The sequence below is a fragment of the Anser cygnoides genome, chromosome 1 (genome assembly GCF_040182565.1).
Source record: "Anser cygnoides isolate HZ-2024a breed goose chromosome 1, Taihu_goose_T2T_genome, whole genome shotgun sequence".
NCBI classification, from domain to species: domain Eukaryota; kingdom Metazoa; phylum Chordata; class Aves; order Anseriformes; family Anatidae; genus Anser; species Anser cygnoides.
The window spans coordinates 101,220,655-101,364,833 of NC_089873.1; the positions used below are offsets into that span (position 1 = coordinate 101,220,655).

General features: G+C 40.4%; 2 protein-coding genes and 2 long non-coding RNA genes across 13 annotated transcripts in view; 3 read left to right on the plus strand and 1 right to left on the minus strand.

Moving 5' to 3' along the window:
- Positions 1 to 7,094: 7,094 nt before the first annotated feature.
- Positions 7,095 to 48,917, minus strand: WARS2 (tryptophanyl tRNA synthetase 2, mitochondrial). Of its 6 annotated transcripts, XM_048047645.2 has the most exons (7): positions 48,785 to 48,917; positions 46,496 to 46,566; positions 26,643 to 26,900; positions 14,593 to 14,673; positions 12,784 to 12,869; positions 10,210 to 10,328; positions 7,095 to 8,251 (listed from the first exon to the last, which is right to left on the minus strand). In XM_048047645.2, exons 1-7 carry the CDS (start codon positions 48,900 to 48,902, stop codon positions 7,803 to 7,805), a joined length of 1,182 nt encoding a protein of 393 aa, XP_047903602.2. In that variant the 5' UTR covers positions 48,903 to 48,917; the 3' UTR covers positions 7,095 to 7,802. The 6 variants fall into 6 exon arrangements, with proteins under 6 accessions (XP_047903602.2, XP_047903597.2, XP_066860337.1 ...); XM_048047640.2 differs by lacking the exon at positions 46,496 to 46,566; XM_067004236.1 differs by lacking the exon at positions 26,643 to 26,900.
- Positions 48,918 to 49,023: 106 nt separating this feature from the next.
- Positions 49,024 to 99,583, plus strand: LOC136791776 (uncharacterized). 3 transcript variants are annotated; one of them, XR_010834392.1, is made up of 8 exons: positions 49,024 to 51,490; positions 55,176 to 55,253; positions 60,702 to 60,837; positions 69,857 to 70,057; positions 73,937 to 74,086; positions 92,857 to 92,991; positions 94,248 to 94,361; positions 98,471 to 99,583. It is a non-coding gene; the product is annotated as an uncharacterized lncRNA (long non-coding RNA). The 3 variants fall into 3 exon arrangements; XR_010834389.1 differs by lacking the exon at positions 49,024 to 51,490 and having other exon boundaries at positions 55,092 to 55,253; XR_010834393.1 differs by lacking the exons at positions 49,024 to 51,490; positions 69,857 to 70,057 and having other exon boundaries at positions 55,092 to 55,253.
- A 3,570-nt stretch (positions 99,584 to 103,153) lies between these two features.
- LOC136791778 (uncharacterized) lies at positions 103,154 to 106,961 on the plus strand. The gene is made up of 3 exons (XR_010834396.1): positions 103,154 to 104,517; positions 104,758 to 104,895; positions 105,661 to 106,961. It is a non-coding gene; the product is annotated as an uncharacterized lncRNA (long non-coding RNA).
- A 3,372-nt stretch (positions 106,962 to 110,333) lies between these two features.
- The window catches only part of HAO2 (hydroxyacid oxidase 2), a 48,933-nt gene continuing 15,087 nt past the window's right edge, over positions 110,334 to 144,179 (plus strand). For 2 of the 3 annotated variants that reach the window (XR_010834376.1, XM_067004246.1), the window contains exons 1-9: positions 119,948 to 120,046; positions 122,319 to 122,527; positions 135,925 to 136,250; positions 138,322 to 138,524; positions 138,765 to 138,863; positions 141,513 to 141,666; positions 142,451 to 142,602; positions 143,426 to 143,709; positions 144,062 to 144,179. The exon at positions 144,062 to 144,179 is cut by the window's right edge and continues 98 nt beyond it. Coding sequence is in view for 2 of the 3 variants with exons in the window: in XM_067004246.1 (XP_066860347.1) it covers positions 141,536 to 141,666; positions 142,451 to 142,602; positions 143,426 to 143,709; positions 144,062 to 144,179 (685 nt within the window). In the remaining variant the exon portion in view is untranslated. Of the gene's footprint in view, positions 110,872 to 119,947; positions 120,047 to 122,318; positions 122,528 to 135,924; positions 136,251 to 138,321; positions 138,525 to 138,764; positions 138,864 to 141,512; positions 141,667 to 142,450; positions 142,603 to 143,425; positions 143,710 to 144,061 lie in introns of those variants that run through there. The other variant, XM_067004249.1, reaches the window with a different exon arrangement.

Genomic DNA, 144,179 nt, shown 5'->3' on the forward strand with positions numbered 1-144,179 from the left:
GTTAGGTACAAAGCCTGCACCAACCAAAGGGCTCTTCTGAAGCTTTTCTTCCTGCTCTGCCCTAAGTGATTTTCATAAAAAAACAAAACAAAACAAAACAAAACAAACACATGATTGAGGCACTGAAACATTGTAATTATCCACAAAGTCTATAATATACTTCTGCTTATAAATAATTATATATCTATGTAATTGTGTACATACAACACAAAAAATAGTTTACCACCCAATATGTTCTTTCTAGCCTGCAAGACAAAGATTACCGATCATAGCTGAAAAGATTACCTGGATCTGGGCTCTCTTTCCAGCTGTTATATTAGATATTGTCCAGCAGGCTTCTCTTTTGATAGATTGTTTAGGGTTGCTTAGCAAATGCAGTAAGCTCTGCAGGGCAGAACAATTGAGAATTATCTGGGTCTGGGTATCAGTTATCTCTCAGATGCAATTTAGAATTATTTAATTTCATAATGATCCACAGACTGGGCGGGTGACATCGGGGGGGGGGGGGGTGCCATGCTAGAGAACGACAAAAGTAGACTAAACTCAATAAAAACTTGCTTTAAATAATTTGCTTCATGCCTTTGACAGTCATGATACAGAAATCCTCCACTAAGAAATGAGGAAGCTACAAACTTTGACAATCAAATAACTTTGGATGTTCTTTGATTTCACCACCAGATATGGAACAACTACATTGTAAATACTTTCTTTAGTCATAATTATATATTCTTATAATTACTAAAACTGGCAGTTGTGCTTAGCCAAATCTAAAATTGCTTTTTATTAAACTGAACAGTAGTAGAGGATATGTAACATGTTGCCCTCCTCCTCCAAAAAAAAAAAAAAGTATTGAAGACATACGAATACTCCTGTTTCCTCTTTACTGCAAAGGAGATGTGTTGAATGCCAGCACCAGGTGTTAGGTGAATTGAGTATCATATGTGTATAAAGACCTTAAAACTGATTTGTCTTTTGAATACATGTTCCTGTCTTTGCTACTGGAAAATGAGAGGTAAAAATTAGATATATTAATGTTAAAGATTTTCAGTATCTCCATGAATACTATGCTTGTTTCTCCTGAAGAAGCAATTGTGGGACCTTTGCTCTAATCCAATCCAAATGTCACAGCAAAAAACTTTATGACAATGCTGGCATGCCGTAGTAAGTGAACAAGGCTGTGTTGAGGAGAACTACAACTGGAAGGGGTATTTACTTTTCATAATGTTATCTGGTCTAACTTACAATGCCAGAGCTTGAGATTCTGTGTGAAAGAAAGATCATTAAAAAGTGGAAATCTACTTCAGCTGAACTGTCCTATTCTTTAGTCTATCAAGTCCCACTCACTAAATATAGCTAAACTCGTGACAGCTTGGCTAATTAGCTGTACACTGTGTACAGACAACATTTTAACAACTTCTATTCATTTGCCTTTCACATTCCCTTGTATATATTTTGTTTGGACAACACAAAAAGTAACAAAGCCAGCTCTCTGTTATTTATTTTGATTTACTTTACCATCTTCGTCCTTTTTTTTCTTTTCTTTACTTTCTCTGCTAAGATTGTACCACAGAAAAGGGATAAAAAGATTGCAGAAGTGAAGTATGTCAAGTTCTTTGGTAACTCAGGTTAGAGTTATGATACAAGCAGAAGAGTTATATGAACCCAGTAAGCCTTCATCTTGACATTAATGAATAGAAATAATTGTGAGTTGTATGTTAATTTTTTTTCTTATTTCCCATGCAGACTGATATATATATGAATCTGTTGTGAAACACTGGCCAGTCTTACAAAACTGCCTGAATATGCACAGCAATAACTGTGCATAACTGTTCCTGATGTACTACAGCTACTTCAAAACCAGAGACTAATTATGAATACACTTATTCTTTTCAGAGGACTTGTCTACATTACATTTAGTTTCCCCTCATTCTCCCCATCTTCTCTGCTCCTCTAGTCTTGACTAACTTTAGAAACTAGCATCAAGTTCTTGCCTCGTGGTTCTCTTTCTTCAGATCCTTAACAAAAAAATACAGGTCTCAGTGCAGATTCCCAAACACGCAGACCACAACTTTATGTTCTGCAAAATTAACTAATTCTTTCTGAATCACCTCACTATGATAATTAAGTAAATTAAAACTGAACATCATATTTATTTAAAAAGTCTGTATTGTATAGAAATCCCCCATTTTTCCAACTCAGTCATATAAGCCTACAGTCCCCCATGACAAATGCTACAGGCATATAATGGTTATGAGCTCAGAGTACAGAGCTCAATTTACATTACAGTACAGCAATTTCATACACAGCACTGTTAAATATGCTTGCATAGGATAAGTAAGGCTTTTATTACATTTTAGCATGTACTAGAATCACAGAATATCCTGATTTGGAAGGGACCCACCAAGACCATTGAGTTCAACTTCTGGCTCCACGCAGGACTACCTAAAAATCAAACCATATTTTCAAGTGTTGTCCAAACACTTCTTGAACTCTAGCAGGCTTGGTGATGTGACCACTTCCCTGGGGAGCCTGTTCCAGTGCCCTTTCAGTGAAGAACCTTTTCCTAACATCCAGCCTGAACCTCCCCTGATGCAACTCCATGCCATTCCCTCAGGTCCTGTTGCTGGTCACCAGATAGGAGATCAGTGCCTGCCCCCCCACCCCCCTTTGTGAGGAAGCTGTAGGCTGCCATGAGTTCTCCTCTTCTTTAGGATAAAAAAAAAACAAGTGACCTTAGCCACTCCTCTTATGTCTTGACCTCTAGACCCTTCATCATCTTTGTAGCTCTCCTTTGGACACTCTCTAATAGTTTTACGTCTTTCTTACATTGGGGCACCCAAAACCACACACAGTACTTGAGATGAGGCCACACCAGCAAATAGTAGGGGTTCCCTTCCTTCAACTGACTAGCAACGCTCTGCTTGATGCACCTCAAGGTATGGTTGGCCCTTTGGGCTGCCAGGGCACACTGTTGACTCATATTCAACTTACTGTTGACCAGAACCCTCAAAGCCCTTTCTGTGGGGCTGCTCTTCATCCTCTCATCTCATAGTCTGTATGTATATCGGGATTGCTCCATTCCAGGTGCAGAATCCAGCACTTGCTTTTTTTAAACTTCATACTGTTGGGAGTGATTGCCCAGCCTTTTAATTTGTCAAGATCTCTCTGCAAGGCCTCTCTACCCTCAAGGGAGTCAACAGCTCCTCCCAACTTAGTGCCATCTGCAAACTTGCTTAGTATACCTTCAAGTCTTGCATCCAAGACATTTATGAAATTTTTAAAGAGAACTGGACCTAAAATGGAGCCTTGGGGAACCCCACTAATGACTGGCCACCAGCCTGATGTAACCCCATTTACTATAACCCTTTGAGCTTGACCTGTCAGTCAATTGTTTACTCATCACATTATTTTTTTGTCCAGCTGTATGCTGGATGCTTTGTGTAGAAAGATACTGTGAGAAACAGTATGGAAAGCTTTGCTGAAATCAAAAAAGATCACATCTACTGGATGCCCTCAGTCAACCAGATGGATAACCTTGTTATAAAAGGATATTAAGTTAGTTAAACAGGACTTTCCCCTCATTAACCTGTGTTAGCTATTACCAGTAACTGTGTTGCCTTTCAAGTGTTTATCTATCAGTAACTCCCAGAATGTTCTTCTCTGTAATTTTACCAGGCATTGAAGTGTGACTGACCAGCCTGCAATTTCTGGCATCTTCCTTCTTGAAAATTAGGACATTAGTCAGCTTCCAGTCAGCTGGGACCTCTTCAGATTCCCAAGACTAGTGAAAACCAATTGAGAGGTCTCACAATGACATCAGCCAGCTCTTTTAGTACCATGGAATGAATCCCATTGGTCCCCATAGACTTATATGCATTTAGCTCGAGCAGCAAATCCTGAACAAGTTCAGAGTCTGCTGTGAGTTTAGTATTCCTGCAGTCAACAGTCCTCCAACTCAGGGTTCCAGGAGTCCCAGGGCCCATCATTGCTGTCAAAGACGGGCAAAGAAGACATTAAACATCTCTGCTTTGTCTATGTCCCTGTTTGTAAGGTGACCAACCTTACGAAGTAACGGACCAATGTCATCTCTGGTTCTCCTTTTGCTAATATACTTAAACAACCTTTTTTTTTGTTGTTGTCCCCCGCAGTACTGGCCAGGTTCAACTTTTACTGAGCTTTGGCTGCACAAATTTTCTCCCTACAATGGCAAACAGCATTTCTATAGTCCTCCCATGTCACCTGGCCTTGCTGCCAATGTCCACAATATTTTCTTTTCTGCATAAGCTCTAGAAAAAGATCCCTGCTCAGCCAAGCTGGCCTTGTGTCCTACTTGCTTGACTTCTGACATTTTGGAATTGCCTGATCCTGCAGTCTTAAGAGATTGCTCTTAAAAAGTGACCAGTACAGATGGACCCCAATACCTTCTGAAGCAGAATCCCATGGGACCTGACTAATAAGTTCCTTGAGCAGCCTGAAGTCTACTCTTTCCATATCCAGGGTCAAAGCTTTGCTGGAAGTTTTATCACCAAAGATTTGAAACTCAGCTACTTCATTGCCACTGTGGCCAACATGGCCACCAACCACCACTTCACTCAAGACGCTCTCTGTTCACAGGCCACCAGTCCTAGCCAGCTCCTTGGTACCTGTTCTGAGAAGTTATCATCAATGTGCCACAGGAATTTCCTGGACCTGTTTGTATCAGCTGTGTGGTATTCCCAGTTAATGCCTGGCAAGTTGAAGTTACCCATAAGGACAAGGGTAGCTGATCTAGAGTTCTCTCTTAATTCTTTATAGAATAATTAATCAGTATTGTCAACCTGGCTGAGTTGTTTATAGTAGGCTCCCACAATGACATCCACTTTATTTGCTTGTCCCTTAGTCCTTACCCAGAGGCTCTCAACTGTGGCATTGCCAAATGTAAGCTCCGTACAATTGAGTCCCTCTGTTACATACGGTGCAACCCCCTATCCCTCCTGAAGAGCCTTAAGAGTACATCATAACACACCAGTCATAGAATTCTTTCCACCAAGCCTCAGTTATGCTAACGATGTTATAGCTCTGGGACAGAGCCAAAGCTTCTAGTTTCTCTTGCTTATTCTTTATGCTATGTGCATTAGTATAGAAATATTTCAAATGTGCTCTAACGTAGCCAGCATCTTGTGGAGACTGACATAACTCACCTAGCACATTATCCCTCAAACTTTGATGTGCTGTCCCATAGTTTATCACTGGTGAGCCTCAGTTTATCCCTTACACTCTTCAAGACTAGTTTTAAGCTCTTCCAATCAGCCCTGCTAACTCTTTAGCAAAAATCCTTTTCCCCCTTTGAGAAAGGTTTATCCTGCAGGTCTGGTGTTGTATAGACCATCCTGTGATCAAAAAATCCAGAATTTTGCCAGGGACACCAGCCTCATAGCCATGTATTGATAAGCTGTGTCTGCCTGTTTCTTCCAATACCATTCCCTGCAACTAGAAGGATAGAGGAAAACACTACCTGTGCTTCTGAACTTTTAACCAACTGGCTCAGGGACCTACAGCCTCTTTTGATCATTCTTGCTGTTTCTTTTGATCTCACTGCAGCTTCATCACTGCCAACATTAAAAAAAAAAAAGATAATCTGAGAGCCATATCAGGCTAGGAAGTTTTCTGGTAACACCTTTAACCCAGGCTCCAAGGAGACAGTAGACTTCCCTATGAGTTCGGTGTAGCTGGCGTATTGTGACTCTGTTCTCCTCAGAAGCGAGTCACTAATGACAATAACCTGTCTCTTATTTGTTAATGTAGGTGGTTGTGATGCAGGGGGTAGGTTGACCTGCCCTTGGCGATCTCTCCAATGTAGACGGACCATCATAGACATCATTGTTTGAGCATCCTTCAAGTTCCATGGCCTCACACGTATTGCATAAGGGAACCCGAGAAAGTGAGGTAGGCGGGGAAGGAGTTTGCCTGCTGCCCTAAGCAGAAACCCGTTTCCTTATCTCTTAAGTTACCACCGTCTACCTACCTGGTGGCAAGAAGGTGGTGAATCCTTTGTATCTTATTTTATGACTGGCTGATGCACCTGTCCCAGGATGGTAGAGTACAATTCCACCAATTTCCTTCTCAGACTCCCTGATGCTCCTCAACCTGCCCACGTCCTCAGAGAGCTCTGCCATTAGGCTGAGCAGTTTCTCTGCCTGGCCACACCTCCAACAGTTGCACTCACTGCTGCCCTCAGACACTGACAGAAAACTTGGGCACACCCTGCAGCTTGAGACCTGGATGGCTGTGTTTCCTTGGGAGCTCTGTCTGGGTAACTGCGCCAGATCCAGTGAGTGCAGAGGCCATACGGGATGCAGAAGACATAGTTTTCTGCTTGAAGGATACCACTGCTAAAGCTCTTTGTGAGAGGATTATGACCATCAATTCAACTAACCATTTGGACTGGTAGAGTGACAATGCCCTTCCTGCATGCTCTTCCATGCAAACTGCTGTGCAAACTGCCACCCCACGCCTTGTTTGCCCTATGTTGGGGTTGCAGTGCTCCCTAGGGCTGCCTTCTGTAGATTTTGGAGGTTGCTCCTGGCCCCACCCAAGCCTCATCAGTTGCTTTCACAAGAACGATTAACCCCTTCCAGAAGGAGAATAGTATCTCCTTTTGACAGCTTGCCTTCACCACACACTCCCCAATACACAGCATGGCCCATGGGTCCCATCCTGTGGGTCTTGCGAGGCCTAGGATCAGTAGATGCTAACATCATTCTCCCATTACTGCATTTTCTTGAGGCCCAGTAGTGAGATTTCATAAAGATCTATTCAATCTCATTTTAACAAAATATTTTACCATAGTTCTGGCTCTGACCTCAGCATATTTTTTTAAATAAGTAATTTTGTAAATTACACAGGAAGTTCTCTATTTTATCAGTCTAACATCTCTTTCACACACCTCCCCCCCTTAACCTTTTCTAAAGCAATCTTAGATTTGATGCTGAACCAAAAATCCCAGAGCTCTCCGTTAAACCAAAGAGTGGGTAGAAAAGAAGCAGCTGAAGCACATGTAGTTTCCTGCTGAAGAACCTCAGAACTGAACAGTAGGATTGCACAGGCAGCAGAAATGAAATTCACATTCACTCTGTATTCTTTGGAGTGACTACAAAAGAGGCCATCTAGCCCAATAGTCAGAGTGAGTTTTACAGTATAAATATCTGTATCCATAAGACAGACTAATTTACTTCACACAAACTAAATGTAAATAAAAAAAATTACACTGGGTTTGAAGACACAACAGGGAGAGGCAGTAAGTTCACCACCAAATCCCTGAGCATTTTTATTTGGAAGTCTATGCTTTCTGGCTATTCAAGAACATGGTCTACCACAGTATCAGAGCCGAATAACCATTAACAGGATGAACTATCCATCTGTAACAAGACCACATCCGCAGCTAAGGATGTTCTTGGGAAGATTACAACTCTTTCAGCGAGATTCAAATCATTACCTATACTGTAGCTTTTTGCAGTAGTCGATATATATATATATATAAAAAAAACACACATGGGCAACCTTGTCTTCTGCTTTTGTGGGATTTCTTCATGAACTGGGATTGCCTGCACCCTCCTCCTCTGACCATCCTGATAAGATCACTGCTGGTCCCATTGGAAAGAACTGGCTTCACGCATATTTTTGATGCAAACATCTTAGATGTTCTACTTGGATTTTGCAATGGGAAAAAAAAAGTGTCTGTTTCAAACTGAAACAATTAAGATGATACAAGTAACAAAATAGCTGTCCCAGGAGCAAATGTCCACACAACTACTCAGTAGTTTCTACTGAAATCCCACCAGTCTTCTTATTTCTTGATAGATGGGGGTAGCCAGTTCTTTGGCTTTCTCTGCTCCAGCCTCTAAAACCTTTATCAGATGGGATTTGTCCTCCTGGAGTTTCTTGATTTCATTCCTGATTGGTGCAAATTTTTGAATAACTGCCTCTGCTACCACCATTTTGTAGTGAGCAGTGTCAAGACCAACAGATTGGTGCAGTACTTCTTCTGTGCTAAGTCCTGATACGGCAGCATGAATGGACACCAGATTGGAGACACCAGGGCGACTGGCTGGGTCATAGGTCACCTCAGAGGTAAAGTCAGTCACAGCCTTGCGGAATTTCAACACTATCTCATCAGGGCTGTCCACTATGTTAACAGTAGCTAACTTCTGTGGGTCTGACTTAGACATCTTCACTGTTGGATCTCTGAGGGATTTTATTTTCTTTGTTGTACCTTAAAAAAAAAAAAAAGGAACAATTATGCACATGCACAGACAATGGTTTCTTATGACAATTGCTAAGAACACTGGTAGCTGTATGGTAAAGCTCTGTTTGCCCATGCTTAAAAAGGAGTTGTGAACACTATCGCGTACCCTCCCATTTAGTCCTTGTGGTCTCCCTGTCCTTCTAAGTCAATTTCACCTCCCCTAACTAAATGAAAACTTAACTTCATTTTTGCCCTCCTGTCTAAGTGGAAACTTCTGTGGGGACACTGTCTAATATTTTCTGTGGCTACATGATGATCTTCCCCACAAACTCTCTCATTCTGTTACGTTCCTGGCACCAGGAATGAGATACCTTGATAGCACAGAATTGACATTACTGAAAGCTTCTGTAACGGTGGGGGAATGGGCTAAATCCCTTGGTAAACAGAAGCCCAGAACAGGTAATCTCCTTTAGGAAACTCTTATCACCAAGCATTTTGGTAATTATCCTAAATGTCAATAAAGACAACTAGTTCTCAAGAGTTCCCTAACCATACACTAACCAGTTCCGGTAAAGGGAAGTCACTGCTCAGACAAGCTGTGCGTATTGTACAAACTACTGAGATACATGTGTACACATGAAATAGAATAACAGCATTAGGGGAAGATTGCAAAGTATTTTGTTTAACAGAATCAACCTGAACTGTTTCAGTCTTTCACCAAGAAACATGATTCATGGTATACACAAAAGTACCTCTAATTTAGAAAGCATTCACACCAATTGTTTTTAGACATCTAATACAACCAACTAAATTCATCATGTACTCTTCATTGACTGATTATGCACTCAGTGTAAGGACAGGGTACAGTTCAGACTACCCCAGAAAGGGCTCTGTTCTGAATCACCTTTTGGAAGAGTCTGTCTCTTTCCTGCAGATTTGAAGGAGTCTGGGTAATTAAGCTTCCTACAGTTAGTGAGTCTGAGTAACTCCCTAACTGCTCCATTAATCTAGGTCATGTCATTGGTTTGTGTATACCTGTGCACTTACTAAGGTATGCTTCTCATGAGGAAAGTGAAAAGTTCGTTTTTTTACAGTTGGAGCTTTTGGCTTACTGCTAAACAGTCTCCCCCTGTGCCATAGGCTACATTCACCTCCTCATTACAGCGCTTACTATTTAGTTGTTCATTAGAAACTACAGGGCTTGCAATAATCAGTATTCTTTAAACCCCACTCTAGGTCTAACACCATTTTTGTCACTGAGGCTTGAAAACCGAGAAAGGTTTATTACTGCCTGTCTTTTTTAACGTGAGAGCTCCTTGCCCTTTTGGGGGCGAAGGTCTCTGCTGTGCATTCCTCTACATTACTTACAACAAAGATGCAATGCTTCTTCCTTGCCCAATTTTTCACGTTTCTTAACAAACATGCCATTTGCGCCATCTGACTCCCCCTCACCCCCCGGCCTATGACCTTGTAGCTCAAAATGGCTGAGAAGATTTTCCTTATAAGTCTCCCTTAGTCTAAGATCAAAAAACAGCAAGTCTAAGCTCTATAAAAGACCCTTACTGAAATATGCAAGTATAAATTAAACACACTTGAGCACTTTTTGAACACTGTAGCAATAAACCTACGAGCTATTTAGCATGCTTAATGTAAAGATTACCATTCAGAAACTACAGAATTCTACTTGCTAGGGGTCTTACCTTGTTCTTTAAACATCTCCTGAACTAGCAACATGTAGAAGAGACCCTAAATGCATACATTTCTCTACCAAGGCCTTGTAAAGACTTACGTCCGTTTTGGTAGTTCATTTTCACAGCCGCTAGTCTTTTGCTATCAGTTTTTCCCTTGTCAACCCTTTTAGCATCAGAGAATTCTCTTTTCCTGGTACCCGAAACTGTTCCCACAATATTTAAATCCATCTTCAGCCTTGAAGTGCAATTTAGGGGGTAAATAAATAAATAAATAAAACACCAAGACCAGCTCACTTAAAATGGCTTTGGGCACAGGAAAGAATTCTCCGTATTTCTTGTTGAAATGTTGTGCTATATCTTGGGCTAGTTCCAGGTGCAGGACTTGATCTTCTCCAACAGGAACATGTGTCGACCTTTTAATAAAAGACAGATACAGGAAATTCAGCAAAGCTCTGTGGTTCTGCTGAAATGTTACTCAAGACTGTCACAGCTCCTGCCATGACTGAGGACCAGACTGAGCCAAACACACAGTCCCAGCTAGATATAGGTGCTGTGTGGACAAGATTCCAAACAGACTGCATCCCAGTGTGAATCTGCTTTCTGTGCCTAAACTGAAGCACAACTCCAAGGGTAAAAATAACGTTTCACAAAAACACATATAGTAAAGAAACCAGTAAGAGCAAATAATTAAACTCAGCTCAAAGAAAGGTTTTTGTCATATCTCCTGCTGTCTCTTTAGAGATCAAAGAGCATGTGTTAGAGTGTGTGAACAAAGCAAGAAAGATCTGCAAGGCATAAAGTCCAACCTTGCCTTGTCAAGTCCCAGGAAGACATAACTGTTATTGAGAAGTTAGTACTATGAATTTACCAAGGGAAGGAAAGAAGAGAGTGGTTCTTCCTCATGGGTCATGATTTTATAAATATCACGTGGGACAGCATTTCTACTACCACAAGTGTTATCTTTCCTAGATTAGGGCTGTTAGGATCAAAGGATCATTTGATCTTCTGTACTGAGCTCCATAGCTTGAATGAAATTCTAGAGGAAAATATAATCTGCGTCTGAGGACACGACTAGGTGAAGAATCCATTACTTCCCCTGGTGATTCTTTCCCACAGTTAATCATACTCGCTAAAAATATATATGATTCTTTTAGATGAGGCTGACTTGAAATTTTGCCAGCTTTTGATTACTCTTCCCTCCTCCAAGCAGATTTTTTTCTAATGCTTGCAGGGTATTCAGCTCTGAATCCTGGATATGTTCCAGTGTAAGAAAGTTCACTACGCAACTTTCAAGTTCCCAGAAAAATTCAGTTCAACACAGTACTTCTTCCTTCCGATTCTGAATTACTGGGCAGACATCCAGGAATCAATTTGTCCACCTTTATCCACCACCAAATAGTCAGCAAAGCAACCTAAAAACAGTTACAGTAGCCAATAGGAAATCACAGTGGCCTACAACTAACAGGAAGAAAATCAGTTACCATAATCAATATACTATAAGCAGGTCAAAAGAAATGTTTCCATATGCCAAAATGGTTCCATATTCACAAAGTTTGCCACTAAACAGAAAACATATTGTTTTTATAAATGTCTCTGCATGATTCTTTGCCTTTTCCTTTGCTGCTTTTTTAATATTTCTGTCCTGTTGCTATTTTTATTCCTTTCTGTCATATATTCACCTTCTGTCCATTTTCCTTTTTCTTTGATCCTTGGTTCATCTGAATTAGTACTGTTTATCCCCTTCTCCTGTTCTTAATTCTTCTTTGTGACTGCTGTTCCCTTCCTGTGTTTCCATTTCTCCCTTATTCTTGTTCCCTATATTATGCTTTTACATTAAAACATTTCTTATTAAAGATACTATGTGAAACTTCTTCAAAGAGATATTGTTTCTCTTTCACTTCCCTGTTTTGCGCTCTGTCTGGACAACCTGCTGTTAATACACATGGTAGCAAACAAAACACAGACTTCACTAAAGAATGATGAATCACATGATCTTAATAGAGATGGAAGAGACATACATGGTTGAAATCAATCAATCCAAAAGCAAGGTAATTTCTGATAACGTTGCCTACATTTCACCCTACAGTACTGCTTGACAATCAAATGGGTCTCAATATATAAAAGATTATTTTAATGTTCAAATTCTAATTCTTCCTTTTGCTTCCTTCCCATTATTTTTAGTTAAATTTCAAATTAATTAGAAATATCATCTACTGGTCTTCCTACGTTACTGTCTTCCCCTACTAATGATTACTTAGGATTAAATTTCTCTAGATACATTTTTCTGGTTAACTACTTGCAAATCTTAGTTATTTTGTCTTTATAGTTCTGCATATAACTTCAGTATTCCAGCAAATATTCACAACTTCACTTCAAAAAATTTCAAAGTACATACACTTGAAACATAATTAATGCACAGCGCAATACCTCTGACATTTACTTATGGAGACAGTTTAAAACATATGAAATATAACCAGTCATGACAGTGTACAGCAAGCTTGAACAGCTAGGCTCTATAGGATCAGCTCTGCATGAAATAAAGCATAACTACCTGAAAAAGAAAAGTTACATACAAATGTGTGTGAATATGTAATATCTATAATTAAAATCAATGTGCTATAATTTTCTGAGAATTGTTCTGAGGTGACTGGCTTTTTTGTTTGTTTAAAGCCATGTCTTTTGCTTTCAACCTAGGCTAGATATCAACTGGCCACTGTAGAGGGAAAAAGCTGTCATCCATTTCCAATCTTCTGATCTAATCACACCCAGCTCCCCACTTAGTAAGTTAGCATGTTGACCTGATGAACATTCATTCATTCTAAAGCAGATGAACAGACATTGCCCATGGGCTCACATTCTGATTCTTACTTGTACAGCAAAATATCTGCTGCTTGAAGCACAGGGTAAGTCAACAAACCAACAGTTCCACCATTACTCTGGCTGGCACGCTTCATCTGTTTGGACAAGAAAAACAAAAAAATCACCTTTTTAGCTAACAATATCAAAAGTCCATGATTTTAATTAATTAGAGCTCCAACTGATTTGTGTGTTTCAGCCACAGTGCTCATTCACTGTGTAACTCTATAGAAAAGTGTGTCATGTAAAATCTGCTCCTTGTGAATACACACATCCCTTTTTATGTTCTATATGAATTTTCCTACACTGTTCTAATATTGTAGTAGGAAGAGAATACAGCCTTATGCATGCTTTCTAACCCACTAACCAAATGATTACAAACAAAAAATGGTCAGGTTGGTTATTACACTTATTATGATAACCCTTACTTTTTAAATAGTGTTTTCAGCTGTAAATTTTTGAAACACTTTATAGTGTAAATATAAAAAGGCATTAACCGCCTGCATTTCAATGACCACAGATCAAGATGCAGCGATCGCAGTCACCAGGAGGGTCAGTGACAACCAGGAGGAGAACCCAGAACTACAGAGGCAGGGTCCAATGTTCTCTCCATTAGTTCACATTGCCCCACACAATCCACCCTCTGTCCTGAAGTCTTTTACCACTCCAGGATATTGATCATTGAAACCAAGATATTCCAGCTAAAGATATTCAATATGTTCTAGCAACAGCATATCTACTTTTTGTTTTTTAACCATAGTTAACTACACTAAAACTCTACAACCTAAGTGATTTCACTAAGATTAAAATATCTTTAATTTTTTCCTCGCCCTATCACACAGATTCTCTCTTCATCCCCACGTGCCTAGGTTTAGGAAACCTACTCTGCAAAACCTAGCACCTGTAACACCTATCTGTAGGTTTGGAAAGTCAATCCAGTTAAAGTAGGACTTTAGAGTTTAACTTTAGAACCTCAGGTTTAAAAAGGTTGGCTTTAATCTATGCCACACATTAACGCTGGTTGCTGTATTTAAGTTTTACTGTTTTTATTTAATTAAGAAGAAAAACAGGAAAAAAGAAAACATCTGGAGGTATTTAGGACTGCTCTGAACTCTGCAAGCCAAACTGCTCTTAAGATTTTTTCCCCCTTTTTTGATACTTCTCTCTCCTGCTGTTTGGTTTTTCTGCCTACTAAATGCCAAATAAAATCCAAGGAAATTAAACGCAAGAATGCAGTTGATACAGCAATGCTGATACAGTACCAAGATTAAGATGAGCATGGAACTTGTAAAGGCAAACATTCAAGGTGCATTAACTTTATCATTCGGCACACTTTTAATATTTATAATTTCTATACTCCTCTCCCAACAAATGTTTCTTTTGCATCCTCTTCCATAAAATCTACAGAACAGCCACCTCCCTTTATGGAACTCCTTAATAAGCAAGGCTTCCACTACAAAATATTGTACTTTTCTGCATTATTAAACAAACATTGAAATAAGTCCTTTTATTTATTTATTTATTTTAAAAAAATCAGTTTAATAAAACTAATTAAATAACTCTTCCATCTGGTACAGCTTCTGCTAGTCTCTGCCAAAAATATTATCCTGTAGTTTCTAACAGGAACACATTCACTGATAGCAACAGACATGAAAACACACATTTTCCTCTTTCCACCATATGACTAGAGAATTGTTTAACCCAAAAGCAAGGATAACCACGATACAGTTAGTACTTCACAGATAACGAGTATTTCAAGGACAAAAATTCTGCTGAATTCCCACACATTTCCTTTCAACTTATTAAACAGTTCATAAATACCTTCCATTGGGGCAAGCGTAGTAAACGTGGCACATTAGTTATGCACCCAAGAATCCAGGCAAGTTCTGCATGCTCAGGAACCTGGAAGTAAAAAGTCAGAATGTATTTTATTCTTCTGCATTTATACGTACATTTCCTTGAAATAAAAATAGATAAACAATATCAAAGATTAGAAAATCATTTATTTTTGTCATTTTTTTTTCACTGAGGTCAGCAGTGACAAACTAACTTAAAGGCTGAGGCCATGTCGGAGGCCAATCCAGGAAGCCCAGTGAGAAAACCAGGGCAGCAGGTACAGCACTGAGAACACGTACACCATGACATAGCTCAGGTGAAGACCAGGGGCCACAGTCTGAGCTTAGGTGGAGACCCTGGTGCAATGGTGCATGGGTGGAGGGCCCTGGTGAGGTTTGTCAGGGCTTTGAGTGCACCAACAGGCCTTAATTGCACTGCCACTGTCTGAATAACAGGGATAACAGCAGAAGTTGTGTGTTGAACTTAGAGCATAGCCTGAATAGCACATTAATTTGCCCCTCAGTTCAGCAGTCCTATCAAAACTAATACTTATCTGGAGGTGGAAGAGAAGGATCAGGCCTCCCTTTTCTGCAAGGGTGGTTTTAAAAGATGAGAGAGAAAGAAGACCCTGTGTAATCTCATACAACAAAGTCTTCATTTAACCTTCTGGGGAAAATGTCACATCAGTGCAATTTTAATAGCTTCAGAAACATATTAGACAGAATGATATTCCCCTCTTCCTGCTAAGAGGAAGACTTTCTACAGACCAAGACAAGAAACATGCTGTGCAGCAACCTATGCTGGATGAATCCACATTTAGATTTTTGACAAACATCCCTCAGCTTTTTCATTTTCAATATTAATTTCAGGATTAGTAAAAAAACAGGCAAGCTTTGCTGATGCATACTCTGTTCTTTAATATCTCTTTAGCCATTTTGATCTGTTGCTAGTTAGCTATAAGATAAAAAAAAAACAAAAAAAACCAAGGTGATCTGTATTCTGTTCCTTTGCTTACAAATTTTATTCGCTCCTTTCAATATTGGCAGGTTTGGATATTTAAAAGCATGCTAACCATCTCAAAGGTGTTCAAAGCATTATGCTCACAATATGATACAACCTCCCAGATGGAAGGCAGTAAGAAGCGTTTGTTAACAAGTAAGAACTTGCATTGTTAATGGCAATTCCTTTGTTGTCACATTTTATATTAAGTCATTTCCTAGCTAACAGTCATTAGACTGTTTTGGTTGCCAATGTTGCATAAAGGTATCTGACCTCAAGGCAAAATCCCAGTGAGAGATATGAAATATTTCTGGTTGATTTTCTCTCTCTCTCTCTCTCTTTTAATTTCCTCATGCTTATATGACTTGCTATTTTCTGTGCACAAGACAAAGTGCATCAAGATGCACCAAATGTATCTTCTGCAAGACACAAGGAGTAAACTTAGCTGCATAGAAAATACTAAGCCCAGACTCCTATTTCATCTAGGAGGAATCACCATCTGGTTCAAAGTGGTTTCTCATTCCTTTCTTCTAGTCACGGATAGAGAGAAGATGGTGCTCTGTTGCACTTGTGTTGACAAGGACTCCCTTTAAAACTATGCAGTCATTGATCTGACTCTGTCAGACGTTGCTTCCACAGCCAAGACTGCATGTGTGTTTCATTGCATCAGTGGCTTTGACATTACATCAGTTACCAAAACACCAAGTGATCTAAACAGCATTTGTTGAGTTGATTCCACAGTTCTGTGTTCCTGCAAGCTATACTCGCTTCTAAACTTCAAAAGCAACCCTGTCCTTTCCTAAGCAAGGCTAGAAGAGTTCTGAATACTGTTAAGAAAAAGACTGAAGAAAAGGGGAGAAAATATAAAAGAATGCACAGAAGGGTAGAGATTTCAGCTGGAAAAAAAAATTGGTACTGGAGCCTAATGCGTTAACAGTCATCACCCAAATTGCAGTAACTGACTGTATGTTGGTCTGTGAATCAAGAGGTACTAGGCCTAAACCACAAATCATTTGTCAGACTAAATCACAGTTTAAGCTACTGTGTTTTACTTGGCAAGAGGGACAGGTAATTGGTGCACTGGTCGGTCACTGTGCACCAGTTGAAATGTGATTACTCAAGCTACAGTGCTCTACCACTTTGATTTGTACAACTGCGAAGTTGTATACAAATACAAAGAAACTTGAAGACATGACATGTATATGATACCAGTAAAATAAAGGCCCAGTCACCTCTTCCTTTCTGGTGCTGATAAATAGCAATAGATCGTCTCTTGGACAAGCTCTGTTAGCCTCCTGGCTCCCCTCTCTCGCCACCACCATTCTGTTTAAAAACCTGAGTGAAGGTCTGCTAAGCAATGAAAACATAAGAACATATGAAACATCATACTGGATCACAGCAGAGGTACCTGTAGCCAAGCACCTGTTTCCAAGAGTGGCAAAAAGAGATGCAATTTAGAGAGCACACATGAGCCCATTTCTTCCTGCAGTACCTTTCCCCTCATACTTCACCAGCATTCATAATAGCTGTATTAGGGAAAATCAGAAGCTATTACCTCTGGCCCAGTCTCATTAGTATCCATGTTCCCCATGAATGTGTCTAATCCCTTCTTGAACCTGCTCATACTACTCACTCCACAACCTCACACAGCAACAAGTTCCAGAGGTTCAAACCTGGTGGGTAAAATACTTTCATTTATCCACTAAATTCTCATTACTAGTTGTAAATGCCACCTACGTCTTGTATTGCACAATTCAACAATTCCACAAGACTTCTTTACTGAGTTGTGACTAAGTTCCATACTGTGTAAAGGTTTACACTACTTTTAGCTAGATGCTTTACTTTGCATTTCAAGCTCTTCTGCAACCAATGTGCCTACCTAATCTTGTTTTATGAGGCCATTGGGTGTTCTTTTCCCCTGCCATAGCATTTAACAACCCAAAAAGTGCTCAGCATTGCCCACAAACTTGGGCAATCCCTTTTCTTTGGGAAAGGGATTTTCTAGACTACTGTGGAGTTTCTGAGTGGTGCTTCATATTTTATATTTTTAAAAATATACCTATATACGTTTGTTTTTTAAAATACTACCTCCAAGATGGTTGTAGCTTTCATGCCTTTAAAAAAAAAATGTATTTTTGACAATTGGACTTCACTTTCAGCTAGCTCTCTTTCCTGAAATTGAGCATTCATGTACTTTATTTCACCTGATCTCTCCAACTACAATGCTAAACACAGCTGTAATTAGGTGGCTAGTACTGATAGGACTCCACTAAAACATCCTGATCTAGGTAGGTCCTCTGCATCAAACAAAAACAAACCAAGAATGGCATTATTTCTCATGGATTTTAAAACTAGGAAGCATCATTTATTGCATCCAAAAATGTTATCAGTATGCCTTTGATAAAGCCTTTACATGGACAGTTAAAATGTAATAATACTGCTCCGTCCTAAATGTGCAGCTTCTCTAATCAATAATTGGAGGACTAATTACCTAGTAAATCCTCTATTTATTGTTTCCCTGACAGTGACAACTATTTTGCATTTTGTAGCTTTCACAAACAAGCTTAAGCAGATCCATATAGTGAATGCTGCTTTTTAGACAGCCCAAATCTCACCCTTTGCTTCTCTCAGTAAATACATTGTTTCTACCCATTTTCTGTTCTTCCCTCTTGCCCATTTTAATGCAGCTTTCCTTCCTAATCCTTTACAAGTCTGTAAAACCCATCAACATTTCTCAAAGGGTCAAGATGGTCATCTCTCTGCTATTACCAGCAACACATTTCCTCCTTCAATTTCCACTGCATTACGCATCCCCCACGACTGGCTTGCTAATCACTACTCAAAGAGTTATTTCCAGAACAAACTACTGGCATTCCTTCCTCATGGCCCAACACACTCCATTCTGCAGACAGGTTTTATTATTATTATTGTTAATTATTATTTTAAAACCACACTTTTAACAAAGGTTACCACTTACAAGAGATAATGCACAGTTAGCTAGAAGGTACAGACATCTCTGTTTCTGCGTTTGGCTAAGTACCTTGCTTCTTCCTCTTACAAATAGCTTCTTAATTGTTCACTTGTGCAGCCACTCAACATTACTAAACTCAGATCACAATTTACACTTGGAACATCTCTGGAGTGTTATATGCTGAAGTACAACCTCAGGGCTTCTCCCTGCAGATGTACTACTTAGCTCTTGACCCCAGCTATTCCCGACCAAGTTATTACTGCTATCCCCTGGCCACAGCCAGAGTTGATGACATGGAAAACCAATAGCTACTTTGAGTCCAAGTAATTCTAGATAGTTTTTCATGCTGAGACATACAGCTGAGGAGAACAGCAAGCTACCAGATTCAGGAACAGAGGGAAAGGCATGGATCCTGCAAGCAGATATGAAAGTAGGCAGCTTGGTAACAATGGCACTGGGCTTTCTGATGCTTACTACACAAAGTTTTGCGTCAGCAGCTGAAGAGGCTTCCTGCAAACAGAGATTCACTGTTTCATTTTGAAGATAGATTTCCTCAAGTTGCAACCTATGCCCTTCTTTATAAGGGACTTCAGACTTGCTGCATGTCTGTTATGTGGAAGCAGCTTCCCATCAGCAATGTAACCTCATTAAGATCTACATTTTAGATGGGCAGAAAGTTTCAAAGATTTGTTTTTGACAGTGCAGGAGACAAATAAACAAGTCTGGAGAGATATTTTGTATATTTGTGTACTAAAAAAGTGGGGACAGAAGACAGAACACGTCCTAAACTACAAAAGAGAGAAAACATTTTTGAGCATTTTTGTCTCATCTAGACATACCAGTTAGTGCTTCTAATTCAAGATTCTAAATTCAAGAGGCCTTTTATAACAAAGTTCTCTCCACATTTGTTTTTCTACAACTAGAAATAAGATTTTATTAATGCCTAAGACTGCAAGCACTATGTTCAAGATGCTTGGTAATGCATGTTTATATTATACAGTTAGAGAGAATAATGGAGCCATGAACAAGACAAATTAGACTGTTCTTGAATCAAATGCACATAGCAACTGAAGCACCCAGTGAGAAACTTTTATGATAGAAAATTTAACATGACATCCCAAATTCCCATTCAAAGAAATAGTTGTAGCAAGGGTGAAATAAGTTCATGGTTACAAAGGCAGCGCCTCACTTAAAGAACATAAGTCAAGCAATATAGCAAATTGTGGGGGGAGGGATGGTTAGCTATTGTTGGTAAATCCATCAGTATTTACAGCTTTCATTACCACCTTTGACCAATTTAATAACTTACCCTCATTTATATTTGATTAAAACTTACAGAAATAAGATCTGGCTCTTTTTTCCCCCAAAATCTGTTCAAGAATAACCCTGCCAGAGTCCAACAATTATAAACCCGGATAAAGCAGAGTCATTTGGTCCAGACAACCTCCATTTATTCAATTTATTCAATACCAAATGAACTTCTTTTCAGAAAGATTTTTCCAGTTGAACCCACAATACTGTCTGGGTAATCAGTTTGGTGTGTCCAGAAGACTGGTGGAGAGGAATGTACAGACAGCTACATCATAGTATGAAATAAACCAGGTAAATTACGGAAGAGGAAAAAAAAAGAAAAAAATACTACTGAACCATAACTTTTCTTCCCACTGAGCACTAGTTATGTCTAGCTCAGTCCTATGGGGGAGAAAACACAGGGATGAGAGAAGCAGAATAATTTGCTAAATTAGTTACATACTTCCTCTTACAACAGGAAGTTTTCAATGGACTATGATAAACTAATGGACTTTAATGAATTTATAAGCCGTGATGCAATGGAAGCTTTTAAGGCCCTCTGAAAATTGGACAAGAAGTAGCTTGAATCTATTCAAATTCTGCTCACAAAACAAAGCAGCTGGATATTTCTGGAATATAATAGCAGTGCAACAGTTAGTGCACACATTTAAATTGTCTTTTTTTGGCTTTTGGAGTTAAAGCTAAGACAAACTGGCAAATTCCCACCTCCAAGAGTTACTGCTTCAATTTGCTTGCACATTGCAAGAATACTGCAGCTGATTATACTTAAAAAATAAATCACCCCATCCAGAAGGCTGAAAACTGCAATTTTCCACCCAGAAACTGAAAGTTAAGTTGTCCAGAAACTCACAGGACTTCTCAGAGAAGTGTTAGTGCAGCATATCAACCTTTGCCTGCTGAATTTTGCATGTGTCGATGAGGATAGGTAGGTGGACAGGAAGAACAGCCTGAGACCACATAAAAGCAACAGCAGTTTCTAAAATCGTTTTGACTGTGAAGCAGATGAGATACAAGATGGTTATGGGTAAGAACTGAAATGTGCATTGTATCTACCAGGAATCAGAGAAAATGGGTTATACCCTGTAAGCTTACCATGTGTGCAGATTGCTTACTGTCTTCTTTTCTTCCCTGTAGTGCTTTTTGGTTTTAGTAAAAAATTCTCTGTTTTATGAAAGATGACTGTTACAGCTTTTTATCAGTTATGGTACTATTTAAGAAATATATATATATTTTTATAGTATTCTTAGGATACGTTGTATATGTCATTATTCTGTTAACTTCCATTTTATGCCTGATAGGCAAAGACGGACACTGAAAGGGTATCCTGATATTGTTTTCTCTACGAGCAAAGACAGTTTCATACATCTTGCAGCTGTACTCCAAATGAAAATTAATAATTCTGAAATATGCATTTATTTTTGTTTTTACAGATATTGTCACTCTTCTATGACTTGTCTTCCTACCTAAGAAAATGTAATTAAAAGAACTGTAATGAAAAATCTTCACTCACTAGGAGGCCATTAGAGAATCCAACATATTCCACAGTTGTCTCTTCCTAGGTAATTTAACTAGGTGTGCTTGTTTATAACCCTTCACAGACAGCGTGGTTCCAAACATTACCCTAAATCTTCGTCATCGTCTAAGTACTTTCAAGTTATCATCATTTATTCTTTCCAGTCACTATTTACCTAAGCTAGAGATCAAATTTGTATAAGGTAACATAGGTGTGGGAGGTATTTGGAGAACAGCTATATATATAGACCAAATATTCAGACACACATTCAGTTTCTGTTTACGTATATTATGGAAAACTGTAATTTACAAATGGTAGATTCTGAAGCATACACGTCTAATTTTCATCAAACTAGCAATTCGCATATGTAGATAACTGAGCTATACATGTGACAATTAAGAACAGATGCCATATGACCTCAAAGTAACACAACAGAAATCAGCCTATACAAAATTCCACTTACTTTTATTTCATTTTCCTTGCAAGGCACATCAAAGTTTGGGGACTCAAAGGCAACCTGTATCCTTATCACAACAGCACCTTTTGGATCTAGTGTAAATCCGAGAGCTATCTGTTCTCGCAACACTATTTTCCCAGCAGTCAATTCGTGTTTAATATTATTCAGCCTTTTGTCTCTTTCTTGCATTGGAATGGATGATAAAATGTGGGAAAACTCTGGAGGTATTTCAGATAGTTCTGGATTAGAGATTTGATCTGCATAAACCCTGCTGTAAATAAAAGACTACCGACAGTGAAACCCTTACAAAATGCACATGCCTTTGGAGAAACAAAGTAATCAATATTTTTCTTCACATATGGCAAACATATTCCAGAGAAGCTACACAAACAGCAGAAAGAAAGAATAGAAAGAGTAGCTAAAATAAAACAAACCAAAAACTTCTTCAGGGATTCTAGACCATTCTTCCCCATGTTGATCCAGAGAAAGTAAAAGGACACAGGAACATTTTCAATAGCAACTGCATGATCAATTCCCTTAGTGGGAGCTTGCCATTATCAGATTAGTTTTAAAGTACAAGAATTTCATCATTATTACTGCTACAGGACCAGGGTGTTTCCAGTCATTACTTGTAGCTGTTTTTAGTAATTAAACACAGAAGTTCATATTTCATAATCACGTAATTGTGTAGTGTTTACTGAAAAATGAACAGAAGTGTTAATCAGAAGTAACTGCAGTAACACTTCTGTGATCTACATATTTTGTAATTTTCAAGATAGAACAGAAAATACAAGAATAATTGTGGTGTGCTAATCTACTGAGTACTCTGTCTTTTAAATAGCAATCTGAACCAATAAAACAGAAAGCCACTTTGTCAATCACCAAACACAAAAAACATTTCTCTATTTGCAGATGGATTTTGTTTTTCTGCTGTCCTCTGAAAATACAGCCTACATTAGTATCCATCCAGTTTTGGTTACTTTGCTTTACGCTTCAGCCAAATCTTTGTAAACAAAAATAGTCTTTTTTAAACTATCCTTGGGGGCTGCTACAGTTGCTGAAAAGGAGAGGCTATCTCCTTTTCATCTCTCTTTTTTAAAAAACAAAAAACAAAAAGAAACAAAAACTAAGCAATTAGAAATCTAAAAAAGAAAATAAAATCAGGCAATAAGCTTTCTTAATTAGCAATAACTGCAATCCATCTTACACCTTTGTTCTGAGGAACAATCATCTTAATATTATATCATTCCTTAACTTACTATTTCTTTATCATACTAATGCAATTATCACATTAGCAAGGTTCCTGTCTCCTTTCCTCGCATCAACAGCTACACGCAGATATTTCTTTTAATTGCTTCCAGAGAAATGTCTGGTCCTGCCAATGTAATTGTAACAGATGAAGAGTGCATTGCTGTGTATACCTGACCACCACATACAGCTTGAATAGACTTATTTTGGGGAAGTCAACAAACCACTTCAGCCTGAACCATTACTGAAACGGTCTGGATTCACAAACTACTATCATAGTCCTTCTGCTGTTTGCAGTGTGACAACAAGCTTACAAAAACCTGCTAAAATCAGCCACTTCTGAAAGCTGTATTGATACATGTGGTAAGTACTACTAAGACAACAGTTCAAGGCATTAGACACCACTCATAGAAAGCAAGTATTTAATGCTTTAGATTAAATAACAAGAAAAAACATGCTATCTGGACTGATAAGGGCACCCAGAAAAGTTAAGATAGATAAAAGCTATTAAGTATATTTAACAAAGGCCAGACAACCCATCATAACATAAAACAGAATCATCTTTGGTGTCAACTTCTGTTTGATAAAGCTGAACATTTTTCAAGTCTAGCTAGCCAAAATTTTCATTGGTTGTTGAGTGCATTGGTTCTACAGAAGCATCACTTACAGTCCTGTCTTCCATTTTCTGAGTCTGATACTTTCTCTCTGGGGACACAAAGATTCTATCTCGGTATAATTACATTGTGAAAGATACAACATGTTTTCTATGGCTAACTGCAATGCAAGATCCTCATTGATAATCTGGTAGGTTCAAGGGAATTCTGCATGTTGGCTTTAGCAAGACCTGCAATAGCAATAGTTCAGCTTTAAAAGTCGCAAGAATGTAAGAACAGCAACACTGGATCAGACCAAATATTCACCTCTGACAGCAAACAGCAGAAGAGAGTTTAGGTACAGAGGAAAGCAGAGATACTTTCCTAACATGGGCTAAGGGTGGTGGCAGCAATTTCTGCAAAGGTGGCACCTCAGGTTTGCAACAGACCTCAAGAGAATTTGCAGAATATTTTGTCCAGTCCTTTTTGAATCCACCTTCTGTTTTAGAAACCTGTATTTCCTTCCCCTCTAACCATAACCTGCAAATCATCTGTATTCCACACTGAAAAGTCTTTGTCTGTGTTTCTAGTTGCTGATCTTGTAACTAACTGAATTGTTCAGTTGCTTGGAGAAAAAAAGAAAAAAAAAGAAAAACAAACCAAACTGTTTTTTACTGCACTGATGGCTTGTAACTCATCTTGAGAATATTCCAGTTAATGTCAGCCTCAACCTGAATGAAGCTAAGTCAGGCTACAGCCAAGTTAAAAGCCAAGCTTTTTATTCAAAAAGATGAACAGATTTGAACAAAGGTTAAATTAATTTAAGCATATCTTAATTAGAATTCGGTGGTAATCTACTTAGATTAGTTTTCTAATATAGAAGAAAAAAAGATGCAGACAGTGAATCTGTCTTCATTGTTTCAATATCCATCAAGGACACGGAGCTGTGATTATCATTTGCAGTTTGACAATGACAGGAAACTGCCTGTAAAGAACCATGTTCAAAAGAAAAAAGTAATAGCTGGGTTTCATCTCTCACTGGTAAAATCCAGACCTTGTGTATATCACCTTTGCAGTTCTATTGCAAGTTGGACATCTGTTTAAAGATGTCTTCACAACAGCATAAGCTATGATGTATCTGCCTCTGTTGGAAATAACAGAAGTTTGCCAATTTAAAGTCTGTTATAGAAAGTTATTAGGGCAAGAAAATAAGTTATGCTTCAGGAAAATGCAGCGTGTGCTAGATCAGGCTTACACATACCAAGTAGGAAGGTAAACCCAGTATCATTTGGCACAATCAGAAGAAGCAATCACATATGAACTACTAGATCAGGTGGGAAAAGGTGTGTATGAAAAGGAGCTTGTATTGAAAGAGGAGAAAAAAAATTCCAGAGAAGACAGAACTCACTGGTGATTTTAATGCAACTAACAAAAAACATACCATGCCAATCACCTGCAGGAGATACTGTGCAGCTGGCAGACTGAGTAGTAAATGCCAAAACCAAAGCATAGAGACATGTTTTACTTGCCCTTATGGTTGCACAGACTATGTTTATGTATTTATGAATTACTATTCTGTGACCAAAATAAGATTTACTGAGCTAAATTAACGATTAATGGGTATTTCCACTGTGTTACTCATAACACACTCTATTGGTTTTACATGGCAAGGTTTTGGTTGCAAGGGGGCTGCAGGGGTGGCCTCCGTGAGAAGAACCCAGAAGCTGTCCCATGTTAGAGAAAAGCCAGCTCCAGCTGGCTCCAAAAGGGACCCACTGCTGGCCAGAGCTGAGCCACCGAACAACGGTGGTGCTCCTATCTCACATCTGTGAGAGCATGTTTAAGAAAGGGAAAAATTGTTGCACAACAGAAGCTAGGAAAGAGTAGTGAGAAAATGTAGAAAGAAACAGCCCTGCAGCCCCCAAAGTCAGTGCAGGAGGAGGGCAGGAGGTGCTCCAGGCACACAGCAGCAGTCCCCTGCGGCCTGTGGAGAGGCCCCTGATGGAGCAGGCTGTCCCCCTGCAGCCCATGGGTCCCACATGGAGCAGATCTCCACGCTGCCACCTGTGGAAGAGCCCACAGTGGAGCAGGTGGAGGTGTCCTGAAGCGGGCTGTGGCCCCCACCAGAGCAGACCCTGGGCTTGAGCTGCAGCCAGGGGAGAGGAACCCACACAGGAGAAGGTGATCTAGAGAGAGCTGCTGCCCACAGTGGATGTGTGCTGGCGCAGTCCAGTTCCTGAAGGATGAACAGCGTGGTATGGAGCCATACTGAAGCAGTTCTTGAAGAACTGCAGCCTGTTGGAAGCCCATGTTGGATGAGTTCAGGAAGGACTGCATCCCATGGTATGGACCTCACACCGGAGCAGAGAAAGAAAGTGAGGATGAAGGAGACACAGAGATGAAATGCTATGGACTGACAATAACACTCCCTCTCCATTTTCCTGTGCCACTTGCGGGGAGGAGGTAGAAGGTGGATCGGGGGAAGGTGCTTTTAGTTCTCACTGCTCTCTACTGTTATTAATTGGCAGTAAATTAAATGAACCTTCATCAAGCCAGGTCTGCTTTGCCCATGATGGTAACTGGTGAGAGATCTCCCTGTTCTTATCTCAGCCCACAAGTTGTTTCATCGTATCCCCATGTCCTGTTGAGGCAGGAGAGTGAGAGAATGGCATGGTGGATACCTGGTGTCCATCACACATGCATAAGCTGCTAGCTCTGCTTGGAAAATTTATAATGTATTTATCTCTAAATGGACTTTCTGATCATGGTTTCAGCTTCTTCAGAACAGCAGTAAGGGGTGAATTTGAAATCCAACACTGCTAACATTTTCTAGGACCACAAGCATGAAGAAGATACAAAAATTCAGTAATGCTATACTCCTTCATTAACAGGACTGGAAAGCCACTTAACTAGAAATGCTTCTAATATAACAGGGGCACTAACCAGCGACTGTCGGAACAGGAAGCACTTCTTGGGGTCGATCCCACAGGCAAGGACGGCAGCAGTGGTGTCCAGTATGTTTTGACGCAGGACAGCTGGTTCCTTTGGCATGGTGAGAGAGTGCATGTCCATAATGCTGTATAACACTGAGCTGTACTCTTCCTGCAGATTCACCCAGTTCTGAATGGCTCCAAGGTAGTTACCCAGATGAGGTGTCCCAGTTGGCTGTATGCCAGAGAAAATCCGATCCATGACCATATTCTGTTACAAAGCATTGGTAAAATTAACATAAGCATTTTTGCCAAATTCTTTTATATTTTAGGTTATTAATAAAGCCTTACTTATGCTTGTCTCTTCTTTCCACTTGTCAATGCATTAAAAAGCCCTACCTAGAGATGCCTAAAAATAAATGCAATAAGTCAGTCAAAATACTCTATCTTGCTGCAGAGACTGACAATTAGCATGATCTTAAATAGCCAGATCAAATATGCAAACAAATATAGCTGTAAACAAGATCAATGAATGCTAGGTTTCAGAAACCAAGTGGTAGATTCTTTCATCTTCTTTTTGCTCTGACACTATGTTTCTCTTTAGTACGTTATCTTTCTGATGCCAATACTTACGATCACAACACAGAGAAATCAAAACATTTTTATTATAAATGTATACAATATCCAAGCAGATTGCCATCTTAACTCCCATGAGCGCTACACTCTTATTCCAGTTGCAGAGAACATTCTGAGTGTTCCTAGTCCTTGATCCAAAGATCAACACTATCAAAGTTCTGAAGCTATCCACCTTGGCAGCAGGAGAGTTTCTAAAGGACTCTATAAAGAAATATTGCCATAGCTCAGGATCACACCTGGAATACCATCAACACAACAGCACCAGTGAAAAGTCAACATCTGAAGGAAGTTCAGAGAAACGGCAAAAAAATGATTAAGAAGCTGAGGTTGTGAGCAAAGATTAAAAAGCTTAAGATGTATAGCTTGGCTAGATGACAGTTACCATCTTGGAAAGTTTGTTTTCCTGCATCTCAGCGCTCCATCTGACCGTTTCTCAGAGGCTCAAGCTGTCAGCATATGATCAATTACGTCCCTACTTTTCCAAAGAATTCCACCATATTCAGAAAGTAATTCAGCAATGCTTTACGTGAAAATGCTTGTTACATGCCAAGTCGTAAGAGCATGCAAGACTGCTCAACTTATAAACAAGGGTCTCAGCAACCTCAACAGGGAGTCCCAGTCACAGAGATGCACAATACAAACCATTAGACTCTGATGCACAACAGGAACATCAACTTCATTATACCTCTGGCTGCATGATTTCTTTCCTGCTAAGTTTTACAAGCAACATTTATAAAAAGTTATAGATTATTTATTTAGTGATATAATGTTACCATTCCTGTGACTCTGTTATAAATGTAGGAGGGGTGGGAGGAGAAAAAAAAAGTCACACAACTATGAAACCACGCAAAATGGCAGCAAGAGTCAGACAAGTACCAGTAATTTTAACTATTAAAAATAGGACTTCAAATTGACTGCATTCCCTTTATTCTCTTCAACTCAGACTCAAGAAAAATTATTGAGAAAGTATTTCCAAGCAGAGTTTTTTTTTTTTGAAGAAAAAAAATAAAAAAAAAAAATCATCATCTGTAGTTCAGAAAAGCCTAGCCCATTTACTTCAAAATTCGCTGAAAAATTCTTGCTTTCAAAGCAAGCTAATTTTTCAGGTCAAGATAGTTTTCTTATCCAATGCATTAGCATTTGTGCCGACAGGTAAGAGCAAGTTTGGGCTAGCAGCCACACTAATTTCTCTCCTAAGTGCCTACACACTTAAGTCCATGCGGTAACCCTCCCCCTCCACCCCAAATATCTGCTTGATTTCGTGGTATATTCCTGAGTCAGTTTCTAAATGCTCTTGGGGAACCTCCAGCACAGTAGCTAGAATGCAGCTATTGCTGTGAAAAGCACACCATTTCCTCCAACAGTAATTCTAACTCCCAGTTCTCATTCTCCAGTCCTTGACCACCCATACCCTTTTTCTCCATTACAAAAAATGTGATCATGCTATACAATTCCTTGCTTGCCATGTGACCCCCTGTTTTCCTAGGAACCTACATCAGAGCATTTATTGCCACCTGCAGAACCCCTGAATTCCTGCTAAGCTACTACCTGGCCCAAGGACTGCAGCCAACTTGCTGTTAACTGAGCAAGTCCAGGTGCTCACCTAGAGAAGGAGGCATGAAGAATCCCAAAATATATAAATAAAATGAAGTTTTGCAGACACTTGAACTGAAAATTCACTAGGGTTCAGAGCTGTGCTGTTATTATTAACGACATAGAGTGGTGGCAAAGCAATGCAAAAGTTATTTAGCAGGCATAACATTTGTCTTTTGCTTCCAGTGTTGCTCAGGAAAGGAAACAAGACTATAAATAGATGATCACTAAGATGGCGTTCTGTACCCAGGGATCCCAGAACAGCTGGTTGTTTCTCAGAGCACATTTCCTCTTCTCATCTCTCTGTCTCCTTCACTCACTTCAAATCCTGATGCTCCTTCCCACCTTCATGTCTTTTCACAGCGCTGATAGTTTCCAGCACCCATTTATACGCCTGTTTAACCACACTATTCTACACAGGCTATGGCTGCTTACAGCTCCACTCTTCGTTTTCTTCTCCACATAGTTTCACCCCTCCCATGTTCTTGTCGTATTTTCTTCCTCTACTTGTTTTCTCCCATCCCCTGCTTCCCAGATGACCTCTTGCATGGCGTATCAAGACAGTAAGGAAGCAGAGAGAATGCCATACGGTAAGGAGGCTGTTACTGCCTTGACTCCAGTGGCTTTATAGAGAATGTTTCCTAGCTGCACTGCCAGAATAGTTGAGAAACTTTACAATGTTTTAGAAAGGCACTACGGACATACATAAAGTATGTTAAGATGACCATGTTAAAGCATGATGCAGAAGATTGCACATCTTTCGACTGCCATCTAGACAAAGACAGCATCACATGAAATATCCTGTTACTGTTTCATTTCCCTGATACTCTGAAGCTCATAGTACTTTAGGACAGAAACAGCTCTGCCCCCTTGGGGTAAACATCTGTTGTACCAGAAAGCTGGAATCTCTGCAGTTCACACAGGTCAGCTCACGTGCCAATGCCTTGACCCAAACACAGCTGGCACCCTGAGCCTGTGGAGAACAACTCTATCTACAAACCTCAGCCCCAAAGTCACACTGATTCCAGTCTCTTGCAGCCTCGGTCCCTGCTTCATATGCTTTCCATGACATGTTCTTTATCTTTCTTCTTCACTTCCAAGATCACTGCCAACTCTGTAGATTAAGTCACTATGAACGTATCAGACATATTAACAAAATTGTCCCTGATTTTAATATACTCAAATAGATGGCACAGATGTAACAGAGACATTTTAACAGGTAGTTTGAAAACATTTTTCACCAAGAAAATACAAAATATTGGTGTCTCAACATGCACGTTCAAATTCTGTACTTACACCAAATACCTGAAGGGTAATGATGAGCTAATTAAAGATGGGTTTATTGTAATACTACATAAGTTAACATTTGGTGACACAATTTAAGTTGGAAAGAAAACACCCAAATACAATGCAAAATGGACATGGTTTTATATAAACAGAGAACAAAGTTCTCCATCTACCCAGAAAAGAGTGTACCTGTGAAAGCAAGCATGGCATCTTTAAAGGTGCTTGTGTGTTCAAATGGTAAACAACTACTTATAAAAAGGTTGTTCAGTATATGGGCAATAAATAACAAGTTAAACACAAGAAACAAACAGTAGCAGCATTATACTGAGTCAAAGCTCAGCAATTACTTAAAGTATGGAATTTGCAGAAACAAGTAAATCCAATAATGAAAACCGAGCTAGGCTTGACTAGCAAGTACATTACAAAGAACAAACCCACACTGGCTCCCAGCTGAGGGACCAGTTGACTAGAAGTCTTTCATCTTTAACTCCTTTGATTCTATTTAACAACATAAAGCATGAGATGTTACAGCAAATAGGGTGGTATGAAATATTTCATTGTGTTAGCAGAAGTCTATATTAAAACAAAAAACAACAGAAGAAACACCCTTAAATGAATCTTGAATTTCTAGCACTAAAAATATACAGAGAACATTGCTCCTTTGGAGAGAGTTTATGTTCCCTGTTTGTTCACTCCGTGAGAAGCAGCGGGCAGCATAGCAGCATGGCAGGGGAGTTCTGCCTGGTACCATGAAATCATAGGGCTGGAATGCGCTTCAGTGGAGCTGCTAGGTCAGGGGATGGGAGCTGTGTGCTCCGAAGTACCGAAGTTGGAAAAGGATGAAAACAAAAGGAGTGAAGACTTCCCAATGGAGCAGAGTGAAAGCCACAAGACATGCAGCTCCAGCCCACAGGCACTCACTCATTCAGACATCTGTAGTAAGCACAGTGTGAGCCTGCTGTTCGTATGTTTAACTCTGTATGGTGTGTGCACCTACACCACTAGTGCTGCATGTTAATCTACACTCCTGTTAAGAGCATGGGATCCAACAGACATTTTAACATCCATTACTTGTTTTCTCTCAATAAGACATCTGCATGGCGATTCCAGACACCACAGTGCATTTCCCGGCTGCACTTCTAAACAAGTTTGGTCTGAAACCTGTTAAGGATCAGGTGTCTTCTTACCTACCTTCTTTTTCAGTAGTGAATGAGCAACTGCTGCTCCTCAAACTAGAACAGCAGCTGACAAGTAAATGCTCTTGAACTGTTAGGAATAAGCATTACCTTCTTGTCGCAGAGTGTGATGATCCCAATACCCTGCATCTATTCTGAATGCCAAAGGCTATACAGGAAAAGACGACATCTTCCCAAACCCAGTGCTGCTGTTTTGGACCAATGCTGAGCTTTTCTCAACAGGTCACACGTGCAGTAAGGAGGGCTACAATTGTCAAGGCATCAATTTGGCAGTCAAAACCACACTCATTCCCTGTACATATGAGACAAGTGTGCTAGAACTGGAGAACACAGCCAAGTTGCTAGAGTTCAGGAGACATACCAATGGTGTCTCCTTAAGTCTATCACACAGTTTTATTTTGAACGCTACGGTGTTTATAGCATGCTTGTCTAGCCAAAATAATTCTTGAAAGAATATTAATAAAATCAACAAAATACTGTTCAGATACATAGGGAAATGTCTGCATGATACACAACTTTCTCATGTTAGTTATGACATGGGCAGACTGCCTCGAACAGTACTGAACCTTATTATCTTTGAAAGAAACTTGCAGACTGCACAAAATATATACTTATAACAATCTACCAAAGCAAGAAATTGTTTGAAGAAGAGAAGGGAGAATTCAAAAATACAGCTACCTTTGATTAAGTTCCCCTTAGTTTTTGGTCCTTGGTGGGCCAAACTGTTTTCACATATTAAGCAGTCATGCTACATCAAGAAACAGTCCCTTTCACAAGTTATAGGAACCCTACAGGAGGAGGATTTTAGGGGTTAAGGTGTACACCGCAGAAAACAGACACATGATTCTCTCATCTGCTAAAGAGCACACTGAGAAGCTTCCAAGCTCTTCAGCAACCCAGCAGCATGTTAGAGCAGCTATGCAGTCCTTTCGATGCTGGTAGCTGTACATATTGCATTTCCAATTGCCTTTAAAAGGTTTTTGCAACCTCCAGAGCAGGATGCCATATGCTCCTTAAACTATTTGCAGCTGTAGAAGAAGTTTCACAATAAAGTTTCTCTTTTTCATTCCATGACTTTCAGCTGACTCAAATTCACTTTGTTAATACCCTCTAATTTAGACATCTGTACAATTTGAGTACATATTACTCAGATATAGGTATAATTGATATCCAAACAAAACAACAGCTACAAGACATCTTTAAAAAAAAGCCCATGTAAAACAATTACATACCTAAAAATTAAATTAAAATACATAGTAGTTTCTTTAGAGAAATCTGGAAAAAATGTCTTTCTTTAAAATTAAAGATTACAGACTCTGGAAAGTAAAGAGTTTAAGAGTCTTTTAGAAACAAGCATGGAAATGTACAACTAGCAATAATCTAGAATTGCTTCACCAAACTAAAAATCAAGTGGAAAGCAAAACATGCCCATTGCTAAAAGCATTTCATTCTATCACTGACCATGAACTTATAGTGCTCTTTCCATGAGCTCAGCACCACATCTGCAACTTTTAAAAGGGCAAGTCTTCTTTTGTTTATTAGTATAAGAAGCCACCTCTCTCTCCTTTAAAATTATAGGAAGTTGCTATTTTTTTTTAAAAAAGATTTTTAAGATTCTTCACCAGGAAGAATTTATTTTTTTAATTGGTCAGGATAAGACCCAGGCAAGCTCAAGTATGAACTGTCTTCATACTGCAAGACACAGCATGGACAGAAATATAGCTATTTAGTGAAGGAACCTGTGATTTGGGAAGCCTCAGACTGTACCCACTCAAAAGAAGAAAACAATCCAAGTCTCTGAAAGTACCGAGAATCCACACTGAAAAGATTCAAACAGATCAAAAAACCTCTGTGTCACTCTAAGCAATTCTTTGTATCCTGACTATGCCCATCACGTTTAGCTTTATGAATTCTGGGAGAGCTGAATCTAAGTTAGATGTATTTATCTGGCATGGTCAACAGAAATCTGCCTCTCAAACATGCAGCACAATCAGTCACAATGCAGTTAATTTGATTCTCAAAAGAAGTTACACAAATAAAACGACGTAAAAGCATTCACAGGAATTAAGCTCCTCTTCTTTATAACTTCTTTATAACTTTATTTATAACATAAATATTGACATCATACACTTGAAAAGATGTCAGATGAAGACAAACTTACAAGTATAAAGAAATCTTATACCAATAATTGAATCTCTTCCCTGTTCTAAAAAGAGAAAAAGCTAGCATCTGTTCAAGGAGGTAAGAGAAAACTGCCAATTTGCAATTCTCAGGACTGCTTTCTCCTTTTCATTTGGCATAGGAAATATTTAGATAATTTCATAAGAATTCAGCTGATAGGAGTCTGTTACAGAGCTACGGTTTAACATGACAGACCATAAGACTATGGCATTAATCCTGGCCTAGAAGCACAGAGGCAGTACATCTCCGCTTTTCAATCTACTGGTACCCAGGGAAGGGGGAGATGGACGCTTATATTTTCAAGACCCCCTCTGCCTCCAGCCAGATATACAGATATAAAAATAATCTACTGGAGAATCTGCTAATTGTATCGCCTGAGTAACAGAGTATAAAGATGAGGTTTCTGAATAATTCCTTCGGCCTGTTCATAAATCTAACCCAGCAAGCTAACTGATGGGAGACAGACTCCTGCATCTACATAATGTATCTAATTAATATTTTCATTTTTAAATTAATTAAAAGAAAAACAACTCGCTCACAAGCTCACCTTTGGGCTGAAACACTAGCAAAAGTTTTCAGAGCTAAAAACCTCATCGTTACAGAAGGTTGCAGCAGTATTACAATAGCTGTAACACAACAACAGCTGCAACAGAAATCACCCTGCAACCCACAGTGATGGTTGCTATTCACATGCTATAACATTTAGCCCCTCTGCTTTATTTTGATAGCCATGTAGTCAGGGCAGAACAGGTGAAGAGGTGAGCGAAGACTGCAGCATCCGAGCTAATTCTAAACACAGGTGGTGGGCAAGACGGAGAGTACAGGAAGTCGACAGGAGAATCGCTGCTGACACATACGACAGGCAAGATTGATGGCTTCCCTCTCTAGTTTTCCCCACTGTGTAGGCACGCAGGGGGTGGGGGAAAGGGACGGAGAAGCTGCTGTGCTGGCGACATAACACACCGCACAGCCGCCTCAGCACTAGCACTGATTAATGAGACTGGAACGACTCAGGAAACAGCAAAGGATCATTCACAGACATTGCTCTTCTTGTTATAATTTTATCCGTGGCAGTTCATTTAGTCCTAGCTGTCCCAAACTGAAGCAAGTTCAAAGTTGCCAGAAAAAAAGCAAATGTGAAAGTCAGGGGAAGAAGTATTAAGTAAACACAGACACGAGTAAAACACACAAATTAGAAATTTTCAAATTTCAAACGTGAAGATCCTCCCAACAGGGATCAAAAAGAGAGGGAAAAAAAAAAAAAAGAAAAACTTGCCTCAACCTCAGAGACAAAAGAAATTCTTTGGCTGACAAAAGTTCCCAACTACTGCATTTTTTGCATCTGTCTATGATTTTTTATTTCCCTCATTAATACTTTGCAACTTCAAAGCTCTCGTTTCTAAAACGATAAAACGATACGCTGGCTTAGCAGAAAACTGTCTTCAACTAGCTATTAAGCAGCAAAATTCAGGGGAACCAGAAGTCAGATTTTACTAGCCAAAGCATATATTTTAAAGCCTAATTGGGACAATTTAAGTGTTAATGCCACTAGAAATAGAAAAAAAAATGTAAGAGAGAACCTTAGAAGCAGTCTATGTACTACAGGCTTTTCTTCATTTATTGCCTCTTAAGCAATTACTTCTCCACAAAGTTACTGTAGAAGCCTTTAAAACATGTTTATCTCAATCTCTTAACTCAATACATCAAATTCATCTGGTACAAATGCTATTTCATCATACTTAATTCTTAAATTTAGGGATTAAAGAACTAACATTAAATTAGAAAGAAAACATATTTATACCAGAGCAAGATTTCAGATTAATAGCTTCTCAGAAGGGCTTAACTCACTGCTCAGAAACCAAACTAAATTAAGATTTAAAGAGCACTGCCTGGTACCCCTTTCTTGAATGTCAAATACATTTATATTTAAACTTAAGATTTTAATATTTGTATTTAAAATGAGAAACACATTTAAAGGAGAAACATTTACAGCATACACTAACCCCACTCTATAAATTTAATTCTGCCCTCTAGGGCTAGCAATAGACTGCAGTGTAACTGCGTTTGGGTTAGGCTGCCCTCTCATGCTGCCTCCTTGAAGATGACTAAGCAAATGGATCCTTTCATGTGGTGTGCTGTGTCCCACAAACGTATTCTCCCACTTGCCTTTATGAGCTCCACGTGCCATTTGATGTGCTAGTGACAGCTGTACTGACAGGCGCAAGGATTATCTGTGGCAGGTTGCTGCAGTTCACACCACCACACCGCAGAGTTACCTCCGAGACCAAGGCATCGCAGACCTGTCCCTCTTGCGCAGCATTAAACAAGTGACACAAACTCCAGCTAAGGGACTGCAAAGCAGCCGGCAGCCTACAAAACAGAAGAGCTGGCTCAAATACTCCACAGAGATCTTAGCACAAGAGGCAGTGTTAATCTTTGACAGAGTGTGAAGGGTTTGCGCGCAGTGGGTGAAGTAAGCAAGCACAGGTCCTGCACACAGCCAGCTGTTGTGACCGGTCCTACTCTAAAACACAAAGCCTCCCTGAGCAAGGCCACAGACTGATAGCCTGAGTTTTGCGTGCTGTGCTCCCCACAGCCCTCCATATCAAGTGGACAGACAGCATGCCGTGGCACCTGTCCAAAGCTGAGGCATAGCCCAGAGGGGCACAGCTCCTGAGCAATGCACATGGATGCAGGCGCTGCTGCTGCACCGCCTGGTTCCAAAGCCACACGCTGAACTGCAGCCGATGGTCTCAAACAGTACAAGACAGGCAGCACCCTACCAGCCTTAACTCCTCATGAGCTGTTCTCAGACCATTTGCTCTCCCTTTTTTAAAGTGATAAAGCTTCTTCAAGCAAACTGCCTATTCACGCACATTAACTGCAGGCTCCGTTAGCCCATTTCACAGAAACCCAGTGAAATGCTCAATTAGTGCCTCTCCAGCAGGAGGCTGCAGGGGGAGCTAAGCCTGCTGGACAACCAGCAGGAGCCTTCTGGCCAGCTGGGCAAGGCACCAAGGTCAGGCCAGCCCCATACACGCCACCTCCACATCCCTTAGGTGACACACACACAACGCTCAAAGCTGAAAATATGATAGTTACACAATACTGTGGGCACTGCTTACAAGGCAAAGGGAAAAGAAGAGGGAGTTACACAGGCTTATTTCATTGTGGAGAACACACCTAAGACACACACCCATAGAAAAGCTTACTGAACTTTGCTGAATAAGCAGCAATCAAATAATAAACACTTGAGGGCACAGATGCTCGGAGACTGGAGACAATTCTCCGATGCATCCACCAGGTCTGCCTTCCTCCTGATCCAGCTGCAGCCCCAGGGGCCGTACAAAGCACACTCGCACAGCAGCAGTGGGCCAGGAGAGAGCAGAGAGGCTTCTACTCCACTCTGGGACCTCACCCAAGAGTTACTCTGCATTAGTCAGAGTAACTGCAATTTTTGGAAAATACAGGAAGTAATTTTAAGAACCTAGAAGAAATTACAGCTATAAACAGCAAACAGCAGTACTTCTCAAGACTTAGCAATGCCAGACTTTTCTAATAACCTTCTACAGCAGAAGAGATGCTAGCATGGAGAAGTATTAAAGGTTATATCCTGATTTTTAGGGTCTCAGTTTCCCATAAGCTACGGAAATAGCACCTAGACAAAATACTACATGCTAGGAGGTTGAACTGGACAGCAAACTAACAAACAAAACAGCATTTATTGATGGCTTACAGTGGGTGTGGAAAGATAAACCAATTGTAGATTTGCAGGGTTTCATCCTGGGTCCAGTATTATTCATTACTTTAGTATCTTCATTAGTGATCTTGACGATGAAATAAAGAGTATTCATTAAATCTGCAGATGACACAAAGCTGGATGGGTGATAAGGGCTCAAAGAGATCTTGACAGAGAGGCAAAATGGTCTGAAAAAATGGGATGCTCTTTACTGGGAAAAAAGACATGGATATATACAGTGAGAAATACTGAACTGCAAAAATACAGGAAGGAGAACAGCTGTTTAGGCAACAACTGTAGAAAAGGAACTGAAGTTTGTAACACTTTAGAAAGTGAAGACTTAATGTCATGCTTATGCAAAAACACAGATTAATAAACTATAGCAAAAATTGCACAGGAATGCATTAATAGAATCAAAATCGAAAGGCACAAAACAAATCTCTCACCCTACTCATGATGACAACGGCCTCAAGCTGTAGCAGTGGGCCAAGATCTGGGTCTGCATTTCAAAACAGTGGTAGAAAAAGGCCACAGAAGTATAACCAAGTCTAATGAGAGACCTCAGAAATAAGACTATGGAGGAAAGCCTAAAAGAACTGAGGTTTAGTCCAATGGAAGGAAAATTGAGGAGAGACAAGATTTTAAACATGCCTTAGATACATAGTCCTCTACATATGACTTTTGAGACCACAGTTAATAGGGTAAGAAAAAATGAGCTTAAGTTGCAGTAAGAAAGATTCAGAACAGATGAAAAGAAAACTTTTCAACAGTAAGAAAAAGAAAACATTTCATAAGAGTGCTTACAGAGGTTCTGATTGTCTAACAGTAATGAAATAGTTATAAGAAAATATTATATGAGATGTGTTGATAAAGACATAGCGGCAGCTCACTTCTATTTTGGGACAGCGGAAGCACCAGCTCACCTCTAGGTGGGTCTCTTCCAGTTCTCTGAGCCTATGATTTTATGTAACTGACTAAGGTCGAAGTGAGATGAACAAAGAAGATAGAAGACAGCTCTACTTAGACTGGCTAGGATCTCGCTGTAGCTCAAGATGCAAGTCTTTCTACCAGCATTTAACAAAATTTGAGATTTGAGGCCTTTTCACAGGTAGCAGCTATACACTGACATGCTTTGAAAGACCATTCTGTGTTGCTGAAAGATGTGAAATACTGGTTAACATTAACTGCTTGTAATCTGGTAAATACCCATATTCAGAAACACACACCGCTTTAATAGAATAAAACTGATAGCAACCATTGAAGAATTAGCACTCATTTTGCTACAAGAGATCAGCATTAAGAAAGTCATAAATTATTTATAAATTATAATTATAGCTTATTTGAACAAACACATTTTAAGTATTGAAAACATTGCAATCTTAAAACAAACAAAAAAGCTAAAGAATGCCCCCATAACTAAATACTTCCCTCCCAGAGAAATCGGAGAAATTTTATATTTTTGATCACAGTAGTATCCAAATGTCTTAAAACATCTGCTGACTGTTGATTCTCCTCTGACCTCTAGCTGAAAGAGAGTTCATTATATTTCTTATATATTTTTTCGAATGAGGAGGCTGCATGCTACCAAGATTGCCCTATGGGATATAAACAAAGACTATCAACTTACATCTAGAGGGATGTTTTTTAAAAAAATAACTTTTCTTCGGAATTTTTATGTTTCTTCAGAATATCATCCTAGAAACTCAAAGAGTAGTTCATTTCCCCTCCATTATTTTATTTGGCAATTACCTGTAGCTGGGAAAAGTTGTCTTCATTTCACATGGGGCCAAAATTAACACAGCTGTTTAAAAATTTTCACCTTGTGGTCACTGTCTGAAAAGGAAAATTTTAAAACCACCTGACGACTGTTGGGAGAACTTACAAAGTGGAACTCTGAGTAAATTCTCTAATGGTGTACTCATGCACAAAGAAAATGCCACAACTGGTCCACCTTGTCTATGCTTAGGAGAACTATCAAGTTAAATACTTTAGACATAATAATCACTTCTATCAAGGACTTCTACAGCATTAAGGAAAAAAAAAACTTTTTCTGAAGTGAGAAAGGTAATACTTGGAACTTCATTTAAACTGTTTTTAATAAGTTGGTCCAAAAAATCACCAAATTGGGCTGTTTCCACAGAAAGGACAAACAAGGAACAAGGAATGGATGAGAGGGACAAAAACAGGGAGGTTCATTTATGCTCAGGTCTTGCCCACAAAGGCTGATGTAGCCAAGGCATGTTTCTGAGTCCAGGAGCACAGAAACTCATCTGGAAGCTTCAGCTTAGATACAAGCACTGACCACAAAGACAATGGTCAATATGGTCAATAAAAAAATGGTCAAATTGGTCAATAAAAGCTATATTCTCTCCCTAAGGAATTGTATCTATGGTTGGCTTGAAGATGAGTGTAGTACCTAGATTTCCACTGCATGTGTTTGAAAGAATAGGCAAGCAACTACTGAAATTACAACTGTTGAAATGTTCAGTATGCAGAGCAAATCCTTTGCTTAGAAAAGAAGCTCTTGTAGGTCTGATATCTAATGTGCACCAGCACCCCCAGTCACTAGCACAATAAAATGCTGTTTAAAGAAGACTGCCCCTTGTTTACTACCATTTAAATATAAAGATTTGTAGCAGTACAATTACGGCTTATCATGATTGAGGCCTATTGCACATAAAAGTATGCAGAACATTATGTGTGAGATTAGAATAGCTGCAGCACACTCGATCCATGTCACATCATACCATCACAGTCCCAACCGTGATGCACTTTGAGCCCAGAAATGTCAAATGAAAAGTTCCCTAGTTCCTGGGTGACATTGCTTTATTTTAAAGATGGAATCTCCCTCACTAACTTACCTGTATTACCCAATCTGGCCCACAGGAAACCAGAAAAATTGCCGACTCTCAATTTGGATATACAATTTGTACATTGGTGTAAAAGAAGCAGACTGTACTACAGTAATTCCAGAGATGTATAACATTCCATTCTTTTTTGAATGTATTCTGCTAGAGACTCACAATCCATTTAGCATGGCTGTGAACTGTAAAAATGTCACTCTGAAGTGAGGAACACCACCTTTCGCTGTTCTGACCTTGCTTAATGCTCGATGAACATGGAAAGTGCTGACACTGCTTTAACTCTGCAAAGATGTCAAATGTGAATATATTCTAAAACAACAAAAAGCATTAGAAATACATGGAGACCAGAAGTGTACTCATTCTTGGTGGTAGCAATTACATAGGTTAATTTGTTGCCAGCAGAGATGCAAAATGAGATTTGGTTAGGAATTCAGAGGGCTGGACCCTTCATTCCCTTTACATAAGCAACAAAGAGGCTTTGAAATGTTTGAAACCATTTTGTTCTTCTGTGCAAAAGGAAAGCACCCTATGGATGCCTATTAAGTAAAGTCTTTCCACATCTTGGCAAGTATGTGATTTCAAGAAAAATATTTGCAAATGGATAACCCAATTCAAGTAGGAGTCAAAGACCACCTTTGAAAGAATCTTTGATGTGGCTATAAAAAGATTATATTTAGGAAGGATAGAATAATGTGGTTCTGTCATCAAAAGTTTGTAGCTGCCCATAATTCTTTGCTGATGTTAATCTAAAAAGCAACGCTGGTAAGCAGAAAACGGAATGCCCATGAGACCTTCTAGGATTAAGGAAGAATCCCTGAAAAGAACTGTTTCTGCTGTTGGATAAGCTCAAAACAGGCTATTTAGCAATCTCGCTGCCAAAGGACAGTGATATTAGAGTATCTGTGAGCATGAAAGCAAATGACAGAAATAGTTGCTATGTAAATCTTTGGTCATTTGGACCAAATCATCACTCCTGAGATCATTTAGAAGCCTGAAATCTTATTAACAAGGAAATGTTGAAATATCTTTTCCAAGGCAGAGCTACACAGCAGATGTCAAAGTCAAAACTGCACACCTGGCAAAAAGAAATAGATGATGGTGAGCTTAGAAGCTGTGAAGATGCTAGAAACTCAAGTTTTCTGAATGCTGGCCAGTAACTTCCCAAATGAGATCAACAGTTTAACATCCAGATTGTCGGGAGAACACTATGAAGACCACGGTATAATGATATTTGATTGTCAGTGAGAGTATGTGACCAGAAACAACTGTAAGAAGATTGTACTGATTGGATTCAGAACCACATATTAATACTCAATTTGTCAGTGTGGGAGTACATACACAATCTCATCTCACTTTAGCTTCTGAATACTTCTGCGAATTAGAAGAGTTATATAGGAGCTCTGAGCCTCGAAAATGGAAACATTTCACTACTTACCCTTGGGATCTTTCTGCACAGGAACTGAAATATTGACACACACCTAGGTGGGATTACCCCCCTCTGAAAGCTCAATAAGAAGCACTTACATTACCTTCTAATGTGTACTGTAAGGCTCCAAACCCCTCATCTATAAACTAGTTAATGTAAACAAAACGGTTCTACTCTGTACAGTTATGAAAGTGCTATCTAAATACAAATGGAGCATTACAGGGTTTTATCTGCCTGGTTATGAAAAAAACATCAATATCCTGGGTAGTGGTTTGTAACGTGACCTACACACAACACCATGAAAACTGAGGAAACCCGTATCAGTGGTCCCTGCACACAACACTAACTCTTTATTTAGACATTGTACAGATATCACTGAAACTATTGGATCAACTTCACCTTTGCAATGCTTGTGACAGCTTCAGGCAGTGGAAGCAAGCCCTAGCATAATTCAAAAAAACCTTGAGGTTAAAAGTTAAAAACAGACATTTGATTTCTGGTAGCAACCATATATATGGTTCCCCTTCTTTCTTCCCCTTGTAGTAAGAAGTTCAATATACTCTCAAGGTAGACAATACTCTACAGTCCAGTAGATGAAATAGATTTGCTTGATACAACACAAAATGATAAAATTTCCTACATGAATTGTCTGAGCAAGGGACTCCAAGAATGGTATTGTTGCAGTTACTAACAGTTAACGGCTCAAATAACCAGAAGGAAAACAATTTCAAATCACTACTTACAAACTCAGCAGAGCTCAAAAAATAAATGATCTAAGGTGACATAACTGACTTAAAGTTTAGGGGTTTTCTTCACTTCAGCTTCTGATTCTACTGTAATTTGAGTCAACTCCATAAAATGCTTGTTCATCTAACCCTAGAGTCCCAGGATAAACCACAACTTGTGTCATGGAAAAAGTAATTGTTGAAGGTCTAGAATAGCACTTGCCGTACTAGTAAATGGAAATTCTATCTGCTAAAGAAACAGCATTAAAACAAGACCCCCCTCTGCAGTCTAGAGACAGAGGTGATCCACTACAGACTGCACAATTCATGATGTTTGTCCAATATATGCACCAGAGAAACATACACAGAAATTCAACATCCAGGATTGCCAGTGTAGCATCTTTCATTAAACTCACTCTACAAAAACAAGTTAATAAAAACAGAAGTCTCTCAAGAGAAAAAACAGGCTCAGCCAAGAGACTCAAAGCAAGGGCCAGAGGGGGAAAGAATGGTGGGACTCTACCCAAGCCCTGCCAAGATGCCAGAATAAAGGGCTGTTTCCTGCTAAAACAGTCTACATTTGCCAGACTTTATTGTTAGAATTCCATTATGGAAATGAATAGGGCCAGTTCACGCCTCAAAGATGCTTCATTTCTGTCTACAATGGGGGGCTCTCTCTTCTGTAGCTACAACAGTGGCCAAAATTCGCTACAGACGAAGCATTAAGCAAGGCAGATTAGGGAAGTCTCTCTCCAACTGGAAATTCTAATAACTCTGTGTAGAAATTTGAGTTCTCCCAAACTCAATGAAGACTCGAGAAATATATATTCTCACTGCATACTAATTTCCTTTCACCTTTGAAAATGGTACACAAGATAATGGTTTCATTCTGGCATACAGAACACCTTCAATACTATCTAAAAGATACGGTAGTTTTCCTAAATGCAAATTACTTAGCGATTAAAAATAAAACAAATGACTGATTAGGAAAGAATTCATTAATTTCCAACCTGGATAAAATATGCTAAAGGTTTAATCCAGAGGCTGAAACACACTGCTAAACCCAATTGATTTCAAGGGCAGTTGGGTAACCAAACCATGAGCATCTGCGCCCATCAGCAATAGTCAAAAAGTTAACATTTAAGAAAATGAGAAATTAAAATAAATAAATTCAGTATCAATTTCTGTGCTGGAATCCACATAGAATCCACTCCTATTTGCAAGGTACTTCTCATGTCTCTTAGATCTCTTCTAAAGGTCCTGTAGATTACAACATATTGAACAACCTCATACTGGACACCAGGCCATGGCACAGGTTTTTGCTATCAAATAGACATTTGTATTTCCAGCTTTTTTCTCAGTTAAAAGCACTTCGCTGCCTCCAACCTTCATGCACTCTAGAAGAAAGACATGCTACACCAGGGACTGCCACAATCATAAATCCAAGGCAGGCACTTAAACTCTCTGCTCATCCATCAATCTCAGTACACGAGTGCCTGGATGGTCGTTCTGAAGTTGACCTGCTGCAGTAACCTGTGTACAACCACAGCTTGTTATGTGTATCTGGGGACTAATTTCATTAATGATTAACAAAGTGATCCCTATGTAACAGCAACAAATTCAAGTTGGGAACATGGTCTCCTTTAAAGAGTTTGCATTTCGTTTAAAACAAAGCTGAATGATACTAAACATCGAGCTCTAGCTTCCACTACAGTTTTAACTTCAGTCTTCGATATCCGTAAGGACTGGGGCCTCGTGCTTTCAGTTACTGCCTTTCTCCCTAACTCATACAGAAACTATAGCTAAAAATATTCAAGATTAAATCTGCAATTTGGGAAAAGACATTTTAGCGGTTCTCTCTAAAATAACCCTTCAATTTTTATCTTTAATGCCTTTTTCACAGCAATCTTCATTAAAAAAATATGAAACATGACCAATCAGTAACATAACCAGCACACTAACAATGGAGTGATCAGGTGGCCTGAATACAGAAAGAACAATACTTCATCAAAAAATGAATCATATTTCATCAACACCAACTAGTTTGAAGATCTTCTAAAGTACTAAGAATGCTGGCATTCACAGAGGCCTAACAAAGTATCAAGAGACCAGAGAAGGACAAATGCCATTCCTGTCTCCAAAAATACAAGAGATGAGAAAAGAAGCAGCCTGGAAGGTAGTCTGCTTAGCATAAATTCTCAGTGAACAAACCCCATTTTTTGTAATTCCCTGGAACATAACTAGAGGGGAAAAAAACAATAGCAAACACAGACTTCTTAGGAGCAAAGCATGCCAGACTGAGGAGTCTAACCTTGGCCTCAGGAAGCTGCCACAGCAGAGGAAGAAACAGTAAGTGCACCTTGATTTTAGCACCATCTTTGGTCACAAACTGTGACCAAAAAGCAAGCTAAGGAAACGGATTTATCCTGTGGCATTTTTCTGGCTGTTAACTCACGTAAAGGTACAGGCACACTCCTAACTGAGCTGCTAAGTTTACCAACATGTTGGCTAAGATTGCTTGGATTTGAAGATCTTGTTTTTGCAATGGTCCTGACTAAACATTCACCAGGGATGTTTTCTGTGCAGCACTCTAAAAGAGGCAGAAGCAGTATCCTTGGGATTGCTGGACTCAAATCAATCTTTTCTCTGTATGACCTGAACAGTGCCTGACAGACTCACTGTCCTGAGTTTCGTTATAGCTAATCCAAATTTGAGTGCAAGCAAAAAAATAAAAAAGGGCTGAATTCTAATACCAAAGATGAAAGTATTTTGTATTAAAATAAGACATCCCTTGTGGCTAGAAGAAGCAGTTCTGTATCACTGAGAGCTAAAAGAAAATCCACTTTCCAGTGAAGAAGAATGCTGCTAAAGTTGGTACGAGATGGAGGTTGTAGGCTATCAAAGCACACAGCTTTAGCAGAGACAATACCACCTCTGTAACAGATCATATGTGAAGGCCAGGGAAGGCTTACGCATAGAAGAGGGAAGATCAGGGTAGGAGAAAAAGAAGCAAAATGGAAAGTTCGTATTTTCTTTAAAAGATGCTCTCAGAAAGAAAAACCATAGAGGTATTACAGTATTCTTATAATAACAGTGATAACTGCCTGGCTATTAGAACAAAAAAATGGTGCTAAAGGCTCCTGATATCTTCAGGAAGGCCAATAACACGTAAAAGTAGGCTTTTAGGCAAAAGGATGAAATTCTTTAATGTGAGGGTGGTGAGGCACTGGAACAGGTTGCCCAGAGGATCTGTGGATACCCCCTCCCTGAAAGTATTCAAGGCCAGGCTGGATGGGACTTTGAGCAACATGGTCTAGCGGGAAGTGTCCCTGCCTATGGCAGGGGAGTTATAATTAGGCAATCTTAAAGGTCCCTTCCAACCCAAACCATTGTATGGATTCCATCTGGGTGCCTGGAAAACCAGCTAGCGGTGCATGAGAACCTATAATCAAAAGCAAGACCTCATATTTCTTCTACTTCACTGAGACAACATAAAGTATGTGTCTGAAACATGCTATGTAGCAATAGTGATGTAGATCTGAACAAAGCAGAGTCTGAAGGGGATACATACAATACTGTCTAGGTTTTTCTTTGACCAAATCATAAGTCCATTTTGAGGTGTAAAGGAGGAAAGAAATATCCTGTCCAAGAGCTTAAGTTCACACCAGTACAAAAATGCTTGGCAGTTACTCACAGACATTGGTAGTACTGCTGACAGGTAAGATTTTCTTCCCCAATCACCTAACTACATACAGTTCGTAAGTTCACCTCACTCACATACTGAGATTTTTTCATCAGTAGCTGTTGTGGTTAAGAATGTCCTATTGTGGTTAAGAATGTCCTTTGCTGACAGGACTAAAACTCTGCTAATTCATATTTTATCAAGTCAGACACCGACACCAACTGACTTACCTTAGATTATATTTTCCTACTGATAGTTTAGGCTATAGTTGGACTTCTGAGAATATTATTATTAATTCCCTGACGTACCTCCTAGTTGCCATCTTTAAGACTGTCTTATCAAAGAAAAAAACTTGATGAAATGATTTCCCATAACCCTGTCTTACAGGCCACTGATGAACAGTAAGTCAAGGAGTATGAAAGTAAGGTCTTAAAAGTCAGGATACTCACAATATAATTAATCTCTCCAACAAAATATTTTTTTCTTAACCATGTATATTGTGTTTACATATTCCAGTTGTGTAGTAAAAATACTTACAAAACCAGGAACTTTTCCACAGCAGGATAAATCCAGCCTAATGATGAACTGTGCACTCCAGTGAAACACAGCTGAAATCACAGAAATTGCATCTTCTAATAACTATGACTACATTATCAAATGCTTAAAATATCAAATATTTTAGGGTGCCAATAAGTACATATGACCGAAGCTTGAAGACAAACACATTTTGAGCTTGAAATTTGAATCTTCTGCATTAGCACACAGCAAATACTTGATCCATTCCAAGCTGTCTGCCGTAATAGTTGAACTACACCAAAGTGCAGTCTGGCAATAGGAACAGCATAAATTAGGAAGCCAGGTTTTATTCTTCATATTAGAGTGCAATTCTTTCCAGATAGCCATAAGAGGGCACTTAAAGTGAAAGTGACAAAAGCCCACAATATACTGGACTTGCAAATTTGAAAACAAAAAAAAAATTTAAATTACTACTACTGTTTGTGGGAGTGTGGGAATACAGTAAGTAAGAAGTAGTAAGAAGTTACATAATACTAACTTTGAGCTTCTTGGTTTTTAAATTAAAAACATTTATAGAATAGTAGGAAGGAATTACATTCTCACATACACAGCACATCTAAAGGACATCAGGTAAGAATAAAGACATGACAAAGCACCTGAAAAATAATCTTGATTTAATGGGTGACTTTAAGCTGGCAAAGATGTTCAAGTCAGAGAGAATATTAAGACGTAACAAAGCCAAGTCTACTTAGAGTAGATTTGTCTACTATGCAAAACAGAACAGCAACCTTTTCAAGAGACATGAAGGCAGGGGAAATTACCTGTTTGGATACTGATTGGATCCCAAAGAACTACAGTGAGTAGCTGAAAATACAGGCATATACAATCCTTTTTACTAGTTTTGATAAATTTTGCAGTTCTTGTTCTAAAAATGAAAAGTTGTTTGTGGCATATTTGCAAGATCTGCATGTTGCTTGCTTTGGCAAATGTATTACAGGGATAATGTAATTGTTCAAAACTTCAAGTGTTATAAACCTAGGAAGACTCAGGTACACATCGATGAAATGAAATCAAAGCACCTAAAGGAATGGAAATACCTAACAAGCTTATTCAGTATGACATGTCAAGACTCTTCAGGTCTTCCATATGGTTAACATTCAGAGTAGTCTTATACACAAAATTAATTCCAAAACAAACAAAAAAACCTAAAATATAAGTGGACACCTTACCTCTGCCCCATAGTAACATCTAGTAGGAAGCCTACAATTACTAAGTGAAATATCACTTATGAAAGTTTTCTTTGGGATAACAGATTCTTCCTCTTTCCCGCCCACTCCCCCTCCTCAACAGAGTGCTCCTTTCAAAACAGAGCAGAATCAAGGTCATTTGCATGCTATTAGCTGTGTTGATAAGAAACTGAAATGTGCCCTCATTTCTTAAATTTAATCTTAAAAAACCTAGTTCTGAAATAAACCAAACATCCCTGCAACTTGTAATTTACCAAAACTTACCAATATGTAAAGAATTTTTTTTTGCATGTTAGTGTATTTTTTTGGCCTGAAGTTTTCAGAACAACTTTGTGGTTGAGGGGGATACAGTAGCTGCAAGGTCAGAGACAGCATGGACAGTTAGAAATCAAACAGTAGTATTTGATCTTTCACTTTTCCCCTTTCTCCTCACAGGCAACTCGAGATGCAGGTTGTCTACGCTGACACCCATTCTAGATGAACTGCTCCACTATAGAAACATTGAGTATCATTCCAGATTTAGACGATAGATAAATGTGAACATGGTTTTCATGAAAAAGCCAACTGCACAGCTATGGGGGAAAAAAAAAAATCACTATGATAGATTCACAGCATTACAGAATGGTTTGGGTTGGAAGAGACTTTAAGGATTATCCAGTCCCACGCCCCCTGCCACAGGCAGGGACACCCCCCACCAGACCAGGTTAACCAAAGCCCCATCCAGCCTGGCCTTGAACACCTCCAAGGATGGGGCATCCACAGCTTCTCTGGGCAGCCTGTGCCAGCGCCCCGTGAGCGGCGCTCAGGCAGTCCCACGTTTACACACGTTAATTCGCCTTCTGCCAGAGGACAGGGGAGCTCGCAGCCCCCCCCGGAACCCAGCGCTCGGGGCCACGAGTGACGCCCGGAGCCGCCCGGGTGAGCACCCGCCGCCCCGCCTCTGCGCATGCGCGGAGCTGGCCGCGGCCGTTGTGGGTGGGAAGGCGCGGCCTGGCGGTTGGGCAAGCCCGGGAGCGAGCCCGAGAGGCCCGAGAGGGCCCCGCGTCCGTCCCGGTGCCGTTACCTGGGCCAGGGTCCCGCGGCGCGCGGCCCGGATCAGGCCCCCCGGTGTCGCCATGGCGGGGGCGGGGGGGGCGGGGGGAGGAGGGAACGAGGGTACAAGCCCGGAAGCGCCGGCGCATGCGCGCAGCGCCCCACAGTGGAGCTTGGGGGGGGTGGTGCTCGGGCGGTCACGTGGTGGCCGGGCACCGCCTACCGGGGTGGGGGCAGCGGCCATAGCAACGGTTGGCCTAGGGAGGTTTAACGGGCCGCTGAGGTTGGGTTATAGCAGTCCCAGCTCCAGGCTGGGAAGCTGTCGGGTACCCGTGTGCATCTGCAGTGACACCCCTCAGCACACAGGTGGTTATTCCCAACAGCCAGCACGGTACTGGGCAAGATCAGTCCAAACCCTACCACAGAATCACAGAATCATCTAGATTGGAAGAGACCTCCCAGATCACCCAGTCCAACCTCTGACTTAACACGAACAAGTCCTCCCTTAAACCATATCACTAAGCTCTACATCTAAACGTCTTTTAAAGACCTCCAGGGATCGTGACATGACCACTTCCCTGGGCAGCCTATTCCAATGCCTAACAACCGTTTCAGTAAAGAAGTTCTTCCTAATATCCAACCTAAACCTCCCCTGGCGCAACTTTAGCCCATTCAGACAACATTCCCAACTGTTTTACAGTTCCTAACTGTAAAATCCTGAAGTATTCTTAATAGTTAAAAGCACCGTAAGTTTATATAACCATTTTCACTTGGATGCGTTGACTAATAACAATTTTTACATTTTAAAACTATGTTTACAGTGCTTACAATATTGGACCCTAATCTATATTTAGCTCCCCAGACTCTAAAACAAACTGTAAAAAAATTGCTGTTCAAGGTCAATGAGAAATTTGAGTCCAAAAACCGTACATGTAATTCTTTTTCATTGTTTGTATCATCGCTGTGAATATTGGTCATAATTTGAGCTGAAAACTTCCATGTACAATGTCCATCTTGCTCTGACATTTTATTTAGCTTTATGTTTCAGCAAAAATGTCAGCCTGTTTTTGAGAAAATTACATGAAACTGCTTGAATTGTAGGAGACAGCAGAGAAGAAGCTGAAAAATAGAAAAGACCAGATGATATTTTTTTGAGATTTTCCTGTCCTAAGGCCAAAACAAGCAAAAAAAATATTAGACGAGCTTGTGGCTGCACCACTGAAGTGAGACTGAAGACATGCTTTGAGTGAAGCATTAGGCAACAATCCAGGCGGTGGGAGGGATGTATGGATGCTTTAGCATCTGTCTCCTGACTAGAACTTCTTTCCATTGGAGAGTAATCAAAGCAGGTAGGGCTGTCTCAAAATAACAAGGTGAAGAGAGGGCTGCTAAAGAGGGAAGTGGAATATAAACCTAGCTTCAAAAGATGGAAAGAAAGTTGAGATGATGTGACAAGGAAATGTAGGCTGTTCCTCACTTGTGACGAGTTTTAAAACAAACCCTTTTCCAGTATGGAATTACCAAGGAGAAAGCTTTGCAGCACCTACTAAATATGAATTTTTTGATGCTATTATAAACCATTAAGTCAGACCTTGATTTCAGGCAAAATGATGAAGCAAAAAGCTATGTGTGTTTCAGTGATTGCAAACTTAAGAATGAAGGTATTGATGTTATGTAAAAAGTATTAGTGTTCATTTTCAATGTTATTAGAATTTGAATTAGTAAGTGTAACAGTATAAAAGCAATACTTCCTAGACTTGTTAAATATTTTCGACTTAGTACTGCAGAGGATTCTAATTAAACTTATTGGAGAAACACACATTAAACAGGACTAAGGGCTGATTACCTGACAGCTCTGAAAAAGTACTTATCAAATTTGAATTGAGAGACTTTCTAGTAGACTTCTACAGTAACCTGTGCTTTGCCCTACTCAGTACTGTCACCAGTAATCTAGAATATAGATGGTGAATAATTGATACTTGAAATATGCTCTTAACACAAATACTGACAGATGTGTAAATAAGGCCAAAAACACAGCTATCATTCTGATAATCAGAGTGTATTAAATCAAAACATGTTTTAAAATCAAAGTGAAACTGGAGTAAAAACTTGAATTCACATTGTTTTTTTTTTCCCCTCCAACCATAAGAGTCTGAATTACTACTTCGAAGTCTTTGTTGAACCCAAACTCAAGCGGAACAAAATGAAAAATTTCCACTTACTCGGTTACAATAGCACTTTAAAAAAACAAGAGCTCACTACTACAACAGAAATCTAGCAGGCACAGAAGCAGCATGGGATATTCTTGGTGCAGAGAGGGAGAGTGATGTGAATATATGGGAAGGGTGAGAAGAGAAGGAGGTTGGCTTGAAAATCCCAGAGAAGACAAGAGACAGCTTGCATCCAGAGAGAGGGCCAAATTAGGGGAGGAGAAAGATTCACTGATCATATTTATTGCCCTCTGAAATCTCCCACTGCAGCCAAAACTCTTCCAGCCTTTCTCAGTGATGATTCCTAGCCACTTTTCCCTGCTAATATTACCCCAATACGCATTGTGAATCCATTCAAGGCTGTTTAGATGTGAAGAATCTGTTACAGAGCCCAGATTAGTAAATTCCAGTAGCAGGTGCACATGAACCAGACCTCAGTCAAAATACAACTACATCTGTTCCCTGTTTTTAATATCTCCAACCTGACTATTGACTTAAAAACAAAAGTTCAAGACCATACATTTCAGGTGAGTGGATGTCTCCTGAGACACAGCAATTTTGTGGAAGATCTGGAATTTGTGTTTGACAAACAACTCTATTTCTAGTGCAATCCTCTTGCTGAAATGTTGAATTAAGTAATTTTTTAGTACTGGAGTACCCATCAGTAAATCTAAGTCCACTTTGGGTGTTCATGCTTAGAAAAAAATACTGAAAAATCACGGAAAAACCTGCAGACAATAGCCATAAAATGATTCAGGAGAAGACTTAGACATATGCTCAAATAAGTGATTAGTGAAAATGCATGATAGTGCTAGGAGCAGAACACAAACTCTTTTTTTTTTTTTTTCTGGGCAGAAGGACTTCCGTAGCTGGGCTATAGTACACAAAACTTATATTTGTATAAAGCCTTTAAGAGGCACTGCTTTGCGCAGGATCCAGCCTTGGTTGTTTTACAATGTCAGGGTCCAGGGAATATTAGGGATGTATAACAGTCCCTCTAGGAATTTTGTCGACAGCCTCCGTGTCTTATTTAAAGTAAAAATTAGAAATAGTTTGGTGGCTGTGGCAACAGACTGTAAAAAGGACAAATGGTTAAAGAAATTGAATACATTTTGAAAACATGGCTTTATTCCTTGCCACTTGTCCTAAAGTTCTTATATGATGCTAGGCAAATCATTGTTCGCTATAGTATTTGCTCAGGTACTGTCTAAAATGTAGCCCCTTTGTGCCATTCATAGCTTAAGCACACAAAAGGAGGTAGCCCATGCTCCAAATAGTTCAATAGGCTAAACAGGCAAAGTGGACACAGATTAGAGAGTGTATGACACACTGTTTGATGAGGTTGCAGAAATTGCCATGTGCAATATTGTGCATTGCATGTGCCTAACATTCTTTTTTAAATGAAGGATGATGTTACAAAGATACTGTGTGAACAAAAAAGCAAGGACAGGACATTTTGGCAAAGTAGATGAGGCAGAGAAAGGAGACCAGGTAGGGTGGAATCTGAAGAATACAGAGTCAGAAACAAAGTTGGAACAGGCACAGGAAGGAGTCCAGTCCAACCCTTTACATTTACGAACAGAAAAAAACCTTCATTTCAGACACGTAAATTGACATAGTTTAAAAGCACATCTTTGACATTTTGGAGAGCCTCAACGTTAGCAGCATGACTGGCTGAAGAAGGTAAATCCCAGTCTTACCTGTTTCATTTTATATTTTACACATGCTATGGAAGGATTTTTGACCATTTTTATACATTTGCCGGCTCAATGAAACTTTGGCAGGGCAGTCATTTGAATGCTGAAGATCTGGCAGAGTATGAAGAATTGTATTATCTTTTGTGTGCTGAAACTGTTGGTAGTATCATAGCATTGCAGAGAACTATTTTCTGTGAAGTTCATGGAAAAACACTGTACTGGTAGCCACTTGGAAATAAAAACACCTAGAATCTTCTGAAATCTGTAAACTTTTTCTCCCTATAGTATGTTGGGAAAAAGAAATCTTTCCTACATGTTCTTTTGTATTATCATCAGTTATGGTGGCTGTGTTTTTTACATTCATTTTGAATCTGTGTTTCCTGTCATGAGCAGATTAAAAACAGAAGAGAGCAGAGTGAAAGTTTTCTATTGCAAACATGTGTGTCTGAAAAAGGATTGTATTTCCATGTCCTGGAACATCAAGGGGAAAAGCTTGCCCTCCCCAGACACACACCTTTAGTTTGCAGCAATAAGGAGTTTATAGACAAGGTTGGTTTACTGCAGTAAATAGAAAACCCAAATCTGCTATTATTTCCAGTGGTTAATCCAGCCTGGATGTCTGAGGAGACCTTCAAACATTGTTCCCAGCACAGATATATCTTATTCTTTATCTGATAAGAATAGATATCTATAGATAGAATATCTAAATGCTTAGCATATTTCTGGGTGCAATGTATCAGTGCTTTTAATAATTTGTCTTCTGTATCTGAAATAGTTTTATATGCAAATGTTGCTGTCTAGATAGTGTTCTTAGGGACTATTAATAGAAATGGAGAATGAATGCACTTATCCTCTAGAAATTAAATGCAATTCACAGGCAGAAAAAAAAAAAAAGGCTGTGTCAATGGAATTCACAAAGAAAAAAAGTAGTTCTGAGGTATCATCCACATATCTGTCTGCTTTAAAGAACACAGTTGGAAAAGGACAGAAAAGATGTTACAAGAACCCCTGGGGACCAGATATACAGTATGTTCCAATCTGATATTCCTGGAGGAATTGAATCCTGGAAAGAAGACAGTTTACTGGTTTAGATGGTGCTGCAAGGCCTTCCTATCTCAAACATAAATGCTGTCCTATTAAAACTGTTATATATTAATATGCATTCAGTGCAGATACCACCCAAATAATATTTTACTAGATTAATTAACTCCCTCACCCAATTGTACACAAAGGTCTGTTACATTGTGTGCAAAACTGAAACAAATCTGGGAAACAGTTTAATAAAATCATCTTCTGTATTGGTTATTCAGTCATAATCTTCTTGTGCCTTGAGGATGCGTTTACTGCTAAGAAACAGCACTTCTTCATTCCTGAAGTGATAACATCTCTTCAAGTACCAGACCATGGACTAGAGTTTTACTTTGAGCAACGTTATTGGCAAGTATGGTCTTGCCTTTCCTTGTCATTTCCCCAGCTGCCAAATGTCATTCAGGTATACCCAGCTGATGGTGATATTTCTATACATGTGAACATTTTCAAGACTCTTAAGACTGCAACTGTTATTTCTATAATTAATAGAAAAAATGAAGCATACTTAAAAGTTTTAAACAAACATGGCAAATTTAACTAATAACCAAACAGCTTTGGAAAATTTAGAAATAGGTAGTAATTCACACAGTCTGAACCTCTCCTTTGTAACTGCTTCTTCAGATTAATAAGAGAATCACCAAGCTGCTATTTTAACAATACCAATTAGCATAACATATCTCTTGCTTTTTCTAGAGTATGTATTACAGTGTGAACACTTTTCTGTCTTAACATATTTGTCCAAGATTCTCATAAGAGATACTACAAACCATAATTAAATTAATCCCTCAACCTGCTTCTGTAATAAGAATTCACATTTAAATCATTGGTCATTAGGCACTGGACACTTCTGTAAAGTAATAGATGTGAAACCTGTCATATTTTTATAAATTGTTCCAGTTCTTAAAAAATGTGCCATTTCCAATCTGAATTCCTATCATTTCACTTTACAATTTTAGGTTATAGAACATTGTTGCCTTTTAAGCTAAAACACTTTTTATTTTCAGAAATCCTCTCCTATTATAATCAAAAAAAAATTTTTTTCTTAAGCAAATGGCATAGACTGATTTTCTTTTTTTCAGAACTGTCATCATAAGATAGGCTTCATATATTTTAAGTTACGGTTGCATTTCTTTAATCTTTGTGGTTTTTCAATCTCTTCAGGGTAAGCATCAAAATATGCCATCATACTATTGCAATACTCAATGTAATTTCTCTGCTTCCAATGATCAGTAGGAAAAAAAAATAGAAGTGTTGCTAAGAAAGTATGGAGATGATGTACAGACTGATAGAACAATAAATAACGTGTATATATCTGAGAATACTGTTGCCTACTGTGCTGAGAGCTCATGTTCTTTCTGTCATTTTTGGTGCCAGTGATTTCCACAGTCTCCCAGCTTGTAGATGACTTACAATTTTTTGTTTTCAGGTGTGTGACCTTCAAATTATTTCTGTTCAGACTGTTGCTTGTATGGATTCCCTTTCCTACCAGACAACCCATCTGTGTGTAAGTGGCTGTTTTTCAGTACTGTTTATCATTTCACCAAGCTGTGCATCATCTGCAAACTTTAGTAGCCATGCTTTCATATTTTCTTCTATGGGATTAATAAAAACATTAATTGCTAAACTGAGATCAGAGGCTTAAAACCTGTTGAGTTAGTAGTTGTTTAATATCTTTTTAATGTACAGATCAATATACACTTCACTGATTATTTAATGTTAATTTTAAAAATGAGACTGTCATGAAATACCAAAATAAACACAGCATCAAAATGCAGATATATGGAGATGTGAAATGTTTTTCTAGACACCAAAAAGACTGAAGTATACATAAAAGGCAGAGTTGTTACAATTGTTTTGAAAAAAAATCATACAACTATGTTAAGGCAATTTAAGTAATACCCCCAGATAAAGATTTCCAACATTATTTTTTGGTTTACTTTATTTTACCGTTTACATAGATATTCATGGCTATGCTCTGACTATTGTGCTCCCATCTGGGAACATAGAACACCTATGGTTTATGAGATACTTCCACTGGAATTGCAGCTGCTTTGTTTCACCAGAGCAATGAAAAAATGATGAAATAGATAGATAGGCTCTAGCACCCTTTGCATTCTGCTCTTCTAGCCTCTTGTTGATAGTGGCTGTGGCTGTTCGGCTCCTCACAGCTTTTCCCTGAGCGCTCTGCCTCAGCTCTTCACCATTTCTGCATCCCACAGCAGAAGTGACACTGTTCCTTCTACTTTGAGCAGCAGAATAGGATTTTGCATGTGCCCGCTTTCCTCTCCATCACTCCTCCAAGGATGGTGCTCCTGGCCTCCCTCTCAGTGCAGAAAACTAGCATGCTGTCTCCCACCTCCTTCTCAGCTTCTCCATAGAGAGGGTCTAGCACAACAGGTGCTTTCCTCACTGGTGCTTATTATGAACGTCCATACTTACTGTTGCTTTTTCTCGTTGTTGTTTTCCCCATGCAGAATTGTTCCCTTTTAGACTGGCCACCATCATCCATTGTTCTCCATGAAACAGAAACTGCCGTTGCCCTTGGGGAGATGGCGATTGGCTATACTGTGAGGCTTCATAAAACACAGACCCCATTGGGAACAATGGAGAAGAGCCTTCTCAGCGTGGCTACCAGCTGAGGCCTGCCACAGCTCACTGCTGGTCCACAGCAGTGGGGAGTGGCAACCATATTGAAAGAGGCCATGGGCCACTGAGCAGCCTCCAGGCCCTGCTGTGGGGGAAATGGATTACATGCAACAGGAGAAAAAAAAGCAAACAAACCAATAAAACCAAACAAATGAGCAAAAAACAACCCACAACTTAATAACAAAACTGAGTGAAATGAAGTCTTCATGCAAGGTTTCAACAAGGTCCACTTATGTGGGAGCTAGCAAGGGTTTTAGCCTGATTTGTAGGGGAGGTTGAGTACTGCTTTTTCCTGTTGATGATTTGACTCCCCCTTAACTACTGAGAGAAAGAGATTCTTATTTGACAATTTGAATAGGAAGCAATTTTTGTCAGAGAGTAATAAGCATTTCAGCTGTGAAGATGTATTTCCCCACCTTCGCTTTTCACTGGTATACTCCTGGGTTGCTAGAGTGTATTCTGTTACCAAGATAGGAGGCAAAGGTCTAATAATGGGTGGTCTGTTTTTTAACTGCCTGATTTTTTAATTAATTTTCATCTCTAAGCAAATGAATATATTCAAATAAGTCTTTGAAATAGCCAGATCTTTTTTAATCACCCCATACACATTGTGCCGTTAGGGAGAGTATACTGTGTTTTTCCTAGAGCAGTGAAGCATACCAGAGTTGGAAAATTTTGCCCTCACTCTAGAGTCTTTACTTGCCTCGAAAACACGATTACAGTGATAGAAAATATTTTTAAAGATAATGAAATGTGAGGGTATGCTTCATCAATAATTAAGCACGAGCCATACTGTAGGAATGTTGTGATTATCTTAGAAAACAAGCGTTGTGATTCATGGAAATATTCAAGATGCTATTTAATAGAAATTCAAGCTTTTTAGGTCATTAAAATCACGATTATTATACTCAACTGTTTCAAAGTATAATCTATTAAAATCCCACTTACATAAGCATCCAAGTCTCCATCTTTCATATTTATAATTTTATAGGATGAATGAATAGTCATCTGCTTCTGTTATTCCTCATAGCAAAAAAAATTCCTCTTGAGCAGAAGTCTCAGCCCTGCCATAGAGTGACTATCAAAATGTTTATAATTATGTCTGTGGCCATTTCTGTGTCTTTGTATTTAAATTGATAAAGCTGGTCTTTAAAGATTCAGTATATATTCTTTCATTTTCAGAATAGGAACCATAATTATTTAAAACAAGCGATTCATCTAGAAAAGCAAAGCTGCATTCTCAACTAAAACTGAGGTCCTAGTATAATACACCTAATATTGTGATGGGAGCTGAGAGGCAGCTTTCCAACTTAGAACCAGCCATCGATCTCACTGAGGCTGCCGGGTGTGCTTGCTGCCTTGCGCACCAGCTAAATGAGAGAACAAACAGATGTCCATTTGTTTAGCAATAGCTTAAACTGTGGATGCCATGCCCAAAATAAACATTGAATGGATCGATTAGAGTGACTAAAACAGTGAAAAGCAGGAGGAAACACGCAGGGAGCAAAACAAAAATCATGATACACAAAATTAAGTGAATACACAATGGCCTTGAAAGAAAGCCAGGGGAAGGAGCTTTTTGAGCAGTGTACTGACTGCAAGCAGATCTGGATCATGAGCAAAGCACCAGATTCTTGTTCAGTCTTACTGTATTTGAAGAAGCGGGACTTAGTTTGTAGTAAAACAGGATTACTTCAAAGAAATACCTGGCTCTTGTAATCAATGTCTCATTCTAATGGAAACAGCCTGCTATGTCGTGAGTACTAGCTGACTGCTCAAGCCACGATGAAGTTAGACAATGAAAACAGAGAGAACAGAACAATGAAAAGCAGGGAGGGAGGACGGAGAGAGATTCTGGAAAAAGACATGGTCAAATGGAAGAAAAATGAAAACTTGGAGGAAGCGAATCTCAGACAAAGTACAGGGAGATGAAAAGGAATGTGGTGAAGATGTATTCTTCAGCATGATAGTCAGTTAGCTAGGAGATGCTTGTGCCTCTGGGAGAGAGTAATCCCTAAAGTGTATCCTTGTTTGAATTTCTGACAAAAAAGAAGACCCTGTCCCTCTTGTCCCATTGCCATTTCAAAAAGAGTAGCCCTCTAAGGCAGGCGCCCAGGCATCATGACGGAGGGTTAAAACACATGAAGCTGCTGCCCATTTGGAACGCACTCCGTCTCTTCTCACATCTGCAGAGCATTTAGCCGCTTGCATCTGGTTGTGTTTGCGCAAATATAATTCCATATTCACTAATAATTCCCGAGGCTAAAGGCCCCTCTCCTGTAACCTTGTTAATATTCTCACAAGGCCTGGTGTGAACGCCTCACAGCATTTGGATTAGAATTCAGTCTGGTGGGTTTTTCCCCCCCCCCGTCTCTTACTCTTTCTCTCTCTCGTACTTTTCTGGCCTCCAGTTTCCTGGCCACCCACATGACGAGACACTCTCCCTCCCTCTCTCTCCCCGTTCTCAGTTTCAAGGAATTTCCTTTTGTCAAAGGCAAAGTGTGATTGACATATTTTCCCCCTCTTAAGTGCAGTCTTCTTAATACTTGATTTAACTATGTCCTTATGGGGCTCGTATAATCATTACCTAGGTGAGAAAGAGACCCCCTGCTCCCTCTCCACCATCCGATCTTGGGCTTCAAGCTTCAGATTTCTGGATTGCTTAGCACTCTTTACATGTTTTTTATTCACTTTTTAAAGACATTTTAATTAATTTGGTGCTGACGAGGGATTCCAGATTGACAGCCTTGGAAACTGAGGTCATTTGTTTGTCCACAAAACAGGTACCACCAAAGCAGCAGAACTGCCAGCTCCCCTATCAAAGAGCCTCGGGCTCCCCTTTTAAAGCACCTCAACCCAGGCCAGAAAAATCACCTTCTGCTCTGCCCTTTCTGGAGAGAAGACAATTCCGTTTCCTAATCAGGCCTCAACCCTGATGCCAGGATTGATTAAAAAAATGAGCTGGAGCTCACCCTGACCACATTGCCACAGGAATATACATTAACATTTTGCTAGTTCACTTCTGGTCACTCCTTTCTTTACCACAAGATATTATGTTTTGCTGTTGTTCTCCAGTGATTTTTCCACACGAGACTGCATGGCACGGGCCCAGTCAGGCCCCAACATGCCTCCCACCCCAGTAGAGACCAAGGTGTGCCATGGCAGTAGGGCAAGGATTGGAGGGAAAGCAGCCATGGGGCTTGGGAAGGTGGATGGGCTGCTGGCAAGAGAAGGAGAGGAAGGCAAGCCCCCATGCAGATAGCTTGGAGTCTTTAATGATCCCCTGTTAATTTGTATTGGCCACCCTGCTGTACTGCTTTGCCTGGTCCTATTTTAATGTTTCCATGTAATGGGGTTTGTGTCTCTTTGCTGCTGAGCAGTGCCAGCAAATACCTCTTACCATTACCCAGGCATTTCTGATGTTTAGTTTCGGTCTGAGAAAAGCTCATTGAAAACAAAACAACCTGAACAATGCTTAGGTAAGCTCATTCTTACAGCCTTTAAATACTTTTGACAATATCAAATTCCTTCCCTGACTGTTTTTATCCACGTCATGTATATTGGGGAAAAACTCTGTGTTATGATGACTATGGGCTGTCTGTGGGAATTCAGTGGAAGAGGTTGCACAGACTGAGCCAAACATTTTAAATACAACATAGGAAGGATTATCAACAAGTTTTTGACTAAATACTTGCAAGATCTTACTGCACAGTTTAATCAATATGAGAGCAAAACAGAGTTTTGTTTTCCATTTAACAGAAATAACTTAAAGTGTTTTCAGGAAACTGATTGTTACATATAAGAAAATGTTTATAATTAAGTATGTTGACAATTTGCACCAATCATTATAATACCTTGTTTTCAGTTATGCATGAACTTTCTACATTTGAAGTAACTAGGATGAAATTTCCCATGTTGGAGATAAATCTCTATGCCTTGCATCATTCTTTTTCCCCTTGTTTGGAAAGGAGGAAAGAATAATTAATTGAGTTTTCACACACACAAACACAAAAGGAGACTTTATTCTCATGTACGTACGTATTCAAAAACTTTGGAGGAATACTAGTAAGAAATCATATTCTCTACCTAATTTATATCAAAGCCTTGCCTTTTGATCAGCAATTGGTGTGGGAGATCCCTCTGATGTCAGGAATGTGCACTTGGCTATTTCCATGAAAAATTTCCCACATTTACTCAGGTTATGAGCCTTGGAAAGACCCACTTTGCACAAAGACATTAGAAATGCATATTCTCTGAAGAATGTCTGTGTATTCTTAAATCTAGGGGTGGACCTTCTCTCCCACAGGAGCAGCGGGGTACGTGGTCCGGCTGTGCTGTCCCAGGGCACAGGAGATGAACAGCACTGCTGCCTCTGTTGTGTTTTCAGTGTTCCTCTGACAGAGCATGGGGAAGAAGGAACCTTTCTGACAAGACTACAGAAGGTAGGGACCAAAGTACTGTGAATGAGGACATAGGGACAATCCTGATATTCAGAAGAAGGGCGGGGGACTTACAGCTGGGAATGGAAACATGACGGGGGATAGGCATGGACCTCAGATGGTTATTGCCTAAAATAGACCACTCTGTAGTTAATTCAAGCTGGCAATTTCAAAATCAAATATTACAGGGGAAAAAAAAAGTCATAGAAAATTGATGATGCAGAGCAGAGTTTGGTTGATGTGCCGTAAGTAAGCCATGAAACACCTATCGAGCAGTGAGTATAAAAGAAGACCTCAAATACACAGGTTCCACAGCAGTGATCCAGTGGAAAAATGTTATACGGATATGTAATTAAAGACTGCAAGGTAGCTCATAGATAGGCCTAAAATAAGGTCAGGCTTATTGCTGATGAACCTTAACACTGGAACGTTTGACTTTGCAACATTAATAGTTTCTTAACATAGTATTATTTCTACAGTACATAAACCTGGTATAATATATAGGCCATAGCCTACCCTTCTGTGAAGTGAGTTAGATTAAGAATTTCATTAATGGCTTAAATAAAATTAATTAACAAGTATTTACCTTAGCTCTGTTCCAATCTGAGAGGATTCACACATCCTTTGCTAAGCCAGCTTCTGTGTTTTGTGTAATGAGATGGGACCAAACTGTAATGATATAAAAAAATCCTTTCATACTTGTCTTCCTTTCTTCACACAAACATGTGCAGCTGTGGCCCATAGCTGCTGAAAATAGTCATCACCACAATATGGCAATGAATATTTTCAACCATTCTTTTAAGAAAGCTTTTATCTTTTCTTGGCCCCACAATGTCTCCAGGCAATCTATCTCTGTTGTCAGGGCCCTGTTTAATGAAGTATTGTTTCAGGAAGCATAGTCCATGGCTTTATTTCTGGTATGTGCCCGGGAAGGAGATAACTTGTAGATGGCTTTACCAGTTTATCAGATCACAATTCTCAGCCTCAATGCTGCCATGTGCCAGGACTACCTCAACTGACACAAAGAGACTGTTCTCTGGCTTTTACTTGTTTGGGTTGCAAGCTGGTCAGAAACTGATGTTGGGATCCTGACTACAGGTACTGGCAAAATACTGAATTTATGTGTTATGGGAAACTACCAAATTCCATTGCTGCAGAATAAATGAGTTCAAGAGGCTGTGACTGAAACACTTGGAGAAGGTGATGTGAGAACTATTGTTTCCAGCTCCAAGGCAGTTCTACATGCTGCAATGGTTTACCCCTGGTTCAGTTATTTCTATAGCTAAAATAGCCAGAAACTTTGTGAAATATAAGCTGTGATTTCTATAGCATGACTTACAATAATTGATTTTTATGTGGGCTCCAGAGCTGTAGGAGTCAGAGTCTCTGAGTAAACAGCAGAGCAGACTGTGCCCCCCAAGTCCAGCTCGTACCACTTCTGATTGCTATCCTGCCCTTTCTTGTGAGAAGTTTCTCTTGAACACCTTATGTCACACAGTCTTGTGCACATCACCTGTGAGACCAGTTCTCTACCACTGTGACCCTCCAGACACTTTCTGTTTGACATTTGGTGAGCTGTGTCTTGCCTTCATACTAATTCAGCCTCAGGATTGCATCATGATGGTTTCTCAGGCTTGCAGGACTGCGTTGTAAACAATAATGCTCTGTACAAAAACATGGAAAACAAATTCTGAAAACTCTGAGGGAGGCTTGGCTTTCAGAATGACCCCACGTAGCTCTGAAGACAAGTGACCTGAAACTTGCTAGAATATTTGCATAACTTGTTCTTTTCTGAAGAAGATCTGCTCTGTTCTCTGCTGTCTGAAAATGTCAGTAGTAATGATTTTTTTCAGAATTTGAAGAAGCAAATAAATAATCCAGAACCTTCCCCAAGGCCAAAGTATCTTTCATAGAATGATTTGGGACTATTGGCAGGACTTTGAAGTTCCTTTGAAGGGGCAGGGACACCTTCCACTAGACCAGGTTGCTCCGAGCCCCATCCAACCTGGTCTTAAACACCTCCAGGGATGGGGCATCCACAGCTTCTGTAGACAACCTGTTCCATTGGTACTAAACCTCAAAGTAAGAAATTTCTTCTTTATATCTAATCTAAATCTCCCCTAGTTTAGTTTAAAGCCATTGCTTCTTGTTCTGTCACTACATTCCCTGATAAAGAGTCCCTCCCCAGCTTTCTTGTAAAGGCGCCCTTTAGGTACTGGAAACCTTCTCTTCTCCAAGCTGAACAACCCCATTTTTTCATTCTTTTTAGCTTATAACTAAGTATTTTGAAGGGTTGAGGGGAAAAAGGAGAAAAGAGGCTTGAATAAATTGTCAATGGAGAGTCACAGTGTATTAGGTGTTTTCCAGGCATTGTGTAAAAGTCTCTGTTTTATTGTGCTTACAGGCCCAAAGAACAAAATACAGTAAATCTGGAACTAGAAACTGGGAATGGGGAATGAGGCTAGTAGCAAGCAGCACCATGGTACTGGAGAATAAAGCCGGAGGGATCTATCGCCACCACAGCCCAATTTGGTGAAAGTGGAACATAATCCAGAAAGTGTTTGAGTCACTCCACTGTCATCAAGTACCTGTGAAGCCCATGGGTGAGGTATGTCTCGCCCCCTTTTTGGTGGCCAGACGAAATACAAAATGACAGTCTACTGCTGTTGCTAGTAAATTAAGTAACAAAGACATTTCTCTCCCTGCATTCCCCCCAAGCAAATAGCAAGCATGGAGGATGCTGGGCCTTTTGTTATTAAATCAGTAGTTTGACAACTACACTGGGAACAGTGACTGATAGCGAGGACCAATGGCTCTATTAAGATATGGAATAAGACAGAGAGGGAATCCCAAAACACAACGCTTTTCATGAAGAATGGGGAACACTGGGATATGGTATCTCATGTTTCTGTTCCTTAAACAAGTGACCAGAAGCTCCCTTCTGCATCTGATTTTGAGCTGCCTCCAGGCGTGTAGGGTGCTGCCATGGGCTGAGGTCTGAGACAGAGAGCCTAGTTTTGGTTTTCCAGAGGCAGCTCCTGTTCCCATGGATGCTTTGGACAGTGAAGGGCATTGTTCTGGGAACTGCAGCTTGCACTGAGAGGATTTATACATAAAATCAAGTCCCTCCTGTCCTGACCCCTCCTGACACCCAGACATCTGTGAGAGAACACCCCTGAGATGGAATCGTTGAAGAACCGTTTATTTTGCAATGGAGGGATAATCTCATAATAACTGGGGAGTTCCTCCAAGTTCCTGGGACTACCGAGTGAATGTTGCCCAGCGTTGCCAGCTGAAACACTGCAAACACAAATACAATGGAAGCTCTGAAGAAGGCAGAGCTGCTCAGCACCCACAACCCATGTTTATTTTCTCCAGAGATGAAGGGGGGACTGCAGGTCAGCAGGAATTGTGCATTCTGACTGGTATTTATTGATTCAGAAGTCCTTGCTGACAGACAGACAGACAAGTAGAAAAGGCTTCCATTACAGTGACGTCGTTTCTTTCCCTCTTTGCCCCTGAGGCTTTCACTTCTGACACTCTTTACACATTGCTGTGGCTTCTCCAGCTGCTGCTGAGGCGAATGGCAGCTGCCTTTCACCTCTCTGATGCTGGAAGACTGGATGCCCGTAGGGAACAGGACTGTCAGGCTTTCAGTGACATACTGCAGCACGTCTATCAGAACTGCAGCAACAACACAGAGCTTTGGTGTTCAGCTTTCCCTCTGAGACTTGGGTAAGACTGGAAGTCTGGGTCAGATGCTGGATGTGAACTCTGGGTGGCCACTGGGGGTCAGTACACAGGGTCTCTATGAGAGTGAAGCGCCCTGTGCTCACCCCCATTTCCACCTTCCGTTCCTCGAGAAACTCTCTGATTAGGTTTTTATTTGCCCTGTGCTAATACTGTGCTTTAGGAGAGATCTTGCAGTTTGCATGAGTGAAGGTGAGGCACATCTACTTTCAGCTCTTCATAGGGATGCTGTGCTGCAACACTCTGGAGCCTCCATTCGAGTCAGTGGCCATGGCTTCAGTACTTTTGATTCCTAGTGTTGTTCCTACAGAGGGTCTCATTGGATTTAAGACCCTGCTGGAGACTTCTGTCTGTTGCAACCAGTACAATCACCTATGCTTTTAACCACGCAGGGCAGCCTTTTATAATGAGCCATCATTGGCAATGCAATATATTGGATACTTCATCCTTTGTCAAAATTGAGAAACAAAATGTCCATGTTTAAATAGGGTGAATTGTTTTTCTTGCCACCTCCCCCCCCTTTTTTTTTGTGTGTGTTTTGTTTTTCTTATGATGGATTGTCTCATTTTGAGTCCAATAAACAAAAGGTGTCAGTTCCTAGAGGATGCAACGGCCTGGGGTACAAGATACTGAAATGTTTGCAGCAAAGCAGTATCAGATAGATCAGGTCATAAACAGTAGATTCTTTACTCACTTTAAAAGCATCATACTCGCAGCATGGGTGAGTGAATCATACTAATCTCTTGCTTAGTGAAGTTTTCACTAAGAAGATTCAATAAAAGGGTGCCCTTTTTCAGTCCTTAGGAATATGCTGTCTATGTAAATACAAATGAGAACCCAAGCATCAGATAATTTTGTCCACTTCTTGATTGCCAATGCAATCTTACACACAACAGTGCATGCTTTGTTTTAACAATCTTAAACAATGAGGTATCTTCCACATTTGGATTCTTACTGTTTTTCTTGTAATTTGATTCATGCAGTGAGGCATGGTTGCAACACTTTTTGTTCAATGACAGAATGCTTTTACATCACCTAACATATATGGAATTCTTTTCAGGCTCTACTTCATTAAAAACTGATGCTCAGATCTTCTGCTTCAGGCACAGATGCACAGGGGCAGATCTAGGCATATATTCACTTTGAAAAGATTTCCTTTCCTTTTCATTAATGACATCTGTACAGCTGTCTAAAGACTGCGGAGATTTCCTTCTACACTGCTGGATGTTTACTATCTTGGTAATCTGTTTGTGAAGAGCCACATGCTTTTGTTCCTTCCATAAAGCTCCTTTAAGTGTAGCCTGTTTTCCCTAATGCAGCCTTCCCAGTGAATAGGAGTAAAGGGGGTGAGGGGTCAAGTATTCAGTGTTGCAAGGCAAATGTGCTTTCCTGGGTATGACTGTTAGCTGCTGAGAATGTCTAATGTCAAATGGCCATGAGTGCAGAGCTCTCCTCAAAACAGAGCACATAGAGCACCTTCAAGGTGCTCACATGTGCACATCAGCATAGAGTCGTAAGTGTGAAAATGCCAAAACAGCCTCCAAGTATTTTATAATCTAGCCTTGCTGAGCTTTAGATGTAATGGAGCAAAATACGTTACAAGCATGCAAAAACTAAGCACAGCTATCACCATTCTAACGGTCTTCCATGACTGAAGAGGGAATAACTGGACCACCTAGTCATACCTGAGGGCTAACATACACCACTTGAATTCCCTGAGCTGATTGCTGTTTAAATAAGAGCACGTACATAGAAACAAAGCAAACCTTGATTTGAAAACAAACTTGGTAATTACTAGTCTGTTACATGACTGTCCCACCTTTATTTTTTGTATCTTTAATCCACAGTTTTTCTCATCTTTTCCCATGAGGTGCAGTGTCCTCATGTCAGTGGTTTTCAACCTGTGATCCACAGATTTTTGGGAATCCAGGGACTGCTTCTAAAGGGGCTGGGAAAGAAAAGCAATTTTTTTATACATGCTGTGCTGTAATCTACATATGTGAAATCTCTAAGGAAGATAGCACGTCTGCAGGAAATTGTTTTAGGAATACAAAAATCAAAAAGTGTTTTTCAAGTACTGCTCCATGTGACTAGTGTTACCCTTTTTCATTTTTTTCCTGACCTTAATAGGAAATGATTTTAGGATCTAAGGATACTCTTAATTTCTAGCTCTTTTCTGAAAAATTCCTACTGTTACATCCCTGTGTCAGTAGCGCTAGATGGAATAGAAATCCTATCATGCATGAGACTTGAGGAATCATGGACATTTTAAACACCACATTGTCTAAATTTACTTAAGGTTATGCATAATGGAGGGGGGACAAATACTGATCAGATTCTTTCCATTTGGTAGGGCTGTATGATCTGCAGCAGAAGGAGGAAAGTCTTGTAAAAGACCCTTACTTTCCTGTATTGGGGTGGCTATGAAAGTAAAATGAAGAGCTTTTTTTTTGTCATGGGAAGAAGCGGGAGATTTAAATCCTAAAGTTGTGTTGGTTTAGTTATCTTTAGATTCCTTCAGTTCTCTGTTTCAAGAGAACCATGCTGGCTGGTACTTCCACGACTGGCTAAGCCTCTCAGGGTTGTCCTGTACATGCAGGTAGGCTGCACAGTACTGTTAACCTTTGATCCTAGTTTTTCTCAGCACCTCCAAGCCCATTTTCTTCAGATTCTGTGTTTGCATGTATTTCTTTTGCTCTTTATGCATTAACTTCAAAATAAATGGCAGCCAAGCACAACGGTTGTAACAATAAAAGCCTACATGCATCTTTACCTGTAGCTAGATCCTAACTTTTCCTTGCAAACCTCAGTAAACTCTACTTAGCTTAGTTATCTCTGTTGCTGAAGAAGGGGAAACAAACTTTGTTGTTTTTCTTTCTATCAGAGAGTCTTTGCCAGCAAAGGATACTGACCACGCAGACAACCCACCCAGTGCAGGTTCAGTGTCTAACTATCATTGTTCCATGGTTTTGGCCTAGGAAAAGTGAATTTTGGTAATGAGATGGCAAGCTCTAATCTCTAATGAGATTAGAGACAGATGAAAGTATTTTTAAAATAGCAGAACTAGAGCAGAATTCTTTAGTGACCAGTGATAGGACCCGAGGGAATGGTGTCAAGCTGCGACAGGGGAGGTTCAGGCTGGATATTAGGAAGAGATTCTTCACTGAGAGGGTTGTCATGGAGTGGAATAGGTTCCCCAGGGACATAGTCATGGCACCAAGCCTGTTGGAGTTCAAGAAGCATTTGGACTGTGCTCTTAGTCATATGGTCTGAATTTTTGGGTAGACCTGTGTGGTGCCAGGGGTTGGACTTGATGATCCTTATGGGTCCCTTCCAACTCGGGATATTCCATGATTCTGTGATTCTATGATTCTAGTTCTTTGACAGATCCCAGTCTGTCTGTCATTCTAAATTTGTGCTTTTCCTTCTAAAAAGCCTCTTGTAATTTTCTGCAGTCAAGTTGGAGAATGTCAGGTATTGTGATATATATAGTGTGATGCACCTAACTGATTCTCCACAAACATAAATATTCACAATTTTGTTGGTTTATAAATTTAGACACCTTAACTGATGCTGAGTATCCACAGATACTGTACACTAGATATGTACGAAATGAAATTAATACATATTTATATACTGGAAACAAATTAAAAACAGCCTTTAAAGGACCAAGTGTGTCTGTCAACAATGCCAGAGTTTATATTAACATGCATTAGTTAAGCACATTAGTTAAGTTTAGATCAACAAATTGTCGGTCACATAACGGATACATATGTGGCAACTTAACAGAAAGGCTCAAGCTGAAGAGACAACTCAAAAATGTACCTATAGGAGTACATGAGTAGTAGGGTCCACCTCAGCAGAAACTCAGGGGAGTCAGTGTTTTCGCAGGGCATAGTGTACTCCAGCCATACCTTGTGCCTTCTCTGGCACATTGTCCCTGCCATTGAGCCTGATTCTGCTAGCAAGCAGGATGGCCCAGGAGAGCAATGCCATGGAAACTCTGATGTGTCCTGGGGACCTCCAGCTCGTTAATTTTGCCAGATTTCCAGTTCTGTTGCAGAGGCCACAGTGAAATGCAGCCTTTGATTTCTATATGGATCACCCACAGTTTAAGTTATGCTGGTTCATCAGAATTAGAAAGAAATCCATAGGAGTTAAAAGATACTTTTCTGAGTAAAGGAAGAGTAGGCAATCCTCAAGATATGAGTCTGGGTTCAAGAATCAAATGTGAAGATTGAAGAGGTAATATTGCAACCTGTCCACTTCGTTGAACAATGTGCATATGCAAGGATAAGGGGAAAATAGTTAATTAAATTTTGTTATCCAAAACAAGCAAGGGTGCACTCTTCTAATCCCTTGTAGAAATATATTTTTTTTGTCACGGTCTCCTAGGCACACATACTTAAATTGAAAAGCTCTAAACTTACGGGTTAAGGTTTTGCAGCATAGTTCAGTTGGAATTATCAATCTGGAATTATGAAATCTGAAATGGCAAATTGTTGTTGATGCTCTTCTTTAAAAGCTTGGCTGCTTCTCTTTTGTCTAATTTTGCTTCTCTGTGTATGCCCTGCATCCCTCCTTTATTTCCATGTCTCTCTCACCTGTACCTAACATGCCTGCTATTAACACGTACTGTTAATATTGTAGACTGCTAATATTATAGTTTTCAGAGAGGCTGCACAAAACCAAAAGCAGCTGCCTTTGGCTTTGACTGGAATACAGCACCTCTGAAAGTCAGGCACTAATGGTTTTCAGTTGGAAAAGCGGATTCCCTTCTATAAAACAATGCTTTTCATTTACAATTTAAAGAACTCCCCATCTATACAGATTTTAAAATGCTGTGTACATGCTATGTTCCTACAGGAATCTGGCAGCCATTTCTAGGGAGCATTAAGCAACAAGATCTTGTAGTGAACAACGGAATTATTTTTTATTTAGAGATTACATAACTCTAACAAAATGGAAACCAGCCCCTGTGCTTCACTGTAGACCAGAACTTTCTCTTCCCAGATGGAGGATGACCTTTAATTGTGTCAGTTCCACCCCACATCCTCAGAAAACAAGGGCAGCTGCTTCACACATGAAGGGAAGCAGAGACTGTCGCAGCCATATTGATTGAGGATAGATCATTACTGAAGCAACCTTACAATAGCTACATGAATTAGACCCCATCCATCAGTCAGGTCTGTTAGAGTCTCCAGACAACAATAACGGATTTTAAATATCACAAACTGAGTTAGCCCCTGCCTACATCTTTTCCGTTTAACAGCCATGGTCACAACAGTACTAATGCATCCAGAAAAGCTGCCTGTCAAGGGAGACAAGCAAGGTATAATGCTAGTGGTACAAAAAGTGAGCAGCTGTGGTCACTCAGTTATGGCTGTATGGACATCGAGGAATGGACTCATGGGGAGCTGATGGTGTCCTTGCTCTCAATCTGCTGGAGGAGAAGCTGCCATGCAGACTTCAGGTAAATGGGACTCACAGCAAAGTCTAGAAATACTAGAAATGCACCAAGTATTCTGCCCCTGATTAATTCATCAGTACTTCCATACATGACTTATCAATAATTGTCCCCAAAATTCTGACAGCACTTATGTTCCCCTATCTTTCCCTCCTTTTGGTTGAGCCACTGTGCTAAAAGTTCAGTTTTTGATTCCCTTTCCCTGTTCCTTTAATGTCTTCTTGGTGCTGAGGGGGTGAGTAGGCATGGTTTTCTTGGACCCCTTCTGTAGAACAGCTGTGATTGTTTCCCAGGGATGTGTGAGAGTTAGGAAAGATAGTGAGGCATGATTTTTGCTATATGCTGAAAGGCTTTCTCCATCAACCTGAAGAAGGACCTGAAATGTGGTGAAAAGGTATAGAGTTGTCAGCTCCGAAACAAAAGCGTTTGCACAGTTGGGAAGTAACTGGACAGTGTCTGCATCCTCTGATGAGCTGAGACAATTCCATTACCCGCAACTTGCCATAAATCAGCGGTCTGCTGCTCTGAAATAGGCATTCGGTGTTTGCTCTGCTATTTCTTAAAGACTGGGGCTGTCAGTCAGAGAAATTACTTCAATGCAGTGATTGGCATGGAGTCACTTTATCATTCCTTTTGACAAAGTTGTCACTGAATGCAGTCACATGCTAAAATACAATTTAAAAAATTGAATTCACTTTGGCTATGTTTATGTTAACTTTCTGTGAACAGTCAAGCAATTTAGTTTTATTGACAAGAAAATCTGTAAAAAGTCAATGTCAAAAATACATATGTGTGCATTTAAGTAAACTAGTTTTAAGTTCTCATGCATAGGCATTCAGTTTTGAAATGCTTACACATTCCCCCAGCCAAAGGAATGGAAACAATACAATGTGATTTATCTGACCAATCAAACCTAACCCAGACAGCTGCAGCACAGGCTCTCTTGCTGGCTGTTATTTCAATACCGACAGAAGAGGGTAGATGCCTCGGATTGCATTTGTGTTTTGAGCCGGTCACTCAGCTCTTTTGCTGATTATGCAGAAGCTAGGAAGCGCACAGCCCTTAAAGGGTCAAATGTGGAAAGTGTGGGAGCCTACAGCTATGAACCTGGCACTTACCGAACAACTGCATGCTTGTGGCATTCACTAAATTTGGTCTTTTTGAGGGGTCTATTTTTGTATTTAAATACAAATATGTTGCTATGGAACAATTTGCATGCTATGCTAAATATGAACTCTCACACATCCCTGATTGATTTAAAATTGTTAAAAGAACTGTTGACAAGTTTCATGGAACAAGTAGCCTATTAGGAAAAAATGGTGAAAAATCTGCTGACATTTGGTGTCACAATGTGCTGTAGTGTAACATGGGGGAGGCACAATGTCATCATTGACATAGAGCCATCAAGCGATATTTGCTGTACCTGTGTAACACTGTCATATGAATATTCCTGTGAACAATTCAGAAATTAAAAGCAAAGGCCTCATTAAAAAGGAAGAAGTGCCTTCAAGAACCAACAATTTGGTCACTCCAAGGATATGCTAGAAGGCCAGCAAAACTGCTGCCAGACCTGGAGATGTCTAAATTCCTTACACAGCTACACCCTTCCCAGCAAAGCTCCTTGTGATCTTGAAGATCTGCTGCCGGGCAGTTAATTTTTGACTGCATTAGGTAGTACAGCATGTAACCTGCAAGATCTCAAGGAGAAAACCAGTGTGGTATGTGGGGGATTCTCCCCAGCACCTCTCAGGTTTCTGTGAAATGAGAAATCCATGCCTGGGACTCAGCAGCAGTGCAGGTTATGTACATGCATGTCCCATCTCCTCCACTGCCTGGGATCCCTCCAGCAGCCCCAATTCGTTTGTAGCTCCCTGTCTGTGATGGTTCTTGCCATCGCCCTTGCTTCTCTTTCCACTGTCTTCATCCATAGCAGGGAGTCTCTGCCAAGGATGTGGGAGAAAAGGTGATCTGAGGACGTCTTCTATATATTTTCAAAGGGTGTATTTTGACTGAGGTGTGGATTTGGGAAAAATATAGCGATCAAAGTACAATACTCCTCAAGTCATCTACTAAACTGCTTCTGGCAGCATGACCTGCTTGCTGTCTAAAGTAAACACTAAACAAAGTTCTCCCTTTAAAAAAAACAAGCAAACAAACAAACAAACAAAAAAAACCACCACAAAACAAAGCAAAACACAACACAACAACAGAAAACCACCATTACTCTGGAAATCAGAAAAGTGATTTATATATATTTTTTTGTTTTCTTTAAACCAGAAATCAAAACCAGATGGATTTAGAAATGTGCGAGCACAGTGATTTTCGGTTTGCCACTCAACTGCCCCCCACCCTTTGGCAAATCTCAAGCCAAACCCAATCCCGGCCTGAGGTGCCTGCGGCGGGGAGCGGCCGGCCCTGGCTGCCCCCTGGTGGCAGCAAGATCAGGCCCGGCATGGCCTGGCTTGGCTTGGCCTGGCTCGGCTTGGCCTGGCTTGGCCGGGCTCGGCCCCGTTTGGCCTGGCTCAGCTTGGCCTGGCTCAACTTGGTCTGTTTCGGCCTGGCTTGCCTTGGCCTGTCTCGGCCTGTCTCGCCTTGGCCTGGTGGGGGAGGATGGCCAGGTCAGCAAGGGGAGCTTCTGCCGGCCCCTGAGAGCACAGCCGCAGTGGACATCTGCTGCGCACGTTTTATTTATTTATTGTTTGGAATGGCCGTGTGGGCGGCGCGGTAAGTCTGACACGTTTTCTCAATCTGTACCCCGAGCAGGTAGGATTGACAGCTGGAGAAAACCGTATATTTGGAGTGCTAAATAGGTTATCTGCCGCCCGTAAGAAAGAAAAGCATTGAGCTTTGCAACCGTGCCTCCCAGCCATGCCCTTGTTTTTGACTTTGCCACTGGCAACGCTGAGTGTCTGACCCCTGCTAACGTGCGGTGCCTTTAATAAGGGGAGGGAGGGAAGTAATTTTATACTCGGCGTGTGAGTGATTCATGTTCTCAAAGGGGATAAAAATGTTATTAGAAAATTCTCCTGCCAAATGTGTGGCAAACGAAACCAATTTATTAATGCTGTGAAGCCAATGTGTGAAATTGGGATAAAAGGTGAGGTGCGGTCTCACCCCTGTGCTTACTGCAGCAGAATGTGCAGCAGCACAAAAGGCTCTTGTCCTCAGAAGGTGGCTGCTGCCCTTGTGACTACAAGCACTGGCAGCAAACAAACGTTTTCTTCGGCTCAGAGCGTTAGGGTAAGAGATGCTGAGTCTGAAAGAGCAGACCTCCATCGTGAGCCATCTAGCTGCTGCTTGAAACCTGTAAAACATTGTCAGGACACCTTTGAAATGCTTTTATTCTTTCCATAGTTCAAGGCTTCCTCTTCATTTAGGGTTATTCTTTATTTTATTACGTGCTAAGCAGTCTCAGCATGCTCTGTGTTGAACAAGACACAAAACAAAAACAGTCCCAGACCCCAGAATACTCTGGATTTGAAACAAAGTCCGCACAAGTAAGGCGTGGTTTTGAAGCCAAGCAAGAGGCCCAGACATGGTGCATGCTTTTATACTAATGTATTTTACATGGGTTAATGGCGAAGGTGACCATATGTTCGCAAAGTACCCATCAAACAGCTGCTGTACCATTGACAAAAGCATGGTGAAAGAAGTTTATATCAAAGGAACTCCACTCCTGAAAGGTCAGGAGTCCTCTGCCTCATGCCCTTAAACTGAAGGGACTGTGGGCCTTCCTGCACCCCCTCCATTTTTGCTATCTCTGCCACCACAGTGCTTGATGTAACTGATTGAAGCAGCATGGCTGGGGCCATAAGCAGCATGAGCAATGCTCAATTCTACATCTTTTTACCTCATATGCAAATAGCATCATCTCTCTGTTTTCAGCACCTGGAAAACATCAACATCTGGACAAAGAACAGCCAGGCAGAGCCTGGCAGGATGGAGGAAGTCTGCGGGGGAATTTCTGTCTTGAAAAACTCATCTTCAGAACAGAATGTACCCATTCATCTATGGTATCTGGCTTCATATCACCAAGTAAGTCAGCATGGCCAGTTCTTCTGGATTCCTTTCTCTTCTGGAATAGCCCCCAAAACATGGATACTAATAAATCAATTTCTTAGCTGTAGGAATCTGGAAATCTAGGCCTTGTTCAATCAGATTTTGATTTCACTGTGGCAGTCATCTATATGGTTCTGGTTTATTGTATTATTTACACCCAGAAACAACTCTGGGGATTGTTCTGACTCAGTTCTGGTGAACTATAATGCAGCCATTTGCTCACTCAACAGCACAGGACACCAAAAGCCTTATTTCTGTCCATCATCTCGACATCAGCTCTCTCGCATATAATCTAGATGAAGGTTCTGTTATCATTATTCAGGGCCCTGTCTGGGTCTGACTAGGATACTGAAGCATCATCTAGACCAAGATTATTCCTTGGAGAAGGCTATACTTAAAAGAATATTTTTTTTACTTTTCAGAAGCGTATCCACACAGAAACTCTATTTTAGCTTGTGTATGTCTTCAGTGGGAGCTAAAAAATTACAGAACGTTTATTATTTTTCCGTTCCATTTTGTTCTGGGGTGTTGTGAGGGGTAGTGAAACTGGAATCTGTAATGCACAGTCTGGAAAAGTGCATTGCTGAGACCAACTACTTATGTAAAGGTTTTCTGCATACTGTGGAGTAGAAAGGCTGAATGACTGGCATGTGATAAACCGAGCGGAGATGTCTTACTGTGAAACCCAACACTTATTATACACCTCTAATCTCAATAAACTAGAAAAGCAAAACCTTAGCCAAGCCCAATCTTTCTGCTCACCTTTCATTCAAGAAAGCATTTTTCGTATTATCCCCTACTCTGGCTGTAGGGAAGAAGACATGATGTGAAGTCAAGCTTTGAACAAAGAAGTGAAATGTATTCACAGTATTTCTGAGCAAAAAGAGGTGTGAAAACTGTCTATTGATCTTTCAGGCTAAAGAGGAATGCTCAGAAATTTGATGACAGTATAAGGAATAAAATTGAGTTTTTATATGCAAGCACACAACACAGTATGAGTGACTGATCTTTTTCCATTTACTTCATGGGCTTGATCTCTGTATATGGTTGTGCAGATTTAGCTATTCTCAAAACAGTATGTTTTTATTTTTTGGTCTAGTTTCTGTTAATGAATCTTGTACTGGTAAATTTATTCAGATACAAGATTTCTTCAGGTTTCTCTCAGTTCCCATTGTACGCTTGTCTGCCTGCCATTGAACCAGCAAACTCATTCCACAAGATCTTAACCTTACTTGTGTTTTGTCTGCAGCAGGGACACATAGTTTCTGACGTATTAATAGTGTAAGTCAGGGAGCACAGTTGCTCAGCCAGTTTAGTGATCCATAAACCTAGTTAACTATTTGGATTGGTATTAAGTACCAGTAGTCACCTGTTAGAAGAGCGTTTCCATCTATCTCTGCTTGTGGTTCAAGTTGAATGGTGAAGTTTGCAGAATCAGTAGCCCTGTCCCTGTACTCCATATAGTCAGATTACAGAATTCAACTTTCATGCCATTATTTACAAGTCTCTGAAGAAGTCAGGTAACTACAGCTGATTATCAGAATGTAGTGATGTAGTATTCTAGAGTCCAAGGTCTCTAGCACATAAACAAGCATAAATACATAAAACCTACTGCCGTTCAGCAGTAAAAAAAAGATTCAACTTCTAACTCCATACATACCTCAGAGTTCCTGGCTTCAGGAGAGGGTCCTGTCATCATTCCCTGTCATACTCCTAATCCAAGCCCCACAGTGTTTTTACATTCACAAGTGGGTCATTGTTGCTGCATGTTCCTGGTTCCTGTATCTCTTCACTTTGTGGGTGAGCTGTCTACACACACTGCATTTTAAGAACAGCTTTAAGAGTCAAAGCTTAATTCCAGGGTTTGTTCACCCTCTTTATAAAAGTGACCTCAGATCTGGATGTGGACTCAGTTGTTACAGAGGAGAAATCTCAGATGTTTTTTGTGTGTTGAAATACAGTCAAGCGTACACTTCCTTGAAGTATGCATGTACATAGTATTCTCTGTCAGATCAGCTGTTTCCATATATTATTTGGGCCCTTCAAAAACACCAAGAAGCCAGTGCAGTCAATCGATGGACTTTCCTAGAAGGGCCTTCAGAACAGCTGGAATCTGTTGATAACCTAGGCAAAGGCTACCTATGACTAGATTTTAAAGCAAGATGGAAACCTGAAACTGCATCAGAAGCCTATCATTTCCAGACTGTCCACACCATTCTCCAACAACCTGCTAACCACAATCCCACCATTTTTCTCTTCTCTTTCTCTAACATGAAGATATTCCACTACAATCACCACAAATCAGACATCAAGAATGCCATGAAATTATTGCTGTTATTGGAGGAATCAAAGTCTTCTCCATGGAGCCCCTGGGGAGCATTTTCTTGGGTTTCACAGGATCTAAGGGGTTACAGTCTAGTGCTAATTATGGAAACGCATACCCTGTAGAGATGCTGTTATTTTGCTAAACTCTAATATGCAAACCTGTTATCTGAACTGACTAATCCTTCACTAAAGCCTCTCATGGGTCAATGATGTCTGAATACTATAGCCTGATTAGCAGGCAAACATAATATAAGACAAGTAACTTCATGAATTCTGAAAGTAAAGAATCATGCTTGGCATCTTGTGGTAACTTTGGTTTCTAATAATGACACTAGAGAATGGAAGCTCTTCTTCTAATTGTCTTCAAGAGTGCATTCCTGAAAGAATTCCCTGGGGTCAGTGAAGACCTAAGCTTACCTTGCTGTCTCTCCATAAGCAGGGAAGCACTGGGAAGAACTCTCCTCAACAGCTAGTAATTGTCATATTGATTATCAGTGGTTAATCTCTCTGAGACATTTTCACATGTTTCATATATAGCTGAAACAGTCTCACATGTTCAAGCAACACTGTGGGAAGAAAGAAAATAGAAAGGAAATTACAAGCAAACTAACATCACAATCTTCCATCTTGCCCTTGGACAGCCCACGTGTCTTTATAAGCCTTGCTTCCACAGAAAAAAAAAAAAATTAGTTTACCCACTCTGAATAGCACAAATACTCAACAATCTTTCTGCCACAACTTGATAATTTTGTATAACGCATGGAGTCTTAATAAGCAAAGCAATGGAAAGGACAATCAACCAGCTTCTGATGCCACCTGGACCGACATGTCAATACTCAGGAACTCTGCTGAAGTCACTGGAATTACTCTACATTTCCACTGGTATGAATGGATCAAAACGTAACCTCATTTGTACTGTAACTTACTCTTTTAGGGAAGCATAAGAATTTCCATTTTGTAGTACAATACTTAATTGGGAGTTGTTTATTATTATACTGCTATTATCATATGGTTTAAGTGTTAGTGGGCAGAGTCATATCTCAGTATAATTTTGCATTTCCTGGAATCCCAGATCCTTGGATGTCTCAGATGCACTGCTTTAGCCAGTAGCAGCACAGGTGTGGCTAAACTGTAACAACCTCCTGGTATTGCTTTACCATATAAACTCTGATTTATAGATGCAGAGAATGTCATTTGCATTTGTTGTTGTTTGCAGCTGTATGACAGCAGTTCACAGTGGGCCAGAACTGTATCTGCTTTTGGGTGTTAACATTCTCACAACAGGACTGTGTGATTTTGGCTAGTTTTGTATTGAAGGAAGTTCCCAAATGTGCACATACATTCATATACACATCCTCTTGTGCTTGCTCCACTGTTCTGCTAGTCCTTTTGATGCTGATTGCTCAGATCTTGTACCAGAAGCACAATCAGTTAATTTTAGGGAATTCCTCAGAAGGAAGTTGTGGGCCATAGTCTGGCATTTTCTACTGAAGATAGCCTGCCAACTGACTTGAAGTTCGGTGCTTCAGGCAGCCGGAGTGTTCACTGCATGGCCTGCTTTTTGCATGAAACAGTAACTCTGCACTCCTTTGCACATAAGTATTTGTAAACTCAAAAAAGGACGCTTTCTTTAGTCACAGTTTGCTCTATCATAATGCTTACCTATAGGAAACCTAGTATTTGAATTTCACTGACTAGATATTGCAAAGTATTGAGACTTTTTTTTTCTTCATACTGTCTCAGCAAGTGTAGTTTGCTCTGTGAGGAAAGATGAGCTGGTAGCTGAGGGTGGCAGCAAGGCAGGCAGGGGCTGAGACCTTGCTGACACAGCAGCACAGTCCCACAGCACCCAAAGAAGGTGAGCAGGGCAGGTCCAGTGAAGGCAACAAGGCTCAGACAAGAATCTGGTGATGGCCACACAAGACCAGGTCAAGCCAGGAAGTCAAGCCACTGAGTCATGCTCCGTATTAATGTGGTATAAGGCCAGGCACAGGCAGGGACCAAAGGTGAGGCCCTAAAGTGACGCACTTAGTGGATGAGGGAAAGGCTGTGGATGTGGTCTACCTTGACTTCAGTAAGGCTTTTGACACCGTTTCCCACAGCATTCTCTTCAAGAAACTGGTTGCTCTTGGCTTGGACTGGTGTACGCTTCGTTGGGTTAGAAACTGGCTGGATAGCCAGGCCCAAAGAGTCGTGGTGAATAGAGTTAAATCCAGTTGGAGGCCGGTCACTAGTGGAGTCCCCCAGGGCTCAGTACTGGGGCCAGTTCTCTTTAATATCTTTGTTGATGATTTGGATGAGGGGATCGAGTGCATCCCCCGTAAGTTTGCAGACGATACCAAGTTAGGTGCGTGTGTCGATCTACTCGAGGGTGGGAAGGCTCTGCAGGAGGATCTGGATAAGCTGGACTGGTGGGCTGAGGCCAACTGTATGAAGTTCAACAAGGCCAAGTGCTGGGTCCTGCACCTGGGCCACAACAACCCCAAGCAGAGCTACAGGCTGGGAGATGAGTGGCTGGAAAGCTGCCTGGCAGAGAAGGACCTGGGAGTATTGGTTGATAGTCAGCTGAATATGAGCCAGCAGTGTGCTCAGGTGGCCAAGAAGGCCAACAGCATCCTGGCTTGCATAAGAAACAGTGTGGCCAGCAGGGCTAGGGAAGTGATTGTGCCCCTGTACTCTGCTCTGGTAAGGCCGCACCTCGAGTATTGTGTTCGGTTTTGGGCCCCTCACTACAAGAAGGACGTCGGGGTGCTCGAGCGACTCCAGAGAAGGGCGACGGGGCTGGTGAGGGGTCTGGAGAACAAGTCTTACGAGGAGCGGCTGAGGGAGCTGGGGTTGTTTAGCCTGGAGAAGAGGAGGCTCAGGGGAGACCTCATCACTCTCTATAGGTACCTTAAAGGAGGCTGTAGAGAGGTGGGGGTTGGTCTATTCTCCCACGTGCCTGGTGACAGGATGAGGGGGAATGGGCTAACGTTGTGCCAGGGGAGGTTTAGGTTGGATATTTGGAAGAACTTCTTTACTGAAAGGGTTGTTAGGCATTGGAATGGGCTGCCCAGGGAAGTGGTTGAGTCACCATCCCTGGAGGTCTTTAAAAGATGTTTAGATATAGAGCTTAGTGATATGGTTTAGTGGAGGACTTGTTAGTGTTAGGTCAGAGGTTGGACTGGGTGATCTTGGAGGTCTCTTCCAACCTAGGTGATTCTGTGATTCTGTGAAATCTCAGTGCAGTTCTTGAGAAAAGGTGGGAGCCCTCTCACACATCTTGTGACATCTGTCTGTGGCATCTGATCCGAGGTTACACAGCCATGCCTTTCCAGAGCTGGTTTTGAGCACAGGTGGCTAAGCACCTAAAATGAGGAGGAAAGAGATTGCAGAGCATGTTGATGCACTCACGACAGGCTCTGGTATGTATCAGAACACTTTAATTTATGCATTTATTCAGCAATAATTGATGCCTTATGGATTCATGTTCTTATCTAGTCTCCCTGTACCTGAGAGACAATAGACAAAGTTACCTCCTTCTTCTCTTGCATTTAGTTCAGGAAAGCTTTTCTTTGTTATCATATTTCTTATAACTTGAAAGTAGCCAGTAGTCTTTTTGCTGTCTCATGGTCTCTGTATGCATCTCTACCCATATAATATCTTTGCTTTAGGGGGAAGGTTTGTCTTTATTACAGTCACCATTCTGAGAAATAATAAAATTAAGAAGCTACTGCCATGAGTTACCATCTGAAAGAATTCTTCCATACCAAATAGCTGTTCAGGTTATTCATATTCACATAACTCAGCTTTCACGTTCAGCTTTCTAGTGCAGTCCTCTCTGCAGTCATGGGGTGGCAGGGGCCATCACAGTTCTAGTGATGTATATAAATACTGTGTGATGTATATAAACACTGTGTTCCTTACAGTATTTGAAGAAATATTGCTTTGATCAACGCAATGTCTACAAACAATGAAGGTATAGAATTTTCCACGTCTGGTATCATACGGGGCACATCCGCCCCCTGGACCCTTCTGCCCTTGAAACATTTTTCAGAATTACAGATTCTTTTTTCTTATGGACTCAAAATGTTACAGCTTTGTTTAGCATCTATTGTGGGCTGCTTATATGTGTGGAAAACATTCACTGGTCTTTCTGCTAGTGCTGGGCTGCTGGTTACCAAAACAAGGAAATCTCAGGCTGCAAGGAGTAGGAATTGGAATGACTTGTCTAGAACAGAGGTGAGACAAGAAAATGAGGCAAATTTAATAAATGTTCTCTAGTCTTACCTTTCATTGAAATTGTAAGTAGAGTATTTACCTAGATGCAAGGCAACTTTGAAAGGAAGACATTCAACATTTTTTGTGCATGTGAATTTTGAAAATGAGTTATTATATAACTTTGCACACAAGACAGGATGTTTTCCTATATTCCAGTTACAAATTAGATCAGGATTGTCCAGTCTTCCAGCACAACAAGTCTGATACTTTGAACTGCTTCTGTCTCACTGCAAGGTGCTGGGAAGCATGCTTCCTCTAGCAGCTGGCTATAAGCAGGGGGCATGCCTGACCTCCCTGGTCAGGGAGGGGGGTCTATAAGCATTCAGTATGGAGTGAGAGACTAATGAGGGTTAGGAGTTTATAGAGTGTATTTTCTGAAACTTTCTTCCCCCATCCCACAAATTGTTTTATACTTGTGGGAGTCCAGTAAGTTTTTTGTTATTAGAGGTTTGGAGAAAGCTTTAAAAAGCACCAAGAGAATGTAAGAGACATTTCCCTGATTTTGTAGACCATCTGCAATAATAAGAAGCCATAATATGTCAGTGCTCTGTTCATATTGGTGGTAGGTACTAGACTCCAGTAATAATATCTATTTTAGTGTTTATAAACCACAAAAAAAGAATGCTGTGATAAAGAGCTATGCTGTCATATCGCATTACTTGGACTGTGAGTTCCTGACTGAGAGATGAAGGTCAAGGTGGAGGATGTAGTAAATATGTGCCATTATGATGTACAGGCTTTTTAAAGTATGTACAGTAGCTGTTGGGTTCATTTACCTAGTTTGGGAAGCACACCTTCAGAGAATTATTTTCTTAGTAGCTGACGATTGTCAGGGAGCAGTGAGGGCCAGCTGCTCCCAGAGGGTTAGGGAACTGAGAGCTGAGGACAATAACATGACTGGCAGGACGATGGCTTAAGTAGGCAAGGCCTAGTCCCACCATTGTCAAATGAGACAAGCAAAGTAGACTAGAGCCAGGTTCAACCGAAGCCCAGATCATCAGACAAGCTTTTGGTGATGAGGCAGGTGCAAGGTCAAGCCAGGAAGTCAATCCACAGGTCAGGGTTGGAGCTGATGAGGGTAAACATGGTCAGAGAGAGTCCAGTCATGATGGGACAGGTCTGCAGTGACAAGATGCGTGCATGGTCAAAGTCCAGATCAGTGAGGTTCAAGATCAGGCAAAGGCAAGGTGGCGGCTGAGATGACAACAGATTTAACACTGTCTTACTACACAGCTCAAGCAAGGGCTGCAATTAGCCCAGGACTGAATATATATTTTGCTCCTGCACACATGGGTGGGGTGTGTGAGAACGCTGCAGGTAAGGCTGGTCAAGGCAACTAGGGCCTATTAATGCAGTCAGGGCCCTGAGTGCTGTTCAGCTGAAAATACAGAAGAAATAGTTAGAAATTTGGAGTTTTCCCACTTTAGCTCCTTGTTTAAATAAATTTTTGCTCCGTACAAAGTCTTTTACAACTCATGTGCTTGAATTCTACTTGAACTAGCTCCTGTGAAAAAAACATTTCTCTATCAGGAAATAGATTTTGCTATCTAAATTGATCACTGTCTAGAGCTAATGTAAGGTTGCATCTTCCCTTGCAGGAGCTCTCAGAAGAGCTTTACCTACAAGATTCAACCTATTTCCAGGGAATGTGGGTAGAGTGTGTTCATTGATTTTTTCTTATCATAGAATCAGAGAACAGCTCGGGTTGGAAGGGACCTTAAAGATCATCTGGTTTCAACCCCCCTGCCATGAGTAGGGATGCCACCGTGGCATTCTTAGGGTATTAATCTCATTTTGTGTGAACGTGAGATGAGGGAGTGCTCTCTTCTCTTCTATAAATAAAAGACAGATGCTATGCTTTCAGTTTGGGTAAGTATCAAATAAGGTTAAAAGAAACACTAGACTGAGAACAGGTCTCCAGAAAGACTTGTTCTGGAGACAAGAGAGATGTATCTTCACCTTCTTTGGAAGAGCTGTAGACTAAATGATTCAGTTGGATTGTGTAAAACTCTGCATAAAGTCCCTGCACTGCATGATCCACACTTGTAGTCCTTACCTCATGTATCCCCAGTGAGAACCCAGGCCATACAGCTGCTGGCTACATCTGGAACTCTGGTGGTTCATGTGGCAAAAGTCACTTTCTACAAGTATTAACTGGGGCTAGGACTTGAACCTCGCTCTCTCCTTCACCAGATAAGTGCTGATCTGCTAATCTGTACAGTCACTTTGACTCCCATTCCCATCAAATGTCTGATTACTTCTTCAAAGTGTAATGCTATCAAAAGGAGAAATCAAAAAGGTGAAACCTTGTCTCTTAATTTCCTTCTTTTAAGTCAGAGCAAAATCTCCTAACTTATTATTAGAATAGCAGTAGTGAAAACAGTGCAATTTTCCTGTCTCATAGCTAAAATGGCTTTGATGGCTGGTCAAAAGTTTTGTTAGTTTTGTAGTTAACAAGGCTGTAAGTATATGCAGTGTAGTTTTCATACAACCAGAAGCTTGGCAGTTTGAGAGAAGTTCAAATAACTGGGCTTTATTTGGGTAAAACTCAAATCTTTGGTTCTGGTCTGGAAACTGTGTCTGCAGCGAAGAGCCCTTGAAGAACTTCTGTTCATTTTGTCTTTGCACCGTTCAATTATTATAATTACAATTCTTAGTGATTACCATCTTTCCTAGCACTAGACTATACAGTGCTGGAGACGGTACTCCACAACTGGGTGGAAAGAAAGAATGCAAGATAATAGGAATAACACATGTTGCTGTCTTGATAGGATGCTGAGCACTGTAAATCAGGGTGGACTTCAGCCAGAAACAGTCTTCAGCCCCTGCTGAGAGTGTCAGCAGCATAGAGTTCCCCTACTTTATGTCCCTTCGCACAAAGATTGTGCAAATTTGAGCCCCCCCTCTCTGGTCCAATAAATTCTGAAATAAAGATCTTGATTCTCCATTCCTGGAACTGCTGATTTCAATCTCAAGGCATTTGGCTTTTTTCTGTATATTTTTCCCTTAAAGCGTCTCTAGTTGAATGAGATAAAATTGTTTTTCTACAGTTTATTGGCAGAAATAATAGAACGTTAATCATAAAACCCCAATGTATTTTCAGCCAGTGCTTATAAACTAGTTCAGATATGCTGAGAATGGGCAGTTGTACCCCATGCTGACCTTAATATCAGCTAGCAACACATTGTCTTTGGAAGAATTGCATCACTTTATGCTAAGGTTAAATAGAGTATTTGGAGGCAGTTTCTTCATGCTTTTGCTCCTGTTTTGACAGTTCATGCCCTTTGTGGTAAGTTCTTTGAGTGAAATTCCACAGTCCCCAGCTGGAATGTAAGGAGAAGTGGAAAACCTTTGGCAGTGAAAAATGTTTCTGCAGTTGGCCAATCATCAGGTGAATAAACACAATTTCCATGACAACCATAACCTATAGTCAATGAGTAGCATGTCTGACTGAACATGATAAATTTATTTTTCTCTGCATGTATCTGAGCACTCAAATAGGATTCTGTATTTGGAAATAACCCATACTGGGAAATCTCTTAGACTCCTCCTTACCTGCTAGTTTTCTTCTTTTCAGTTTCATGTCCAATTTCCCTTTCTCTCAGAATATAAATGGTGCAGCCTACAGGATTCTTTTAGAGCTGTCACACAAAGAATATTCCTTAGATAGCAGGAAATGCAACTTAAATGAATGGTCTAAAAATGAACTGGTTAGACCTGTTAAATTACAGTTAGTGCCATGCTTTAGAGGCGAGTTGTCAAATTGTTCTTACTGTGAAGTTCTGCTTGAAGCTGACACAGCATATTCCTACCCAGCTGGAATAAAGTCTTTTCTTTTCACCTGTTCAGAGTTAATGGAATGCTATACAGTAGTAGAACAAAATAAGTAGGTAGCTCTGGTGGGATGAAGTCTATAAGTTACAAAGCAGTAACTCTGACAGCAAAGTCCAGCTCGTGGTGAATGACTGAATATGACCTTTTGGTGCAGTGCTATGGCTGAGTGAGCCCAGTGAGTGATGGTTGGGTGATCACTGGATGTATAAACAGACAGTACTGAATAAAGAGATCATATTTCCTCTGCAAACAGAACTGTTGATACATATCTAGCACTAGATGTGTGCCCAGTTCTGCTGTCTACACTTCAAAAAGGTGATGAAAAAATGACAAGGGCTTAGAAAAAATTACAAATGTGACTGCAAAGGGAGTCTTCATAGTGAGAGAGCAACTCAAGTGCAAGTTAGAAGGAAGCTCAGCCATGGTCTGTAGGTAACTATACGGACTGGATTTTGATAAAATAGCTCAAAGGCCGAAGTGATCCAGAGGATTAAAGTTAGAGGTTGTGAAATAGAAAAATTCACACTGAAAATCAAGTTCTGACACGGTGACATCAGTGAGCTGCTGAAAAAAATAAATACCAGTAATGCAGTGTATGCCTCTTTACTTGAAGTGATTGAATAAATTTACATTATTTGTTGGAAGTTTGCCTGTGAGATGTCCCCAGCTCAGCAAGGAGTTTTGGGGATTTGTATAGGGGTTCTGTGCCTTGTATTGCAGTGGAAGCCATTACACAGATTCCCAGTTTTTTTCCTTTAGCCATTAAATCTGTGTGTCTACCTGTCCATCTGCCTCTTTGGCATGTGGGGTTGCTAATTCCCTTTTGTGGTGGGCTTTGGGCACAACGGTATTTTGCCAACTGTTGTGTAACAAAGATATTGAAAGCTGAGACAGTTTTCTATTCAGAATCTACAGGAAGAGTAAATTAAAGTCACTGGGATCATCTTTCAAACTCTCATCATTAACAAAGAAACTTGCCTATGCTTATTCTAGTTTTGTTCTTGTATGAAAATTTCACATTTGGCAAATAACTGGGATCTTGCTGCTGCTGCTGGTGGTGTCTTCACCACGCTCCTCCATTTCTTTTGGTCAACCACAGCTGTTGTGTTGGTGCTGAGTGGCTAGGAAAATAATGATCTGGAACTCAGCAGCATATTGTGTGCAAAAACAATGAATTTATGCCAAGAGTATGCATAAAATGAATTACTGCCATGACCTCTTTAGAAACCCTCGCTTTCCTTAGCCATGGCTTCTTTGTAGATAGCTTGGCCATTCCTGGTAGATTGGAGCTCTGGCGGTGACCAGTCATACCCAGGCAAGAGACTGCAGCTTGGCATGTGGGAACAAGAGGGTGAGACAGGGAACCAGAACAGGTTTTTTGAAAAGTTGAGGCTTAATTTTGCTCTGCCATGGTGTGGGGCCAAGATAGTTTTTCTAAGGCAGGCAGCTGTGGGCATGTAGACGAGGAGGGCAGGACTATGTGCCCAAAAGTAAGAAAGAAGGAGGACAGAGACATGTAGTAGGATGCATCGAAAGAACAAACTTGGAAGGAAAAGTGAGAGTCTTCATTCCTTTCCAGGTTCTGGGGTGAAAACTGAGAATCACAAATTCCCTTTTATCCACTTGCCTTTGAATAATACTGTGAGATGGCTTCATCTCTTTTCTTAGGACTAAAGAAGTTCATAGAATCATAGAATCATTTAGGTTGGAAAAGATCCTTAACACCATCAAGTCCAGTCACCAACCACCACTAAACCATGTCCCTAAGCACCACATTCACACATCTCTTAAATACCTCCAGGGATGGGGACTCCACCACCACACTGGGCAGCCTGTTCCAATGTTTAACCACTCTTTCCGTGAAGAAATTCTTCCTGACACCTAGTCTAAACCTCCCCTGGTGCAACTTGAGATCGTTTCCTTGCATCCAATCCCTTTTCACCTGAGAAAACAGACATCCACCTTGCTGCAGCCTCCTTTCAGGTAGTTGTAGAGAGCAATGAGGTCTCCCCTCAGTCTCCTTTTCTCCAGACTACACAGCCCTAGTTCCCTCAGTCGCTCTTTGTATGTCTTGTTCTCTAGTTCCTTCACCAGCTTAATTGCTCTTCTTCTTGGCCACCTGGGCACACTGCTGGGTCATCTTCAACTGGCTATTGACCCAGGTCCTTTTCTGCCAGGCAACTTTCCAGCCACATTTCCCCAAACCTATACTGCTGCATGCGGTTGTTATGACCCAAGTACAGGACCTGGCACTTAATCATGTTGAATGCCATGCGATTAGACTCAGCCCATCAATCTAGTTAACAATCTAGTATTGCTGTCAAGTATTTGGTAGCACTACATAGAGCTCTGTTGGGTGAAAAAAGTCTCTTTTTCTGTCGGTGAGCCATACACATATCATTAGTGTGCAATATTTTAAAAGTTCTAGTTTTTCAATTGTAGGTGAAAGTTTTAAAGCAAAAATGTCATATGGTCATGTAGTTAAAGGTAGAACCATTGTGTGTGTTCATGAGAGAACCTAATTAACTTAGGCAGCATAAAAACAGTCCCAGTAGTTTATTTTTGATTTGAGTTTCTGTCATCGCAATAGCTACTAGTGTTTTTATAACTTCATTTTTCTGTTTGTTGAATAGTATGGTTTCAGCCTGGCAGGTAACAATAGTCTCTAACCTAGTAGGTATTGGCTGCATTTTGGAAGACTTGTGCCTGAGCACAGTGGTGTTGCAACTCAGCCTCCGCTGAAATCCTTAGTCTGCCTTCATTTTCTCTTACTCTTATCGTTCCCTTTCTATGGCTTCCCTGAGTCCCAGCTGTCCAAACCAGCACATGCAGAATTCTGCTGCCCATCTGTTCATCTACACAGAGAAGTGTGACCACATCCCCACAGCCTCAACTAATTTCATTCACTTCCTGCTGTCTTTGGATTCCAGATAAAAGTTTTTTTTTTTTTTCCTCCTCTAAGAAACCTTCGCCTGATCTGTCCACTTTCTGATGTTAATGTGCGTGGTTTGTATTTAGAAGGGAGCTTTACCATAATTGCACTCCATTGGCTGCATTGCCCTCCTAACAAGGACTGTGTAAGCGTGTGACTCAAGACCACAGGAGGGGCATGCATTTCTTTGTATTGGTTCCTGTTAAGCATTCAGTCTTGTGTGTCTCCGTGTTTCAGCCATCACCTGATCTCACCAGGAAGTTCTTGTATCAAGAATTTGCATTTACCACTATTATGTTACCAGTAGCATGAAAAGCTCCAGTCATCAATATGGCTCTCTTATGCTTAACGTTACATGAACTCATGAAAATACAAGCTCTTCCCCAAATTGCTTACAATGTGCTAGCACCACACAACTCATACTCCTGCAGCAAGCAGGGTCTCATTTTATTCCCTGGTATAGATGCCTGCAAAATGAACATCATCTGGAGGCAATGGATCATTTTACCTAGGCCACCAAACATATGTTTGTTGCTAATAACTTTGGTTTGTTACTCAAGCATGACCCAGCAAAATGAATGGTCTGGATTCAGAAGTCTTTGTATCCCAGCTCCATTCTTCCCCATACATTATGGTATAATGTAAGTCCCTGATCTGTGGACGTTTTTTTTATATCCCTATGTAAAGTACCATGTGTTTTACAGAACAGAACATAGTGACAGCCACATTTTCAGTCAATGTGGTTTGGGATTTGGATGTCTTTCCTCTCTCTCTCTCTCTTTCCTCTTTAGGTCACTGTATTGTTTTCAGAATGGGCATCTTGCAGCTGTGAGCAAGTTACATATGTTGAGTTTCATTTTTACCTAGGAACTCCTTGGGTCCTGCACCAAAAGTTTAAGAGATGGACAATTTCTAGGAAAGATAATCACAGCAAAGCATAATGTAGTTCTATCTTGCAATCATGACATCCAAGCAATGAGTAAGCCCACCAGAATACCTGTCTGGCAGTGTACAAGACTGTTGTGTCCATCCGTAAGCCAAAGCACTCCAAGTGATGACCAGTGAAAGCAGGACACCATTGCCTGGGAAACCAAATAAATATAAGCACACAGCCATCCATCACTGCCATCTGGAAAAGATTGGGCTGAACGTCTTCCTGTCAGGATCTGCTACAGTATTTATTTGTATAGCTGAGCTTTGACTTTGGGGATTTCAGCAAAATATTCCCATCAGCGATGATTTGAAGAGAAGATTTGGTCTGATTGTCAGGCTGGTGTTAAGTCCACTGTTCAATTTTGCAAAATTACAATTGCAACTAATAGTTGCATTTCTTTTTTTTTCATATGTAGGCACCTCACATATGTGGAAACGACATGTAAGAGATGATCTCATTTTGGCATTATGTACATGTGTTACCAAAGCACCGTGAATGATCATGAGCTGGTGACATATACAGGTGTAAATGATTCATGATGGATGAGCTTGCTTCTCAAGTATATGTCTAAGCTTGATAAGAAGCACAAGTTTTTGCTTAACACAAATAATCTGGTGGGTTCTCCCTAACATCAGAAGATAAACAAAGGCTGAAAGACGGAGTTATTTTAAACATCAAAAAATAGGAACATCTGAATGTACTAATATATAAGGAGCTTGTGAATTAGATAAGTAGTTCTGAGGATAAGGCTGTTCTAATGGATGTATATAACAATGCGGTAAACAAACCTTGAAATTTAATAAAGTGATACTTAAAACTGGAAGGTCAGCATGAGACATACAAGCTATACAGAACAGAAGAGGGTAAAGAGACAATTTTAGCTGGCCACAGCTCAACAATGAAAAGTGTACTAATTCATTTTTTCTAAGCGAGGACACAAGAAAAGGGAACAAACAAATATAAATGTGCATTTGCTGCTAACTGCCAAGGCAGAAGAGAATAAGAACAAAATGTCCTTAAACAAGGACATGCCACAAAATGCCAAGCTTAGGGAGGAATGTAAGCTTTATATATGCTGATAACTGTGAGAAATTCACTTTAGTCAAATAAGCACCAAATAGCTTCCTAAACTGAATGGGAAAAACAAAACAAAACAAAAACTTTATCATTCAGAAGGCAGGGATTCTAGTAGCAAAGCCACTGTCTGGTATCTGTTTTACCATCTGAGATGGCTGAACAGGCTGAGAGAGACAGAGAGTAGTTTGGCAGCAGGACCCCGGAGGTTCTGTTGACAGAGGATATGGAGTGAATTACTGGATTCATGAGCGTACGGGTACAAAGTAAAGAAAAAGCTAGAGTGAATAAAAGAAGATTAGGAAATCTAGGACCAAACCCTCAATTCTATGTTCATTGTTTACTTACTTTTTACTCAAGTTGGCTCCATTTGACTTCCATGGGAACTTATATGGATAAAACCACAATAAAGTAGAATTAGGGCATTGCAATTTTGATTATAGTGGATGAAAGATGTTGAGAACAAGAGTTAAAAACTGGGTTTTTCAGTGGAGGAGGAAAAGCAGCCATGTTCATTTGTATCATTCTTTTCTAAATGCACACAGTGAAGCTTACAAAAAGCTAGTGCTTCCCATCAATTTATTCACTTTTACACCATCTTGCTAGTGTTAAATGCATGGGAGTAGGGAAATCCAGAGGTTTTTCACACATGGCCTTGTCTTCATTATTTCCCTGAGGATTCACGTGATCTGGGAGAGGAATCATTTTCCTTCATGGGACAGCTGTGTCCTTCCCATAGCCGTCCTAAGAAATTACCATGAAGACATCCTCACAGAGCTTGTGTCTCCCTAGAGCCTTCCCTTCCAGACCCATTGTAATTACAGCACAAAGAGCTAGCATTCTTTTATGCAAATAACATTTTCAGAGAACAAGAAGTAGGCAGCATATGTAAATAGGGGTTGTTCTGAGATGGGAAGATTGAAACACAACTGATCTGTAAATGAAAATGTTGGGATAGAGAGTGTCAAAGCAAGAGTTACTTGAGACTGAAAGGGAGAGGAGAAGACCAGCAAAGGAAGAAGAATGAGTTAATGCTGTCAAAAAGCCTAGAGGAATAAAAGAAGGCATTTTTTAAATACATCAGGATGAAGAGAAAATATTGGAGAGGGTTTAAGCACATTTGGATATGAAGAGGTATCTGAAATCGATGATTCAAATTAGTCTAGATTCTTTAAAGTGTTTTTCAAAGCTAAAGGAAGAAAGAAGACCAAACCATTAAGTAAGTATGAATCATTAAACTACATTTTCTTAGCAAGTCAAGCATTTGGAAGGATGGCTGCCCAGGAATATAGGTGATTTCAAATAATGGATAACTTTTTATGTTATTTTCTTTTTAGCTTATGGCATTATCAGTGTCATTTTCTAGACAGGAAAATGGAAACACAGCATGTTTATTCTGTAGGAGAAAAAGCAGAGATTTAATTAATACATTCATAGAAAGAACCACTAATATTCAATAACAGAATTCAGTAGTCAAACACTTTAGTCTGTAAAGTTGAAATGAACATACCTGAAGGTCAGAGCCACTGTTAAGGAAAAAATCATGCTGCAGAAAACGTTGGTCTGGACACAAACAAGTGCTGCTGATTTGCAGGAAATTTATTTTTAATAGCTTTGGTCAAGAGAAGACCAAACCTCAGAGTATTCACTCCTTACCTTTCAGCTCTTTGCTAAAACTGACACTCTTTCCAGCTGGGTGACAGTATGTACTGCCAAATAGTTTGCAAGAACAATTATATGTAGATGAAAAAATAAATTCAGAGATAAACAAAAGTGAAATTATATGCTTTTGGGGATCAAATGATACGGTGTTTAGTTTTTATATTATGTTACAGGAAGTATTTTGAAACTGTCAGACTTGAAAGCAATGGCATGAGGGCAGGACATGAAATTTTACCAATGACTGGCTTGCTTTCCAGTGCAAGTGAGACCTTGGTATTTTGTAAATAAAATGTAAAAGCTCATGTTTTCACTGAAACTTAAAACAAGAAGTCAAAAACAATGAAGTCAAAGGGAAGAATAGAAGATGAGGTGGAGAAGAAATACAATTAAAAATTCCCTCCACTGCTGGACTGTAGCTTTATGTTGTTGGGAAAATAACTCTGGCACATTTACATATTACGGTGATGAATATACTACCCTTATGCTTAGATATTTAGGTGGGTAGATGTGGCAGAGATGCTAAAACATCACACCTGCTTTCTATACCCAGTGTCTTGTTGACTGGGAGGACTCAGACAGGACTTGACTGGGAGATGTCAGACAGCATTGCTTCTGCATTTCTTGGATATACTCCATTGGAGGAGCCAGCAGTCTTACGTTCTGCTTAGATCTCTAGAAAAATCATAACGCACAGTTGTAATTTGGCAGTTATATTGTTCACATATCCCTAATGACTTCAGCTAGCCTCTCTTCCTTGGTCATGATGCCTACTTTGGCTGCGTTATTGGCATGTAGTAGCTAGCTGGCAGTATTCTGCCAATATGTGATGCGTTACCAAGTCTTCTGAGTAGAGATGTCATTTTATTTTTGTTATTTTATATCCTGTACTAGAACTTGGAAAAGGGGAGCATTGGCGTTCTTCTAAAACTGGGCTGAACGTACCATAGAATCACAGAATGGTTTGGGTTGTAAAGGACCTAGACCATATAATTCCAGCCCCCCTGCAGTGGGCAGGGACACATTCCACTAGATTGGGTTGCTCCAAGCCCCATCCAACCTGGCCTTGAACGCTTCCAGGGATGGGACATCCACAGCTTCTCTGGGCAACCTGTTCCTGCACCTCACCACACTCACAGTAAAGAATTTCTTTCTCATATCTAATCTAAATCCCCCCTCTTTTAGTTTAAAGCCATTATTCCTTCTCCTATCAGTACACTCCCTGATGAAGTGTCCCTCCCCAGCTTTTCTGTAAGCCCCCTTTAGGACAGCTGCTATAAGGTCTTCCTGGAGCCTTCTCTTCTCCAGGCTGAACAACCCCAATTCCCTCAGCCTGTCTTCATAGGAGAGGTGCTCCAGGCCCTTGATCATCCTCATGGTCCTTCTCTGGACTTGTTCTGACAGGTCCATGTCCTTCTTGTACTGTGGGTCCCAGAGCTGAAGGCAGCACTCCAGCTGGGGTCTCACAAGAGTAGAGTAGAGGGGGACAATCACCTCCCCAACGTACTGGCCACGCTTCTTTTGATGCAACCCAGGATATGGCCGGCTTTCTGGGCTGCAAGTGCACATTGCCAGCTCATGTTGAGCTTCTTGTCAATCAACACCCCCAAGTCCTTCTCAGAGCTGCAAAATTTCACTGTGCATTTTCAGCTCACTTTGTACTGCTAATTCATGATATCTGCATGTATGTCTTGTGATAGATAATATTTTGGCTTATGTGTTTTGCAGAAGCAATTGTGTGTCTCATTCTCTGTTCATAAGAACAGCATGTTTGTAACTGAAGATGGTCAAAATGAAGGCTGAAAATACAGAAAGACATTAAAATTATAACATCTATTATTATGTATCTCTCATGACTTTTAGGTGAGTTTAATGATTTGCTTGCATTTGAGTCACGGTTTCTGAACTCTACAATTGGCTATATTTCAGTCTGAAGCCAAAGGGGAATTTTTGCTGTTGACTTCCATAGTTGCAAAACTAGGCCATTATGTAGGACTCAAATTGGTTGATCTAATCTCTGCTAATAGACTCTATTTTATTTTATTTTATTTTATTTTATTTTATTTTATTTTATTTTATTTTATTTTATTTTATTTTATTTTATTTTATTTTATTTTATTTATTTTATTTTATTTTATATTTTTTTTTATAAGCTGCCTCCAAATGTGCTGTATGCACTGATCTGATGAGGGAGGGATTTATGTCATTTTAGAAAAAAAGATACACAGGAAGTCTCTGGTGAAAAGAAAGAAAATAAAATCGCCTGCTTGAACAGAGGCTAGATTTTGCTTTGATGAAGCCGCAAAGAATTTGAGCACATATGAAGAACGTCTCCCAGAAGTTTTTAGAACCCGAGTAAGACATACTTTACCCGTTAAAGCATTAACATAGAGCGAGCCCTCATGTCCTGTAGGTACATTAGCCACAACACATCAAGCACTTCCAATTTATGACTGTCATCTCTCAGATACCTTCTGTTCAATTGGCTCCTTCAACCCAGTAAGTTGTCCTCATTCTAGGACATTTACAGTGCAGAAAGACTAGGAAGGCAGGAGAAGGACAAAAACAATTCAGTTTGCATCATACTACTGACAATTATTTTAAAGTGATAGAAAATGAGGGAGGAAGCAGGAGGCTGAGTGAAAGCAAATGTAGAGCCCGTCATCAGAAAAAGAAGTAAGATTGATGCTAGTGAATGCTGAGGCTGTCTCAGATGGCATGCAGGCTACCAGCTGCACTGTTAGCTGTGATATAAACACTTTTTTTTTCTTTTTTAAATATTCATGGTAACTTCTTGAAAACATTCTTCTCATTTCTTGAGTCACACTCTATGAACTGTAAAGTCACAGTAATGTGCTCCTAGGCCAATAACTATTTAGAGTCAGGAGCAGAGCTGGTAGATATTTTTCACTTGAAAACAGTTTTTGATGAAAAATGGCCTCTTTTGTGAAGCCCTCTGTATTTAATGAAAAACAGAAAGCAAATATGTTCTTTGACTCTAAGAGTAAATATCATCCCAAGGCAGTGTGAGCTCCACATGAAGGAGGAAATCAAAGAGTGGGAAAGCGCGCACACTCCCTAGAGCTTCTTTCACTCACAACCTGTCATTTCCTCCATAGGGGTGCTTAATTTGAACTGTTGCGTGGTACAAATCTTGAATATGGATGAAAATAACGTTTACAGGAGGAAGACCCCAGCTGTTGAATGCCTTATCAGAGAATATCAGATAAGGGGTGAGTGGTTGTCTTCAGATCGGAGGTACATTGCCCATCTCTTTGAGACATACCTATGCAATGATACCTTCCAGCAACCTTTCATTTTAGTATTATGCATAGTCTTCCAGTGATTTTGTAATATTTATGGTATGACATGGGTTCCCAAGCACACTAAGCTGTGTCTAAGGCATTTTTCAGTCTAAACATCATTACCTGTCATCATTTCCTGATGTGCTTAGTCTCTTTTTAGGGCTAGTAATAAGATGGATTCCTCTCTATCATTTATGTATTTGTGCAGTAAATAGTTTTGGAGTCATATGTCATTGTACATCTCTGTGCTGAAACATATGTGAACTCTCAAGGACTAAATTTCATCTCAACATCGTGTATAGCAGGGGGGTATCAGCCTTGTACTGTATAAGGAAGTTTGTTTATTGACTAGCTTGGTGCTTCATTCCTTAAGCACATAGTATAAAAGAGACTAATACTGTGGCTGATTGCATTTCATTGGTGTACTCCTATAAGCTGATGTCTTAATTACATTACTTGTCAAGATAAAGGGTTGCAGACCCAAAAGCAAAGATACACTGAACAGGACCTCTGGTGACTTGGGGATTTGTTATGGGAGGCTTATCCCAGAAAAAGGTCCCTCTTATGCCTTTCTAAAGAAAGGCAATGATCAGAGGCCATGGATCACCTAAGAATTTAGCTGGCAGCTCTGACAGCTGTGAAATTGTCCTATCAGCAGTGTCATTGAAGTGAGTACTGCACAGATCCTGAAACAGAGCTAAATGACGAAGTATCTCTTATTGGACTTGACTTCCTCCTAACTGTTCCTGAGCTAAGTAACTTCTTTCCTAGTGGTGCATAATGCTGGAATGAACTTTGTACTTTTTCCTTAAATCTGGTCTGGTAAGATAGCACTGGGAAACTGCTGTGTGGAGGATTAGTGAACATAAGGAGTGTGTGTTCCTTTACTGGCTATGCTGCACCTGCTTCAGGCTTAAGAACCCTTGGTGTTCTGCAGGACTGTCCTTCGCTAAATTACAAGAAGCCAGACTTGACATGGTTGGGAAGAGAAGTCTCTGTTGGTAAGCAGTATCCAGAGCTTGTTGGCAAGAAATAGGAATCCTAGAAAAGCCATTGACTTCATTTTTCCTTGACTGCTAGTCTAATAACATCTCCGTCATCCAAGGCAGTTTCATCTGCACCAAGGTGACTGTTAGGTAGGCACTGAAGGCATAGGACCTCATAATGGATGTGCTAACACACATCCCAACTTGTGTTTCACGATGAGCTGAGTTCAGCACAGCTTGAGGTTCACGATATTCTTTTTAAATTTCCTTTTATTTATGCTGACATTCTGAATTTTGAAAAAAAATAATTTTGTTGATTTATATTTTTGAAAGAGATTCTTATATATCTTTGAGCCTAGGATGTCACTCCTGGTAGATGAAAGAAAAAAGAAACTTTTACATAGAACTGTATTTTTTACCATTTTTGATCACCATTCTTTAGTAGTTTTTTCATTATGACATGTTGTTCTGTTAGCCCCAGAACTGAGAGAGAAGAGGTTCTGAGCTTAACGTCTCTATCAAGACACAACACAACCCTGAATAGCCAAGGATGCTTCTGAACCTCAACCTGCCTGAAGTTTAGATATGCCTCCATCCTCAGATGGAAGAAGGAACAGTTGCAACTAGCTGACAAAGCTTATTGGTATAGTGGGAATGATTGCTAAAGCTGGGGCTGCAGATTTTTTTTCGGTTCAGAACCTCTCTTTGATTTGCCCATCATCATCTGAAATTCTCACCTATGGGACTCACATGTTCAAGCCCGAACACTGGTCAGATTTCTTAAAAAGTGTGAGTTAAAGTGATTTAGTCATTCCTGAGCATGAGGAAAAATGCAAAAAAATGTTCTTTTTGACTCTATAAAGAGAGCCAGAAGTGCTCTGGTGATAAAACAGCTGCAGGCAGAACCTTCAAATTAGACAGAAAAAACTTATTCACTAAAAACAAAAGTTTGTGAGTGCTCTGATGAAAAATGACTTAGTTTTGTCTGAATAACAAACACTGAAAAAAAATCACTGTTGGTCTAGGCTTAGTTCATTTTAAAGAGCTCTTGTGGCATTCTTAATAACAAATGCCCACTGGAGCCTTTACTATGTTCATTGTGTTTCCTATATATAAATTATGTTCATGAACTGTTTGTTTGGCATATGCAGTAGTGGAGGGCACTGTACATGTGTATTTGAAGTAGGGGAAATGGCAGGAGTAGGTAGAAGGTGGCAGATTTCATTGGTGCTGTAGCACTATGATTGCCGGTTTAATAATTGCCTTGGCATTCTTGAGGATCAAAATGCTATGGAAATACAAGTTATAATGTAGTTATATAAAATTAGAGCGGCAGTAAAAACGAAAGTGGGCTAGCGGCAGGAGAGGATACATGAGAAAACAATTCCTAAGCTGAAATGTGGATTAAAGGTTCATTTAGGCAGGTTGCTATGTAACTCTGGACTGACCACAAGCATGTTAAGGCAGCATTCAGTTTCTCTGTAAAACATTTGCTGGTCCACAGGAAGAGTTTGTTGCATTAAGTAATTTATGGGGTGCTAAGAAGTTCCTTAAGCTATTATTAAAAACATACAAAATCTTCCCTGGTTAGGATTCTAGTAACTCAGACTTCTAACTAAGCAGAACTGATAGGGCAGGCCTTTTGATGTTTAATGAGTTCTGAAGCAGATGTGAGATGTGATAGACAGGGGAGCCGGGGTGATTTAGTGCTCATGAAACAAAATGATGAGATCCCCTCCTGAAAAAGAAAATGTAGCTAAAAAGGACAGTTTTTTTTTTTTCCTTCTCTTTTTTTTTTCTTCCTTCTCAGTGCATGTGTTTTTGATTTCCTCACCCCGTGCCTCTCAGTGCTGGCTCGTTTCCATTCAAACACACACAGAACACTGAAAACTAATTAGCCCTGGATGCAGCCACAGGAAGTTAGCCTGCCAAGTCCCCTTTCCCCCACAATTCCTCAACTTTCTCAGCTTGCCTCAGGCCAAGGGCCTTGCACTGGGCCTCTCTGTGTAGGTTGCCAGGTCTAATTTTACAATTTCCCTTCACCTTATCAAGTGTGCCCCAGGCCCAACAAGGGGGACAGGATCAGAGCCAATGTTGTGTTGTGGGCCTTTCTCCCCCACACCCAGTCCCCACCCACCTTTTTTTCTTTTCTGCATCAGTTTTGGGAGTCTTGCTTGTATCTAGTTTCAGTGTTGACTTGTTAATCTGACCTTTGCTAACGCTTTTTAAGGGAACCAAAGAGAACTTCACCATCCTGTAAAACTTGAAAGTCCCTCCTCTCCAAGACTTTTCTTGAAGGTTAACAAATTTTCCCGAGAGCCAGAGGACTACAGGTGTCAACCATTTTCAAGCATCTCATTTCAAAGCAGAGCCCACCACAATCCCAATGTGAGAAGCCAGAATCTGATTAGAAGAAAGCAGTGGGCTGGATGCCAATCTACAGTGGGCAGAGCCATGACACATGCAACTTAACTAAAAAATACCAGCATGGCTGAAAAGTTCTGAAGGTCTAGAAACATTCAGGTGTTTTCTTCTGGAATCCTATGCTCAATTGTTGTGTGACATTTAGCAAAAGTCACTTCAGCCCTTTTGACACCCCTTTCTAGGCTGGTGTTAACAGGCCATAAATTTTATGTAGAGTACTTTGAGCTTTGTGGATGAAAGGCACTAAAGTAAGTGACAACTGTTACCAAATCTCAGTAGGAATGGGTGAAGAAGAAAAAGCATCGGGTAACTTAACTCCACTTTTCATTCTTCTGTAGCATAGATAAGTGGGAACTGATGGCCTTGTCATAATGTGTCCCCTCCAGGCCAGTGTCCAGATCCCACCTGATCGTGAAAAGTCTTCAGAGGAAGACTTGAGGATCCTGTGGTTCAATGGGTGACAAAAGAGAAGAGGCTAATTTTACCTTTTTCTGTCCTATTTGGATTTCCAGGAGTTAGAAAGTGTCTTAATCCCTCAAGTGCAAAATGTTTGCTATTGTTGCCTGTGACAAATATGGATGCCCTTCAGAGTCACATAAATATCTTGTCCTTTTATTTTTTTGTTAGGTTTTGAGCTGTGACAGTTTCTTGGAGCAATGAGTTCCAGAGTGTAATTGCATGCTGTGTGAACAAAATCCTTTCTTCGTGGTATGTACTGTGAATCCATGGAGAAACTTATGCTATATCTGCTGGTGTTGCACCTGCCCCATAGACACAGAACTCCAGCCTGCATGACTGGGAGAGGGAGGTCATCTGGGAATCAGCTCTAAATGAACTCACAGTTTGAAAATGAACTGAAGGAAAATATTAAGTACAGCTAGGAAGGACTGCCACAGGAGAAGAATAAGATCCCATTCTTGTTTCACTGTCCCCTGATGCAAGAGATAGGAAGAGTTTTGTGTGAGCTTTGTAGTGGTTATAGTTTAAATACATTTACAATCTTGCCTTTGATGTCCATGGATGTTTTTTTCTGCAGAGTAAGCAGTAGCATCTCCAATCTGGAGCATCCTTAAATGTGTGGCATGGAGCATGAGAGCAGTCCATTAAGATGAGAGGGACTGCCCTGGTGACTGCCGTAATGCTGATGATTAATTAGCTTATTGAACTCAGGTAGACTAGACTATTTTTAGGAAAAAAACAAACAAACAAAGAAACAAAAATCTTCTACAGGTAAAGATAATCCTGTTAATCTGAATGATGGCAGACATTCCACCACCAATCAGTGGCATTTGTAGCATAAACCCTGTGGGGCAGAATTTGTCATTTCCTCTGCACCTGGACCTGGCACAAGTGGCTCCCAGTCTGTTTGGCCTGTTCCTGTTACAACTCTAACAAATGTAAATTTGGCAGGGTGGCAGAATTTAGCCTGCTAGTTGACCTGCATGCTCTCCTTCTGGCTCATAACACTTCTCAGAGTGCTTGCACAAAAATAGCCTCTTGGTGTTTTGATCTGTGCCATGACTCTAGTCCAAGATTATCACATCACAACTGGTTGGACTGAAGAAATCTGTGAATCCCAGTGAGAACTAAACAGCAGGACAACAAAAGTCTAACATAAGAAATTGGCTTCCTTTCATATCTCTGAAGTCAAAGAAGGACTGATGTTGTGATGTGTCTGATTTGCAAGTACAGTTAGCTAAAACTTTTCCATCCAAACTTTACTTTGTCAAAAATAAAAAATAAAAAAAAAAAAGAAAAGGTTTTACTGAAAATGGAAGATTCTTCAAAAATAATCTTTTCTCTAAGTTGTTCACATATTCTTCTCAAATCTAAACCCCAAATTTTAGACTGTCATTTCTGGGCTTAAGCACTTTGGGTCCAGTATTTGTCAGCTTTTTTCCCTTGTTCAAAAATCTCAAAAAAGTGTGTGTTTGTTGTGTTGTTAACATTATTATGCACACGCTTTTCTTTCCTAGTGAAGACTTAATGAGGCAGGGCTAAGACATCAGTACCCCAGACTTCACACTCCAAGTCACTGTATGGTTACTTAAAACCTCTGAGGCATAGCAGGACAGCTCAGATCTGTAAAATGTGGCTTGTCTTTCTGTACCTACAGTTTGTTGGCACTGGCTTGTATCCAGACTTATGGACAAGAACAGAATGTTATTCTGAGACTCATCTGCCTAGTAAGAGGATAAAATCACATACCTCCATGGCTCAGTCCACACTTTGCTAATCCTTGGGTCCCTAAAGCCAGGTTCACTCCGAAGTGACACTTTTGTTTTCTCCATTTGCTGCTTAAGTAAGTAATTATACACTTAGGAAAATAGCCTGCTTCCAGTCTCAAGTGTGGCATAGTCCTCGATTCAGAGAGGAACAAGAACATTATCAGAATTCATGAGATCCTATTCAAAATCAATGTCTAATTACAAATAATTATAACAAGAACATTTTTCATCAGATGCAACTGGCTGGAATTAACTGTACATTTTGATGCATTTATATCCATTTCTGAGAGGATCTCATGTCAGACTTGTCTGACACTAAAATGCCTAATTTAACTTTCTCCTATTAAGTCTCTCTTCTAGAAATTTACACATTTCTAAGTTATTGTTGGAAAAGTCCCACTCTGTCAAGCTTTGAAAATTTTGTGAGGGAGAAATTCAAGTGTGGCAATTGGTGGCTGCCTGAGCTTGATGAACAACTTCAACTGAGTGGCACGTGGTCAAGTTTGAGGAGATATGTCAGATTTGAGAGTCTTGATGCAAAAATGTACCAAATTTTAAAATGTGTGAGAAGCTGATCTCTCACAACTGAATTTGTGATAAACAATAATCTCCCTCCTGTTAAATAGTACTTGGTATGCAAGATCTTAATGATCTCTCTTTGCAGTCTTGTAAATCAGTCCAGATTCCTTCAGGATCTTCTTTATCTACACAGAAGGGGATGATCTATGAAGTCCTTTTTTCTGGCAGGTGCATTTGTGCATTACGTACACGGAGACTAACTAGAACACTTTGGTAATATTTTGCTTTGTAAAAGCAGTGTGTGGGAATGACCTAGGTGAGGGCTCCAAGCCTGATTCAACACCCTCACCTGCTGCTATCATGTCTTGGAAGATAAACCAAGCTAGCATCTACAGAGAAGGGGATTCAGCCAACTTTGACTGTAATGCCCACTGCTCTCTCCATCACCTTTGGTAATGTCTTCAGCCTGTGACCCTCAGAGTGTAGCTGGATATTATTTTGGGGTTGATAGCTTCTCTGAGTAGCCTTCTCAACTTTTCTTCCATATTCCTTATTCCATTCCCTTCCTCTTCTGCGTTTCTGTGCTACCTCTGCTTTGCCAGTCTTCTGTATTTGATCTGTATTTCCCTTCATATCCACCCCCCACTTCTAATACATGGAAAGGCAAAATTCATATTCCCGAAACAGAACAAGTGTCCAAAAGAAAATCAAGCAAATGAGATAATAATGAGCATAAAACACTTCCAAATTAATGTAGTTGGATGTCTTTTCTTTGGTTTCACCCTGTCTTTTTTTTTGTGTGCTACAGCTTGGTGGAAAGTGTTGAATATTTATTTGATTTGGGCATTTTCCCAGGGAATTTGGATTCTTTCAGTAAAAAATCAACACGTCCCAGAAATTAAGATTTTCAGTATAAAGGTATTAATCTGAATAGTTTACTTGATGTTTCACTTATCCCCACTTGTCAAAATCACAGTCCCTAGTTGTCATCTCACAATCTCACATGGCATCTTTCTCATAGTCAGTCCTTTCATGGTGCACCAGTCAGGGTATTAAAAAATTATCTATGGCACTATACTAGAGCGGCATAGCAGCATGAGTTACACAAGCAACAGCTCTTCAAAGACACAAGCTAACATTTCAATAGAAAATGTCAGATTTCCCCTGGAAAGATTTTTGGTCTTCACAAGAACTGTAAAGAGAAAACACATTCATCTATCTAGTAAAAAAATCGATTTTCCATCAGAAAAATTCTTTTTAAAGGATTTTTTTTTTTTTTTTTACACTCAGTCTTACTTTCTCTCTCTTTGGGTTTGGTCTTTACCTGTCTTTTGGAATCTTTGAAAAATATTTTTTAGAGTATAAATATGTTGTGCAGTCTGGTATAACTACCACAGTTGGTCTTTTGAGTGATGGTGTGTTATCTTGGTAGCAATGGGTTTATTGGTGGAGAGACTGTGCACTCCTCCTCTCTCAAATCTCTTACCTACTTCACACATCATTAGCACTGCTGGTGGCACTTACAGCCCTGTTTTCTTCGTGCATGAAAGAGCCTACCTCGTCTTCAAACCAGACTGTTCCAGATGCTGTACATGAAGCCTCTGGTAGCGCTGTGCAGTACTGGTTATGTGGTTGCATTTTGAGCTCTTTTGAGCACTAGAAGGCTAAGATATCCAGTGGGCACCTTTATGGAGAGGAACTTGCCACTGACATGCCACTGAAGTTATATGTCTTCAAAAGGGTAAATGATTTCGATACCTGATATCCTATGGGTATTTTTCACAGATGAATGTTTGGCACATTTCTTGTACTTAGTCACAAACAACTACACAGAGAAGAACATGACAGACAGATACTAATGAGAGATAAATGTTTAAGTTGCTATATTTTACATATATATATATGTATACTGAAACTGAAAGAATGAAATTAATTACCCCTACTCTGTCAGTGGAAAACGGAGACCTCTGTAGTGCAGCTCACATCCTGAGAATGTCTCCGAGGCCGCTGTCATCTTGGGCTCCCATTTCTGAGAAGCCTTCTCTCTCTATATAAAAAATATAACTATGCATATAAACATGACTTTTTATTTTTGAAACACGTGAAATAATTTAGTACACACTAGAAAATAACTTCCAAATGCCCTCTTTTGCCTGTACTCTTCTGAGAACATATGGGGAGGATAGTACATACTTTCCTTACAAAGAAAATGAAAATGTCATTGTTTTCCCCAAATGAGTTTGAAAAATAGATTTTGAAAAAATGCATCTCTGAGATCAACCCCTCCATGTATTGATGATATCAATACATCATATAAGAAACCAGTTACCTCTGCAGAAACATTTATGGGTTTCCATCATGCTGCATTGTTTAAGGGATGAGACAGCATGCTCTGCAGAGTGCAGAACTTCCTCTCCTCTCCTCTCCACTTTAATTGCATTTCTGTTCTCAGCATTACTTAACTTTAAAGGCATGTTATAAATATTGTTCTGCGTCATAGATCATGCCTATAATTTATACAGCATTTTCACTTTGACATAGTTTACCAAAGAGAAAGCAAAACATGGGAAAAAAAAAAGCCAACCTGCTCATTTGACAGAAGTATGGCTTTTATTTTGCAGAAGCTAGTCTGATGTATTTTGCAAGGCATGATTATTCTGCAAAGTCATTTTGGAAAGGTTTGATTAAAAACCCTGACATTTTTTTAAACTAACAAAACACATTTACAGAATTTTTCTCCCATGTGTCCATGGTTTCATGTAGTAGTTTTTTGTTTTGAATTCAAGATGAAATCACAGCTGATTCCCACCCAGAGTGAGGTAATCAGATTAACAGTAGGGGAATGCCTAGTAGTGGGGAATGCCACATGAGAACACAGGCAAATATATGAGTGAACTGCTTAATTCCATGAGTTTTACATACTAGAGTAAGAAAGAGGGGTGGAGAGGAAGAGGAGAGGAGAGAGGTGGTTTGGATAGTTTTACATGTGTGGGCCAGAACTGGTTCTTCAAATCACAAAGTTGGTACTCAAACCCCAGGGAAGGAGACTGATAGCATGGATTCTGCTGTTGCAGAAATTGTGAAATTGCACACAGAGAATGTAGGAGACTTGTTAACAGACACTCAGCCTGAACCTCATCTAAGCTACAGGTCCAGACATTTTCTCTATTTCCTCCAGCAAGTTAAAAGTTCAACTGCTTTGACAGAGAATGAGACTATAATCCCAAGCAGGGACAGAATGTGACATCGCAGGTACGTGTTCAAATAAATGCATCTTCCCTGCCTTGCACGTGAAGCCATAAAACTGTTTGCTCTTGTTTACAACACTGGGAAGTATCATCTTCTGCCTTTTCAGGTGTGCCTTTGGCAGTTTTCTTTGCTGGGTGAAAGTGGTGGCAGCAGTGTGCTTCTGAGTGTGTAAGGAGATTTTCTTCAGGAACAGCTATCTGAATATTTTCTGTTTCTACAATGAAATGGTACCATACTGAAGTGGAGTGTCTTTACAGATGGGATAAGTACTTAGATAGCAAAAGACTGATTTTTACATAAAAAGAGCCTGTTGACTGGAGAACATTATGGTGCCAGAAAGGTATTCCTCTCTTCTGGGGTATGTCCTGGCCTTGAAATATCCATTATAATTCAGATTTACTACAAACACATACTGTTCCTTGTTACAAAATCCATAGTATTGATAGGGAGAATTTTGCTCAATTAGCAATCTTGCAATCTAGCCTACATTTTACTGTTGTTTTTCTTTTTATCTTGTTGTTGTTCATTAAATGATAACTATGCAAACTGTCAGCTATGTCATTCAGTGTATAAATATATTAACATTTGTCTTACAGTTGACTCGCAAGAGTCTCATGTGGCTGATCCCAAAGTGACCTTCATTTTGAATTTTAGTAATGAATGGAAATAAATATCTAGGTAACGCTTTTTTTTTTTTTTTTTTTTTTAATAGCCTTAAAATTAGCATGTCAAATGGTTTGAGTATCCATTTTTCTGCAAGTGGAGGTTTTGGATTTTGAAAGGCTTTACCCAGAAATGTAGGTTTTTTGACATGTTCAGCTAAAACACATTTCAGCATCCCTGAACTATATTTTCTTCTGTTTTATTTTTTTTGAACCATATTTAATTATTAAAATAAGCTTCTGTATTTCATTACAGCTTCTGTAGTTTGAGTTCCTGATCTCTCTTGGGAGTGAGGATCTCTGGCTGGACATCTTTCCATGATGTACCCAAAATTTCGTGATTCCCAATACAAGCTATCTCAGAAAAAGGAGCAGTATGGGAGGTGCATATGGGGTAGGGACGGCTCTCATCTAATGGTTTCAGTAATGTACAAAAAGTGAGAAAGCACTGACAGCTCTTGCTAGTGGCACAGACCTGGGGACATCCCCACTGCAGAAAGGGTCACAGTTCACACAGGAAAAAGGGATCGTCTTGGATATTGATGCATAGAAATGGGAGGGTAAGGTTATTCAGAACAAGATAAGAACTGGAGATTTTTACGTGATTGCAGACTGGGTGTGAGTAGCCAGTGTGATACAACCATGGAGAAAATGAATATGATCCTACAGTGTATTGAAATATTTCTAGCAGAGGTTGACTTTTAATATCATTGCAGGAGAGCTCAGTGAGAACACAGTTCATGTCTGGCAAAGGATAAACTGAAAATACAATTGCAGTGGAGGCCTGCTGGAGTGGTTGTGAATAGGAAGCTTGTCTTACATGTAGAGACCAAGCCAATTTGTCTCCTTTTAACTCAGCCAAGAGAAGACCAGGAAGAAGATACTGATGTTCTCTATACATAATTCAGGGCCAAGTGGCTTAGGGTGGAGAAGAACAATAAGCTGAGTGACCATCCTGGCACGAGAACAGATGGCTCTTAGCAAATGTGTGCTGTGAATTGGAAGAGTGAGGAAAAGCATCAGTAGGAATAATGGAAACTGGAAGCTGAACAAACTTTAAGATGGGTCTGAGAAGTGTGTTAAAAGGATTACATGATGTGATTGCCTGCTTTGGTGACTCTGGAGGTTCATTACAGTCCTATGTTCTCTTGCCTTTCAGACAATATAGTCCTTCACTGGATGCCAACCCTTAGAGGAAAAGAGGGCTAAAACAGATTTCCTTCAGTGTGCTAGGATGAAAAGTCTGCCCACAGATCAATTGCACAGTTTGTGCCAGTTTTTGCATATTTTGAAGGATGGGGATTGTGCCTGTTGCATCTCCGTGGAGCACTGCTTTCTAGTTCCAGTCACGTGGGATCTGCCTCAGGTTTGCCAGGAACTAGGTAAAAAACTTCCATTTCATGTTCTCCATATGGATGCTGTCTAGCACATGACATCACCTAAATGCCCGTAATCCTGGCTCTCCCCTCAAAAGACAGAGTGATTAGAGAAAAAAAAATAAACCAAATCTCCTCCCCTCCCCTATGCCAAAAAAATGCAAAAGTCAAAAATTTTCATGAATTGAAGGTGCAATGAGCCATCTTCAGGGTTCGTAATTAGTTACAAATACTTAATTGCAGAGTTGTTTTCTATGTTTTTGTTTGGGTGGGAAGCCTACAATTACTGTTAATGCTTTGTAACTTACTTTGTGACATGTGGTAACACTACAGAGAAGAAAGACCAGGAAACACATGCGGCTGACAGGCAGAGCCAATCGTTTTCTTCTTGCCAAGTAGTTCATATGTGTTTCTGGCAGTGAGTTGCATGACACCTCAGGTTCCCTCCCTTGTCTTTCCAAGAGTAACAGAGTTTTTTTTCCTTGCAAAGGAAAAATGAAATCATGACAAGAAGTCATAAAAGCTATCATCCTGAGACATTCAAAGGAGTTTAAGAAAGGAGTTGTGGGGTTTCTATCTCAGAATTATTTTGTCGCAGATTATTACTAGGTGCCTCATTATGTATTTTATTTTGAAGTGTTTCATTTCTTGAAGATGGTGACCTTCAGAATGCTGAAAGAAAAATCGGATGATCTTACCTGACTTTGTACAGCCCAGGTATCATGATGCATATTAGGCGCAATGTAAGCTGCTGCTAAGGTATGTTGAGAACATGGCTTACAAATTACATTTTTGTGTCCACTTTACTCTTCAACAGTGTCTGCGTGGGTACATTCTGGGAAAGCAGTGATAGAAGGAACTGACAGCAAGTTGGGTAGTGGTGAATTGGAGCTGTCCTGTAGTACAAATGTTGGGAAATGGATATTCAAGCCCACTCAAGTGATTAGCCCACCTGCTTTTATATATACATACATATATATGCATATACACATTTATATATATAATGCCAGCAATGGCATGAACTGTCTTTCCCTTCTCTCTGATTTGAGAAGACTCTAGGTATTCTATCCTTTATCAGAAAACAATTTTTTTTTTTGTTGAGTTGTCAGGGGAATCTTCACCTCCCTAGTCTCTTTCAAGATCTCTTCGTTCTTCAATTTGCAGTCCCCTATGCTCCTTAATATCCTGCTACACTGTGTAGTCCCTTGAGCTCCATGTCTGCTCTTCCTTGCACATAGCTTCCTCACAAGTTTTTGCATTTCCTTCTTTATTGTCTCCCCAAACATCTCTATTTTCCTTTTGTTTCGGCCTCCTCCTACATGCTTTATTATCTCTTTGCCAGTGCAAAGTAGTTTCCAGTGACAGCTACTCCTGTTATCATTGCTAATGATAAAAATGTCATGAATGGCAAGACTTGCCTAAATAGTTGATAATCAGTTCAAAGGTGAGACCCTAATTCTCTTTTTCAAAATACAATTCAATTTGTCTTCTCTCCCAGCTTTGCCAAACCAGTCTCTTATATTTCATATATATGATCTCATGTCAGAGCAGACGTTTTCTGGAAAATCTGAGGCAAGTTGGATGAGGCATTCTTGGATTTATATAGAAAATGAAGCATTCTTTTAACTATTTTTTTAATATACTTTTTTTGGCTTTTTATGACTCAAAAACAACATGGGCTGGAAAATTCCAGATCTGCCAAGACCATGGGTTTTCTCTGTAGACTCTAGGTATTCAGGTTCTTCTAGGGGCCTACAGAGTAAAATCAGCAAAAGGGGCAATACTTTTTGGTTGGTCCATTCCCTGCCTGATGGAAGACCGCCAGTTGGTGCTGTGATGCACATCGAAGGACAATCTCCTGTGTAATTACCCATTCAATTGCAGAAACAGAGGGTTAGGGGGCAGGGAAAGAGCTTAGCTCTTTAGATGGATGAGAAGCTGCTTTGTGTTCAGCTCTTGTAGTCTTGTATGCTGGGCCAGTACGTGAATGAGGCACAAAGACAACCTGGAGCTTCACTTCAAATTTGGGTCAGAAGAGTGAATTTCCTGGTGCACCCCAGGCTCAATCTGGACGTTGGTCCTCTCCATGACCTGCGCCTGTTTTTACCACTGTGTCTTATCCATGTGGAGGCCAGCTGCATCAAGCCAACATGCAATTGGCTTTGTATGTAAATTATCCTGTCCCACCTCCATGGCTTCTGATTTGTCACTGCTCCACACCTTTCTTTCCCAGCTAACCCGTGCATCCCAGTTGCCCTTTGATATAGATGTCTTTCTGTGGGAGGAGAGCCTGTCCAACCCTTCAGAAGTTGCTGGGCTGTGTTTGCCCACTTCTCCAGACTTCAGTGAATAGAAATACATTATTGAGAAAATAAGGGGTGTGGGAGAAGAGTCCTCTCCTCCCAAAAAAATCTCTGTAGACTTGCTAAATTCAGTGTGAATTTATGAATTATTTTGATTAACCCCACATGATGTTTTTTGGGGGGGAAATACATTAATTATTTACACAAATACATTGATGACTGATGCTTTTGACTAGTTTGGTGAAAGTTTATTAGCTAAGTTGAAAAAAAATAGAGATGCTGTATGAGATTTGGTTGCTGATTTTTTATGAGCCTGAAGAAGCCCTTTCAAGCTAACTATGACATGTTTAAAAGTCTGTGTAGCTTTCCTTCTCAAACAGCAAAGCTTACATGATTTTTTTATGACAGATAGGTTGGCAGTGATGGGCAATGTGAGGCGGTCTGCTAGGAGAACAGTGTGACTGTTAGGGCAGAATATGAAGTCAGTGGCCAACACAGATCTTTATTTGAAATGGGCTTTGTGCTGGCTTTTTGCACAAGATGAATTTGAGTACAGAAGCATGTGAAAATTTGTCCCTAGAAAAGGCAGCGTTGCAGGAAATAATGTTAAATTAAAACTAAGAAAAATACTATTCATATCTGAAAAGTGAAAAATAATGGTGAAAGACTAGAATTTAAAAAAAGTAGACTTAATGGGGAAATTAGTGAGGTAACTTAAAAATGTAAAACCCCAGAAAGTTCAAGATTTCAACAACCTTTAGTTTGCTTTTGTCTTGCCATACATCTTCCATGTAAAATAAAGAAAAAAAAACTACATTTGGAGTCTGTATATTGACAAGATGAGCCAGCAGTGTACATCATACGTGATTTAAGAACATCTTAAGCACCCACCCTGGACATGTGGACATTTACACAACCTGAAACTTTCTTCCAACTTTTGTATCTATGGCAAAATCTTGACTTTAGTGTTTCACATAAGAAACAAAGATTCCCAGCTTCCCACTTAAATTACCCATTCCGTATATTGAAGGTATTAAAACTATTTAATATTCTTACAATCCCCAATGGTTTCCTTTAAATCAGCTTTTCATTGGGAATTGAATACATACTTTCTGTAACATAAACTGAAATCTGGGAGTTGTAAGCTGCCAGCAAAATATGCAGGTATGCTATATTTGCCCAGATATATAAGATATGACAGGATTTAATATGTATTAAATTTAACAGGTGCTGTGATCTCCCGCATAGATACACAATATTCAAAGACATACCCTAGAGAACTGCATTCCCTGTTAGTTCTACATTTCTGTCCTCTCCAGCATATCTTTAACTGTAATCTTACCTCCCATATCTTACAATTCAGATTCATTATAAGCAACATTATCTGTATTTTTATCAAGTTCCTAAATTACAGGCAATGTATGCAACCTTAGCTCCAGCTTCCCAGAGGTGTAAGTTGGGGTAATTGCAAACTATTTAGATAAGCTGTATACATTAACAGAAACAGAATATAATCTTGATGTCATTTTTCTCACCCAGTCAGCAAAGCTATTTCTCTTACATGTTTACTATTTGAATCTTTAGGTGGAAAAATTAATAGGGAGATGGTGGGTGAGAAGAAATAAGAATAGTTTTATTTTTTGTGAAAGCTCTTCAGATTGTGGAGGACTATCCATTGCTACCTTGCAGCTGGGATGTAAAGCCAACCGTGTCAAATACAGTCAGATACGAGTGATAACCTGTTTCACATGAGAATAGATGTAAAGCAGGACAAGATAGGGAATAAGATGCTGAATACTTGGGGTATAGGCCTCTCATCAGCTTGTCAGGAAAGCTCAAGAGCCCACATTAATCTAAAAAGTATAGATCTTGCTGAGAAGAAGCCCTTCTTGATTGTCATTTACAGTGACCACACTTTGATTTCACTGGTACTGCTGGCTACATTGCCCAAACAATACCTTTTGGTTTTTAATGTCTAAACCATTCAGACATAAAAAAGATCCCTCCCCCACCAAACATCCATTTGTCACATCTCCAATGCTAGAAGAGGGATGTTTTCTGAACATAAAACACACATGGCCTCAGTCACTCATCTACCATTTCTTTTGTAGCTCAAGGAAGCCACAGTGAGCTTTGCAACCTAGTTTTCAGTGGGGAACTGCCAGCTGGTGAGAGGCAAGTTTTCTGAAAGTTTGTTTTCCTTCTTCTGTCAGAGGATGTTGAAACATCACTTACTGAGAAAACTATCTGAGAGGAAAATGTCATCGTCTCAGTGGGCTAAATAGAACCATATTTTGTTCTCTGTCTGGATCAGTATTTTTTCAAAAGAACAAATTTTTCCATTGATGACGCCCTTTATACAGAAGGAAGGAGACTGCTCAACACGGACACTTCTAGACATTAAGAGGCTACATGTGGCTAAATGCCGAAAATCAGCCTATTAAAACCAGAAGAGGTAAAACAAAGACTGAACTCCTGTAAACACAAGGCATTGATGATGTTTCCAGAGATCTTAAAGCCCAGAGGAACCACTACAATACTGTAGTCTAGGCTTTTCCATAAGATACGCCGAGCAATTGCATTTGGTTGTTCCATCAACAGAACAGTATCTTCTGATTTATCTTTAAATTACCTTTTAAAAATACATTCGCTTTTTGTTTCAAACATCTCAACTGATGGAGAGTTGCTTAGGTAAGTAGTTTCAATGGCTATTTTCATGGACAAGAATGTATATCATATTTATCTTACCCTGAAATTCTCATCGTTCAGTGTTAAGTCACTTGATTGCTTTTTGCATTTGTCTGCCTTTTTCTGGAAAACTCTTCCCTGTTAAAAACTTGTAAGGATCATATCACATTGCAAAGAAGACTACATCACAGAATTTCATATGAAATATTATGGGGACACTTGAGGTTCCTTTCCAAATATAGCTTTCTACAGTTCTGTGGTGGACAGCACACCAGCTGAAGTCTTGCTATAAAGGTGTAATGTCATTCTAAAAGGTTGGAGTATTTTTCTGAAAGATATCCAAAACATCAGACAGAAGTTGTTTTCATAACCTAGAAGCAGATCAGAATGAGTCAAATACAGTTTCCCTCAGCCCACATAACTGTCTGGCAGAGGACCTGGGTACAGGCATGACTAGCCTCCCTCGAAGGGGAAAAATGTTGATCTGGGAATACATGTGATAATGAGGTGGGTGGAAGCATGTAAATTCTGTCTGTTGGATGTATAAGTTGCATCCTTTTTCTGGGACTCTTATGCTTTTCTGCTTTTCATTGGTTTATGGCTAATGGGATTTGATGAGTCTATTTACTGCTAAAACAGGCTGATTACACTTCTGTGAAATTATGGTGAAAAAGATGTCACTTATATTGGCTACAAAACCAAGGAAAAAGAACACCAAAAAAGTTTAAGATTTCTTAGTGCTGGGCCTACATGTGTTAGCCAAAACAATTACAGAGTCAGCAATAATATTGACAGCTAGTCCTCTTTGGAACAGAGACTTCTATACAGTTCATGATGTGTCTGACAGCCACAGCTGCACTAGGACAATCACATTTCAAATTATGAACATTTCCTCTAGCAAAATGAGACTTCTATAGAAATTTCTATGTCAGCCCTGGTCTTTTTAGATAAGGTATCAACCTCTAGATATATAGTGGAGATACTAAACCTTCTGAGGGATTAGTTTAAAAATCGAGCCACAACAATTCCATCAAGCTTTTAAAAAACAATAAAGAGCATACCTTGAGCTGTATGTTACATGGCAGGTTACAGCTCTTTAATTTCGGTAACAAAGGCACAAAAAATGCAATGTTTGAAAGCTCAGTCTGGTCAAATTGAGACTAGATGTAAAGCATGTGCATGCCTGTGGAGTTCGTTAACTACTGAAGCAACTAACTTAGGGCCATGGTGAATTTTCCAGTACATGACTTTGTCAAGCCTTTGAGAATATGGAAAGGGTGAGTATCAGAACTGGTGTAAAGAGAAATATTTTGGGTACACACTGTATAAAATAAATGAAAGGAAGGAAAGCATGGTATAAACAGCTATGTCCAGTGTGGTGGACATCCCTACAATGTGGGGGATTGTCCCCACAGAGTTTATATTCTGAGATATAACTTGCCTGTGTCAGGTGGTTGCATCAGTATCTGAGCTTGAAGAGCTGTGTGGGCTCAGCAGGACACAGCACCCACAGCCCTGATGCCTGATAATTATCCATGAGTTCTCACAGACTTGTCATCTGGGCCTCATTTTGCAGCAGAATTTCCACCCATGTTAAATACACACAGCTGAACTGGCATTTCCCAGCCTATCACTCACGCACTACAGATGTGTGACGGTCCTTTTAAGGCCAACCAGATAATGAAATGGGAACAGAAGGTGATCACGTGTAACCACCCTCAATGACATCTTCTGTTGCAAACCCCTAATAATCAACAGTGGTGATACAATGCACTCTAAAACAGGAGTCCCCAGTATGTGTGGTCAGTCCTGAAAGCTGATGCTTACCGTACTGACAAATGCACATGGTGATGCTATCCCATCACATATCTCATCTCTAAATTATTCACGTTTTATGAAATTATTTTTTTTTTGTCTGCAAAACATACATCTTCCTATCCCAGCACCCTGTAGGTAATTTACAAATATTTAGAATAACAGGGATCTACAGAGAAAATGGAAGCAAAATTGAGTGAGGAGCTGGAGTAACTAGAAAGACAGATATTTGTAGATTGAGGGCCTTGCTGAGTCCTGCAGAGTGGGTTTATTTGTTATTTTGAAAAGAGCACTTCAAGACCTACCAGAAATTAAATGAATGAAGAACGGGGATGCTCCATGCCATAGAGATCTCCAGAGCATTTCTAAAGTGTTGGGGGAAAGGAGTATCTTTGTTCTCCACATTGGATGAAACTCTTTGACACAGGCTACATAACCTAGTTGTACTCTACAAGCCAGAATGCCACTGGCAAGGCCAACTTCACACTTGGGTGGTGAAGAGTTTTGAGGAATGCCTGGCTGCTGCCTGCCCTGAAACGCCACTGTTGCTGCCCTCTCATCTGCTTTTGAAGGGTACAGAAACTCAGACTGACACAATAATTAGATATTCCTCAATTCCCCTCCAGGCAAAATAATACAAACTCCAACTGAAAGGGGACTGGGAGGATATGTGTTAAAGCTCAAAATACTTTGAAATTATATTATAGTGAGTACTTTAGGAAAACCTTTCCAAGGCGGAAGAAAATGTTGAAGGAGAACTTTATTAACTAAGTAATAAGATTCCTCCAAAACAGGAAATCTAATAAAAGTGAGTGCACCACTTTTTAATTAAAAGCAAGCAAGCAAAATATCTATACAAGAAACCCAGCCGAGAAGAAAGTTTGGTAGAATCATAGAATCAGAGATGGCTTGGGTTGGAAGGGACCTTAAAGATCATCTAGTTTCAACTTCCCTGCCATAGGCAGGGATGCCACCCACTAGATCAGGTTGCTCAGGGCCTCATCCAACCTGGTCTTGAACACCTCCAGGGATGGGGCATACACAACCTCTCTGAGCAGCCTGTTCTAGTGCCTCTCCACTCTCTGAGTGAAGAATTTCCTCCTCATCTCTAATCTAAATCTCCCCTCTTTTAGTTTAAAACCATTCCTCCTTGTCCTGTAGGGCCTGCAGATCAGTCTGTAGCAAGTCAAAATATAAATCATAGAGATGAATCCTCTGTCTGTGGAGTTAAGGTAGCCAGTTAAGAAACTTTATCACAATGCTGTTAATTATGAAAGACCTAATGACTGTTTCGTGGACTTCCTTTCAACAGGGATATGCCAGGGAAGTGCTTGTTAGCCAGTCTTTTCAGTGTTCCAGTTGACTTGTCTGATAATAGATGCTAAAGTAGGAGTAAAAATTACAGAATCATCTTTGGTCAATGTTGAATATGCTGATAATATTGCTTAGCACAGAGACTGCCAACAAGCTAAGAGGTTATTGGAAGTGTTGCAAAAAAACTGTAGGCCTCTAGAGAATTTAAGGTCAAAGACATAAAACAAAAGATTTTTTTATTTTATTTATTCATTTTGTTTTGTTTTGTTTTCTTTTATTTTGTTTTATTTATTTATTTATTTATTTTTCAGTGACATTAGTAGCCTGTGGTTGAGTTATAGCATAGGCTCTGTAAATCTTTTCAGTCTTGATGCAAAGCTTTTTTATAATGGAAAATCCCTTATGTCTCTCAGTAGGTAATTTCATTGTTTAATTAGAAATTCTTTCTAATTGAAATTTGTTACTCTCACACTGTCTTTTCTAGCTAAACTAAAAAGCTTTCTCTTAGCAGATATCCTCCCCCACATAGGTATTTGTAGGTAAGCATCAAATCCCTTCTCAAGTGCCTTTTTGATAAGCTGGTGGTTTGTCTTTCTTCCTTCCTCGCTATACAGCAGACTTTCCTGACCTTATCTCACACACACACACACAGAATCACACACAGTCATCTAGGTTGGAAGAGACCTCCAAGATCACCGAGTCCAGCCTCTGACCTAACACTAACAAGTCCGCCACTAAACCATATTAGTCATTAAACTGTTTTGTGATTCCCTTCCAATTTCTACCATCTCTCATGAATGTGTACACCAGAACTAGAAATATTGCTCCAATCACAACAATACTTTAACTTTAGTGTTAACTCTTACTTTGTATATTTTTTGTGCAGAAATTAGTAAGAAGAGAGACACACCCTTGTATAGGCACCTCCAGGAAGCAATGCAGAAGAGTCTAAGCTCCAGTGTTCAAAAGTGCCTCTTGGAAAGGCCATTCTCTTGTTACAGGTGGTAGAGGGAATTTAGACCACCTTCCCTAAGCCAATGTTTGCCATTGTAACTGGTCTCAGCGAGAAAATTCCTTTGCCCATGTTGTCACTATATGCCCATCTAAGCAGCGAGTGGACAGATTTTCTCAGGCAGATGATTCAGAGAGAAACAGATTTACTCTTTGGCCATGAACCAGGTTCCTGGTTCAAGAACTTTCCTGTCAGTTTTCCATGTGGGATATTACTCTGATTCATATTTGGTCTGAAGCAATAATTCAGTCATTCCATACAGTAATTCTATGCTTTTCTAGTTTGTTTTCTTGGAAGATTTCAAAAATGTCATAAATATTCATTATTTACATTCACAGCAATCCAAGGAAGTAAATATGACCTTAATAAGATTATTCTGAGTCTTGTTTTAATGCTACATGTTAAGTCAATTGCAGAGAGTGAAATAGAGCCAGTTTCTCATGCAAACTACTGAGTCCATCATATCTCTATTTGATAGGAGAATTATTGCACTCCACAGTGAAAATTATCTCCTTTATCTATGTAAGTAACCAGCTGTGTTGCTTCATGGCTCCCTTGCTATACTCCACAAGTATCTAGCTGTGTACTGGAAAAGAACCTCTAAGTCTGTGACTCGGCCTGTTGGGATATACTTGAAGACAAGTTGTTGAATGTACCTCTCTTTTTTTCAGCAGTGGAGTATTTTCCTCTTAACACTCAAAAGAAAAAGGAAATGTGAGAATAACATCCCCAAAAGCATAATGGAATATTTCTGGTTCATGCATTCCTTCTTTTGGAGCAGGTCCCCTTGGCTTGCAGAGAAAAGCTCCAAAAGGAGTGGGCTGGGAGTTGTTTTTCAGTGTGTTTGTCTAAGCTGTGGTCCTTCGAGCTATGAGAAACCCCTCAAGCAGCTCCAGTAAGAGTCATCTTTTTGCTCCCTTCTACATCCTTACTTATTCCTAGATCCCCCTCCCCCTCTTCACTTTCTTTCATGTGGATCAAGGCCTGGAAAATGACAAGCCTCTTGATTAATAGATACAAAAAGTCTTCTTATGTAATTTATTTGCTTTCTGCACCTGACTAGAATCACTAGGTTTATCTGGAAAGGAAAATATATCGTCCTTCCTGACTCCGAGTGGCAGCAGAGAGAGCTGAGCATGTGATATCAAGCTGCGCATGGAAAGCAAACAAAACGCCATTTCTGTATTTTGTAAGCATCTCAGGTCATAAAAGTGTCAGCACGCTGTATTTCTTGCTGGGATCCTCTCTGTTTTATTATCTGAGCCCTTTCCATTGTGTTGAATGTGCAAGGAGAGTCTCCAAAGCAGGCAACATCTGTTTCCCTGTCATGTTTTTGATTATCAGCTCCGTATTCCTTGCAAGTCTCCTGCTCACATATTCCCATCAAACTCAATGGGGGCTTCAACAGCAAGGACACTTCCTTGTCTCCCTTCCCCCAGACTCTCCATCCATCATTCTCACATGCTGACCCACTAAATGCTCATGCAAGAGGCCTGTTCTTTACACTTGGGTAACACGCTCATGACCTCTTCAATTTGTTTTGTTTGTTTAAGTCTAATTGCTGTGAGTATACCTGCCTCTGTCCTTAACAGGGGAGAAGGGAGAGGAAGGAGGTAGGTGAGACATCTGACTGGGTTTTGTTTTGGTACCTGTGGAGAACAGTTTTCTAATGTAGTTTTAGATTTGTTTCCCAGTTTTCTTCCCTGAAGAGGAAGTTTCTTCCCCTCTTTCTTAGCTCCCAATTGCTAAATCAATTTCTCTCTGCTTTGCCAAAAGATCTGTTTTACCATTTATGCAGGAATTTCAATCTGCAGATGGGGATTCTGCCAATAAGAATCAATTAAAACAATTGTCTTTTGCCTATCATATTGCAGTTCTAGGATATCCAGCACTCTGAGATCTGGGAAAGCAGAGGTAAGCTACAGTAAGCTATGGGTTCTTTAACTGGTGGTGTTTTACATTTATTTTCACAGAACATTTTTGTATACTTGTGCAGAATGTCAATGAGCAGCAGTGGAGTGATGCAACTGCTGTTGCAGTTGAGAAGCAGAAGTGGAAGTCTATACGTGTGAATTGCATTATTAATAAATTTATTTAAAGAGCAGTTTCCCATCATTACAGGTAGTTTACCCATCCACCCACAATAATGACACATTTTGAATCCACATGGCAGAATTTTGCAGATTCAGACAAATACATTGCTGACATTCATACCGAGGCTCAAAGTCTGTACATGAGAAATGTGAACACCTCTGCACTTTCCCTAGGTCCTACACTGCTAGCAGTCCTGAGGTTACTGGAGGCTCTCCTAGATTCCAGGAGGTGTGGCTTGCTCGTACACTCCAGGTTAAACCACTCCTTAAAGCTCTCCCAGGTCCATTGTGCCCGTTATATTTACACAAAATGTCTCCCTCAAAGTTTGCCTGTTGGCATTTTTTTAACTCACTGGTTCTTCTTCTGTGACATATGTGGCTTTTGCTCTTTGTGCTACAAGACTTATGTTAGGAATCAGGTTTTAGAACCACTCTGTGGATTTTGATAAGGTGTATGTACAGAAAAAGGTCATTTTGACCTTTCTGACTAGTGAGACTGGACTTCATATTTGTGTTGATTCTTGCTAGTTCCCCACCACTATAAGCAGCTTGTGTATGAATGTATATGTGTATGAAAGAGATTAAAGGCTGGGCAGGTCATTAACAGCACCGAAGTGACTATATGATAAAATGCAACAAGGAGTGAATAGAAAAGAAGAGCAAAGGAATGAGGATGCTTGCAGAGTTGCTCTCTTTGGAGTTGACTGCAGGAAACAGAGGTGAGGAATAGGGGGAGACGAGATCGGTGGATTGTATCTCAAAGAGCAGCCAGGTATGGAAGACCATAGCCTGTGTTGTTGAGCACATAGTGCTACCTCTGAGAACAAAGGCAGACTGATGTGAGAGACCTGTGGGGCTCAGCCAGCTTCAAAATATGTGTCCTAGAGAGGAAGTGGAAATTTCTGAAAGAATAAAAGTTGGAGTAGAAGAAAGGGAACAGTCATGAAGTGGCTGACTGGAGTGAATCAGAAGATGGAGGGTTGGATAGCCTGAATGGGAACTGTGGGCTGGGACTGAGAACTAGAAATGAGTGATCAGGAGGAGAAGGAGGCAAGAGAAAACTGGAGGAGGGACAAAATGATTGGTGCCAGGCTGTCTTGGCTGCCCAGGAGCTGTGATCCCAGCCTGGTGTGTCCACAGCATTGGCAGGTCATGACTTCTTTCACAGTGAATTTCAGTTCCAAGGAGAGTGGCAGTATACTTCTGGGTATGATAAAAGCAGAAGCTACCATGAGCATCTGGTAAAAGCATGGGGAAGAGAAAATGGCATGACAAATTCTTGGATTGGGTATCTGGGCACCTAAAAGCCCTTAGGAGCACACTGTGTTCCTGAGATGGGAGTTGGGAAAAGGAGGCTGATGCTTGTGATATTTTAAAAAGGGGAAGGTTGACTATGAATTTGATAGTCAAAATTGTGAAAGCAGCAACTCTCATCTCTCATTGTAGGAGGAACCACAAATCAAGATAGCAGCAGAAACTGCATGAGGTTATAGGGAAAAGCAGATCCTCTTACTGTGAATTAGTGACTTCAGTTTTATACGTTATTATATCAAATGGGCTCACTGGGAGACACAGTCCAGTAAAGGGCAAAGTACTACACCTTAACACCAGGGGAATCGACTGTGAAAAGACAACAGATTGACCCAGGGCCTAGATCTCTGATGGCTATAAAAGCCAGGATGAGGAACTTCAAGTGCAGTTCAGTCACAACTTGTTATCTGGTCCCTCATGCAATATAAAGGTGCCATAGAGCCCTTTCCTGTCTTAGTCTCCTCTGCTTTACCTTCCCAGATTGCTCCCCCATGCTTTGCCAGCTCTTCTGCCCTTTCTGTTGTATTTAGAAACCTTCATCTTGCCTCTGCCTTCCATGTCATTCCCTTGCAATACTTCCCCCCACTCAGGAAGATGACACTCTTACCATATGCTGTGTGGTCCCTTCATTAAAAAAAAACAAACAAAACAAAACAAAACAAAAAACATCTTTCATCTTGCCTTCCACTACAGGTTTCTATGCCTGCCCTTTCTCCTCTTCTCTTTTCCTCCTTCACTCTCTTTATTTCACTTACAAATGTCAGAATTCCATAATTTCATTGCTGGCTAGTAAGACTCAGGTTTGAATCTGTATAACTACTGAATCTTCCTTTTTTTATCAGAAAATTTCCATTGTCTATTTTCCACATCCTATTTTTATTTGCTTTCAAGAGTAAGGATATGTTTATGCTGGTTAACCAAATAGATCTATCTGTCATGAGGTGTATATCATTTGCACTCTTTGAGGTGTTGTCTTCTAACCAGAATGGCTACACCGTTATTGCCAGCTGGGAATGATCCTTTGGTATTGTTTGAGAGAAAGCCTGGGCCAAGGCTGTGCCACGAACATTTGCAGTGATTTAACAGAGAGGTGACAGAGCACCAGCTCCACTACCTGGCTCTGCTTGTTGTTTACTATTCAGGGTAGATACTGGGGTAGGTGTAGGCTATGCTACCCTGACAGGCAAGTTCTCATTCCATTTGCAACTGTAGTTTTTATGCTGTATGCATGTTTAATAACAGCAGAGATGATGTTGGTAAACATGAGGAAAGCAATTACAGTATTATTAAAAACAAAGTATGTGTACCACATGTTTAATTTCTATTCTTTTTAAAAATATTTACTCATGAGGCCCGTATGTCAGTCATTTGTGGTTCAGCACCACAGCCTCTATGACTTTATGGTCCACATGCACTAGACTGGAGTATGGGTCCAGACTGGGAGGGAAGTTGTGGCCATGCATTGCAGTTTGGGGTGTGCCATGTCTGAGGAGCTCCTGGCAAAAATTATGTCTGCTCTTGCCTTCTGCTACAGGTTCTTACTCATGGTCCCACAGTATGTTCATCATTTGACTGCCTAAACCCAGTGCTGTCTGAGCCCAGATTCTGTGTGTCTAGTCTCACCTGCCAAGGGGTAAGTCAGCATCAGGATCCACTCCATGGACATGTGAAGAGAAAGTAGGCAGACTTTGTCAGGCGGAAATTTTTAAAATGAATTTCAGGAGTGTATGAGACTAATGGAAAGAGGGAGAGCAGTATGTGGAACAGGTCTGATACTAGACCTTTGGCACAGACCAAGCTTCAAATGTGTCTTACATGGCCCCCTGAATGTAAGCCAGCTGTAGTGCCTCCTGTCTTATCCCTTCTCCATGTCTCCAATGTAGGCATGTCCCTTTCCGTTTCTCCACGTCCCCACTGTGTCTGGCTTCCACCTGCTTGAGGTCAGTGAGATGAATTAGAGCAGCTTTCAAGTACTTTTGACTTTTAGGAGGCACTGGCCTGGCAGCCAGATTTGGAAGTGCTAAGAATGCTTTGCTGCTAAGGTACCACAGCACTAAGCTGCTTTCCCGTCTTATATCTGGAGCTGTGTCTATCATACCTCAATTATAGCTCTAGACATGGGTTTTTGATTTCAGTAGCACAATTTTAAAGGTTTTGTCAATAAGAGCCAAACTGAAAACTACTTGAAAGTGAGCTTACAATCAATATCTCCCCAGAGCAGAATATGTTGCACACTGAGTAATAATCGTGATGTTTTCTGGCATTTTCATAACAGAAAAAAAGGGTAAGTTTCAACTTCATTGTGTCTGCAGTCAGTGCTAGCATGGAAGGGTGCTACCTCAGAGTAATGTGAATAGATTGAAACTGGAGAAGTCAGAGAACCAGAAACTAGATCACTGGGTGGCAAGATGAAACCCTACTTGGAAAATAAAAAATCTATAATACATATGGGGAAAATTATCTAAAACACATTATTCACCAAGGGAGCTGTGGAAGTAGGTAAGCTGAAAGAGACCTAAGTTTGAGAGCGGACAGTAAATTAGACATGAGTTCGCAATGTGTCAGCAATGCATTTTGGGCTGCATACACAAAGGCACCACATCAGAGAACATGATAATAAACCCTCTCTCTACATGCCTGGTGTGACCACACCTGAAAGTTTCGAGGACTTTGAAGTCAGTGGAGCTGTGCCAATTAACACCAGCTGAGAGCCTGCCTGTTGTGTTTGGTTCTTGTTGCCTTATTACTAGACAGTTATTGACAAATTGGAAGAATCCAGTGCAAAGTTACAAAAATTATGAGGGAGTTGGTAAGGCTGACATATATATGTATGTATATATATGTGTGTGTATAAATGATTAAGTGAACTCTATACGAGATATATTCAAATGTTGGGAAGATGTCATTTGTTCAAATTCCAAACAGCTGTCTGGTTTGACTGTAGCTATGCCCTTTGGTGTATAGCCACTAAGGATGCTTGAGGAGTAGCTGGTTGCCAACATTTGCATAAGAACAAAGGTGGTTTTGAACAATCATGGGTATCCATTGTTAATTACAGGGTCTCTTCCTGGATGCATCCCTGTGATTAATCTGTATTTAGGCACCTCAGCAAGAGACCAGATTTTTACATCTGCTAATCACCCACAGTTGTCATGAACTTCAATGCTTCTCCTCTTTGCACGTCTGACCTCTGTTATATAGACGTTAAATATAGATGTATACATCTCAGTGTAGGTGTCTAGATTTGAGTTGCTTAGTGGACAGCAGCTGAAGTTGCCATGAAGATCCTAACATTTTCCATTCCATTATCTATACACTGACCCTGACAGCTAATTAGAGCCATTTAATGCCATGTCCCTTGAAAGGAATTCCTGAAGATGAAAGTTCCCTGTCATTCTTTGTAAGACTATCCAGGATCTGATCCAGAGCTCTGGAAGTCAGTGAAAATCTTTCCATTGACTTCAAAGTGTTTTGGACCATTCCTAGATAAGAGCACAAATTTCACTTCTTTCTTTCTCTCCAATTCAGTTCTCTGAAATTGCACAGTGTGTGATTGAATCCCTATGTCCCTTGCATAGCTTGCATGCCAGCTCCCTTTAACACCTTCTGAGAAGCTTACAATGTTAAATGACATATTCAGTTGCTGTAGGCATCTTCTTTCAAATCTGGACCCCAGCTGCTTGAGGTCTAACAGATAGAGGACAATGTGAAAGCAAAAATTAATGTATCTAAAGGAATCAGTTAAGCTAAGCACCTTTAAACATATGACTGTGAAAGTTATGTAGTTAATCTGGTTAAGGACAGATAAGTTTCATATGGTCAAAATTTGATTTTTTGTCATATTTTGTTGCCACCAGATTATGTCAGAGATTAAAACAGGATTATTTTTCTTTGTATTCCACAAGGAGAATAAAAATACTGGAGCTACCTCTCTGCTGTCCCTAAAATTGTTCAGTTCCTCTGTCATCTAACTGATGCCAACATCTTCCAGCCAGGATTTAGCTATTAAGATCCTATTGTTACTTCTGGAACCAAGAGGTCTGCTAGTTTTATTAACATCTGGCATTATTCAAGCAAAAACTGAAGTTGGAGAAGCCGGAATTATCTATTCCAAGTAAGTTGCACAAGTGTTTTTGAAGGAAATTCAGGGGATTCAGGCATATCTCTGGAGCTTGTCTACCCTGTGGACAGTTCTCTCAAAGGGTAGGTTCACAGACACTAATTCTCTCCATCACTGTACAATTCACCTGTGCTGTCAGCTTCCTCACTTGGAGATTTTATTGTACATGACTACAGTAAAAGACATCAGTAACTCATATAGATGTCTAATGAATGTGATTAATCAAGGAGTGGGCACATTCTCTGAAATGGAATAAATTACATGGAAGAGAAGGCAAATCCAGTTGTCCTCATCATACCAGCTGACCGGGGAATGGGAAAAGAAAAAAGTTTAGGAAGGCAGAGGTGAGGCCAGTGTGTTGCCCATCATGGGGGCAAAGTAACAGTGTGCCTTACTAATAAAGCCTGCGTAGAACACAATAAGAAAGCTGTTATATGTAGAAACACACTCCAAACACTATAACCACTGACGGAGAGGAAATGAGATGATGGGTGAGTGGAATCGGGGAAAGCACATCTGGCGAATCAAACAGTAACTCTCCATATCAAACAGACGCACGGAGTGCTGTCAGACTCCACCCTGCATTTTGGAGGCTCTCAGAAGCTGCTCTGACTGTGTCAGACAAGCCTGCTTTGTGCTTCTGTACCAGTCCCAGGCACCTATAAGCAGGTGGGATATTAACTGTCACAGCTTCACAGTACCTTTTTTGAATTAATTCATATCTCCTAGAGGAGTCCTTGGTCCCTGTTGTGAGTCATATATTTCAGCATTTTTATGAGAATGAGTGCCTAGTCCTACAATTTGAAGGAAGTCTTCTTTCAAATATACTAGGAATTATGAAATACTTGTGAAATAATCTGACATGACCTGTGATGAGGAGCCAGGAACACCTTCTATGGCCGAGGGCTTGGAGGTGTCCCTCAGACAAACTCACGTTTAATCTTCAGCAGTGTAGAACAGAAGAGAAAGGGATAGACAGCACTGGAATGCACTTAAGAGAAATAGATACACACATGAAAGAAAAATGCCTTGATATTTAAAATATTTATGGCCTTAAAAGGGCTGAAAACTGATACTAGCCATTAACTAATAGACATTCTGCCTTTGTGATGCAGCTTACATCCCTAACTAAAACCACATCTCTGCTCTGACTTTGTCTGAAGCCAGGTGCACAGATGATTAAATTTTGGGCCAGTTATAAGGAGAGTGTCTCCATCCTGTCCTCTCCTCTAAGCACACACCATCTGTGTGATACTGATTCATCTCCTTTCGCAGGGCTGACATACTGAGCCCATATTCTTCCAGCATCGGTTGTCCTCATACCATCAAGCTGTGCAAATGGAAGGGATCTAAGCTTAAGGGAATAGCAGTCTCTGCAAGTAGGCTTGTGTTGTATTAAGCCAGTATTAACTGTTCTGCTATAACCTTGATGCTGTTCATATGTGTTTTCACAGAAGAAACTTGGGGCTCAAGCTGACCACAGTTGCCAGCTTGCCTCTTACTTCTGTGGGACAGATTCTGGGTTCTCTGTGTTTAAATGCTATGTTGCTGTGCACTGCCTCTGTTTGAATCTTTACTGCTTAGAAAAGGGAAGATGATGGCTTTGTATTTGAGAGCATACGGATTCCTTGTAATGAGTGGAGGGTAGATTACTTAAGGCATTTTATTTTCTGAACAGGATTTCTGAGCCTCTGTTCCTGCGTCATAGGCGTGCTTGTAGCAGGAAATGATAAACCCAGACCCTGCTTCTTTGAGGAGGGGATAGGTGGAGAAAAGGACTTCAAATGCATGTATGTTTTTCATAAAAATATTAAGACAGCTACTTTAAGTATGCTGAACATACCAGAGAATAGACACAGGTTCCAATTTTTTTTAAATTTATTTAGAAGAGAAGACTGAGGGGAGGCCTCATGGTGGCCTACAGTTTCCTCACGAGGGGGAGTGGAGGGGCAGGTTCTGAGCTCTGCTCTCTGGTGACAGCAATAGGACCCAAGGAAACAGCTTGAAGCTGCAACAGGGGTGGTTCAGGCTGGATGTTAGGAAAAGGTTCTTCACCGAGAGGGTGGTCGGACCCTGGAACAGGCTCCTCAGTGAAGCGGTCACAGCATTGAGCCTGCTGGAGTTCAAGAAGTGTTGGACAACATTCTCAGATGCATGGTCTGAATTTTTGAGTGGTCCTGTGTGCAGAGCATTTGACCCTAATCCTACGGACAGCACTAATACATGCAAATGTTCTTCAGACTTGGATCCAAAGCTATCAGCCAAGCTTTCTACTCTACCAGATGTTAAGATGCACTAGATGTATTCAACCTTCCATTTCAAGAAGTTCTGCCAAAACAGGGCACTATTGACCAACATTATCCTTCACTCTTTCTTTGTTTCCTCTGAAATGCAAAAATACATTTTCTTCCTCATTTTCATAAGGCTCTAGGAGCTATTTTCAGTTTAGGATGACACCCTGTTGCCATGACTCTGCCCTGTAATTCTCATCACAGAATATCTCTGGGATGGTGGGCTCAGGGTCAACAATAAGGACTAAGACAATGAATGTATGCACTTTAAGAAGTGCAGTTGGAGAGCAGACGAAACATCTGATGGACTCCACAGGTAAAGGAGCTCATCATGGAGGTGCACCTTCCCACCACCACATGGTTGAATGCATCTTGCCAGGAGGCAACAGCACCCTTTACTCCAGATCACCGACTTAGCTGTTATTTTACATGAGGCTCAAGTGTTGAACAATGCTTAAACATCCAGAAGGATGAGGATGGACCTGTGTTCTCTCTATTTTTCCAGCAGATCATCCACTAGTACTGCATCAGCTTCCATCTCATAGACTGGCTAGAATTTTGGGTGTGTTGGCTTTAGGGCAGACCAGCCAGCAGCCTCTTAAAGCTGCTTTTCTTCCCCCCACATGATTTGTGAAGCTAAAATTCTCCTCATCTCCTACAGCAATTTCAGCCCCAGGGGACCCATTTTGGCAGGATGTGCCCTTCAGTTGAATTCCTGACTCCTCTCTGGATCTGTTTATGCTGGGGTTTATATCCATTCCCCATGAAAATTCCCCAGTGGTACATACACAGTGCTTGTTATTTTGGCAAGTTGCTAATTCCTTCCTTTCTTTCTCTCCTCCACCACTTCATTAAAACTGTCCTTCTATATGACGTGCTTGTATAGATTGTGGTCTGATGTACTGATGGTTTAGTGTTCCTTGCCAAACCGTGGTCTTGCTGAGGAGGATGGATGCCATCTCAGGGTATATATATATTCTAGCTGTGGGTAGGGGACTCTAGGAACACCTTCATTAAGCATTTACCTCAGGTGCCAGTTATGAATTCTGTGAGTTCTCCAACAGTGCTGCAGAAAATGACTGTTAAACTTGGTATAAATGTGTTAAATGTCCACTCTGCTGAATGTAAAAAATGCAGCCCAAACTTGGGATATAGAGACAAAAATGGATCTTGGTTTCACTAAAATTTACCCTAGGGTCTCTCTTGGAGTGCATCCTTAATTCTGCTAAAAGAAAGGCTGTATATCCTCTTCTCTCCAGCAAGGAGCTTGGGGAAAATGTGGAAACACTGCAAAGCAATTAAGAATAATGAGATATAATAATTTTATGGTGACATTATTAGTGAGATGATTTACTATACTTGAGGTTATAATGCTTTCACTGGGGAAAGAATTGGCCTTGCTGGAGGAAAAGTAAGCAGGAGAGCAATGCAGTAGCCAACAAGTAAGCAATGTTTCCAACCAACCTCCAAACTAACAGGGCAACAGTAGAATTTTGAGCTTCAAAAGCAACACAGTCGGAAAAGACATTAAACAGTTAAAAAGCCCTCTGAGCAGAGGAAGGCAGAGAAGATGAATGTGTAGGACTTTCAGTGGGTTCTAATGTGCAAGCAGAGAGGCTGGTCTGCTAGATTAAAGCCTGCTTACTCTTTAAAGTTTTTGCTCTAAAGAAATAATTCCATTCATCAGGACAGCTACTTGATTGTGGGATAATACTGGCATTGCCACTAGAGAAAACAGGGTTGAAGGTGCTGGAGGGTATCTAGGTACAGCAAAGAAGTTCTGGTGTTCTTTAGACCAGTATGAGGATCCCTCTCACAGCCATCTCCCAAATTGCCCCATCACACAAACCTATCTGAGTCTCCAGACCTGAGTGGAAATGCTTTCAGAGAAGCTGGTTTTAAAGCTATTGTTGTAGATGCTTCTGACTGATAGGAGCCAGCAAAAATGACATGCTTGAAATCCATGTTATGCACACAGTAAATTGAGGAAGAACCCTAATTAGTACTAATTAATAAAAGTACTCTCATCAGAAAGACTCATTTTAAGTTTGTACATCTAAGGGAGATATTTTTTTTTTTTCGGTAGGCTGAGAAGACTGCTAAGCAATTGATCCTTAGAGCAACTACATTTACTATTTTCTGTACATACCTGTCTTTGTTAGAGAAATTCAATGCTAGAAAAAAAAAAACCACAAGGCAAAGCTTTTCTCCCTCCACTATACCTTAGCTAGCACAGTACTGCATCTTCCCCTGATACAGTGAAATAAAAGATAAGAGCAACACTAAAGAGCTGAAAAAAGCTGGAAATTTAATTCACAGACAAATTAGCTGCATTGCGTTTAATATTCCCAGTGAGGAAATGAAAAGAAATTCATTCTGTTCCTGCTCTCCACAATTTCACCAGAAGGAAAGTTAAGGAAGTTAAGAAAGTTAAGCCTCCCTTAGTTAAGGAAGACTGATTCCTTTCTTTGGGGCTTTCACTTGCCCCAAAACAAACCGATGAGAAATAAATGGTGCATGTAAAAAAAAATCAAACCACTCTCAGAATGCTACAGTCATTCAAATTTCTCATTGTACTAGAAACTACATGCTAAAGAGTTCTTTAGTAATCTATCAGGAGAGTTGGCCAAATGGAGCAATTCATGACCTTTCAGTAAAGCAAATCTATTAAAGCAAGCAAACTAAAACCAAGGAATTCCTTCTGTTCCTTCAGGGCTGTAAATTTAATATTGTTGGATAGTGTGAAAGTATATATATCTAACAGCCTTTTTTTTTTTTGAATAAACACTGCATAAATATGAAGAAAAAAGAAGATTTAAATCAAGAGGGAGATGGATGGTAAGGTAGAAGGGAGTCTAAGACTGGAACTGCATTGGTAACAGCTTGGCATAATCAGTAATGAAATTGAACTAGAAGTGCAGGCTGAATGGCAAAACTGATCCTAATGCAGGCTTATCAGAGAAGTGTGGATTTGCCCAGACAGCTCTAAACTGTTACAGTGTTTGTCATTATTTAAGGAACAAGCTGTGAAATGGTAACTGTTCTTGCAGCTCATATTTGTAAAGAATCTTTACACTTCCATTTATTCAAAACCCCAGAATAGAAGAGAGCTTGAACGTCTATTTAGAGAGAATACAGCTCAGTACTTTCTACTTCATACTTAGGCTATGAAGGTACACTGAAAAAACTGAATGCAAAAGGACCTCTGATGTTGTGTAGATAAAGTAGGAGATGACCCTTGTGCTCTTTGTTGCTCCTGGCCTTAAAGTAGCTATGATGAACAGCTTAGACTGGTCACTCAAACTACTATGTAAGAAAGATGCACATGAAAACTGCTGTTGTGGTTTTGATCAAAGATCCCTGTAGCCTGTTAGTTTTCTTCAACAGTGGTCATTGCAGATGCCTGCAGAAGGGTAAGAAAAGGTGAAGCACGAATGATACTCTCCTAATCTTCAAACAAATTTAGTTCCAGAGATTTCTTGATCCCAATATTTTTCCCTGTTTAATATCCTCCAATGCAGTGCACTTCCAAACATTTGTCTAGTGTTTCCTTGAACACAAGTATGTTTTTCATATCCATAACATCCTCAGTCAGAGTACTCCACAGCTTTATTACTTGAATGAAAACCACTTCTTTTTTGGTTGTTTCTGAACCTGGTTCCTGCTAGCATCATTTTGTAGTCCCTAGTTCTTGAGTTGGAAGCAACATCTATCATAATGCATCATCACCACTTCATTCAGGCTTTTGTAGACCTCTCTCAATATCTTTTCTTTTCCTGGCAGAAATGTTCCAGTCTACTGAGTCATTCCTCCTACAGAAGTCATTCCATGCTTTTGATCATCTTTGTAGCCTTTATTTGAAGGTTTTCCAGTTCTATTACATCCTTTTTGAGATGGTAGAACAGAACTGCACACAGATTCAAGCTTGGGGCTAACCATGGGCTTATACATAGGCATGATGTTATTCACTGTTTTGTTCTCTCTTGCTTTCTTACAAGCTCCAAACTTCTGACTAGCATTTTAATTGCTCCAGAGCATGTACCTAATGTCTTCATGGCATTTTACCTTCATGTTTCCTTCCTTAGTGGCAATGGTCACCATGGGGTCATAAATCAACATGAGAAGTGGGGACTTTTTCTCAAGTGCATTGTTTTCTACTTATCTGCTCTGAATTTCACCTGCCAATTTATTTGTTCATTACTTAGTCTTCACAAATCCCTTTATGTTTCTTCACAGTCTGCCTTCATCCTCACTAACTTGAATATCTCGTACCATCAGCTAGCGTCATCTGACAGCTCACTCTGCTTCAGATCATTTATGAGTATTGTTGAACATAGGTCCAGCACAGACCTTTGTGCAACTCTGCTGGTGAAATTCTTCAGTTTAGACAATGACTGTTTATCCCTATGCTCCATTTTCTTTATTTTAATTCATACTTTCTCAGATTTTTTCCTTTTTGTACTTTGGCTGTTCAGTGTACAGTGTTCAGCCTTTACAAGGGACTTTTCAAGACAGATTCTGTCCACATTTGTCTGTCTGCTGCTGACGCTTTCAATAAATGCCAAGGAGGCATCTCAGGAAGGACTTACCTGTATGCAAGCCATTTTGACTCTTTTGAAATATATTGTATTTCTTCACATATCAATGAATTCTCAACTGAGCACTAATGATTTGCAAAGAGCAAAAGTTCCCCTCTCACATATACACATTCTGGTCTCCTGGAGCTGAAAAAGTAGTACGAAACATAAAACTTGTGTTTCCTTGGATGTCCCTGGAACTTGTTTTAAAGATCGGCTTCATATATGAAACCTTCCAGTCTTCAGGTTCCAGAGAGGTTTTAACTGGAAGGTTGCACACTGTCATTAGTAGCTCAGCATTTTCATCCTTGATTTCTGCTAGGTACCATCTGTTAGTGTTCAGTTTGTCTGTTTGAAACATAATTTCATCCACAATTACTTCAATTTCAGACATCCTTTGCATTTTCCCACTGTACATACAATTCCCCCATTTCTTCCAAATGAGGAGCAATGCTGATAATTAAAACTTAGCTTCTGTGCAATGTTCAATGAGTGCATTGTCTCTGAGTTATGCTTTATCATCAGTTGGCCATACAGAGTCCCTAGCAGGTTTTTTGCTCCTGACATTTTTGTCAAAGGGCTTAGTACTAGTTTTAATTCTTTTAACTAGTGCTTCTCAAAGTCCCTTTTAGCTTTCCTAATGAGGATTTTGCTTTTTATTTGCCAGACTGCATGATTCATTTCATTTTATTTGCTTGGATACAATAGACATCTTTTTGAAAAATGCCTTCATACTGCTAATAAACTTGCTTACTTGGCTCTTTATGTGTGCTGGCCTCCTTTAATCCATTCTCTGGCCTTTCTCAATAGGTCATACGCAGCGGTGTTATGCTACCAGTCTGGTGTTGTTCAGTAGTTTCCATGCTGCTGTTAGGATTTGATCCTCTCTGCTGACCTTTCTAGCTTCTTTTTAACAAGATTCCTCATTTTTTGCATAGCTTTTCTCGCAGTTTAGCACAATGACAGGGGAGTATTTGGCCTGTGGTGCTCCGCTTGAGCTGGTGACTCTGAGTTCTCTGTGGTCGTGGTCACAGAGTGGTGCTTCCACTGGAAGGGCTAGAACCAGATTGTGCACATTTGTCAGTACAAAGCTAAGGACTGCATTTGCTCCTGTGGACTCTCTAACCATCTGTTCCATTAAATAATTGCTAACAGAGTCCAAAAATGTTGTCTCTGTTTCATGTCCTAGTATGATATTTTTCAATCTACAGCAGGGCAGTTGAAGTCTCCCATTACTACTGTATTTCCTGACCACACTGCCAGTGTGATCTCCTTCAGCTTATCAAATACAAGGCATTTTCTTGTGCTGTGTCAGTAACATTATCTACTGTACCTATATTCTTCATACTTAGCCCTGGAATTTCAATCTTTATAAACACTATGTTACTCATTGAGTTGGTTAGCTGACAAATTCAATGTGATGCTAAGCTTTCAGGAAGGCAGATCACTGCTCTGCTGCTGGCACAGTTTATCTTTACTGTGTAGTTTGTATCTCCATATTAGTGTCCCACTGACTGTCTTCCTCTTCCAAAGTTTCTAATATGCTAGGCGTATCAATGTCTGCATTTTGGTTCAGACATTCTGGTTCTTCATATTATTTCTTAGATTTCAAACATCGTGTAGAAATGAGTGTACCAATGCTTTGCTTCTTTTCTTGGCACCTCATATAAAAAAATAATATGCTTGCTTTCTATTCCCTGTTGAATTACTTGCGTCTTCTGAATTATGCTTTCTTTGAGGATTCAGAACTTGCCCTTTTTTTCCTAATACGGGTAACTCCTGCTGAATCTGGGCTTTTCCACACCTGTTGGCTTTTCCAACTGCTTTGTTTTTTCCATGTGGTAAGGGAATATTTTTGTTACAGAATTCTATCTAGGGCCTTCATTTTGCTAAGAATGTCTGAGAATGTTTTCAATTTGCTGCCAGACCAAGCAGTGTCATGGCAGAGAGTTAGATATGTTGGATGTTTTCAAATCAGCTGGACTTGATGAAATTCCTCCTAGGATACTAAGAGAAGTGTCTGAAGCAATGCCAGAACTATTAGCTGTCATCTTTGAGGAATCATGGAGTACAGAGATAAATGTGTTGCCTCTTACTATTTTTTCAAATTATGAGGGGGCAGAGGAAGCAATCGTTGAGCCTTCAGAAGTTAACTACAAGGTGAGTGACAACCAGTATGGGTCTATCAAGAACAAATCATATCAAATCTATATGCTTCTGTGACAGGAACTGTGGATAGGGGAGAACAGCAGAAAGATGTATCCTAACTTTAGTAAGGATATGAGTAAGCAAAAACGATGAGACTATTTTGTCTGGAAGAGATGAACAAAATGGTTTGACTCCTTTCTTTATCTCAGGATGAAACGGTACATCTGACAGAATGAGTAAGGAACATACTGCTGAGTAATGAATAGAAAAATATTTTTCTACTATCACAGCTGAATAAACAAGAGTGTTGGCATATTCTTTCTTCTCTGATCTAGATAAGAGCAGCAGAGGACTCAGCTGGGGGATCATGTCCAGTTTCTGGTGCTTTAATTAAGGGAGGATGTGGAATACCTGAAGAATCCATAGGAGAGATGTATAGAAAACATGGTTCTTGAGGAAAGGCTGCAGGAACTTGCATAACTTGATCAGGAAAAGAAACAAAGAAAGGGATGCCCAGCAATGATCTTTCTTGTGTTAAGTCTAATAAAGCACTGAAACAAGTTTACTTTGGAAGATGTGGAATCTCCATCAGTGGAAACCAGCACAGGGTTGGGTGTTTCTTATTTCAGGCCTCTCTGGCCTCCTCTCAGCTCTATTTCTGTATTCTTCTATGATGGTTATACAAAGACATATAAAGACTTAGTCACTGATTCCCACATGGTCAGATGGCAGCTTCATTCCCACTGCAGGTGTAACTTGGGAGTCCTTTGCCCAGTTTGTAAGGTAGAATTTGGGCACCAGGCCCAGGTTGTTCTTCCTCTCAGGCAGGTGCAACTCTCAGGTGCTTTTTGTTTCCACTTTTATTGTGCTCTGTGGATTTGAGTGAGCTGCTTCTTCCACTGACAGCACCATTGTATTAAAAAAAAAATAAAAAAGATGAAGGAAGAGAAAGGTTAGATGTCTATACAATCATAGCTGGCCTATTGGGCCAGGTAAGGTTATGGATAAAGTAATAAAATAATCTGTAGCCAACCCTACCTAAGGGTGTGACATGGTTAATGTCATATCCAGCTGCCTCTGACTCTCTGGCTTCAGGGACAGCCGCCCATGGCAATCAAGAGAAAAACTCAAGGCTGAGTCATGCCTGAGCTCCTCTGCTGCCCCACCTTGTGTGAGCTCAGTGTCTTTGGAGGCAGCTTTGGCAGCAGCTTGTGAGGACCAAAGGGTGTTCTGGGAAACAGCATCTGCTGTTCTTAAGCTCTACTCTTGCTGACATTAAAATCTTATCCCTATTTTACATACATACTTCAGGTTGTGTTTCACTAGCCTTTATTTGTGTGGTTATTTGCTTGAAAGTAGTCTTAGATATGTGTCTGAGATGAGCAGTGCTGTATGTGTTCATACTGAGAACAGACAGACATTGTCCTCCTTCCTTAGGCAGTTCCCAGCAATACTTAAATGACTCTTGAACCACTTTCTGAAATCATTTTATATCGTTGTGTGTTCAGTCTGTGACCCTGCTTGTACACTCCCTCCCTGCCTCCTGCAGCCCATGACTCCTCACACAATGGTAAGTGTGTCCTACATCAAATCCTACATCAAATCCTGACACAGTTCTCATCCCAACCAAATGCCCTTTTGGCCTGATTCCAGCACTGATGGTGAAGAGTTTTTTCAGTGTGCAACTCCGCTATCTTTATGGAGAGCGGTAACCTGGTGAAAAGACTGTGTCTTTTTGGTGCCACAAAGCACGCCAGACCTTCCTTGCTTAAAGATGTGCAAGGGAAGAGGCTTTCACAGTAGGACTCCAGGAGCATGCTCCTGGTTTCTCCCAGTGTTTCTGGGAGTGTAAAACATGAAGAGAAAGGGTAAAGACGAGGTGAAAGAAAGGCACATCACAGAAATTAGGCTACTGAAAGAGTCTAGAGGTGTAGGAAGATTCAGGCAGATGGATGGCTCCTCGGTTTGGTCTTCTTAAAGAAATGATTGCACTAGCAAGCTGAGAACACTCTAAGAGAAGGGAGGAAAATAGCATGGGTCCAGATTGCACTTGTGCTGAGAACTACTCACTGCATCCCACAGCTTTCCGAATTACAGGCTGTTTCCACTCCCAGCAAATGAAAGAGCAGCCACCGGTTATGGCATCTGCAGCCCCTGCTCCAGCTTGGGGTGGCAGGGTACACTGTGCTCCTCCCAGGAGCTGCTGTGACCAAGGAGGACAAGACAAATGTGGTGCGTGAGGAGGGGTAGACTCCTTCCCCCCAAAGGAATTGTCCTCCTGCATCTTGGGTTGGGATGAAGTTGGAGATAAACCCCACGATTTGGAAAGTCCACCATGTTTGATTCCCTTCCCTTTGTCAGAGGGCAGAAAGGATCCCTGGACCTCACAAGGGAAAAGGATCATTGTTTTTCTGACCTGAACTCTCTAGGAGAAAAAGAAGGCATTACACGTACGGGGCTGTAGTGCCAGCATGAGCCAACTGGGACAGGATCCCATGAGGCACTGTCTTCCCAACACATCCATGAATTTAGATTGCCTGATGTAAGGCAATCTAAGCCTACTAGCACTTGCAGAGCCCATCCAAAAAAGAATATTCCTGAACTGGTGCTGTGTATAGCAACAAAATCATATCTCGTACTTTTCATACAGGAACCCCGAGCACAGAGGTTAGGACCAGTGCCCTGGGAATCTCAAGAACAGCTCCAAACGCTCACCTTGGAAGCAGAGGAGCTGTGCTGACACAGCATTACTAGTATTAGTGCCTGTGGATTACTAGTCAGTACTAGCCAGTTACTAGTAATACTGGCTGTGGATTACTAGCCTCAGCATTTCTTTCCAGACCCAATCTACTTTTGCATCTTGCCTTTTCACTGTACTGTGCCCTGTTGTCCCTGGTTCAGCAGATTTTTGCTTGGTGCTCCCTGCTGCATGGTTACACCTGATGTTACACCTGATGTACTTCAGACCTTCTCTAAGGCTGGTGCAGCTGTCAAATTAAGATGCAGCTATCTTATGGGGAAAATCAGGTGACATAGCAGCACATTAGGTAAGCGAGAAAGAAAAGCTCCGAAGTTATGTTGTATTACATGTAACAGTACACATGAGATGAGAGACTTTATATGGTTGGGTTTCCAGGCACACAGCACAGAGCCTGGCCGCATGAGCTAATGAATTCGTCTACCAGCAGGAAACACTTTTCCTTTTTGAGCATCTAACACTGGGGGTAGATGAGACATATTTTCCCAAAGGGCCTCGTAGCTATTTGCTGTTCTGCAGAGTAATGCTGAGAATAAATCAAGCGCTCTTCTGGGTTTTGGAGACAGAGGTGGTTACAGAAGGAACAGCCAAATATTTGGTGGCCTCCTAGAACTCTTTCCGCTCAGTGTGTCATAGGCTGTCCCCTTCTGCCTCATCCCTAAATTCGTCCTTTCTCTGCATTCTTCTGTCCCCCTGAAATCCTGTCATCCTGCCCTGTTCCCACCCTATTTTACTCCCATCTGCTCCGTCCCTTGCTTTGTTCCCTCTGCCCCATCCCAACCGGTCTGTCCCCAGGTGCTGTCCTGCAACTCAGTTTTGATCCATTTTGTTTCTCTTCTCCTCCCCTCCTGTGCTTGCTGAACACAAGCGCAGGTGGCATGGGGGCGGCAGCTCTCTAGCTCTCTTGTGTTTGGGGCTTTTTGAGTTCCTTTGGCCCTGAGCAGAAGCATGCTCTGTCCTAGACAAGTCCTCAGCAAAAATAACATCTGGATTTCAGGCAAACTCTGCTAAGCATGTGCAGGCAGAGCACAGTGATTTACAGTTAGACCAGATCTGGTTGGTTTTTCATATGGCCAGCAAGTACAGGCTGATGCACCCAGGAATCAGCTCCCACTAATTTCAAGTCCCTGCATGAAGCACTGAGCTGCCCAAGTTCTGCTGTGAAACCACCGTGGGACGTTTTCAGCATGGGCCAACCACCATATTTTTCTCTAACCTCATCCTTGGAAGTTGCTGACCATCTTTTGAGTGAAATATTCCTCCAAAAATTCAGCCCAACACAGAGACTGAGGATAGAAAATTTCAGCCTTGAATGTTTAAAATATGACACAATTATAAGCAACTGAAAACTGGATCTTATAATCAAAAGTGTTAGGCAAGGTTAAATACAAGATTCATGGCCATCTACAACTATAATAGAGGGGTGGCTATTTAAATATTTAATTATGGGAGAACTTGCTTGCATGACTGACATGCAAGGAGAAACAGCTTTCCTTCCAAACACCGGGCATATGCCCAAGAAACACATCTGATAAGGAAAACCCGTAGTGACTATATGCAAACTACGTTGTGTTCTGGTTTACATTGCTTATAGTTATTTTCTCCTTTATCCTTCAGCAGATTCTTCACTGAGTGTTGTAAAGTCCTGAACTGAACCCGTCACTAGTGGATGTGTCAGTGAGGTAGATGTCAGCTTGAGCCATGGCGATTTGCGATCTGTGGAAAGCAAACGAAGATAACCAGCCGGAGTAATGAGCATTGTGATTATAACAGGAACTAGAGCACAGATTTACACAGGATCTCTGTGTTTGGACTCACGAGCCTTTGACTATGTTAGTATGAAAAGTAAGCAACTGCAAAATCCCAGCTGTGCAGAACTATGGACAAATCAAGCTTTTGCTGTTGACTGCTTGACGCCCTACCTGCAATACTAGACCAGATGTGTGAGTATTTCCTATATTTTCTTCACTTCTCAGAAGAAAGCAGAAAGGAAAGCTTTCAGCAAAATAGTCTTTTTAAGTCTTTTATTGAACTCCAATGAAAAGGGATCCAGTACTTTAAAACTTGTCCACCTTTTGCAATTATATAGGAGCTCCATTATTAGATATTATCTCTGTAGCAAACTTTGATTTCCTTAGAACATTAGAGCTTCACCAGCTAATTCAGAAGTATCAGAGTATCAGAATTCAGTATTCAGAAGTATCAGAGAAAATACTACTTATGGAACAAGAAGTAATTGCTATTTTGCTGAAAGAAGGGAATATATGTAGATATACAGTCTCCTAAAAGCCACAGCACAAAAGCAGAGATCTTGTCCTTCTCCTGATCCAAACTACAATAGTCACAGCCTATCTTTAATTCATGTAAAATTATGATAACCAAGAAACTGTGAACTTTATGGTTTGGTGAGTTGGCTGCAATATGCATCCATGAAGTAGCATAATGACAGATGTGACAGAGGACCCTGCAGATAACTTGTAGGCTGAAGTGAAGATCAGGCTACATGTAATGTAGCTAAATGTAGCTACATTTATTGCTATGCTGTGCACCAGAAAATGCTAAGACTAAAACACAGAGAACGGAGATTTCCAAGCCTATTAGCAGGCACTCGCGTGATGTGATAGTGTCAGTTTTAAGGACGTTGTGCCTGGCAGGGCATCAAGGACTGACGGTCTCTTTTTGTTATTACCAGCATAAATTGATATATATGACCCAAAGCTGACATCTAGTGGGGAGGAGAAGGGTGAGTACAGGATTTTTCTTCCCAGGGATGCTTTTTTTTTTTTTTTTTTTTTTTACCCTCTCTCTGTGTATTGCAGACAGAGACGGTGTTTTGATCTTTTCTTCAGAAGTCATGCTGAATGGATTTTTCCTGGGCAGGAAAGTGAACCAAGATGCTCATTGGCACTAAGCTGAATGTGCATACCTTGTCTCATTTGTGACTAGCATATGGATAGCTGAATACCAGAAGCTAGCTTCACAGTGCTGTCAGCAGATAATAAGCTCTGAAGGCAGAATTTTAAAAAGCTTTAAAAGATGATGCTCTATATGATCATGCCTGGTAGATTTTGGGCAGAACTTCACGAATACACCTAAGAGGAGAATAGATGTTCACTGCAGCTACAAAGATGATGTCAATGGCCTAGGATTTATGTTGTCAGGAGCTAAGATCTGCAGTCCTAGACCCAAGCAGCTTCTTGGATAGCAGGCCCTGAAGCTGCAGTGCTGTTCAGTTTCTAGTTCTCCCAAGTCCTTTGTCTCACTTGCTGCCTCAGCTGTGTTGCTTGGGCTGGGAGGACAAGACGGCTGGTAAAACTCCAGGAATGTTTTCACAAGTTTCTGCCTCACCTTCTGCACCTGGTATCACATGTTTATAGGGAAAAATATCTCAATTTTCAGTTAGTAAAAATATAAGTTTCAAGCTCTCATGCTTGCTTGGAAGAATTGAAAACACGAAGCCTAAATGCTAAAAAACAACAAAGGGCAAATAAAACTGTCCAATATTTACTTTTCGTATCTTGCAAATTTAAATCAATATCATAAATCTGTTGGCACCTCGGAGCCAGTTTGTAATGCTCAGCAGGGGAAATAGAGGGAAGCACAGAGAATTCTCACCAGTTCCCAGGCACAGGAAAGGGAGAGGACAGAGAGTGCTTCTGGGAGATAGCTGGGTGGGGAGCCAAAGGAGGAAATCTGCAAGGCCTGGGGGAGAGCAGGTGGACCACAAAAGCACTCATAACCCTTTAAAAATGGCAAAAGACAAAGGCTACTTTACTTGTTCATATACTGTAGGAAGTAAAAAATGTCTCCTTCACACATGGTGGTAAAGATTCAAGGCTCTGTAGCTGTGGGCTGGAACAACTCCCACTGTCTGTGGATCATCTTTTTGGTGGGACTTGTAGCACATACAGCAGCAGTAAGTTACCAATAGGCTTGAAGGAGACAGTTTGGTTGTCCGTGGAGTGGAAACACACAACAAACCTAAAAAGCCTTTTTTTTTTTTTTTTTTTGTAGACCCATTAGTTTCCCTCAGAGACCTGCACAAAGGTGTGATAACATGCAGCCTTCCTGGTAGAGCTACCATGTTTTCAACAGACTGAATTTTCCTCATGGGAAATGTCCTTTCGCCTCCATTCCTACTGCTTGTAGCATCAGCAGAGCACGGGACAGGGGACACTGCCAGCCCATGACTGAACCTCTCTCATCCCTTCTAACAGGTCAGTTTAGGGTTTCAATCAAACCCCAGAAAAACTGTTGCTTCCCTGGGGGGGAATGTGCAGCCTTCAGCCACTGCTCCAATGTTGTGTCCCAAGCAATTGCTTGGTTGACAAGGTGAAGCATTTTTTGGAAGGACCTTCTAATGATCTAATAGCCAAACAAAGTTAGTGTTACACAAACAGTACAAAGTTTATTGCAGGATTGATCTTTAATCTCTTGTGGTTGCTTATTGACTGCAGAAAAAATAGTACTCAGTGAAAAGACCTTCTCTGCATCCTGCTTGTAAGCTGTCTTGAAACAGAGGATCTTACCTGCTCCTGCTCTCCCTAGAATCCAACGTAAGTCTGAACTGAGCTCTGAACTGTGAGATAATGAGGACTGGGCCTGGATTAATTAAAATTCCGATTTATTCTACCATTAAAGGACTTAGTTTATCTTTTTGCGCTTCCTGACTTTGGCCTCCCTAGCAGTAGGAAAGCAAAAGTCACGGTATGTGTTTCATGGTCATGATATATGGTATATGAAAACTTGTGCTGTCAGCTGTGGTTGATGTCATGAAGACATACAGAGAAGGCTTGGGATATTTTTACCACCTGCTACCTAATGCCTGCCAGGGTAGACAAAACAACACTGAAGAAGTAAGTCACACTTCCTCTTTGTCTTCAAATGATTCTCTCATCCTTAGCTCTTTGCTAGTGGGGAATGGAGTCCTAATTTTCCAGTGTATACACAGGCATCTCAGTTAGAGAGACATATCCATGTCTGCAATTTGACAGGTTGGATTTGTGTACATAACCTATGTGTTTATCTGTGTCAGAGGCGTACAACATCAGAAACGTGGGACTGGTTTTGTTGAAGCTTGAAACCCCTGTTAATCTGCTGTGGGAGGCTAATCCTGAAAACTAGGGTATTTACTTCTTCCTGTACATTTGTAGAGAAATTAGACCAAAACCACAGCTGTTTTAAAACTTTATGCTTTCATATACCTTGAAAAATACCTATTTTAATCAGACCCACAGAAGTAATTGCAACAAACAATTTAGCAAATTGATTTTGTCTGTGTTTTGTATGTTTCCTCGCAAATGGGCACAGTTTGCTAAAACATTAATTTGCATAGTTTTTAGACCTGGCTGGATCACAAGTATGTAAGTGCAGGCATTTGATAGTCAGCATTTATGTTGGTTTGATTAGACATCTGGGTCACACAATGTCACTTCTATTCCCTGAAAGATTGAGGGTAGTTCTTAGAATCATGTTTCATGTTATGGAATTTGCTTTTTGTCAGTGTTTTCTGTCCAAACTATTTGGACATAGTTTGTCTAAATTTTCTGTGGTCCTTTTTTAGTGTGTATCAGTGCTGTAGTATGCAATGCAAACACCCAGAAGATATTTGTTACAATAGAGAACTGAAGATGTGTAGAAAATATTTTGTGTTTTTCCCCAACTCTGGCCTTGACAATGGCTTGCACTAGGAATTTGGACATAGTTTTATGACATGTTCATGCCAGAGTATGTTAGATGAAGACTCTTTACTTGCTTCTGAATTTTATGGTCTTGAATTCAGACAAGTCAGTCCATAAGTAATTGTTCTGTCAGGGAACTGTCCTAAGGGACTCTCCAGTGAATGATTTTATGGGACAGCCTTTGAGGAGAATTGGTGGAATAAATAATTCAAATAGTTTTAAGATGGAATTTGTGATGGAATTAAATGACTGCTGTGTCTTAAAATAGCAGAGGACCTAAAGTATCCTCTTCAGGCTTTTGTTCATTAAGACAGAATAAAGAGAGATAAAGAGATGCAAGCTTCTTCCTACTTTTTTTGGCTGCATCTGCCAGTTTTCATTATACTAAGGCAGAAGATGAATGGCAAAATTTGCCTGAGGTCAGATGAAATATTTATTCACATTGGGTAGTCATAGCCTGATTAAGGAGTAACTGATGTTGGAAAGAAGTTCTGATTCAAGAGGAATCTCAAGAGGCAAAAGACCAGAGTCTCCCTTTAGCTCCTCTAATTCTGGTGGAGCTTCTTGAGGTCATCACACTTGCAAGATCAAGACTTGAAATTTTAGGAAATACCCAAATAAGTATCAATCGTGTAATTCATTTGTATGGGAGACAGAATATATTACAGACCAAGTTCAGCAAGCAGTTGAATCCTGATGACTTGGATGTGTTTTTACAAGTTCTTTTAAGTCTGAGGTTGGATTAGATAACCTCCAAAAGTCCCTTATTTTTGCTAACTCTGCCATGATTCTGTGACAGCTAAGCAGGGATTTATGTCATTTTGGACTTATATTTCAAAAGGAATCAGAGCAAGCTCATCACACTGCCCTTCAGACTCTAAATTTATATGAGAGGCAGCCTTGTCAATATTTTGGGACACAAGTACAGGACATTTAGGAAGCTACGTAGATAAATTAAATGTGTTCAGGGACCAGTGTCAAGTGAAGCAGTATTACCTCAAGATTACCCTGATATGAGAGCTGCCTCTGTCATGCTCTTTATTCTCCACAGGAGTGTTTTCTAAATACTGAGGTCACTGGGTATGTAGGAGTCAGCCAAACATATTGCAGACCAGCAAGTTCTACCCTCCCAGGGATGTGTCTGGCACAGCACGTCAAGTGGCAAGGAGAAGCTTGTGGCACCACACAAAAGCCCACTGTGCATGGCACAGCATATAACCATGCTTTGAATATTGCTTACAGTCACCCCTGGATATATAATGCTGTTCAGGTATCTAGCAGCTGTAAGCTATTTACCATGGTGTTGTGTGCTGTGCTGACTGCACTTTGGAGATGGAAACTGACTGGGACACTCTCAGAAAATAGTCTCAAGAACAGGGTGGGCCACCTGGACTGAGACAACATCTCAGCAACTCTTCTGCAAGGCAGAGGGGTCCAAGGTTTGCATTAAATGCCCTTAGAGTCCCTGGAAGAGAGTGACAGTTCAGGGATCTAATATCCACTCAATGTTATTCTTTTCTTCAGGGTTCCCAGAGCATCTCTCTGCAATGGCTATGGTGTGTTTGTCAGACTTTGAAGCTTATGCTAAAAAGTATTTACCCAGGATTGCTTGGGATTTCTTTGCAGCTGGAGCAGATGAGTGTAGCACCCGAGATGAAAACATCCTGGCCTATAAAAGGTAATGTAAGGAAGAAGTTGGGGGTGTTGTGCTGGAAACTTTTAAACTATATTTGTGTGCAAGTATCTGGGCTCCTAACACCTTGCCTGTTCAAGGTGGTCTCTAGCAAAATATACTTCTCTAAATGGCATATGCTGTATGCTCTGGTGTTAGCCTGAATATGGCTGAGATTGCATGGACAAGCAAATGGTATGGTATGGTATGGTATGGTATGGTATGGTATGGTATGGTATGGTATGGTACGGTACAGTACGACAAGAAAGGGGATGAGTGGCTATAATGGAATGAGATGCAATGGGTAGCACGTAGGGAACAGCAGGAAGCCTATACATAAGTAGTATGGGATTTGGGGAATGTGCTGCAGACAGTGAGGGCAGGTACAATGTACAATGAGGACAGACATGAATGGTAGAGCGGAAGACAGAGACCTGGCACTGGGCTACAAGTAGAAGTAAACTGTTGGATGGACAATAGGAGCACAGGTGATATTAAGTATGGTAAGCTGAAGTGGGAAGTGTAGAAATTAAGTATTGTGGCCAGTGAGCAGGTGTATAGGATTAGTGATAGGTGGAAGTGGCCGAACTGCTGGCTGAATGGACCTCTGAAAGCAAAAAAAAAAAAAAAAGGAATGATGAAAAGTCTCTTTATATGTTGTTTTCTTTATTGGCTTGGATTCCTGCGTTGCAATAGGCAAATGAAGACCTAGTTTCCATGCAGCTTCAAAAGCGAAAAGCCATGGGGCAACTACTATCCTGAAGGGTGTTTTATTGCTATTGCCTTGCAGAATTCATTTCCGGCCACGTATGCTGCGGGATGTATCCGTGATGGACACAAGGACTAAACTCCTGGGGACTGAAATCAGCTTTCCTGTAGGAATTGCCCCCACTGGCTTCCACCAGCTAGCATGGCCCGATGGAGAGAAAAGCACAGCCAGAGGTACTCTTCTGCTTTGCTGTTTTGTACCAAAAATCGGTTTGTGGAAAAAAAATATTTTTCCAGCTCTGCAGCAGAGAAGCCATTAGGATAATTTGAAGTGTGACTGAGCAAAGTGTTCAGGCTCAAAGAGGCAAAACTTTTGACAGCCCGTTTGTGGATGACGCATCACGTCATGTGGATAACCCACTTGGGTCTGGTGACACGGAGTGCATGGGAAGCTGTATATTGCTATACTTCTCCAGCTGCTAGTAATACCAGATCAGCCCCACGGGAGCTGCTGCAAACTTAGACAGAGACTGTAGACACCATTTCTGAGTTATACCAAAGAATCACACAGGTCCTCAATGCCATGGCATCTAGACAGGACACAAAAGTGTTTGGAGAAAAGCAGAACCTCTCTTGCCCAATCATATGTTAAACTTAGAGAGCTGACCCCCAGAAATATCTTTTTTCCTGCGTGCATTTCTGTGTACACTGAGAGCATTTGAGTGTGCATTCCTGTGAGGAAGTGGTCATGAAGATTTCAAAGAAAGATTTTCATGAAGATGAAGTTTTTAAAACACTATTTCCAAAATGAAACCAACAGTTGGTAATTTACCTGAATTTCTTCACCATGATCCTGCAACAGAGCAAGGCAAATACAGCCAGTTGTAATCCCTGAGGTGTATTTGCCAACTGGCAGAGCTCTGTGTTTGGCAGGATATACATAAAACAAGAGTTCAGGTGTTCTCTGTAAACACTGCATAAAAAATACCGTACCCATTGTCTGGTGGGACTGTTCAAGTTGACCTTTATTCTGATTATTTTTCCATACCTCCCAAAGCGGCCAATGCCATGAACACCTGCTACATTGCCAGCACGTACTCCACCTGCACGCTGGAGGAAATCTCCGCAGCTGCCCCTGGGGGCTTCCGATGGTTCCAGCTCTACATCCACCGCAACAGGGCAGTTTCTCAGCAGCTGGTCCAACGGGCTGAGGCCTTGGGCTTCCAGGCCCTCGTCCTCACCGCGGACCTGCCCTACACAGGCAAAAGACGTGATGATGTCCGTAATGGTTTCCGGCTTCCTCCCCACATGAAGCTGAAGAACTTGGAGGGAGCCTTTGAGGTTTGTAAAATGATCTCATTCTTTCATTCACTGTGCTGGTGTGCGCCACATGAGGCAGAACCCCTGGGTAACTGCTGCTGTGTCCAGGATGTATCTTCTTCCCTCCTGTTTCTGCAGCATTCTGGCTTGACCTTCTGCCAGCCTGGCTTCTGGTTTTAACATCCCAGTACAGCTTCCTTGGAGGCACTGATTTCCATCCCTGTTATTACTGTCATCCAGACATAGATGCTTTAAGGAGCTGGTGAATGTGATTGCTAGCAAGTTTAATGCATCTCCTCTAGGGCAGGAAAAGACTTCAAGTCTCTGTATTATTACAGCTTAGATGAGTTTTTTTGCTGTCCTATGGCTACAGGGAGATGACTGTTCCGAGTATGGACTGCCACCCAACAGCTTGGATCCTTCAGTCACCTGGAACGATATTTACTGGCTGCAGAGTCTGACTCGCCTACCTATTATCATCAAAGGGATCT

Coding starts and splice junctions, on each gene's coding strand:
- WARS2 (XM_048047645.2), bottom strand. CDS start 48,902: ATGCGCCGGCGCTTCCGGGCTTGTACCCTCGTTCCCTCCTCCCCCCGC. Junction 14,674..26,642: donor TCCTGTTCCGACAGTCGCTG/GTTAGTGCCCCT, acceptor TTTTACTTCCAG/GTTCCTGAGCATGCAGAACT. Junction 12,870..14,592: donor TACGCTTGCCCCAATGGAAG/GTATTTATGAAC, acceptor TTGTCCAAACAG/ATGAAGCGTGCCAGCCAGAG.